General features: G+C 42.2%; 2 protein-coding genes across 9 annotated transcripts in view; both read left to right on the top strand.

The window, feature by feature from the left end:
• The window catches only part of Frmpd2 (FERM and PDZ domain containing 2), a 115,221-nt gene extending 84,918 nt beyond the window's left edge, over positions 1 to 30,303 (top strand). For 2 of the 3 annotated variants that reach the window (XM_040747717.1, XM_040747716.1), the window contains exons 22-30: positions 4,163 to 4,264; positions 7,331 to 7,424; positions 8,322 to 8,407; positions 10,016 to 10,163; positions 12,181 to 12,395; positions 14,602 to 14,700; positions 20,387 to 20,727; positions 25,540 to 25,803; positions 29,293 to 30,303. In XM_040747717.1, the coding sequence (XP_040603651.1) occupies positions 4,163 to 4,264; positions 7,331 to 7,424; positions 8,322 to 8,407; positions 10,016 to 10,163; positions 12,181 to 12,395; positions 14,602 to 14,700; positions 20,387 to 20,727; positions 25,540 to 25,803; positions 29,293 to 29,296 (1,353 nt within the window). In that variant the 3' untranslated portion in view covers positions 29,297 to 30,303. Of the gene's footprint in view, positions 1 to 4,162; positions 4,265 to 7,330; positions 7,425 to 8,321; positions 8,408 to 10,015; positions 10,164 to 12,180; positions 12,396 to 14,601; positions 14,701 to 20,386; positions 20,728 to 24,586; positions 25,804 to 29,292 lie in introns of those variants that run through there. The other variant, XM_021231548.2, reaches the window with a different exon arrangement.
• Positions 30,304 to 38,553: 8,250 nt separating this feature from the next.
• Ptpn20 (protein tyrosine phosphatase non-receptor type 20) lies at positions 38,554 to 114,611 on the top strand. Of its 6 annotated transcripts, none has more exons than XM_013118796.3 (10): positions 38,554 to 38,675; positions 67,870 to 67,964; positions 74,021 to 74,118; positions 77,119 to 77,231; positions 91,684 to 91,829; positions 94,447 to 94,537; positions 106,009 to 106,343; positions 108,136 to 108,351; positions 112,139 to 112,201; positions 113,031 to 114,611. In XM_013118796.3, exons 1-10 carry the CDS (start codon positions 38,582 to 38,584, stop codon positions 113,094 to 113,096), a joined length of 1,317 nt encoding a protein of 438 aa, XP_012974250.1. In that variant the 5' UTR covers positions 38,554 to 38,581; the 3' UTR covers positions 113,097 to 114,611. The 6 variants fall into 6 exon arrangements, with proteins under 6 accessions (XP_012974250.1, XP_040603648.1, XP_021087203.1 ...); XM_040747714.1 differs by lacking the exon at positions 38,554 to 38,675 and adding an exon at positions 39,799 to 39,882 and having other exon boundaries at positions 77,119 to 77,256; XM_021231544.2 differs by lacking the exons at positions 38,554 to 38,675; positions 77,119 to 77,231 and adding an exon at positions 39,799 to 39,882.
• Positions 114,612 to 144,179: the final 29,568 nt, after the last annotated feature.

The raw sequence follows: 144,179 nt of genomic DNA, 5'->3' as shown, positions 1-144,179 counted from the left end.
TTGTGAGGAGATGGATACCCACACAGTTAAACCGAAGTGTATTCTATAGCAAGTTTGGTGTCAATGGAGAACTGTGATTAAGTAGAAAGCACGAGCCAACTGGAGGACACTTAATGAGTCTGTCAGTCAATTCTCTGTGTCCTTGACCCTTAGCCTTTGAGCTAAGGCTGCAACATCATCTGGGATTAGGGAAGGTATATCTCTCGTGAGGGCCTTATGCCATGCTTAGGGAAAGGTTAGAGAATCCTTGGTTCCAATGACAGACCAGTTTAGAAAAGCCAGAGGAAGCCATAGACCTGCCTACTCACTCTGCTTCACAGGCTCCTTAGACGCAGCAGAGTCATTTGCTGAATGGCTTTGTTATGATGTCGTATGTTCTGTCCCCAAGCACCAAGGTCTGGCAGGCAGGTTAGCTCTTTTCATGTTAATATCTTCTTAATTGGTCATGATGTTCATCCACACAGTTCAGGTACGATGAGCTGGATGCAGCTGGACTTGGAGACTCACCCCTGTAATCCCAGCATTTGGGAGAATGAGGTCAGAGAATTACCACAAATACAGGGTCAGCCTGGTCTATGTAGCGAGTTCAAGTCTGTAAGGTTTGTAGAGAGAGAGTTTGCTTTAGACCCTACCCCCATGAAAGTTGGACACAGAGTCAGAGAGAATAATATTGATAGAAATTGTCACCAGCTTATGTGCCCTGCAGTAGACTAGGCACTGTGTAAGAGCAAGCTCACGAAAGCTCGATGGCAGTTATATGAGACTGTCAACTCCTCTTGTAGGATTATTACCCAAGGTGCAAAGAGGAAGAGATTGTGCTAAAGCCTCCAGGGAGTTAGTGGTCCATCTGAGCCTGGAATCTATGGTGTTGGACTCCAGAGCAGAAATGATGCTCTCGGGCTGCTCTTTTTTTATGTTTTTATTTAAATTAGAAACATGAATGCTTCAAATGTCAATCCCAGTTCCCTCTCCCACCCCTCCTCCCTTGTCCCTCCACTAGCCCCCCCAAGCTCAATCCCCACATCATTCCCAAGGGAGGGTGAGGCCCTCCTTGGGGGGATCTCCAGAGTCTGTCATTTCATCCAGGGCAAAACCTAGGCCCTTCCCCTTGTGTCCAGGCTGAGAGAGCATCCCTCCATGTGGAATGGGCTCCCAAAGTTCATTTGTACGCCATGGTGAATATTAATCTATTACCCAAGGCCCCAGAGATTTCTGCGGCCTCCTCACTGACACTACATTCATGGAGTCTGGATCAGTCCCCTGTTGGCCTCTCAGCCATCAGTCTGGGGTTCAAGATCTCCCCCTTGTCCAGTCAGCTGTTTCTGTGGGTTTCACCAGCACGGTCTTGAGCCCTTTGCTCATCACTCCTCCATCTCTGTCACTGGGTTCCAGGAGTTCAGTTCAGTGTTTAGCTGTGGGTATCTATCTCTGCTTCCATCAGTCACTGGATGAAGGTTCTAGGATGGCATATAAGGTAGTCATTAACCTTATCATCAGGTAGGGGCTATTAATGTAGTATCTCTGCTATTACTTAGTTTTCCAGTTGGTGTTATCCTTGTAGATCTCTGGAAATCTCACTAGTGTCAGCTCTCTCATCAAAGCTATAGTGACTCCAACTATTATGGTATCTCTCATCCTGGTCTCCTCTATTCTTACTTGACTCAATCTTCTTGCTCCCTCATGTCTTCTTCTACCCTCCTCTTCTCCCCCTCTCTTTTTCCTGATTCCCTCTCCCCTCCCCCCATGTTCCCAATCTGCTCAGGAGATCTTGCCTCTTTCCACTTCTCTAGGGTATAATGCATATCTCTTGGTAACCTCCCTGTTTCCCAGACTCACTGACCCTGGGATTGTAGCCTGACACTCCCCTGATCCATGTCTAAAATCCATATATGAGTGAGTACATACCATGTTTGTCTTTTTGTGACTGGGTTACCTCACTCAGGATGGTTTCTTCTAGTGCTGTCCATTTGCCTGCAAATTTCAACATTCCATTGTTTTTTTCCACTGAGTAGTACTCCATTGTGTAAATGTACCACATTTTCTCTATCCACTCTTCAGTTGTGGGGCATCTAGGTTGCTTCCAGGATCTAGCTATTACAAATAATGGTGCTATGAACATAGTGGAATGGACATCCTTGTTGTATGAATTGGCATCTTTTGGGTATACGCCTAAGAGTGGGATTGCTGGGTCTTGTGGTAGACTGATTCCCATTTTCTTGAGGAATCTCCATACTGATTTCCAAAGTAGCTGTACAAGTTGGCACTCCCACCAGCAGTGGAGGAGTGCTCCCCTTTCTCCACATCCTCTCCAGCATAAACTGTCATTGGTGTTTTTGATTTTAGCCATTCTGACAGAAGATGATATCTCAGGGTTGTTTTGATTTTTATTTCCTTAATGGCTAAGGATGTTGAGCACTTTCTTAAGTGTCTCTCAGCCATTTTAGACTCCTTTATTGAGAATTCTCTATTTAGTTCAGTCCCCCACTTTTTAATTGGGTCCTTTGGTATTTTGGAGAGTAGCTTCTTGAGTTCTCAGTAAATTTTGGAGATCAGCTCTCTGTCAGATGTGGGGTTAGTGAATATCTTTTCCAAATCTTTGTGTTGCCTTTTTGTCTTGCTGACTGTGTCCTTTGCCTTACAGAAGCTTCTCAGTTTCAGGAGGTCCCATTTATTAATTGTCAATCTCAACGTCTGTGCTATGTTCAGGAAGCTGACTACTGTACCAATTCGTTCAAGGGTACCTCCTACTTCCTCTTCTAACAGGTTTAGTATGGCTGGATTTATGTTGAGGTCGTTGATCCATTCTTTCTTTAAAGAGTCAAATTTCTTGTGATATAGGTCTTTCACTTGTTTGGTTAGCGTTACCCCAAGGTATTTTATGTTGTTTGTGGCAATGGTAAAGGGTGATGTTTCTCTGATTTCTTTGTCGGCCCTCTTATTGTCTGTATATAGTAGGGCTGCTCTTTAGAAAGCTCCCTTCTGCAGGAAACAACAGAAGTCTCTGTGTGCTGGGAAACCTGCAAGCTGATTTTGGGGGCTGAACAGAGACTGAACTTACATCATCGGGCCAGCTTTGTGGCCAGATAACCAGTGGTCTAATTTATATTGCATACCCACTTCGGATCTCATCCGTGTCAGTTATTTTCATTCCTCAGGTTTCAGTGGTTAGTCCAAATACTTTGGTAAGTTAAGGAGTGTGGAGTCTTTGGAAGAACTGGCTCTTCCTCCGTTATATACCAATGGCTTATTTGGATAAAGATTTGGTGGCTGGGAAGAGTAATATGGAGGAGCCATATCTGGTGAAGGTTATTGTATTGTGCCATGGTGTCATAGGAGGCATGACATGGGGGAGAGTATGCATGAGAGATAGAAAGAAAAAAAATGGGAACAAAGTTCTCCTTTTTATACACAGACCATTCCTACAGCAATTCATTTATGAGGCTTGTGCCTTCACAACCTAATCACTAAGAAAGTTTCATCTCTGAATATTGTATTAACGGTAACTAAGTTTAGGAGTGATTTGTGGAGGTATGCAAACCACAGAATAACCCTGGACATAATAGGTATTCAACAAATATCTTCTGAATAGTTGAATGGATGAAAAAGTCTTATATAGTTACTGTCACAAGTACCAGGGGAATTGCCTGGCACATGGTATGATCTTTCTCATAAAACCTCCAGCTATTGAAAAACCAACCATAATATGACCAGCCTTATTAAGAATGGCCAGAAGTCCTCCGGAGATTTGCGTTTGCCTCAAGGAGTTGCTGTGCATCTGGTAGCCAGCATGCTGTACTTAGCTGCCATCATGTATTGAGTGATGCAGGAAGTACTTGAACAGTATAAGGTCTAACATGGATGTTTGCCGAGTAGGTATAGACAAGAGGAATCTACATTTATTCAGTCCCTGCCACGTGCCAGCATATTCCCAGTCACAGTTAGGAGACACTCTTAGAGGCCAGTTACATGGATAAGGAAATGAAGGCTAGAGAGATTCCCGTAAGGTCACGCGCGAAGGAACTGATAAAGCTGGAGATGTCTCTCTAGGCTCCTGTTCTTCCTGGGTGCGATGCTGCTGGCTTCTAGAAGTGAATGGGAGCTGAGTATCCGCAGAAACAGGGCAGGTGCCGCATGGAACTGTTTTTCCGTTTGTCTGGGGCAGGCCGCTGGCTATCATCCTCCATCTCCTCTGGAAGCCAATGCTGGTGGAATCTACTTCGTGGAGCTGGCTAAAGAAGAGGGGACACTTGGATTCAGCGTGACTGTAAGACTCTTTGGGGAGCTTGGAAAACAGTAACATGGTGTCCATCCAGAGCCTTGGGGGGCTTTCTACTCTGGTAACAAGCTTGTTGTGTTTCAGTGCACACTGTATGTAAGGGGTAAACTGAGCCTTCGGTGGGGAATGAGAATTCAAAGACAAACTGGGAGACAGCTTGAGTTCACAATGTGGGTGGGATCTAAGGAAGAGCAACAGAAGAAGGAGGAAATGTGAGGGAACCTGGATGGCTGGACAGCAAGAAGGGGCAGTAAGGTAGAGAGCTCCTCGGATGGAAACCGAAGGTGAGTGGGTCACTCACTGTCATCCCAAGAAGGAAATAAACTTGTGCTCCGTCCTCCGGGGGTCAGGGCAATTTAGCCTTTGAGGTTTTCATCCTGTCTGGCATTTTGTGTCTGTCTTTTGAGCTCTACTGGCAGGTATCTGAGAAGGGAGATCCCCCATGTAACAAATCTCCAAAGGGTCGGGAAATGGTATCCACAGAGGTGGTGCCGACAAATTCAGAGGTCCAGGTTGGGGAGGCACTGCTTGTATTAGTGAACACTGAATATGACCCATTCCTTAAGACCTTGGGGTAGGGCTGGACTTCAGCGATGACACTATTGAACCCAAATAAACAGAGTGGAAGTTCCAACACATAAGGAAATGTCAAAGTCAATGAAGTGCTTTAAAGGTAGCCCAAGAGATGAGCAAAGAGAGCATGGTTTGTTTCCCTTGTGCATCTAGAGCAGGGACCCTTGAATTGCTGAGCCACCAGCAGATGCTTTTTAATACCAGGAAATAAGGCTCATGAGTCCATATAGGAACTGAAAAGGCTGGAACTAAAATGGTCAATTTATTCTTGGCTTGATAAAACAATTCTATCATGACACCAAACACAGCAATTTCTCATCTAAAAAACTTGCTAAAACTTAGATTATTCAGATATATGCCTATGCATATGCCAAGAGGAGACTGGTGTTTTTTAGGACTAGCAAAAACAAGATTTTCTTTGCAGGATTTTCATTTCAAAAATAGTTATTGAAATGTCCCCCTTAAATCCAAATGGCCATTAAACAAATGAAAGACATTCAAACCCACAAAAAGCTCCTGGAGTATGCAAGCAAGCTAAAGGGAAACTTTAGAATTTATAACTGTCAGCTTGGCCAAATATAGCTGCTGGGATACTGTTACACTGAGCTGGGAGAAATGTGAATAATTACACTCACATTCACGTTAGGATGCAAGCTGGCAAAATCTACTGCAATGAAAAAAAAAATGCGTGCATCCCTCGGCCCACGAACATAGAAATGTGGATCCCACTACGTGGGGCTGTGCATGTGAAGGTGTTGAATGCTATGTTGCTGACAGTGACAAGAAGAAAATGAGTACTGATCAATTGAGAAAAGGTTGCAAGCACTTTGGCATGCATGCATAGGACCCAAGTTGATGTCCCCAAGACATATGAATCAGCACTAGCTCTGCCCATGTGGAAAGGTTCCCACCAGGTACTCATTGAGAAGAAAGGCATATGGGAAATAACGGACTTTGAGCTCTATATTGTACAAAACGTAATTTAGCTGAGTTGCCTTTGTGTGTGTTAATAATACGCAAAGATACTAAGTAGTGCGAAATGAACTTAAATGTGTTTGCTTGGGATGGGAGAACTTCATTGTTCATGCCCAAGTTCAGCATGCTTTTCTAAGCCAGCTGAGGAGCTAGAGAGGTAGAAGGCTCTAGAAGGGGTTTAGCAAGAAGGTGAGGCTGCCTGAGTTCACAGCACCAGCCAGACTCTGGGTGGTGGCCCTTTCCTGGTGGTTGGCCACTTCGAAGTTTTGTGTTAGCATTGTCAGAAACAGAGTGTCAGCACAGTCTTGAGTCTTGCATAGACTTCCATTAGCTCATAGTGTCTGTGAATTTAACTTTCCACCACTATAACAAATACCAGAAATATAATCAACTTACCAAGTGAAGAGGTTCATTCTGGCCTGCAGTTTTAGAGGTTTCGTGATTGGCTGGCTCTGCTGCTTTGGGGCTGTGGTAGCATAACATGGTGGATAAAGCTACTCGCTCACAGCCAGGAAGTGAAGGAATGAGGAAGAACGGGGTCTCATAAGCCTCTCCTAGGGCTCGCTTCTGTGACTTAGAGACTTCCCACTCTGTTCCACGCTTACAGATTCCACTGCCTTCCAATAGCACCGAGCCAGGAGCCAAGGGTTAACATGAAGCCTATGAGGGACATTCAAGATTCAAACTAAAACAGAGTTGTTCAGCTGTCTGTCTTGGTTGTCTATTTTGAACCCTATATGACTATATTAGTATGGAGAACAGCAAAGGGAGGTGTATGAACAAATACTCATTGTGTCATTAGGAAGTAAAGGCTGGGAGGGAGTGAAAGACTGAGCAAGAATGAGAAATACCATTGATAAAATAATCATCTATATATGTGTTTACCTTTACTAAGTGAATTGAAATAAAGGAACAGCCTTGGACCTTGATCTTCTGACCTGCAGGCTCATGCATTATTGTCAAGTTTAAAAAAAAACCCAAGTTGTAGAACCAGGCACAGTGGCACATGCCTATAACTCCACAATTTAGGAGGCAGGAGAGGTCCTGGATTCAATGCCAGTCTGAGCTACATAGAAAGACCCTGTCTTAAAGGAAAAAAAAAGAAGCTGCAAGATACTGAGTAGTTTAAACTTATTTTTACTCCTGAACTTGTGTTCACAAACATGCAAACATATAAGGTGCCATACGCAAGTCCTCAGTACTTAGGCCAAGCCTTCCTATGCTCCTTGTTGCCTAGATAGATTTTGTGCACCGTACACGACTCTGGCTACTGAGCACCTGCCGTGTGCCAGCTGGAGGTTGGCTTGACTTGGTTTCCTCACTCAGCCTGTATTGTTAGGTCTGTGTAAACCTGTCCATGTTACTCACTGGGAAAGAGATTTTGTCCAGGTGAATACAGAAGACTGCCAGGTGGTAGTTGGGAGAGGTTGGGTTCTCTTGTGAGGGAGGTTGAGAGGCACCCCAGAAGGGACAGATGGGTTTTGAGCTTAGCCTTGTATTCTATAGGGTGGCATCAATACAAGTGTACCTCACGGAGGAATCTATGTGAAATCCATCATTCCTGGAGGTCCCGCTGCCAAGGAAGGACAGATCCTGCAGGGTAAGGGCTACATCCTGCATGCAGTTTTTCTTTCTGTGGTTTCAAACCCTGGCTGAGAGGGACAGTTCAGGCCTTGCTCATTTCAGTTCAATAGCCTCCTGTCTCTCCAGGGCCTGATTTCTTTGCCTGGGAAGGGGAAGATTTCATCTGCTTCACCCGTCTGATCAGCTGGCAGTGGTCTAAAGTTCATAATGAAAACCGGGTAGGAAATTTAAGAGAAGCTCACTGCTGGGAAAAGCTCTGCTTCCTTAGGAAGACAGGGTTGATACTGGTGACCCCACTTTAGCATGGGTGACATCACAAGCTGTGAGCTTTCTCTCTGTGCCCCTCTAGAGAACAGACTTGGCATTGGTAACTCCATTTTAGCACAGGGGCACTGAGAGCTTTTTTTCCACCCACCTTGGATTTCTCATTATTCTGAAGGAAAGGAGTGATTTTTTTCTCTGAAGCTTCCCAGTCGAACCAGAAAAAGACACTAAAGATCTTATTTATTTCTGTTTTCCCTTCAGTTCCAGTATTTCTAACACCAACTATTGTCTTCCTGACCTTTTTTGAAATAGAAAACATCCCGGGGATATAAATATTACCCCCGAGTGAGTTGAAAATCTTTTAAAAAATAGTTTCACAGGAAAACGGGAGGGAAGATAAGGGTGACCAGATCTGGCCTGGCCATTCCGTGAGCCAATAATAGACAGGCTTTCATGTCCTTGCTTTGTTGTAAGCCTCAGGAAGCAGCCCAGGGTGTTCAGAGAAGCAGCTGATGCTCAGGCTCATGCAGATTCCTGCTGAGCCTGGGGCCACCTGGCAGCTCTGCCTCCTGCCCTGTAGGCAGGAGACTTGTAGAGAGCTCTTGCATCCCTGGGGGACAGGGCACATGGACCACCATTCCTTTCCCAGGTGACCGGCTCCTGCAGGTGGATGGAGTGAGTCTACGTGGCCTGACTCACAAGCAGGCTGTGCAGTGTCTCAAGGGTCCTGGGCAGGTGAGTACACCTTGACTGGGAACCTTTTCTTACTTCCAGAGCTTTCCAGAAGTTCCAGGTAGGGGGGAGGCAGTCAAGAAACAAAATAGGACCTTTTTAGTTTACAGTTTTTTCCCTTTTCCACTCCTCATCTTCACACCATTTTCCTATGAGACTGTGAAACCCAGGAGGGAGAAGACAGATGTTTTAAAGTAGAAACCTCGTGCCCTTTAAAAAGATTTGGAAAGCTTATCGTTGCTTGCTTTGATTTGGGCTTCAGACAGCAGAACAGAACGAGGGAGAACACAGGACCCTGCAGGCCGACTCTGGCCGTGCCAACCCCACTGACCAGGGCATCCACCTCACTCAGGCCCTGTCTCTTCCACACTTTGCCCATAGTGACCTCCGTCTCCCCGTTCACGCTCTTGTCTGTCACCCTGTGCTTACACCCACCAGGACCTGAGCTGGGTTGTTTTTTGGTTTCTGGTCACCACAGTGAGGCAGAGATTTAGGATGCGGAGAGCTAGACGTTCTCAGTGTGCCCTCTAGTTCGTGTGACGCCCAGGCAGAGTCCCAGGACTGCCACGGGGCTCTGTCCTCTGCCTCATATTGGAGCTCTTTAATTGTTCCAGTATCCTGAGTCACATATTTCCATAGAGGAGCTAAGAGGGAGAGAAAAGGTTTCAAGGGCCTTCTACCCAACTGCCAGGTACAGCTGAAGTCTTGCCTCGTATCTTGAGAAGGGGTCATAATTAATTAACACTGTCTGCTTATCAGGCTGTCAGTAGTGCACATGGTTAGGGAAATCATGTCTGCACACTGACACAACGCCAAGTAGGAGTTGCCACGGTGGGGTAGTGCTGAACGACAGTTGCAGCAGAAGGACAGTGTCAGGGTCAAGTGCCCCAAGTGGAAGCTCGGCACTCCTAATGAGCTTCCTGGAGAGGTCCAGGAACTGTGCTGGGCAATGAGAACGTGAGATGCTTCGGGGAAGGCTAAGAAATCAGACCAGGGAAAATGGAAGAGGGCTGATCATCGTGGGACTTTGATGTCACACTGTGGTTTTGGGATTCAGGTGATGGGAGATATTGGGGACGTTTGACTGATCATTGCAAGTTCAGTTTTGTGTCTTAGACCAGTAGTCATGCTGCGAGTGGACCAAAGAAATGAAAAGGGCCAGCAAGCCAGGCTAGAGCTTGCTGCGGTGTCCCTGGCAGTGGAGCGGGAATGGAGACACTCTGAGCGAGTTACTTTTGCTGGAGAACACATGAGCCTTAAAACCAAATGAGCGTGGAGGCAGAAGGGGGACAGTTGGATGACTCCAAGACTGAAGGAGCAGCTTAAAGCAGAATGATGAGGGAGGGGAGAGAGAATTGGTGGCGGGGAGGGGAGGGTGGCGGGGGGGGCGAGCTTGCCACAGAGTGTGCTGATACGGAGGTACACACGTTACCTCCAGCGGCACTTGTCTATTTACAGTTGGGTCGGCCAATCTGTATCCTACCAAGGGCTGCACTAGAGATCTGGACTTGAGAATCAAGTGAAGCAGCTCACTGGAAGCACTGGGAAATTAAGAAGCAACTGCAGTCGCCACGTGAAGTATAAGCTGAGTCTGTCCTCTCGTCTTTCTAGGTGGCGCGGCTGGTCTTAGAGAGGAGAGGCCCCAGGGCTGCAGCACAGTGTCCTTCTGCTGACGACAGGATGGGAGATGCACACACGGCTGTTTCCCTGGTAACAGCCAGGTCTGGCAGACCTGCGAGCTGCATCTCAGTGACAGATGGTAAGAGGAGAGAGAATTGAGTGTTACTACTGTCATATCATTATATACTGCTTTAGAGTTGTCAAGTCAAAGGGGAAAGGCAGGGAGGCTTCTTCCTCTGGATTTTCTTTTAAATGCCAGCTGGGTGGCTCATGGTCATATCCAAACTGATGGAGAAATGTTCTTTGAAAAAACAAAAATGCATCGTATCCAAATGACTGCCATCCGTAACTCTGCTCCCAAGTCATAGGCAGTCTCCTGATCACCGGCCTGAACATTAATGTTTGTACACAAATATTTAGGGGCGGCATTGACGTGGGAGGGTCAGGTACTTTCAAATACAGTTGGTTCTACACTCCAGCCAGGCACTTGCCACAGGGGCATCCTGGGGCTGACTAGGCAGACCCGGAGACAGGCGGTCAGGAAGCTAGCTTTGTTAGCAATATCCTTTAGTAGGTCAGAGGCATGACCAGCCTAGAGGGACATACTGCTTCTCCTGATGGGCGTCCTTTCTGCATGTCTGTGTCATTTTGTTTCTTGCCTGTCCCCATAGGGACATGGGGCGGAGCGTGACCCCATCTCTCTCCTTCCATAGGGATTGTTATGGCAGAGCCACAGGAGTTGTGAGGCAGGTTGGATGCCTGGTGGTGCCATCGTCGTTAAATTCAGGCGGCCTCTTCTCCCCTCAACAGCTCCGAGCACTCTGAATGGAACCTTTGAACGAGGAGCTAAACACGGAGCAGCTGAGGCCGGTGTGGCATTGGCAGGCAAGCTCATGCTACAGGCCTCACTCTCTGCTTTGGCTATTTTCTTTTTCTTTTTCTTTCTTTTTTTTTTTTTTTTTTGAGACAGGGTTTCTGTGTAGCTTTGGAGCCTATCCTGGCACTCACTTTGTAGATCAGGCTGGCTTTGAACTCACAGCCTGCCTCTGCCTCCCAAGTGCTGGGATTAAAGGCATGCATCCCCAAAGCCAGCTTGCTTTGGCTATTTTCATTCTTGCTCCAGTGAAAATCTATAAGCCATAGCTCTGTCACTCTGTTCACCGACTGCCTTCTAAACCAGTGAGGACAAAGCAGGAGAATCTTAGAGGTTCCCTTTGGTTAATAGATGCCCTAGATGCCCAAGGCTGTGTCCATCTCTGGCAGACCAGAAGTGACTGGTCTTATAGTCAGTGTCCATGACTAAACACAATGGCAGGGAGAGCATTCTTCAGAGTTGACTGTCACTGTCCCTGTGATTTGTATACATAAAATTGCATGTTGTACATACTAAAACACCATTAAGTCACAATGTACATGTAATACAAGCTTTACTGGATGCTATTAGCAGACAGTGTGTGTCTAAAGAACCTTCCTTACACATAATACACATTTAGTTGCTTATATTTAAACACTGTCAGACATTTAAAATGTGGTAATCCAAATGGATAGCGTGAACTAGAGAGCAAATCTTTAGTCTGTAAGAAGAATGAAGGCGACCTCAATCATCTTTTGTGTTGATTCCATATTGATGTGACAGTAATTTGGATATGTAGCATGATGAGCTCTAACATAGCATGATGAGCTGTGAAAGTCTCATGTATTCAGAAGACCATACTTGGAGCTTGAGTTTCTCATTAAGATGGTGGGAAGCAGTGGTGAGATGTGGCTTAGAACCACAGTTGCCAGGGGAAACTGCAGTGGACTGTGTTGCTGAACTAGGATGCTGGGAAGGTTAGGTTCATTCAATCCACTCTCAACACAGTCTTTCCCACAGGATTTACGAGGATGTAGCCTTATTTTACCTGTTTCCTTTCATTTTTAAAACATGTAGCTACTTGAGATCCTTGAAAGGATCTTTTCGGTTTTCATTTACAGCTTAGATTCTATTTGTGGGCAGCACTGATCTGTCCTGTGTGTGATGGACTCCATCATCAAAGTTAGCACATGAACTACTTCTCTGCAAGACAGAAGCAATTCATCTCCATGACGACTCACAGGTCAAGGTCAGCCAGCTGCCACCCACTGAAGGGCTGTTTTCATGAACTCCCATGTTACAGGTCCTAAGTTTGAAGTCAAACTGAAGAAGAACAGCAGTGGCTTGGGATTCAGTTTCGTGCAGATGGAGAGAGGAAGCTGCAGCCACCTCAAGAGCGACCTTGTAAGGATTAAGAGGCTCTTTCCTGGGCAGCCAGCTGAAGAACATGGGGGCATTGCAGCTGGTGACATTATCCTGGCAGTGAATGGAAAGTCCACAGAAGGCCTCGCCTTCCAGGTGCTCAGCGCTAGGAGTGGGGAGCACAGATGTGGATTAGAGCTGGGGGTGGGGAGCATAGATGTGGATTAGAGCTGGGGGTGGGGAGCACAGATGTGGATTACAGCTGGGGTGGGGGTTGGGAGCACAGATGTGGATTACAGCTGGGGTGGAGGTGGGGAGCACAGATGTGGATTATAGCTGGGGTGGGGGTTGGGAGCACAGATGTGGATTACAGCTGGGGTGGGGGTTGGGAGCACAGATGTGGATTACAGCTGGGGTGGGGGTTGGGAGCACAGATGTGGATTAGAGCTGGGGTGGGGGTGGGGAGCACAGATGTGGATTAGAGCTGGGGTGGGGGTGGGGAGCACAGATGTGGATTAGAGCTGGGGTGGGGGTGGGGAGCACAGATGTGGATTACAGCTGGGGTGGGGGTGGGGAGCACAGATGTGGATTAGAGCTGGGGTGGGGGTGGGGAGCACAGATGTGGATTACAGCTGGGGTGGGGGTGGGGAGCACAGATGTGGATTACAGCTGGGGTGGGGGTGGGGAGCACAGATGTTGAGGAGAGCCGGTGGAAGTCATGTTTCTCTGAAGACCATCCCCATAGAGAATACTTCGGGTTCTTGGAATTCACACCTGAATCTGGGCTTGGAGCCCACGGAAAGCAATCGACGGGATGTGCCCACGGTTATTTTCTATCTCAGTTTTAAAACATCTGCCTTGAGTATTGCTTTTCGGAAGGCCCCCTCAGTGAACCTGAGCATAAAACCTGGCTTATGTGCTGGCCGTGGTCTCTCTGTGTATGTACATTCTAGGAGGCCGTGCGAAGCTGGAGGGACTAAAGAGAGTACCTTGTCACTCGCCTTGAGTTTCGTGTGCCGAATTTACAGCTTTGCACGCATAGTGTAGCATGGGCTGTCCAGCCTGTGGTCAAAAGCAGGAGGGGCCGGAGAGATGGCCCAGTGGGTCAGAACACACAGTTTTGCAGAGGGCCCGAGTTTGGTTCTCAGCACCTGTGTGCAGTAACTCACAACTTCCGGTAGCTCCAGCTCCAGGGGATCTGAGCCTTTTGCTGGTCTCTGCAGGCACCTGCATTCAGATGTACATACTCACACAGAGACACAAATAAGAATAATACGACAGTGAAGGTGCGGGTGTGAGAGGGAGAGAGGCTTCTAACACAAAACCTCAAGGAGATGTCTGTGTTCCTTGGAGTGCTGGTAGAAAACAGTCATTTGGAGAGACTTTGATAGTGGTATGAGCACGCTATTGGGGAGTGAGTATAGTGACGTGGAGTATAGCTATCCACCTCCCTACTCGAAAGGGGACGAGAAGGAGCAGCGACCCACCTGAGACACAGCATGGGTGACAAGGGTTCACTGGCGTGGTCTGGAGGACAACCCAGATATAGACTGGGAGAATGCAGTCAGTGGCAGATCTGGGCAACTGGGGGACGTTGTGGAACACCTGGATCAGACGTTCTCAAGGAGGCTGGATGTCACCTCTTGTGCGACCTTTGGTGACTCCTGAGACAACTGAGGTTGTCACAACCGATATGTGCTGCTGTCATCTGCCGCACCCTTTGACACATGGGGCGCGCGTCCCAACAAGGAGTCACCCAGCCCACATGTGGAGAAGATGGGCAAGTTGGAGCACCCTGGTGTAGACAGGAACTGGAAACTACGAACGTACCATGTGCTCCGGCAGTGAGACGGTGGCTCGAGCCCAGGTCCAGGACTGTGGCGGCTTGGGATGTGTTACAAGGATGAGCAGGTGGCGGAGAGCAGTTTGAAAGACAGTGGGCGGCAAACACAGGTTCTGCCATCTGTGCAGTTGTGGAGAGGGAGGAAATGGCTCACTAGGAGAGTGCATTTTGGAAACATCACCCCTGGGCAATGCAGAAGGAAGCCGCAGGGTCCTGAGAGAAGGCAAGGATCTGGGAGGCGGTCATTGCAGTTCCACAGGGGAACAGCTTTAAAGCCTCAGCCTCATTAGGGAGGTTCCCGAAGGCCTCTGTGTATTGCTGCTGTGAGTTGCCAAGATACCGCTTGTGGTTCCTGGGCGTTTGGGGAGTTAAGCTTTCAGTGGTGTTTTCCCAGATTGTTTGGAGCCAAGCTATAGGTTAAGGCAGGGGAGACGGTTTCCTGGGAGCAGCGAATAATAGCATAAAGCAGCAGGTCCCAATGAGGCAGCCTAAATATGACTGTGACTGGGTCTCCTGCAGGAAGTGCTCCATATATTGCGTGGGGCTCCAGAGGAAGTGATGCTACTCCTCTGCCGACCCCCTCCTGGGACACTGCCTGAGATGAAGCAGGGATGGCAGGTAAGACATGGGTCCTTATCACTCCTTACTGGCCCCATTAACCACTCACTTTTCAGCCTGGTGGTCCTGAAATGGCCATCACTACTTTTTTTTTCCGGTGGGGGTGGGGCACAACACCAGCCCTTTCCAGTGGGGCAGGAAAGCATCTGCCCCTCAAACCTTAATGCATCTGTTTTCCTCCCTGTTCCCTTGCTCCCACCACTGGTGTCTCCTTATAGATGTGTAGAAAACAGTTAGACTTTGGTCATGAAAGTTCTAGACTGTGTCCTTTGACATCCTGAGCACAGAGCCAGGGCCAAAGAATTTCCTGTAGGAGTTTCCACCATGAGGAAAAAAAATGTGTACCCACCCACTTGAAGCCTGGAACAGACAAGTATGACTGGTGCAGAGGTCAGAGCCACTGGACCACAGAAACATGGGGGCTTTACCTGGATGTGCATATTAGTCTGGTTCTCCAGAGAAACAGAACAAAGGGAGAGATAATGGACGGACGGATGGATGGATGGATGGATTGAAAGATAGGTATGTAGATATACAGACAGATAGATGGGTACTTCTCGTAAGGAATTAACATATAATTCTCGGGCTGGCCAGCATAAACACAGCCAACCAGCATGCTGGAGATCTGGGAGGAAGGTTAGACTGTCGTGCAGAGGGGAACAGGTGGGGCGGAGCAGCTGGAGAAGGTGACAGCATGTGATCACAGGTTCGGTGCAGTGAGCTGTGTGGTGTGGTCTGGAGGTGGGATTCCCTCTTTCTGGGTGAAAGCCACTCTTCTCTTCTCAAGACTTCTGCTGATTGGATAAGGTTCACAACAGCCTGGAGGGTATGCTCTTTGCTTAAAGGCTACTGATTTTAGCATTAACTGCACCTAAAAATACATTTATAGTGATATCAATAGTAAAAAAAATATCTGGGTGCCCTGATCTAGTCAAGTTGACATATGAAATGACCTGTCAACTACTGGGGACTCCTTGCTGGGTCTCTGGGAAATTGACTTTTTGACAGAGGTCAGGGAGCCTATGGGGTGGCCCACTGGATCATCGCCTGTGTGAGTCAGGAGGCTGTCCTCAGCAGAGGGAGAGGTCAGTGTACAGACATAACAGGGCCTCAGCTGACTCCACAGGCAGTTGTGGAGCTGAGATGACCTCTGGAACCTGTCCAGAATAACACACCCACACTAGAGTATGCACACTAGAGTATGCACACTAGAGTATAGACATTAGAGTATGCACACTAGAGTATATACATTAGAGTATGCACACTAGAGTATGAACAGTAAAGTATGCACACTAGAGTATAGACACTAGAGTATGCACACTAGAGTATAGACACTAGAGTATGCACACTAGAGTATGCACTGAAGCATCTCCCTTGAGGGGGTGGCCATGAGCCACCAGCTGCTTTCCTGAACACATGGAGGAGAAGAGATAGTTCCTGGTACCACAGAAAATGGAGATGCTCTTAGGGATCCAGTAAAGTTTATCAAGTAGGTAGATGCTTGTGAAGAACAAGTATGAGGTCCAGGCTAGAAAAAAATGAGTTTGGGAATTATGAGTACATAGGCTTATATAGAGGCATGGAATGGGTGATCCATCTCCTCCTTGGAACATGAAGAACCCAGCACTGAGAGCTCTGATGTAGAGAGCCGAGGCTGAGGAGAGGGGCATGAGAAGAGGTTGGACCAGGCAGCAAGCAGCAGGCAGCTCGTACATAGAGTATGAGCGAGGCTGAGGAGAAGTTGAATCAGACAGCAGCGGGAATCTCATACAGAGGATGAGCGAGGGAGCGTCTGCTAGCAGGATGTACCAGTTTGAAGGTTGCTGCTGAAAGCTAGATAGAAAAAGGGCAGAGAAGTGCTCTGGGGCTCTAGGAAGAGACGAACCACTGGAGACGCCCCTCAGAGTTTGCCGCGAAGAAGAGCAAAGGAGTGAATGGCTGGTAGGTGAGGGGTGAATGGGGCTGGGGTACAGGCTGATCGGTAAGACTCATGTGGGTGAGGGAGGACTCCTGTCTAATGTGCTGCTGTTGCTGTGGAGTAAGAGGAGACTTGGGGGAAAGCAGCTGGGGCTTGAGAAAGATGGAAGATCATCTGTAGGAAGCGGAAAGGTTGTCTGGACGCCTTGAATGAGCACTGCCATCCACAGCCGCACCTGTGGCATTCCCAGGGCCAGAGGCTTGGCAGCAGCTGGGAGGGCCATACACTTTCACTGGGAACTGGAAAGAGCTTTTGTGAAAATAGCAGAGGTGGAGGCAGAGAGGAGTGCAGGAGGAAGCCAGGGACCTTCTTTGTGAGGAGGACACTGGAGAGGAGGCAGAATCAAAGGGGAAGGAGGCTATAGGTGCTGGGCTAACAAAAGGCATTGGCAATTACAAGGAGCTTTGAGGAGTGAGCTGCAGAGGATGTCTGGGGCGGAGTGAGAGCCAGGGCTTGCAGGAGTGGGAACTCCTCTGTCTCTTCATTTTAAAAAATCTCCTCTGTTTCAGATTTCGATTTTCATTAAGCCCTTTATAATAGACAGCAGCGAGGGACTGGTTATGATTTATAATTGAAGTGTGCATCTTTGGGGGTGTTCCTTTCTCTTGGCAGTGTTGGGGGTGGGGGACTGATATGCTATCACAAAGGCTCACCCAAGGGAGGATCCTTTGTAGTGGAGGTGAAGGTTTCTCTGTTCAATGAGACCAGAGCGGGGAGTTCAGCCCTGTGCTCTGTGATGGATGGGAGCTGGTTGTGGGGTGCCAATGCTGACCTAATTTTCAGGAAAATGTGAAATCCTAATTTCCATATAGTTATAAATATTAACATATATGTAACTAATTCAAAGAGGGAACCAGGCAGATGTTAAAACGGATAAAAAATGGTTCAAAAGAGATGTCGAAGACTATCATGTTCATTTATGGAGTTGTAAAGTTTCCATTGCACTAAGTTTGCAATCCCCCAACTGCCCCTCCCCAATTCTAGCCATCTCTTTCCAAACTCTCTCCCTTCACTCCATTTCCCCACTAAACCTGATCCCCACTTCTCCAGTCCACCCAAAAATATATTCTATTTCCTTATCCTTGGGAGATTCCTGTGTCCCCTCCCCCAGATCTTTCCTTTTTTCAACCTATCCTCTTCAGGGTCTACTGATTACAGCTTGGTTATCATTAACTTAACTGGCAATATCCCCTTATAAGTGAATATATACCATATTTATCTTTCTGGGTCTGAATTACCTTACTCAGAATGATATTTTCTAGTTCCATCATTTACCTGCAAATTTCATGACATCTTTTTTTTAAGCATAGCAATTTTCCATTCTGTAAATATACCACATTTTCATTATCCATTCCTCTGCTGAGGAACATCTAGATTGTTTCAAGTTTTTGACTATTGTGAGAAAAACTACAATGAACATGGTTGAGTAAGTGTACTTGTGGTAGGAGGGAACATCTTTTGAACATATGCCCAAGAATGATATAGATGGGTCTTGAGATAGGTTGATTCCCAACTTTCTGAGGAACCACCACATATTGATTTCTAAAGCGGCTGTACGTTTGTATGCCCACCAGCAATGGAAGGTGTTCCCCTTGCTCCACATTCTCAAAGCATGAACTGTCCCTTGTGTTTTTGATCTTAGCCCTTCTGACAGGTGTAAGATAGAATTTCAGAGTTGTTTTGATTTGCATTTCCCTGATGGCCTAGGATGTTAAACATTTCTTAAGTGTTTCTAAGCCATTTGACATTTCTCTATTGGGAATTCTGTGTTTGGATTTGTTCTCTCCATTTTTAAATTTGATTATTTGTACTTTGATGTCTAATTCTTTATATAATTTGAATATTAGTCTTCTATCAGAAGTAGAGTTGGTAAGCATCCTTTCCCATTCCGTAGGCTTCTGTTTTGTTCTGTTGATGGTGTCCTTTATCTTACAGAAACTTTTTAGTTTCATGAGGTCCCATGAGTGCCTGGGCTATTGGTGTTCTGTTCAGAAAGTTATCTCCTTGTGCCAGTGAGTTCGAGGCTATTCCACTTTCTCTTCTATCAGGTTCAGAGTGTCTGGTTTAATGTTAAGCTCTTTGATACATTTGAACTTGAGTTTGGTGCAAGGTGATAAATATGGATCTTTTTGCATTCTTCTACATGCCAACATCCAGTTTGGCCAGCACTATTTGTTGAAGATACTTTTTTCCAGTGTGTAATTCTGGCTTCTTATTAAAAATCTGGTGTTCATATATGCGTGGATTTATGTCTGGGTCTTCAATTCGATCCCATTGACCAACACATGTTTTCATGCGAATATCATGTAGTTTTCATTACTATAGTATTGTAGTACAGCTTGAAACCAAGAATGGTGGGACATTCAGCAGTTTTTTTTATTGTTCAGAATTGTGTTAGCTATCCTGGGTCTTTTGTTTTTCTGTATGAAGTTAAGAATTGTTATTTCAAGATGTGTGAAGAATTGTTAGAATTTTGAAGATGAGTGCATTGAATCTGCAGATTGCTTTTGGTAGGATGGTCATTTTTACTTTGTTAATCCTGCTGATCCATGAGTATGGGAGACCTTTCCATCTTCTCACATCACCTCCTATTTCTTTTTTCAAAAACCTGAAGTTTTTAATCACATAAGTCTTTCACTAGCTTGGTTAGAGTCACCCAAGATATATTACATTATTTGAGGCTATTGTAAAAGGTGTTGTTTACCTGATTTTTTTTCTGCTTTTGGTATTTTGAGATAGGGCTTCTTTGTGTAGCCTTGACTGTCCTGGAGCTTGCTCTGTAGACCAGGTTGGCATCAAACTCACAGAGATCCACTTGCGTCTGCCTCCCTAGTCCTGGGATTAAAGGTGTGCACCACCACTATCCCACCTTCCCTGATTCCTTTTTCAGTATTTGACATTTGTACATAACAGGTCTACTGATTTTTTGAGTTAAATTTGCATCTAGCCACTTTGCTGAAGCTATAGGAATTTTATGGTAGAATTTTTATGGTCACTTATGTATACTATCAGGGTTTTCAATTCAATTCCATTGGTCTACTGCCTATTTTTGTGCCAATACCAAGCTGTTTTCAGGACTATAGCTCTATATATTCTAGAGCATGAATTTAGGAATGGTGATGCTTCCAGATGTTGCTTTGTTGAGCAGGGTTGTCTTGGCTATCCTGTTTTTTTTTCCATATAAAGCTGAGAATTGTTCTTTCAAGGTCTGTGAAGAATTGTGCTAGGATTTCAATGGGGATTGCATTGAGTCTGTAGATTGCTTTTGGCAGGATTGCCATTTTTACCACGTTGATCCTACCTATCCAAGAGCATGGAAGATCTTTCCATTTTCTGGTGTCTTCTTTAATTTCTTTCTTTAAAGACTCAACGTTCTTGTGATATAGGTCTTTCACTAGTTTGTTTAGCGCTACCCCAACGTATTTTATGTTGTTTGTGGCAATTGTAAAGGGTGATGTTTCTCTGATTGTACCATCTTTTTTTTTTCGAGACAGAGTTTCTCTGTATAGTTTGGCTGTCCCAGAACTCTGTAGACCAGGCTGGACTTTAACTCAGGAATATGCCTGCCTCTGCTTCCCCAGTGTTGGAATTAAAGGCATGTGCCACCACTGCCCAACTAAGTCCCAAACCTTCTATTTCTTAAACATTTTTTAAGGTTTCTTCCATGTGTTGAGACAGCATTGATAACCATTCATATTTCTTTAATAGACTCCTGAACTATCAGCAGACCAAAGATTCACCATGGCAACATGTACTGAATCAGAGCAGAGCCCCAGCCTAGATCAAGACAGCTGGAGGGACAGTGCCTCCCTGGACACTGGGGAAGGCCTGGGTGCCAGACCAGAGTCTTCCTACAAGGCTGTCAGAGAGGTTAAAGGAGACCAAAACAAACAGGGACCCTGGACCAGGTCCTTGATGCACCCTATGGAATCCCATCCTCACTTGTGCAAACTCCACCAAGAACCAGAGGCACCGGCATTGGCTACCTCTTTGGAAAAGGATATGAGACAAAACTGCTATTCTGTGTGTGACATCAGGAGATTGGGAAGGTAAGATTTACCACATTTGCAGACATTTTGTAAGCTGTGTGCCTTGGGTTGCCAGCTAGTTACAATCAAGTAGTCACCTTCCGAGAGGATTATTATGCCCAGCACTGTTCCAGGCATTTGAGGGGAGATAGAAACTATAAAAGTCCGTGGTTGGAGTTGCTACAACCTGTAAACTTTGGGGAAAATCCAATTCCACCCAGATGACAATCATCCCCAGTATGTCCCACAGGCTACTGATGGCAGGCCTTTTGTTTTCTTCCAGCACACAGTGTGTACTTTGCACCCCCACAGCGTCTGCCAGCACACAGTGTGTCCTCTGCATCTCTGCTGCCTCTTTAGTGGCTGTGGTACAAAGGGAGACCTTTTGTATTTGCTCATTTCTATTGTTGATATAAACCTTTACTATCAACACGTGCCTGGGAGTATGTTTCTATCTCCAAAACCAGACTGAAACCTTCATTTCAATGACTATTTTTATTTAGTCTGTAGTTCTGTGCCTACCCACCCATAAGTATTTCTAGTTTTAATTCCTAGCCTCATGAAAAATCTTCTCAATTCAGTTTGAAGACCATTTATTACATACATAGACCTTAAACCTTGGTAGGGAGCGGAGATGGGGAGGAGGAAGGAGAAGTTTAGTGGGAGGCGGGGTACGTTTCTGCTGATGGGCCCTTGTAAGCATGCATGGACACGAGCAGACAACAGTCAGGAGTAATGATTTGCGTTTGAAACTGATATTAAGCTGTTGGGATTCAATGACTCTCCTTTCTGATCACTGTAACAGAGCGATGAGATAGACTCACAGGGCCTGATAGGTGGCATGATGGACTCAACCCTCTGTGCCTACAGGTTCTGCGTTTGTGCATCTGTCCAACCCTACTTTGCAAATAGGAGAAAACACACTTGTGCTGCACATATACAGATGTTTTGGTTATTGTTTTCTAAGCAATATAGTATAACAACTATTTATAAACCATTTCATTGTATTCACTGTTTAAATAATCTTGAAATGAGTACATTTCTAGATGTATATTATTGTGCATGTGTGTGTGTGTGTGATGAATGCAAAAACTATAGAGAATGTATAGATGTTACTAGACCACTAGGGAGAGTTAGTTCTTTCCTTACACTCAAACTTGGGTCATAACATTTGGCAGCAAGCCCCTTTACCTGCCGAACCATTTCACCAGTCCTAGATGTCTAAAAATTGTATTCCCCAGAGAGTTTGAAAAGGGGCCAGTCATAACTGGAGTAAAACCATTTCTAGGTTTGAGTTCAGGTCTAGCTAGATATAGATTTCCATATAACTTTAACTCAATGTTGCCAATAGTTAATAAACATATTTTAACTTCTAAATTAGTGCAGACCTTTAGTGTTCATTCATGTATTACAGCATATTGGGTTTCATATAAAAAATGATCAACTCTAACGTCACACTGCACGTGAGAGTGCACACTGTAACTTCCTGCAGGAGGGGCTGCCTTCTCTTGCCTGAATGTTTCCACAGTGAACAACTTGCCCCTGCATGAGAAGCCATTTGTCACCACAACCTTGCTGGTCAGACAATGTTCCCTTACACCATGGTGAAATTTATCTTTTCATATTTTTATTTGTGAGTCCTGACCCCCCATCTCCTCTGATATGATTGTTATTGTCTTTTAGAAAATAATGTTTTTATTTATTCTTTGAAAATTTCATGCAATGTATTTTGAATATTTTGATAGTATCCATCCTCCTCTCCCAACTCCTCCCAGATTTCCCCCCACTTCCCTATCAACCCAACTTCATTCCTTACCTCTTAAAAACAAACAAACAAACAAACAAGCAAACACCCTCCCTGGAGTCTAGTTTGTACTCCTGGGTGTGTGGCTTTGCACTGGATTGTGACTAGTAGTACACTAAGTGTCGTTCCATTAAGAAAAACTGACTTTCCCTCACCTAGCAGCAATTAAATGCCAACAGCTTCTTGGCAAGAGGTGGGACTTTTTTTTTAAACAAGAGAATCATTTATTTTTATTTCCTGAATCAGATTAAATTTGGCTTACTTGTAAGGGTACACCATATGTCCCAAACCTGTCATTCTTGAAGGGTGTTTCCTTTTGAGGGTCACCGGAGTCCTTCACATTTGTCCAGAACATTCTAGTGAGGCTTCTGATGCTCAGTTGCTATGGCTACCACCTCCTCCCCCTCCCTCCTGTGGCTGCAAGCCCCTCTGGACCCACACTTCCCTTTGCACTGCTTCCACAGAATGACAACATTCATCCTCCCCCCCATTTCCTGGCTTTACTTTTGCCTCATTTTCTTCTTCCATTTAAGACTATTTCCTCACCATGAAAACAGCACACAAACCATGGCCGCCCCTCCTCTACAGGACAGTCCTTACCTGCCCCGTATGCACTCATAGCAACTATTTCCAAAGAAAAGGAAAGTGTGGTGTGTACCCGGAAATCACCGAAAGAAGGGTCCCATACTTGGGAACAGGGTCCTAATTAGTACTGCAGAGTGGGACTGCGGGTATCCCTGGGCTCCTCGGGAGCGTCTGCAGGTCTGCTGCGGCTGTCTCAGCTACACTGCCCATTGACTTCTGGCCTCTCTGGGTCCAGCCTTCTGCAGTTCGGTACAAAAAGCTCACATCTGTGGAGAATGTAATTTAGAGCCAGCGTTACCACTTACTGACGCGTGCGTGCCTGGATAGCCGTCTTCCATTAGTTGAGGGCCGCCCAGTTGTAAACTTGCACCAGGAATCCCGGCCACTGTGCAGGTCAGAAGAAACAGTCACAGCACGGTACCCGGCACATAGTAGGAACCCCAGCGCTATTCTATATCCCTACTCTTCCTTCGGTAGTTTCTTGTTAAAGAACAAGCTGCATCGAATTGAAATTCCCAGTCAACTGCCAGAACTTACTGTCTCCAGGTGGCTCTGTCTTAACGCCAGATGGCTGCCAGCACCCCAGCAAACTCAGAGCGTGTTTAGATTAGATTTCACCAATCCTTCCTCATTCTCATCTATCCTACACCCGGAGACTATAACGCCCCCAGGGTGCATTGCCATGGAAGAGCTGCGTTGCATACCGATGGAAGAGGAGGGCTTGGCTGGGGATACATGTTTATACGAGGCTACTTGCTAAAGTTGGGGCATATCGAATCTCATTATTGGACATCCCTATAAGATGTGCAATGTCACCTATGCTTTTGGTGTAGGAGCGGATCACTTTCTCCTTGGCTAAGTCTCACATCAAAGCTAGAGGTATCCCTTGAAAGTGTGGAGGGGATAATTGTAAAGATGCAGGGTAGACAGCCAGGCAGCTTTCCTGGCCTACAGGTAACTGTGCTCTGCACCCTCCAGGCCTCCTATTTCCTGCCTGGGCAGTGCATGGCTTTTTTTTTCTTATAACTGCCCAACTGTTCCTTCCCTGTGTTTATAAGAAAACATAATTGATGTACTTTTGACCAAGTCCATTACATTCTTAAACCAAATTTCCTCCTAAGTACTTGACAATTTCTAAATTGTTTTATAGTCTTGGTAAATCATTTATTTTTATACACACGCATGCATGTGCTCACATGAAATGCACTTTGATACACATCCTGTAGCTACCTTTCAGGACTGGAAATAATGTCCCTTCACAGCAGAACTCAGGCTGGGGTACACACTGTCTGATGTTTGTGAGTTTGTAGCTACTGGGGTATTGTAGAATTGATTTTTAAGAGAAAGGGGCATTATGGGAAAGGGGGGCAGGAATGGGAGCATGAAACAAAACTAGCTCATTGATCTCGGTGTGGGGCATGAAGCTGAGAAATGAGGATCCATGCATTTGGTTAGAAAAAAAACAACTAAATCTTTATGCTTTCCTCTTAGATTTTCCTTCTCGTCTTCTCTAACCAGATTAGCAACAGATATTTTCTGAGGGCCTCTCTGCATGTCTGCAATGCTTCACAAAACACCCTGCTGTCTGCAGAACTGCTCTTTCTCGTCCAAGGCATGTGTGGCTATCTTGGGTCCTCCCTGGAAGGCTGAATCTTTCTCTTGCGTCTGCGTGTGCATCGCCAGATAATGAGCCTCGCCGCCCTCTGCCTCCTGTGTCCTTCTTTTGACATGGGGAATAAATGTCACTCCAGCTGGCTGCCTTTCTAAACAGACACTTTATCAGTGCTTAGAAAAGGATCTGCTATTTGCACAAAGTGCTTTGAAGATTGCTCCTAGTCTCCTTGGGCTCTTTCCCTCTAATCTGTCTGCTGAAATAGTTCAAACCGTCAGAGTCATAATAACAGCATCTTGCTGACGGAAAACTTACCCTGGTCCAGGCGTCCCGGGAAGCATATAATGTATAGCAATCATTTAATTTAAATATTCCAACAATCCTAACAATCTCTCCACCTTCCAGTGTTTTAGATAAGAAAACCAAGATTGCAGATAAGCAGTAACCTACCCAGGGTCTCAGCTTGAAAAGCAGGTCCCAGAACTGATGCCATAGCTCATAGCTTTGCCTGTACTGCTGTGCCCTCCAGAAGCTCCCACATGGGCCCCTAGGTTTCATACACTGAGCTGCCTCCGCTTATTACCCGCACTGTGATAGTTCTGTGCTACCCTTGTTCTCATTAGCCTGGGATTCTCACCAGTTCATACCGTTTGCTGTTTGCATCCTGGGGCCCAGGGAATCCTCTGGCAAGAGCTGTTTGAATCTGGCTGGGTCATAGGTGATGAACCAGGGTGAGAACTCCAAGAGGCAAGGAGAAGGGAGGGGCTCAGGAATTTCTGATGGAGACTGGACTACACACAGGTTTCTGTTTTCATCATCGCTGATTGGACAGGGATGATGCTGAAGGTGACGCATGTTTTCTACATGAAACCTCTTTCCTCACCGTGGACGATGAAGAATACCTGACCCTCAACTCCACATCCTGTGGCCAGTTGCCCTGTGAAGAATGTCTAGAGGCAGATTCGGAGACTATTCCTCTGCCACAGTTCCTTTCTTGGGGTGCTCTCCCAGAGTCTTCACTTCTGGAAGGATCCTATGGGAGTGAGAGTGACTGGGAGGACCTGGAGGAGCCTATGACTATGGATGACACCCTCAGGTGGGTATCACACTCTGTGTGAGATGGGACTTAGCAGAGTTCACTTAGGCTGGTGTGGTGGTCCCCTTGGGTATCATCTGGAAGCCATTTATGCTAAGTGCATACTGTGGTCCCTTTTCCGTAATGACTGCCTTACCATTCGGGGACTGTTTCATATGCTACATCAGAGGCGGCTCCGGGGCTCTATAGCGACTAAAGCACAGAGGCAGACCAAGCTTTCTCAACCTGGTACCACAACATTCACTGCAAATGGAGGCAGGGAAGCTACCTGAGGCTGTCATCGAAAGGCTGAGATGACAATGCTAAATGTAGAATGTGCTCTTGGTAGGAGCTAGCTACTGTTTCCATAGCCTTCAGTGGGAAGATTCAAGCTTTTGAAGACATCTAACTCTCTTGTTTTTCCACACAGACAAAGGAACTAAGCAGACAGGCTTGTGTCCTAACATAAGGTTTGTGCAGAGAGAAATACCCTTCCACGGTTGAAGGTGGAATAGATGTACTGGTTGGCCTTCACCTATTGATAGTGGCTTGGGGTACAGTTGGGATGAACCACATTATCATCCTATCCCAATGAAAGACAGGTCTTGCCCCTCTTGATAGAGGGTGGCAGTCAGGTGTTGAATGCTCATGGTGCCAGCTTGGGCCTGGGCTCTGTGGTTGGTTCACATACATGCTTCATAGTACCCAGGGTTACCCATCCCTGGACAGTGTGATTCTTTTTGGGAAAGCAACATGAGCATCCCTTAAATTCTCTACAGAGTCCGAGTCATCCAGAGGGTTAAGTACTTCTGCATATTATCCTCTTTTGTACCAGAATCTGGGAGAGGAGGATACAAAGAGGACTTATGGCTGAGTAGTGCATCCTTTACGGTCGTATTCAAAATTTTGTTTGCTCTATTCAGACATAGATGATAGTAAAATTTATTTTCTGGTGCTGGAGAGATGAATCCACAGTTAAGAGCACTTCCAGAAGATGCCAATTGGTTCTCAACACCCATATCAGGTGGCTCACAACCACCTGTAATCCAGTTCCCGGGGATTTGACACTGCCTACTAGCTTCTACAGATTCCTGTACAGATTCCAGATACACACAAACATCCTGTACACAGGTGGCATACACACAAACAACAATTTTTTAAGAATCTTAAAAAAGTATTTTCTATTAATCTTTCTATAAGTAAATGCAATCAATCCTGTGGTATTCTTATTTCTCATCTATTAGTAGGCTTAGTTGTTCTATTTAGTTTGTCCAGGGTCACATACTGTGTGGACTCATAACTTCATAATTGGCTTTTGATGCATTTTCACAGAATGTGTCTTTCCACATCAGTCCATAGCACACACATCTTTCCATCAAGCAGTAGGAGGACAACTTTTTTTAAGGATCCAGAAGCACAAGCATTTATTTATTTTCATTCAGCGAACCCCTTCATCCATACATCTTTACATGCAGGCATTTGTTGCAAAGAACATTGGTTTGGTTTGAGGTCGCTGGTCTCTGCTACACTATCCACACTGTGCCCTTCCGGGGGCTCTTCCTGGACACCCAACTGCTGCTCTGCTTCTGGACATCCCTTTGTCTTCAGGAACCTTATCCCTGCCCCACCTGTGCTCCAGCAGATCACAGGTGGGGTGGATGTTGGGGTGGGCCAACACTAACCCTGGTTCTGGGCCTGGGTAGTTGCAGGGTTGGACAGTCTGTCAGCTCTCCCTTGTCCTTACCGCCAGGGTGAGCTCTCTGGCATTGCCCTGGCTGGTTCACCCCTTGCAGTGATGAGCAGAGGGACGGGGCCAGTTCTCCTGCTTACCTGTCCTCAGGAGCAGCTCTCCCACGACTACAATTTCAGGGCCAGCTCTACTGTGTTGCCCAGTAGGTCCAGGGGCCACGCTCCCCAGTGCTGCGGTTGATGAGGGGTAGGGACAGCTCTCAAGCTCTTACGACCTCAGGGCCAGTTCTCCCACGAGAGACAGGGGAATCATTATTTTACCCGTGTCCTGGCATGACAGATGAGTAATGGGGACTGCTCTCCCACACTTACAACTTCCGGGTTAGCTCACCTCCACCTCCGCCAACAGGGTTGGCTTTGTTGTGCTGTCCAGGTGATGTGCAGGGCCTGTTCTTCAGTGTTGTAGCTGCGGGGGGGGGCGGGCGGGGGGGGGGACAGGAGTAGCCCTCCTGCTCTTATAACCTCAGGGCCATCTCTGGCGCCCACCTCCCATGTTGATGGCGTCGGGTAGAGGGCATTTCTCTCTCTCCCCGTGCTGCCACATAGCAGACGCGGGATGAGCCAGGTCTCCCATGCTCACAGTCTTGGGACCCGTTCACCTGTGCCCTCCTCAGCAGGCTCAGCTCCCCTGTGCTGCCCAGACAAGGTGCAGGGCCTGCTTTCCTGAGTGTTACAGCTGGCAAAGGGGTCGGTCCCCTTGTCTGCTTGGGTTGTTAAGGGAAGGCATCTTTTCCTCACCCACCACACTGCAGATGAGGGAGACAGTACCAGGTACACCCCTCTCACACCCTCAGGGATGCTCACCTATGTCCCTGTCTACAGGGTCAGCTCTACTGTGCTTCCCAGGTGAGGTGTGGAGCCTGTTCACCCAAGTGTTGCAGCTGGGAAGGGTTGGCTCTGGTCTCCCACCTGCTGCGGGTGTTGAGGGGTAGAGGAGCAGGGCATCTTTCCCTTACCCATGCTATCACATGACAGGCAAGAGGGGCATAACCTGCTCTACCATTCTCATACCCACAGGACCAGCTCACCTATGGCCCTGTGAACAGGCTCAGTTCTATTGTACAACCTAGGTGAGGTGTAGGACCCTCTCTCCTAGGTGCTTCAGCCAGTGGGGCAGGACCAGCTCTTCCCAGTGTTGCAACCAGTGAGGGACAGGGCCAACTCTGTACAGCCCTATCCTCTCTGTCTTTGTTGGTATCAAGGACATCAGACATCAACACAGACCTTGACTTCACCAGGGCCACGAACCTAGGCATGGGACCCAGCAGAAACCTAGGCCATGACATCACCATGTCACTGAGTGGCAATCAAACCAGCCTCCTCAGTCTGCTCCTCACTGGTTTTTTACAGGAAATGAAACATTGATTCTGTCTCTCTTATTCTCTCTCTCTCTCTCTCTCTCTCTCTCTCTCTCTCTCTCTCTCTCTCTCTCTCTCTCTCTCTCTCTCTCTCTCTCTCTCTCCACCCCCATAACACACTGCACATTTGCTCTCCAGTGGCGCCAGGTGGGCCCATGTGTTCTCCTCGAAGCCTGGGCGGGCCTGTGAGTGGGTCTCTTTCTCCTGCTCAGTCTGTGATTTTGTTCAACTTTTTTTTTTACAAGCGCTTTTCTCTTGTGAAGCCAAAACAACAACAAAAACCAGTAAAAATAAAATAATCAAACCAAAGTTAAGGGGGATTGTAAGAACAGGGTTGAATTATGTGATTTAGAGAGGTTTCTGCCCAAATGGGCCACTTACTAACAGCTGCTTACTCTTGTAGGTGAACACACTGAACCAGGCATCTCCTGGGACAGAACCTGAGGGTTTCTGAGTGGGCATCCTTTTGGCGGAAGAGCCCCTCAGCTGACTGTGGTCCAGAGAATGTGTCTACTTGCTCTGCTACTGTGAATGAAGCATCCCTGGGAGCATGGGCTCGGATGGAGCTCCCGCCCAGTTGTTAAGTGCTACCTTCTAAGAGTTCCTGCCTGTTGTTTCTGAGGCTAATCCTCGTTAGCAGCCACTACTTCCTCTGCAGTCTAAGTCAAGCAAATCTTTGTGTGTATGGGTGGGGTTCCCCTCACAAAAGGAACTGGGACCTGGTTTCTTTAAGTAATACAAACAAGGACGGGGGAAAGTCCTGGTTGCCACACTGGTGCACCGTTTTCCAAGACGGATGATGCACCATGGAGTCCTCAGTGCTCAAAGGACTCTGTGCTTGTCAAAGTGTCCCAAGTGTACTGGAGGGAATCTGCCAAGAGGCTGGGCTCAAAGGCCACAGGCAAAATAACTTTCTGTATTCTTCTGTTTTGGTTTTTCTATGTCTGTCCTTTAGCTCCAAATAGTGATGTGGTTTTAAATGAGTTTTTTCCCTTTTGATCCTAATGCCTGATTCTCATTTTATAAAAAATAAACTATCGTGTAACTAACATTCTTGATAATTGCTATGTAGATGCCACCATTAATAAATTAAACTTGTGGAATTAGCAAATACATAAAAGAAATAGACCTGGTGGACCACAGTGTAAGCCATTGGTGTGACACTGTATAATGGGGACCACATAGCAGAGACAAGGCCTCACATCACAGAAACAAAGACAGCTTAATAACACAATGAGGGTGTGTGTTGTTGTAGGTCATGGTTTGCTCTGCTGCTTAAGGAGACGAATTTTTCAGCAATTTGAATAGCTCTGCTTCAGACTGTTACAGCTGCCACACAGTTTTGTAGTCCTCAAGTTTGGAAAATTAATTAACTATGCAATAAAATGATTAAATAACAATATTTTTCAACCCACTGAACTCTGGTTGCTTCTTCTATACTTGTACTAGAAACGGGCAGGTACACAGCCAAGCAAACATGGTCTTCCTTTCTGTAGGACAGGTCCCCTTCTCGTCATGTCCATGCTGAGCCATTCTTCATGAAAGCATGTTAGTTACCTTGCCTTAAGGGCTTGATTGCAGCTGCCACTTGCTTCATGTCGGGGGAAGTTGGCTAACTCATTCAAAGTAGTAAAGATACCAAAGTCTCCCCAAGTAACTTGTATGTCTACTGTGGTTTCTATCATAACCCTGGTATAATAATTTGGAACTGTAGAAAACTTTATTCTGAATCAATTTGGTTTTATGTATATAATATAATCATATGGAGAAAATGTATTCTGAAATTTATATTAAAGGCAAGGGCTCTAGAACAGATAAAGTATCTTTTAAAAAGAGAATAAGGTGGGAGAAATCACTGTGCCCCAAATTAAGGCTTGCTATGTAGCTATAAATAGATCCATGGGAAGAAAGCAGGACCCAGTGTTGTGTTCACATGCATATTCTCAACTGATTTTTTTGACAGAAGTACAGAAGAAATTCAATGGAGAAAGGATAACTTTTAATAAATAGTATGGGGATAGCAATGAATAATTATCTAAGCTTCTCACTTTGTATAAAACAAGTAATGGTCTTAACTATAACTGTAAAAGGATAAGACTTTTAGAAAAGGAAAACAATCTTTGAGACCTATTTTTAGACATGGAGATATTAGATTTGATCCATAAATGAAAGAATTGGGATTGTTTTTCCCTTGTAAAAGCCCTGGTATAAGAAATGAGGATAAGCTTCAAAATGAAAGAAGGCAACTACAAACCCAACAGGGAACTAGTATCTAGCATGAATAAAGAACCCTCAAATCTCAATAGCAAAAAAGAATTCCAAGTAGAAAATTGACATCAATTATTAGTGGGCATTTCTCTGCAGATGTTATACAGATTCATGTAAATAATCCAAAGATGCATGAGCTACCAGGGAAATGTGAACTAAAGTTACAATATCTTTACACATGTCTCTACGTGGTAAAATGAAGTCATGCAGACAATACCCAAAACTGGTGATGATGTGGGAAGACTGCATAGCCTCCACATGGCTGCTAAGGACACACTGCCTCCACATTGCTGCTGAGAATGCACTTGGGAGGCAGCGGAGGAGAATCTCTGTGAGTTCCAGGCCAGCCTGGTCTACAGAGCGAGTTCCAGTCCAGACAGGGCTACACAGAGAAATCCTATCTCGAAACAAAAAGAAACAAGACAAGAATGTGCTGCCTCTATGCTGCTGCTGAGACTGCACTGTCTGTGTATTGCTGAGAATGTAAACTAGTGCATCTGATCCAAAAACACATCGATAATATCTTATAAAGCCAAACATGCAGTTATCACAAGACCAAGAAATTGCACACCGGGAGTCTGACCCAGAGAAATTAGCTTATGTTTATACAAATATTCATTGTGACTTTATTTGTAATAACACTCAACCAGAAAAAGCCAAGTGAATGGCTAAACAATGGGTGATAATCTACCTAAAGAAGAATGGTCCATTAACACACAACCAGGTAGGGTGAAACTCCAAAGAATTATACTAAGAAAAAAGGCAGACCACAAAAGACAGTACAAATCTGATTCCATTTGTATAACATTCTTTGAAAAATTATTTTTCCTCATACAATACATCCTGACTGCACTCTCCCCTTCCTTCCCCTTTTCTCAGGCTCCCCCCTCCCCATCCACTCCCTCTCCATTTTCCTTGAGAAAAGAGTAGTAATATCAACCAAACGTGACATAACAAGACACAACAAGACTAGGCACAAACCTTCATATCAAGACTGGATGAGACAACCTTGTAGGATAAAAAAGATCCCATGAAAAGGTAAAGAGTCAAAGACACCCCATTCTCCTTGTTAGGAGTCCCGCAAAAACCCAAACTAAACACCCGCAGCCTGTATGCCGAGGACCTGTGCAGACCCATGTAGGCTCTGCGACTGCCACTGCTGTCTCTGTGAGCCCCCAATGAGCCCTGCTTAGTTGATTCTGTGGGCTGTGCTCTCCTCATGTCCTCCACTCCACCCTCCCCTGACTCCTACAACCCTTCCTCCCCAACTTTAGCAGGGTTCCCTGTGCTCTGCCTAATGTCTGGGTGTGGTCTCTGCATCTGCTCCCATCAGCTGCTGGAGGAAGCCTCTCTGATGATGATTAGGCATGGATCTCTGAGTATGGTACAATATCATTAGGAATCCTTTCATAGGCTTTTTTTTGTCAGTTGTATTTGGTTTTACCCTAGGTCTCTGAGTCAATCAGCTTCCAGATCCTGGCCATCTGGGCAGTATGAGGCACGGCTGCCTCTGTGACCTGGGTTACTGATGTTAGACCAGTCTTTGGTTGGTCACTCCCACCAGCTCTGATCCACCATTGCACTGGCATTGTATAACATTATTTTAGATGACAAAGTTAGAAGAAGGTGCATAGATGAGAAGTTAAGGAGGACAGAGAGGTGAGTATGTATAGCAGGAGGGAGAATGTTATGAGATGAGAGGAACTACCCTGGAATATTGAGTATGTGAATTTATCTGTGTGATAAAATTATATGGAATTCAGCACATAAGTAAAAAAAATCAGAGAAGACCTGATCAAGATAGATGGATTATTATCATGATTATGGTATTGTACCACAGTTCTGCACCATGCTGTCTTTGGGCAAACTGGGTGGAGGGGATTCTTCTGCATTGTTTCTTTTAATAGCTTGTGAAAATACAATCATTTCAAAACAAAAAAGTTTAATTGAAAATGGCTGGATTCCAAACTCTACTTAACTACTCCATGGCTGCCTTGTATGCTGTCAGGATGGGTTCTACATAAAGCTATGGCTCTGTAGACCGTGGGCACAGATGGGAAGCCTCAGAGACTGACGACATCTGAGTTGCCCACGACGGCTCACCATCCTGCCTGCACAGAGCCACCACTGTGGTACTTTAGTAGTTTTTCACAAGTTAAAATAATATAAAGCATTTCTTTCTCCTAGTTACACAAGCTCTGTTGCAGAATACAACCATGGAGAAAAAAAGGAACCAAAAGAATTTTGGAAAAGCAGTATCTGTGTGCTCATCTATTTCATCTTGATATATACTTATTGAGCATTCACTACATAGCCAGGCCAAGAGGATGGAGGTGAATGGAGGTGTGATTGTCTATGGGAGTCCTGCTTCCTAGGGAGGAGATCCAACACAAATAAGGAGATAGCACTATAATCAGAGGGGTTGGGGCCAGAATGGTGGTACAGAAGCCAACATGCAGACAACAGATACTTTTTTTAACCTCAAAAAAAAAAGATTAGTCCTGTTAGAGATTATACCTTGAATGAGAAGAGATGTGTATTATAGGACTTGGGTTGTTGGGTATGGGGTGGTGACAAGTAGAAGTAGAGGGGGAGCCAAGGCTGGGTGGATTGTGAGTGAAGAGGCTTGGCTTCTTAGTTAGGCTTGTTAGAGAATTCATATTGGAAAGATTAACCTGGTTTGTGGGGTAGGCCAACAATTGGCTCAAGGAAGACAGGCTTTCATGCACCCGGACACTGCTCATACTGACAGTTTAATTAAAGCATTCCTCTTTTGAATGCTGATAATCTCAGATATTTTGTTACAGCAACAGAAAGCTAAAAAAATGCAGAGACTATTGAGGAATAATCTATTTAGCGTTGTTTGGTTCTGTACATGTAGAATTTGAGATTTCTCAAGATATAGAGCATAACAGAGGGGCATTTTTATTGAGGTGAGATTGCACTGTACTCTTTTGCAGAGGATGCAATTACTAAGGCCTCAAAGCAATATGAGCCATGGCTTTATCTACCAGACACTGTGTGGAAAGGGCCCTAGAGCGAGATGTGCTGTGCACACTGATAAGCTGGGAGAGCGTCAGTAGGAGAGTGTGGGTGCGAGCATATGTAGACACAGGCGAGGGCCAGCAGAGGAACAGGAGAGGAAATGATGGAAGCTGTGGGTCCTCTGCCTTTTAAAAAATATTAGACTCATCCTTGGCTGACTGGCCCAATGACCCTCTCCTTTGATAAGAGATTGTTCAAGATCAACAGGCTCTAAATCTCTTCCTAACTCCACTCTCAAGACCCATCCTGTGTACCAGCAGTAGTCTGTGAATGGCCTTTTCAGTATCCTGTCATCCTCCTTCCTGCCTGGGTATGCCTGACTTGCTGACTTCAGAGAAAGTAGTGATAAAATGAACCATTGTATCTGATTCAGGGGACACAGAGATATTTTGGGGAGGGGGTGTTTTGGAAAAGTTCCTCTACATATCTATCGAGGAAATGAGTTATTTATGCACTCCTCTGGGTAGGTTACAATGGCCTTTCCAGGACCCAAAGAGTAGAACCAATGTTAAGAATCAGTCAAATGAAATCAGTGTTATAGATGCCAGAGCAGGAAGATGGAGGCCCTGGGTCTTTGGTACTATATAACTGAGCTTCTGTGCCAACCATGTAGGAGTCCTGCCTGCAGTAGGTTCTGGAGATCTCATGGTGACAACTCTGCAAGGGTTAATTACCACAGTGTGTGAGGCCCTGTGCCACCACACAGGCAATGAAGTTGGATGTGATGATTTCCTGCAGGAAAATCCCCGAGAAACAATGAGCATCTTTCACCCAGCTCAAAATACCTGCCTAGAGAGTTCTTTGCAGAGTGCCAACTGTAGAGGTACCAGAGCCTGAATAGGGCATGCTTGTAAGGCTGGGTGAGAAAGGAGAAGCATAGAGTTCCCTTCCCCCAGGCAGAAATACAGAATGTGGACTAGCAGCGAGGTAAGTTGGAGCAAGACTTACACAGAAATGGAGGTGTTTTTGGGTGCTTCACACTGAGGACCAGACCAAGGTTTTGCTGTAAGAACCCAGTGAGAAAAGACACACTAAGTCAAGTTTGAATGACGTTGGAAGGACACAAAGAAGTTGTACTCTATTAAATTCAACTAAGATACAGTAACGTGGCAACATCTGTATTCCTTCTATAAAGCTCGGGGCTTGATCAAGTAGTAACATATAAGGCATAAAGGCCTGGATCCAGCTTGTCTCTTAGAATCTGGCAGTCTGCACTTAGCTCTCTGCCACACCGTTATTTTATAGTGAATAAGTAGAACCGCGTGTGGATGTGTAAGAGCTTGTGGTGAGTCTCATGACAACTTAACAGCTACCTCCAGGCAAAGCCTACAGCCTCTTCTCAAGGTGTCACCTGCAGAGCAATGGGTACATGGATGCTGCAGATGGATTAGCAGCCACCTAATGGAACAATCATTTTATATTTGTGGGGTATCTGCCATCTGCCAGGCTCAGGGACTGGGCATCCATTATGAAGCAAGTGCATGTCCTTCCGCTCTTTAAATAAAATGGTTTTCAGTCTCTGCTGGGACTTTTATTGGGATTAGACCTCACTCAATTTATTTTTATAGAGTCTTTTATGGCAAGTGTCTCAAAGTCGGGCAGAAAGAAAGCGGCACGCAGAGAGGCCACACAGCTTCTTTCAAGATCATGGTTCTCATCAAACCCATATTTAATTCTGGCTGTAAAAAATCCATCCCAAAATAAACCAAGCAGCCAAGCATAGGCCTGCACCAGGGGTGCTGTGGAGAGGCTATGCCACTCAAGGGATTATTCTGTTCCTCTCACTGTTTTTCTTTTCTTTTTTCTTCTTCTTTGACAGGCTCCCACACTGGTCTGGAATTCATTATGTTGACTAGTTGACCTTGAGCTGTCTGTCTGTCTGTCTCGCTGTCTCCCTGTTTCTCTCTCTCCCTCTCTCTCTGTGAGCATGTGCGTGCGTTGCATTGTGAGGTGTATTATGCTATATTTTGCTTGTGATTGTTGATGTGGGTGTTCTCACATGTATGTGTGTGTGGCTGTTTATGAACATGTGTGCACATGTGTAGAAGGCAGAGGTAGAGGTCAGATCACACTCCACATTTATTTATTTATTCATTTACTTATTCATTTATTATTTGAATCAGGTCTCTCACTAAACCTGAAGTTCACCTACTAGGCAAGGCTGGCCGGAATGAACTTCAGGGACCTACCAGTTTACACAGCACCTCTCCTAGGGTCAGCATTACAGCCATGTGCCACTGTGCCCAGCTTTTTAACTTGGGTTCTGGGCATCTGAACCCAGGTCCTCACACTTTGATGGCCACTTACTTTACCAACTGAGCCCTCTTTCTAGCTTGGCTTCAAACTCTTGGTCCTCCTGCCTGGGCTAGCTGAATGCTGGGGTTAGAAGTGTGTATTACCATGTTTAGGTTTCTGTCAGTATTTCTTGTTTTTTATCTGCTTCTCCAGCTCCAAGCCTTGATGGAAATCTCGGAAGTTGAGCTCAAGCCTGGGCCTTGGAGACTATGAAAAAGTAACTTTGTCAGCTATGGACTTTTGGTCCTGTTAATGGTACCAGGCATGAGTTTCATCTTGTGATACAGTCCTTAAATCCAATCTAAAACTAGTTCTATTATCCTTCTAAATGGACATAGCAATAAACTGATGCTTGAGTTCTTATGTTTATAACCAGTGTGCATCCCTCATTCCTCATCAGAGAAAAGTCCATTTTGTTGTAGATGGCAGCTAATAAAGAGACCCTCAACTGGTCACATGCAGAGAATAGGAGACTCAGAGTGCTCAGTTCCAATGGGACATCTGTATCATACTCCCTGCCCAAAAGGGAATAGGAGAGAGTACGGAGTGCTCAGGTCCAATGGGACATCTGTATCACACTCCCTGCCCAAGAGTCTCAGGGATCATCCAGGAAGGGAGGGCAGGAAACTGTAAGATTCAGAGGAAATAAACTCCCATAGCAAAACAGCATTTTCTGGATATGGCAGTGCAGTTGGGCGCCTTAACTCACAAAGGCTGTGGCTGCATAAAATCTGCACAAGACCCAGCCAGCCAAAACCCCAGCATGGATGAGTGTGGTATCTGAGAAGTAGCAGGTCAAAGATCAACAGAGACATTTGTCTGCCAGCTTGAAAAGGGGTGTGGAATAAGGAGCCAAATAGGCAAAGTTGAGACCTGGGCTGGAGAGTGGACCAGACCTTCACTGGGAGCAAGGGTTTGGGAATGTGGTGGGAAGCCCTGAGGTTAAGGTCTGGATCAAGAAAAGAGGGGCCTTGGTGACCAGGTTTTTGGCCTCTATTTTGGGATCACTGTCTGGTTCATCACAGGATCAAGTCCTACATTCAGAAGATCCTGGTTCATGACAGGATCAAGTCCTACTTTCAGAAGATCCAAGCGGAGAGAGCAGTGGTTTGTTGTTTAGAGAGAAACAGAAGATGAAGACATGGATGCGAGCACTCTGGCTGGGCACTGGGGGCTGAACGCGTCTGTCTCTTGTCTCAACAAATGCCCACAGCAATTCTGTCTCCCTTTTAAGAACTGGGACAAAAGTTGGAAAGTTCCTTGGAGTGACCCGTTCTCTGGAAGCAAAGTGATGACTTTGCTTAAAGTCTGGCTTGCAAGATGCTTCACATTAATGACAGCTGATGAAACACAGGTTTAGAAAGGCCAAAGAAGAGAGAATATCTCCAAGCCCTGGAGTCCGGAACAGGAAACTCACTGCTCTGTACAAGGCAAAGCCTAGCCCTGGCTACTGAGCTACACGGCAACTCAAACGTGTGGCTTTCTTCTTGGACAAGCATGAAAAGCTGGGGCTAAGCGCTACGCACACACCTTGCCATACTTTCAAGCAACTGGACCAAATGGACAGATATACTAGTCAAGATGGAAGGATCTGGCGTCACATTCTCAGGCAACGTCTGCTCCTGAAGTCCCTCTAATTATGACCGCTCTAGCTGAAACTGTCAACTGATGCGGTCAACTGACTTTCTATTCTGGCACAGACCGGGGGCTCTTTTTTTGCACTAATCTGCCTGCCTCGCTCTGATCTCAGAAGGTAGGGGATGCTTCACACAACGATTGACTTTATGAGCCTGGCCCGAGGGAATGAAAAATACACAGGCTATGGAAGACACCAAAGGAACTCACGGCTGGGAGCCACAGCGGGCGCTGCAGTACCGCGACAGACCAGCAGGGGGAAGCACCGTCCGCTCCGACCAGGCTTACACTGGCCCAGCACCATGAGACTGCGGTGCGCAGGCTCGTGGGAGTCTCCCGGATTGGACACAGGGAGACTCTGTCTGGCGCGAACCTTCTGGTAGGCGGTTGGGGCCGCGGGCCGATAGGCCCAGGTGAGGAGAGGTGCCCGGGTCAGGTGGTGCTGAGGCATGAGGGGGCATTCTTCTCCTGCGTCTCAGGGAAGAGAAGGAGCTACGGATGCGCGGAGGCCTCGAGCACAGGCTGGACCCCGAAGGCCCCATGGTCTGTGGAGTGAGCCTGGCCATGGGTGTGGGAGGGCCGGCCTCGGGCTAGCCTCAGGGCGAGGGTGTGGGGTGGCAGGTGTGTGCTACAGAGGAAGGTTTGGGGGCTGCTGCCGCCGGGATGGGCGACAAGCCGCCCGGGCAAGGGTCTAGCCTCAGACCTGGCTCTGCTGACCAGGGAGCTTTGGAGGCCCAGGGTGCCGGGACACTCAAGCTGTAGTGAGTTTTGGGGGTGCCTGGGGGACACCAGTTAGCCAGCGACTGTTTGGGGAAGCCTCCAGTCACGGCTGACTCCAACCCCAGGGAGTAGCCTTCGGTTTGGAAGCGGTTTCTGATGTTGGGGTTTAGACACCTGTGTGTACAGTGTGCGGATAACGAACTCGCGAAGAGCCGGTAGAGTGGACCCTGCATCCACCATGTCTTATCCGTCTGTTTCAGTCCGTCTCTCAGTCACCAAGTGTGGCAAAACGCAGCACGGATCGCCTAGTGGATTTTAAAATTGAGAGCAAATTTAATTAAAAGTCAAACGGGCCAGTGTAAATTTGGTTCTAAAGCCCTGGAGGGTATTTAGGGCTAGAGTCACCCTTTGCAGTCATTATATACCTTATATACGGCATTTAAGGAACTCAGTGAAACGGAGAGTTCCATAAAGAAGGGGGGGGCATCAAAGAAATCAGGAGGGTAAAACTGGAGGTCACTGGTGTTGACTGCTACTGTGTAAGACGTTTGTGAGGGAGGGTAAGACAAGATTGTTTCAGGCTAGCCTGCCTCAAAGCAACCCAAACTAAAATCCAAGGCCAAATGGAAACAAGATTCAACCCCAAATGTTTCTGATAACTATGAAGATTTTTAATCATGTTTAATAAACGCAGCTTTAGTGTATACAAAAGAGTGGCCTTCTGGTCAAATTGATTTTTTTTTAAGTAAGAGAAGCTAGAATGTATTTGTCCATATGCTAATGTAATTGATATCATAGGAAGTGAGAAATGATTCAGGTAATAGAGGGGGACCTTTGCCCGAGGGAGTCAGAGGAGACTTAGACTCCGTTCTACATTTTAAAACAGCTGGAAGGGAAACAGACAGCAGGGGCGGATCATGCTGATAACGGGGAAGATCTGTCAGTCAGCAGTCAGGGCAGAGTGGGATAGGAACGTCCTTCTGGAGAGTGGGAAAGGGAACTGAGGACATGGAATGGAATTGCTGAGGCGGTAAGGCCTATATGTAGTCATGAATTTGGGAGGTCAGCCAGTATGACTTTATGATTTTTCTGTGCATGTATTCAACATTGGAAAGGTTTACAAAGATTACATTAATTAGATTCATGAAAAGCATCGAATTTATAATATAACCTCTGCTTGAGTTCTTGTTTTGTTTTCTTTTTCTGTCCTTACAAATGTGCCTAAGAGGGGTGACCGGAGCCTCTCCTGTGGCACAGTCGTCAGTGAGACCTGCTTCAGCTGATGTTTGTAGCTGCTTTACACATCTGGCTCTGATATGGCTATGATTGTCTAGCTTGGTAACTCCAGCTGCTTGTGTTTTGGAACTATTGCCCTGGGTGGGTTGTCACAGTGACATTATTAAGTTTTTTGTGAAAAAATCTTTTTTCTTGCTGTATTTCATATTGGATTTAACTTACCTACAGTTACAGAATCTGCAGCCTTAGTGTTACCAAGGGAAAAGTTGGTTTAATAGGCTGTTATCCCTCCCTGACCACTTGGGCTGTATTAAAATACAAGGATAATAATGGCTGATGCTGAGTGAGCTCTAGTTCCTAGCTTTGTTGTAGCCTTTAGCTGTATCTTTTTTTCCAGCTGCTTGGCAGTAACTCTTTACAGTTTCAGTGGAATATGTAACAATATTTGACACCAAAGCCAGATGGACTGTATCCTACTCTACCTTGTTATATGACTTTGGGCAAATGGTTTAACTACGGTGTTTCTTTTTCTTTTTTCTTATTCATGATGTGGGACTAATAGTAGGTGCCTGGACAAGTTATTGTAAGGATCAAAGGAGTCAATGTGATGACACCAGGAGGTGTTTTTACTGGTTAATTAGTTCCATTACAATCATCTGTCTAGTCACTGTGTTTAGTTAGAGTCACGGCTCTGTATCATTTCTTCTCCCTTGGGGCTTGCTTACTTTTTTTCCCCTGGTTGTATTGTCTGTATGGGAAAAATAAATGGAAATGAGTTTGCTTATAGATGCAAAAATTAACATATTTCATCTGGATTTGCCCAATTCTTTAGTGTGGGCATTGCCTGCCACAAAGGACTTGGCAAGTAAGTTCAATTTTTTGGTTTCAAACTGGCAGACTAGATACTTGGTTAGAAAGATCAGTGATCTCCATGGCCAGTGCTGGGTACAGAGCATGGTAAATGATGTAGGATATTTGACTTCACACAAGAAATCTGGGAAAAAGTCTATAAGGCTAGAGAGTTACTGTGTTTGTTACTGATGGGAAACAACTGGACAGCCTAGGCATTTGGCACCAGAGGAAATTCCAAAGGATCCTTGCTGATACCCAGTGACAGGGAGAGTAAAAGCTGCAAGCTAGTGACCCAGGAGGTCTGTTGTGAGACATGTAAAAAAGCTGCAGAACGATGTGCGTTATTTCCACAGATTCAGAGTCAGTAAGTCATAGTAAGGTTCTGAAACCCATTACTTTTTAAAGAATTCCTCGAGTGTGCACTTCATTTGGGATCTCATTAGTGCACAAACCAGAGCTTTCCAGCTCTGACTCTGTTGTATCATCACCTTTTAAAACTATCAGTGTTCTGGCTCCATCCCCAGGGACTCGGATTTATTTGGTCTGAGATAGGGTCTGGACATTGGTACTTTTAAAATGTCCTCTGGTGATTTTTCTGTGCTGGGTTTGAAGATCACTGCCATCATCAGCCAGATTTCCTCCTATAGAAGGAATTTAAAAATAGGCATAGCTTCAGGTGGTATATTATTAGGAAAGTGAAAAATAGCATTTCTGGACCCCTCAGTAAAAATATTCAGTCTAAAAATCAAATGACTTAAAATGGGAATTGATGATTGAATTAGCATTTCTCACACTTAGTAATGGAGGTTTATCAGGCTCACCAGAGAGTTAACATTTTTTTGTATCATCTCAATCTTACAGCAACTCTGGGAGATTGTATATCCCTTCCATAATTTAGATGGCAATTTTGAGGCTGAGGGAGTGTTGAGTTAATTTGTATATATCTGTATGTCTAGGCATAGACAGTTGTTACACAGCCTAGATTGATTCCTTCAGTATTGGGGTCTCATTCACATAGATGCTGATTTTGTTATTCTGGGGTGACCAGGCACTGGGGCTTTGCAAAGCTCCCCAGCTAATCCTAGTATGTACATGAGACTGGCAATCAGGATGTACACTGTGCACCTCTGACAAAGTTTTATTATTATTATTATTATGGGGAGTTATGTGCGCACATGCCACGGCACATGTGTGCACGCCAGAGGACAAGGCTGTGGACCAGTTGTTTCCTTCTACCTTTACCTGGGATCTGAGAATGGAACTCAGGTTTCCAGATCTGATGGACATGCAGCTTCACCCACTGAACCACTCACCAGTCTATGATGCACTTTGGTAATGGTTTAATTTCTATTTCTACTGGCTTGTTGTCCTGCTATTGATTAGTTCAGCTAGGTTCCCTGTCTCCATTTATTCACTCATAGTGTTTTTCCTTTTGTCCTCTCCCTTCTTGCCTTTTAGTAAATTCTTACCAACTGTCAACTTTGTACCAGACACTCTTGGTACTGGGTGACACAGTGGTGACAAGAAAGACCAAGTCACCAGCATTGAAAACTTACATTGAGGGAGATAGACCCTAGGTATACGGATTTACATATATGAGGAAATTTCAAAGTAATCACAGTATTTTCAAGAAAAAGCAGTGGAGGTGGGGGACGGCTGAGTCAGTAAAGTGCTTGCTCTGCGAGCATTAGGACCTGAGCTAGACCCCCAGTGCCAGTGTGGCTAGTGGAGTCCCAAGGCTGGGGAGGTGGTGACAGGTGGATCCCTGAGGCTTTCTGCCTAGCCATTCTAGGTGGAAAGTGATAGAGGAAGACACTCTGTGTTGACCTCTGGCCTACACACACACACACACACACACACACACACACACACACACACGGGAGAGAGACAAAGAGAGAGGGCGGGGCGGGGGCAAGGATGGTGATCCCAGTAGCAGTGCATGAGTAGTTGCAATCGCTTCATTCACATCCTCTCCAGAGCTGCATTGTATTGTGTGTGAAGGTGACTATTCAGTGGATGTGTGGTAGGAGCTCCTGAAATTTTCTTCATCTTTTTGTTGACCAACTGTGGCAAGTGTATTTCTATGTGTATAGTCACTTGTAAAGATATGTCTTTGATTTTGGTATCAAGGTTGATGGTGGTCTCCTAATATTGTTACTGTTTCCTCTTTTATGTTGTGGGCCATTTGGTGTAAATTGTTGCTCTTCTCAAGGTTTGATAGAGTTATGTTGGAAGTTCAGTTGCTTTCCTGTGTTGATGTGCCTTGTGACTCATTGCCCTTCACAGATACTGTACAGGGTCTATGTGTCAGTTCTCCTGAGGGAACTTCAGGGCTCTGTGTCCTTGCTAACTGTGCTGTAAATCTGGGATGCAGATGTTTTAGTATATACAGATTTGTCTGGATGACACTAAGAAGTTCCATAGGGAACCCCCTTTCATTTCACTCCTGGCTTTGGTTATTTGTTCCCTCATCCTTCCTCTCATTCTTTTCATTTCTCTCTCCCCTTCTCCTGAATAGCCACACAGCTATTTAGGTGCAACTTACTTTAAATGAAATGAAATACAAATGAAATTTCTCAGTCACACAGGGCCCCATTGTAAGTGCTTAGTAGTCAAAAGTGGTCAGTTTTGGGCTGTGCAATTATAGGATGCTTTTAACACTATACAAGACTCTGCTGGGCAGCGCTGGCCTAGAAGATGAGCATTTTCTTGATTTTTGGGGAATATTTCTGAAATTCTTGGTATTTCTTTTATTTGTCAGCTTCATTACTGATTTATGTCCTTTATTTCATTCTTTTGCTTGCTTTGGGCTTCATATCTTTTTAAAATTTCTTAGACCACAACACGATCATCAACCCAAGATTCTAACTTCCCAGTGTAAACATCTAGTATTTTAGAAGCACCATTTCAGTTGTGTGTCTAAAGCTTTTGATGTTTTATCTTTATTTATATTAGTTCAAATAATTCATTATTTTCTTTGCCACTGATTTGAGATGACAGCTTTTTAGAAATGAGTTTTCTTAACTACCCTCAATTTGAGGACTTTGGTTTTGAATTCCAGCCTTGTATTTCAGCATAGGATTTTTAAAGTTAGATTTATTTATATATTTTATGGGTATGATACATCTGTCACATGTAATCCTGGTACCCATGGTTGGGGTTGGAAGAGGATCTTGGGTCCCCTAGAATTGGAATTACAGATGGCAGTGAGTCACCATGTAGTGCGAGGAACTGACCCCCGGTCCTCTGCATGAACAGCCAGTGTCTTAACCACTGGGCATCTCTCCAGCACCTCAACGTAAGATCTTTAATGTTTTTGTGGGGGTGGGGACCAGAATTATCACTTATCTTTGTGGAAGCCCCTCATCCATTTAAAAGTAACATTTATTTTTTTGGTTGGGTGAGGTGTCCTTGAAACTTGGTCAAATTAGTTCACAGTATTACTTATGTCTTCTGCATGGCTGTATGTTTTTATTAGGTAATGCATGTCTTTATGGAAAAATTGGAATTTGTGCAGTCTGATGCTTATATTTACCTTTCTTTTTATTTAATCAGTGTTTGTGTGATATGTTTTTCCATCTTTTATCAATACCTTTATATTTAAAGATGGCTTCTTGCAGATTGTATATAATTAGATTTGACTTTTTCAATCTTATCAATCTTGCTTCTTGATTTATATGATAAGATCACAAACATTTAATGTAATGATTGATATGGCTGGATGCTTATCTGCAACATTACCGATTTTGTTTGTCTGATTTTAACCCTATTATTTCTTTCTCATCCTCCTTTTATTTAAGTATGGACATTTTAATGAATGCTCTTAATCTTTTCTTGACATTAGCTGCTGCATTTCCTCACTTCTGCCACCTTTTCCTCTTCTTGATTCTATCTGTCAGTGGTAGCTATAGACTTACAGTGCATCACAGTCTATTTTTAATAATGTCTCATTTCACATAGAATGTAATGATTTTATATCAGGCTGCTATCATGACATCTGACACATCCTTTCAGCTATGCATGTTATATATTTTTATTGTATAGATATTATAAATTCCACAGTGTCATTATTATTGCTTTAGGTGTCATTAAATTCCTAGTCTCATTTGTTTAAACATTTTTAGGCTTTTTGAAAGGTATAGAAAAACTGAGCAACAATGCAGAGTGCTCATGTATTCCTTCACCCTACTTGCTTTTCTCCTACTATCTTTCACTGCTTTGGTACATTTGTTACTCAGTGAGCCACTGTAATTTATTACCAGCAAAATGCTCTCCTTGACACCAGGGTTTACTCTTTGCATAGCACATTTCTCTAGAATTTGAAAAATATACTAACTTTCTACAGTTATAGTATTATTTCTTTAAAAATTCCTGCCTGTCTGTTGATTCATCCTTGTATTTACTCTTCCAAACCCCTGCCATCCACTGGTCCTTCTTTTTATAGTTTCTCTGTTTCTACAATGTTCTCTAGTTGGAATCATCTAGGATGTAGGTTATGCAAATTTGTTTCTTTCCTTTAATAGCATTCATTAAGATTGCTGCATCTCTTAATATGGCCTGATAGCTCGTTTGTTATCCAGTAACATTCCTTTGATGGGAATATCACACGTATCCATTCAAATACTGGAGCATATCTTAGTTGCTTCTAGTTTTTGATGATTATGAATAAAGTAGTTACAGATATTGAGTGCTCCAGTGAAGGATTGCTGAATCTCATGGTAGATAATACTATGCTGAGCTCTGTAAGGGCATGCTAAAACTGTCTACCACAGTGACAAGCATGTTTACTTTCCACCAGCAATGACTTATTCCTGATGTTGTGCATTCTCACGAGTATTTGGCATTGCTAAATAGCCACTATAACAAGCAACAGATAAAACAGTATCTGGTTTTGACTAGTAATTTTCTGATGCTATAGAATGGGGAGCATAGTTTTACACGATTACTTAGCTGTTTATGTCTTTGGTGAGTTAGCAGTTCATTTATTTAAATTGCTGTGTTTTCTCGCTGAATGTTCAGAGTTCTTTATATTTTGGGTTATAAATGATCAGATATCTGATTTGTAAATATTTTCTTCAGATCTTTTTATCTCTTTACTTTCAACAATATCTTTTACAAAAACAGAAGGATTTTATTTTTAATAAAGTAGAAAAACTTACTGCCAGCTGAGTGTGGTGGCAGTGTCTATAATCTTAGCACTTGGGAGAGTGTGGAAGGAAGGTCACCAGGGTCACCACAGTTTAGTGCCAGTTTGATCTGCATACGAACTCCCAGGACATCAAAGTATATGTAGTGGGACTTTGTCTCAAAAACTAAGCAAGCAAACAAGCAAGCAAACATAACAGCAATAAAATAACAAAAGCAAAATTAATTGCCCAAACTTAGGTTAACTAGATTTTATCCTTGTAGTTGTCTTCTTTTGTATGTTTTGACTCCCCAAAAACTACTTGAAAGTTCTAACCCTTGAAATTGATACTATGACCTTGTTTGGAAATAAGGAATAAATGAAATTGAAACCCCAACTGATAACTCATGTTCTTATAAGACAAGAGAACTTTGAACATAGGCACACAGGAGAATATGATTTGACAATAGAGGCGGAAATTGGAGTGTAGTGCCGATAAGCCAAGGACACCAAAGACTTCTAGTGGACAACAGATGCTAGACGAGAGGGAAGACTCCTTTCCTCAAGCTCTCTGGGGGGAGGGAATGGCTTTGCTGACACTTGAACTTCATTCTTCTGTTTCCAGAACTGTGAGACAACCAATACATTTTAAATTTTTAAAAGGCCCCCCCCCAGTTTGTGGTATAGTACTTTGTATGGAAGCCCTCAGAAACTAATACATATCCTGGCACAGGTCTTGGGATTGGATAAGAGGTAGGTAGACACAGAAGACTGTTGAAGCACATGACATAAAAACTCTAGTCAGGTTTAAAAAGACTTGGTAGCAATATGGATGTCATTCTGGAAGAGAAGGGAACTGTGCAAACCACATGTTTGTTGTAGAGAATGCGCGTGTTGTCATGCACAGAATTGTGTTTGAAACACGGACTTCAAGCGCTTCCTGTGAGACCTGAAGGAGTGATGACTGCAACAGCGGCACTGAGGAAGACTGTCAGGGCACGCCTGGCTGTGCTCTGAATCTGGGTGGAAAAGAGCTTGTCCAAAATGAGCTTGCACATTTGCCCGAGGACATTTTAAAGCAGGTGTTGTGGGGCCACAATTAACATGCTACTATAATTAAAGTGCAAAGGGGAAGAACTAAGTTGAGGAGAGACTCCTTAATCCATAATCAATATGACTTGAAAATTTTCAACGTACCCAGGAAATGTGCTTTGGAAACTGGACCACAGTGTGGCTTTGAAATATTTCAGGCAGACCTGCCTTCTTGCCACACTGAGTAGGTGTTGAGCACTGTTAATGTACTGTTAAAAGTCAGTATTGGTTGATCATCAGGTAAACAGGCCAGCTTCCCGGCCTGAGTTCCAGAGCCTGCAGATCGCCTGGGAACTGCACAGAGCTCCCAATCCCGGCTGGAGCATCAGGTAAACAGGCCAGCTTCCCGGCCTGTGTTCCAGAGCCTGCAGATCGCCTGGGAACTGCACAGAGCTCCCAATCCCGGCAGGAGCATCAGGTAAACAGGCCAGCTTCCAGGCCTGTGTTCCAGAGCCTGCAGATCACCTGGGAACTGCACAGAGCTCCCAATCCCGGCGGGAGCATCAGGTAAACAGGCCAGCTTCCCGGCCTGTGTTCCAGAGCCTGCAGATCACCTGGGAACTGCACAGAGCTCCCAATCCCGGAGGGAGCATCAGGTAAACAGGCCAGCTTCCCGGCCTGTGTTCCAGAGCCTGCAGATCGCCTGGGAACTGCACAGAGCTCCCAATCCCGGCGGGAGCAAAGCACCCCAGACTCCAGATCTTCTCTCCCACCAACGATTCCAGGAAAGGAGAGGAGGCTGGGAGTACAGGGAAGTAGCTGTCCCTCTGGCATCATCAGGTAAACAGGCCAGCTTCCCGGCCTGAGTTCCAGAGCCTGCAGATCGCCTGGGAACTGCACAGAGCTCCCAATCCCGGCGGGAGCATCAGGTAAACAGGCCAGCTTCCCGGCCTGTGTTCCAGAGCCTGCAGATCACCTGGGAACTGCACAGAGCTCCCAATCCCGGCGGGAGCATCAGGTAAACAGGCCAGCTTCCCGGCCTGTGTTCCAGAGCCTGCAGATCGCCTGGGAACTGCACAGAGCTCCCAATCCCGGAGGGAGCATCAGGTAAACAGGCCAGCTTCCCGGCCTGAGTTCCAGAGCCTGCAGATCGCCTGGGAATTGCACAGAGCTCCCAATCCCGGCGGGAGCCAAGCACCCCAGACTCCAGATCTTTTCTCCCACCAAAGAGACCAGGAAACTACAGGAACCAGGGAGACCAGGGGAGTAGCTGTTCCGGATCAGGTACAACAGGACCCAGCATAGGGTCCAGGGGACCAGGTAGGAGGCTAAGCGCCCCAGATTCCTGTTCTTCTTCTCTACCCACGGACCAGCATTTGGACAAGGCATAGAAGAACCACCAGATTACTGGACTTACTAGCACCCACCAAAGGGAACTCTGGTCCCCAGACCAGGAAGGGGCTCTTTCTGCACCCACTAAAAGAAGAGATGGGAAAGAGACAATACAAAAACACAGTCAGCAACAGAAAAACAAATATGACACCGCCAGATTCTAGAGACTCCACACCATCAAGACCCCAATATTCAAACGCGAAGGAAGCAGAAGAGAACGATCTTAAAAGCACTTTCATGAAAATGATAGAGGCCCTAAAAGAGGATATTGGAAAATCCCTCAAAGAAATGGAAGAAAAAACAAACCAAAAAATGCAAGAAATGGAAGAAAAAACAAACCAAAAAATGCAAGAATTGGAAGAAAAAACAAACCAAAAACGGCACGAAATGGAAGAAGAAATGAAGCAAAAAATGCAAGAAATGGAAGAAAAAGCAAAGCAAAAAATGCAAGAATTAGAAGAAGAAACATACCAAATAAGGCAGGAAATGGAAGAAGCAACAAAGCAAAAAATGCAAGAAATGGTAGAAAAAACAAAGCAAAAAATAAAAAAAATGGAGGAAGAAACAAACCAAAAAAGGCAGGAAAGGGAAGAAGAAACAAAGCACAAAATCCAAGAAATGGAACAAAAAGCAAACCAAAAAATGCAAGAAATGGAAGAAAGAACAAACCAAAAAATTCATAAAAGGCAACAAACGGACGAACAGATAAACAGAAAATTGCAAGAAGCAATGCAAATGCTGCAAGGGTTGAAAACTGAAATAGAGACACTAAAAAAAACACAATCTGAAGAAAGGCAGAAAATAGAAAAGCTGGACAAACAGTCAGGCACTACCAATACAAGCATTACCAACAGAATAGAAGAGATGGAAGAGAGAATCTCAAGTGTTGAAGATACATTAGGAGAAATGGATTTATCAACCAAAGAAAACCTTAAATCCAACAAATCCTTAACACAAAACATCCAGGAATTATGGGACACCATGAAAAGACCAAACCTAAGAATAATAGGTATAGAAGAAGGAGAAGAAATCCACCTCAAAGGGGCAGAAGGCATATTCAACAAAATCATAGAAGAAAACTTTCCCAACCTTAAGAAAGACATGCCAATGAAGGTACAAGAAGCCTACAGAACACCAAATAGAGTGGACCACAAAAAAAAATCCCCTCGCCACATAATAATCAAGACCCCAAACATACAGAATAAAGAAAGAATATTAAGAGCAGCTAAGGAAAAAGGTCAAGTAACATATAAAGGCAGACCTATCAGAATTACACCTGATTTCTCCATGGAAACTCTGAAAGCCAGAAGGTCCTGGATAGATATTCTACCTACACTAAGAGACCATGGATGCCAGCCCAGACTACTATACCCGGCAAAGCTCTCAATCACTATAGACGGAGAAAACAAGATATTCCATGACAAAACTAGATTCAACCAATATGTGTCCACTAACCCAGCCCTACAGAAAATTTTGGAAGGAAAACTCCAACCCAAGGAAGCTAACTACAACCAGAAAAACATAAGCATTAGAGAATCCCTCTCTACCAACAGCCAAAAGAACAAAGGGGCGAAATTCCACCCATAATTCCACCAACAACAACCATCGCAAATCGAAGAAGGATGAGCAATCAATGGTCATTAATATCCCTCAATATTAATGGCCTTAACTCACCCATAAAAAGACACAGACTAGCAGAATGGATTCGAAGACAGAACCCTTCCTTCTGCTGCATACAAGAAACACACCTCACCCTCAAAGACAGACATTACTTGAGAGTTAAAGGTTGGGAAAAAATTTTTCAATCAAATGGACCCAAGAAACAAGCAGGGGTAGCAATCCTAATATCTAACAAACTAGACTTTAAAATAAAATCAATCAAAAGAGATGAAGGAGGTCATTACATACTCATCACAGGGGAAACCCACCAAGACGAAGTGTCTATCCTGAACATCTATGCCCCCAATACAAAGGCATCCACATTCGTTAAAGAAACATTATTAGAACTTAAATCTCATCTAAAGCCCCACACAGTTATAGTGGGAGATTTCAACACACCACTCTCACCACTAGACAAGAATACCAGACAGGAACTCAACAAAGAAGCAAAGGGTCTAATAGAAGTAATGACCCAACTGGGATTAACAGATATCTATAGAACATTTCATCCACATAAAAAAGAATATACCTTCTTCTCACCACCACATGGAACCTTCTCAAAAATCGACCACATACTTGGCAACATATCAAACCTCAGCAGCTACAAAAAAATTGGAATAACTCCATGCATCTTATCAGACCACCATGCCTTAAAATTAGAATTCAACAACAACACAAAGTGCAGAAAACCTACAAACTCATGGAAATTGAATAATGCTCAACTGCACCATCCCTGGGTCAAAGAGGAAATAAAAAAAGAAATTAAAGACTTCCTCGAACTCAATGAGAATGAAGACACAACATACCCAAACCTATGGGACACTTTGAAAGCAGTGCTACGGGGAAGTTCATAGCACTAAGTGCTCACATGAAGAAACAGGAAAACAGTTATACCAGAGAATTAACATCACAGCTAAAAGCTCTAGAACACAAAGAAGCAAACTCCCCCAGGAGGAGTAGACGCCAGGAAATAATCAAATTGAGGGCTGAAATCAACAAAGTAGAAACCAGGAAAACAATACAAAGAATCAATGCAACGAAGAGTTGGTTCTTTGAGAAAATCAACAAGATAGACAAACCTTTGTCCAAACTTACCAAACAGCAGAGAGTGAACACGCAAATTAACAAAATCAGAAATGAAAAGGGGGACATAACAACAGACTCTGAGGAAATCCAGAGAATCATTAGGTCATACTTTGAAAACCTGTACTCCACAAAATTCGAAAATTTAAAGGAAATGGATGACTTCCTGGACAGCTATCATTTGCCAAAACTAAATCAAGAACAGATAAGCAATTTAAATAGACCTATAACCCCTATGGAAATAGAAGCTGTCATCAAAAGTCTCCCAACCAAAAAAAGTCCAGGTCCAGATGGCCTCAGTGCAGAATTCTACCACAAATTCAAAGAACAGCTTATACCAATTCTTCTCAAAGTGTTCCACACAATAGAAGCAGAAGGGTCTTTGCCAAACTCTTTCTATGAGGCTTCAATAACCTTGATCCCCAAGCCACACAAAGATACAACCAAGAAAGAGAACTTCAGACCAATATCCCTCATGAACATTGATGCAAAAATACTCAATAAAATACTGGCAAATCGGATCCAAGAACACATCAAAACAATCATTCACCACGATCAAGTAGGTTTCATCCCAGGGATGCAGGGATGGTTCAACATACGAAAATCCATCAACGTAATCCACCATATAAACAAGCTGAAAAACAAAAATCACATGATCATCTCACTAGATGCTGAAAAAGCCTTTGACAAAATCCAACATCCCTTCATGATAAAGGTCTTGGAGAGATCTGGGATAACAGGGACATACTTAAACATAATAAAAGCCATATACAGTAAACCAACAGCCAACATCAAACTAAATGGACAGAAACTCAACGCAATTCCTCTAAAATCAGGAACAAAACAAGGCTGTCCACTCTCTCCATACCTTTTCAACATGGTACTTGAAGTTCTAGCTATAGCCATACGACAACAAAGGGGGATCAAGGGGATACAAATTGGGAAGGAAGAAGTCAAACTTTCACTGTTTGCAGACGATATGATAGTTTATATCAGTGACCCAAAGAACTCTACCAGGGAACTCTTACAGCTGATTAACACCTTCAGCAAAGTGGCAGGTTACAAGATCAACTCAAGAAAGTCAGTAGCCCTACTATATACAGATGATAAAAGGGCTGAAAGAGAAATCAGAGAAACATCACCCTTTACAATTGCCACAAACAACATAAAATACCTTGGGGTAACGCTAACCAAACAAGTGAAAGACCTGTATCGTAAGAACTTTGAATCTTTAAAGAAAGAAATTAAAGAAGCCCTCAGAAAATGGAAAGATCTCCCATGCTCTTGGATAGGTAGGATCAATGTAGTAAAAATGGCAATCCTGCCAAAAGCAATCTACAGATTCAATGCTATCCCCATTAAAATCCCAGCACAATTCTTCACAGACCTTGAAAGAACAATAATCAATTTTGTATGGAAAAACAAAAGACCCAGGATAGCCAAAACAACCCTGTTCAACAAGGCAACGTCCGGAGGCATCACTATCCCTGACCTCAAGCTCTATTATAGAGCTATAGTCCTGAAAACAGCTTGGTATTGGCACAAAAATAGACAGGCAGACCAATGGAATCGAATTGAAAATCCGGGTATTAACCCACACACGTACGAACATCTGATCTTCGACAAAGAAGCTAAAAATATACAATGGAATAAAGAAAGCATCTTCAACAAATGGTGCTGGCATAATTGGAGACTGGCATGTAGAAAAATGCGGATCGATCCATGTTTATCGCCATGCACAAAACTTAAGTCCAAATGGATCAAAGACCTCAACATAAATCCAGCCACACTGAACCTCTTAGAAGAGAAAGTGGGTGGTACCCTTGAAAGAATTGGTACAGGAGACAGCTTCCTGAACATAACACCAGTAGCACAGACAGTGAGATCAACAATTAATAAATGGGACCTACTGAAACTGAGAAGCTTCTGTAAGGCAAAGGACACAGTCAGCAAGACAAAAAGGCAGCCCACAGAATGGGAAAAAATATTCACTAATCCCACATCTGACAGAGGGTTGATCTCCAAAATTTACAAAGAACTCAAGAAGCAAGTCTCCAAAACACCAAAGGACCCAATTAAGAAGTGGGCTGCAGAACTAAATAGAGAGTTTTCAATAGAGGAGTCTAAAATGGCTGAGAGGCACTTGAGAAAGTGCTCAACATCCTTAGCCATCCGGGAAATGCAAATCAAAGCAACTCTGAGATACCATCTCACTCCTGTCAGAATGGCTAAAATCAAAAACACCAATGACAATTTATGCTGGAGAGGATGTGGTGAAAGGGGGACACTCCTCCATTGCTGGTGGGAGTGCCAACTGGTTCAGCCACTTTGGAAAGCAGTATGGAGATTCCTCAGAAAAATGGGAATAAACCTACCACAAGACCCAGCAACTGCACTCTTAGGCATATATCCAAAAGATGCCCATTCATATAACAAAGATGTCTGTTCCACTATGTTCATAGCAGCTTTATTTGTAATAGCCAGAACTTGGAAGCAACCTAGATGTCCCTCACCCGAAGAATGGATAGAGAAAATGTGGTACATCTACACAATGGAGTACTATTCAGCAGAAAAAAATAATGGAATCATGAGATTCGCAGGCAAATGGATGACACTAGAAGAAACCATCCTGAGTGAGGTAACCCAGTCACAAAAAGAGAAACATGGCATGTACTCTCTCATATATGGATTTTAGACATAGATCTGGGGAGTGCCAGCCTACAATCCTATTGCCAGAGAGTCTGGGAAACAGAAACTTCATTTACTGGCTGGTTAAGTACTGAGCTGAACTCAAGAAAGCCAGTATCAGAGAGGGAGGACTGATGATCAAAGGGATTAAGACTGGGCTGGTTGAACCCCCAGAAACAGCTGACCAGACAAAGGTTAACTCTTGAATCCCAGGCATCAGCCTGGGAATCCAGCATGGGACTGATCAAGACCCCCTGAATCTGGGTGTCAGTGAGGAGGCCTAGGTAATCTATTGAGCCTTGGACAGCAGATCAGTACCCATCCCAAGTATACACACGGTCTCTGGACTCCCATAGAACAATGTGAGGTGCACTCTCACCCTGAACTCTTGGGGAAGGGTCTAGGCCCTGCCCTATATGAAATGACAGACTATGGACACCCCCATGGAGGGCCTCACCCTCCCTGGGGGAATGAGGGGATAACGGGGGGGGGATGGGGGGAGGGCACAGGAGGAGGGGAGGGAAAGGGAGAGGGACCTCGTACTGACTTGTGAAGCAACCTTGTTTCTTATCTAAATTTAAAATGGAAAATAAAAAAAATATTAATATAATAAAAAAAAAAAAAAAAAGTCAGTATTGGTTAATGTTAATACATTTTAAGGTTTGAATTACAGTGTGTATGATCATGAATGCATGTCATGGCACTCAGAGGATGACTTGTGGAGTTGGTTTTCTTCTTCAACTCTCACATGGATGCTGGATTGAACTCAGATAGCTGGGCCTGCATGGTATCTGCCTTTATGCAATGAGCTATCTTACTGCTCAATAATGGCATTCTTTTTGCTGTTTATTATCCTATAAGTAAACAAAACTAGGGGTGGTGGTGGTGGGACACTGCTGCTTAGTGCATAGCTGTTAGACTCCTTCCTAGCGGCCTGGCTGCCTTGTAGAGTGAAGTGGAGGCAGAGACTGGGTGGATTATCCTATGCCAGCACCATCTTGAGAAAGTTACATAATGATCACAACTGCTTGCTCCAAGTCCCAAAGGTGCAGCCACAGCCATGGTTATTTCAGACAACTTTCCCTGAGTTCCTTGTAACAATTTTTATTGTTCTGTTGGCTCACAGAGGGTCTGTTGTGACCAGAACAAAAAATCACGTGCCCCTCCACCCCCACAGAAAAATCTACACTGTTGTGATTGCATGGGTGTTGCTGTGATTGATGGAAAAAGCTGTTTTATGGTCATGTCACCAAGCAGGTCAGTATGTAAGGTGACTTGGCGACACCTTCAGTGTTGCTTTCCTTGATGTTGCAACATCAGGCTCAATAAGGCTTTTCTCAAGTGAAGCATTTGCCTGTTTGAAATCCATTAGTAGAGCATACTGTGCTGTTAACATAAAGAGTAAGCCAGCCAAATACAGCTAAGCATGCCTATAATGCTAGCAGTTGTCAGGTGGTTCAGGGATTCAAGGAGAGCCTGGGTTAGTTACAAATACAGCTAAGCATGCCTATAATCCTAGCAGTTGTCAGGTGGTTCAGGAATTCAAGGAGAGCCTGGTTTAGTTACATAGTTGAGTTTGAGGCTAGCCTGAGCAACATGAGACTGTTTCAAGAACAGAGCATTATGGGATTGAAGAGATAGCTCAGCAGTTAAGAGCACTTCTTGCTCTTGCAGAGGACTTCGGGTTCAGTTCTCAGCACCCACATAGCAGCTTACAACCACCTGTGATTCCAGTTCCAGAGGATCCAGTGCCCTTTTCTGTCACACACACACAGTAACAAACATTCAAGAGAAACACTCAGACTCATAATATAAAAATAATCTTGAAGCAGCCCATAGCAACAATAACAACAAAAAAGAAAGAGGCACAGAAAAGTGGTGATAACAGCTGCCTGGATTCAGCACAAATGCATTGAGCAGTTGGCAGTCTAAACTTTAATTGCAGACAGGGGTTTTACAAATGAAGAAGAAACGGAGAGTGACAGACAACTGAGCCACAGAAGCGGTACTGTGAGTAGCTGAGGCTCTAACGCCTGCAGCAGAGAGCTGTGGGCACTGCTGGAGGCCTTGGCAGCAGCAACAGTAGAGTTGCAAGAGTGACCAAAAACAGAAGTAGCAAGGCAGTGACAGTGACAGGAGTCAACAGTAGAGCTGTAGCAGAGATGACTGTGACATCATCAATTACAGTGGAAGACATGCCTTATGGACTATGGTGGCTAATCTTGATTGCCAAGTATATCTGGAATATGCTGAAACCCATGCAGGTGAGTACGCCTGTGATTTTTCTTGATTGGATCATTTGAGGTGGGAAGATCCACCCAAATCTGGAGCACACCTTATGATGGCAGCCTTTATAAAAGGACATGGAAGAATAGAGCTTTTGCATTTTTCTGCTCTGGCAAGTTCATCTGTCCTATTGCTGAGGCATTCCTTCACTGGTATTAGAACCTACTTCTCAGTATTCTAACATAGACTGAAGCCCAGCAGCTTTCTAGGACTCCAGCACCAGATAGGTACTCCTAAGACATTCAGTTTCATGGACTGATGACTGCTGGATCCTTGGCCTTTGTGTTGGAAGACAACTATTGTTGGACTGCTTGAACCTTAGCCTTTGAGTCACTCTAGTAAATATGTGCTCACACATTTTCTGTCAGTTCTGTTCCTTTAGAGAATCCTGACTAATACATGGGCCAAGGGTCTTGAGACACCTTAGGCCTTGGCACTGTAACACTAGCCACTATCAAGAACTGGAGAATTCTGACTTCCTGGGCCCATAAACAGCTGCAATACCTGTCACAATAAAGCTAAGCATCTCAGCACCTGCCCGAGGCTTTCATCAGAGTTGTGACTCTAGAAGGTGCTACCCGATGCTGCTTCAGGCTGTCTTCAGGTGATGCTTACAGCTGTCTAACGTCAAGGGATTCAGAAACTTGCCATGAGGAGCCATGAGGTGCACCAGACGAACTTTGCCTTTCCTACCTGTGATTTCTGTCTGTGTAGAGCAAAAGTGCTCCAGCCACCTTACTGGCACTGAAGAGATAAAGGAGTGACTCATGAATCCATGGCGTTTCTGTTGCTTTGTGTCTTCTGCAGCTGTTGAAGGAACTGGCTGCTCTCTGGTCCCACCATTTCTGAAGCTTGACTGTTTCCACCACAATGACTTTTTAAGGCAGTTTACCTTGGGGGCGGTGGATGAAGGTTGTCACACTTCGATATTCTGCAAGTTGGAAACAGGTTAGATGGTAGGATGGGTCAGGACTCCTGGAAATGTTGACATGGGGTATGTGTTTTAAAAGTATTTGTGACTTTGGGAGGTTGGAGGGCAGGCTTTTGTGGTTTTAATTGCGTCACCAAGTTGAAGCATGCTACCAAGGATTGCTGGGATCCAGCAAAGTGTAAGAAGAAAGGAAGAATGTTTGTGTTGAGCCAACAGAGAGCATGCCCTGCTGATGCCTGGCATGCAGAACAGTGAAAGGGCACAGTTCTCTTATGGCACACAACTTAAGCACAGTGACAACCTGTGAATATCTCCTAGAAGTTACAGCTTTGTGCTTTACACTTGGGACTGTGATCCATTTTGAGTTGTGAGAGTTACAATGCTTATGTCTAGATTTCTTGCATGTTAATGGCCAATTATTCTAGCACCATTTACTGAAAATATTTCCTCCATTGAATTGCTTTGCTACTTTATCAATGATTTCTTGACTCCATTTGTGTGGGTCGATTTATTGACATCTCTATTCCGTTGATCTGTGTGTCTATGTCCTATGTCATCTTTATTATTGATACCTTATGGTAAGTCTTGTGTCTTAGGATTTTTGGCAATTCTGGATATTCTCACCATACCTTTAAAAGGGGGTTATTGTTAACCACAAAATAACTTACTAGGATTACATGTCCTGTAAATAAAATTGTTAACACTTGAGGTCTTAACAGTAGTAAATCTATGCATGAACATGAAAACATCTCTCTAGCTATTTAGATCTTTGGTTTTTACCAGGGTTTTGAAGAGTTACTGTTGCTATGTTGCAAAGGTTGGCTTTTGCACATTAGTTTTGTATTTTTTGTCTGGTTGTTGAAGAGTTTTGTTACCTTTGAGGTGCTGGGGCTTGAGTCCAGAGCCTCCTGCATGCTTCTTTCTCTTCTAATGCTAATTCATCTTTCATTCTCTAGTTTCCTAATGCACATGCTCTCTTGTCCATTGGTGATCTCTGTAAGAAGGCTTTTGTGTGTGTTTATTCCTTGATATACTTTATATAGATAATCTGCCATCCAAGAAGCCAGAATTTTACTTTTCTGCAGCTGTTTGTCTGCACCGTTTCTTGTTGTTTTGCAGTATCTAGGATTTCTATGGTTGTTAATAGAAGTGTCAGAGAAGACAGGCATCCTTGCCTTTTCCTTGTTAACTTTCTTTGAGGAAAGCATGTAGATTTCTCATCATTAGGTTACATATATTTGTATAGAGTTAAAATATTTAAAATTTTTTTATGTGTGCAATGTCTTTACATCATTCCTCCCACCTCCACATGAATTAAAAATTCATGACCCCTTTTTAAAAAATACACACACAGGAATTTCATCTCACAAGATCATTGTATATTTTTGGAAATATTCTTTAACAATTTGAGGTTCTCTTCTGGTCCTACCTTTCGGATCGTTATCAAGAGTAAATTTTGATTTTGTCAAATGCTTTTTCCTGGATCTGCTGATATCATGAATTGTCAAAGTTGCCACTAGGCATTCTACATCCTCCCTGTAAGACATTAATAAGAAGTGACAATTGGCCTCCTAGCAACCATTGCCCATTCCCTGCTTGGGTTTACTGATGGCTAGATAAAATGATGAAATTGAGATACGGAGCTTAGAGAGAGAGAGAGAGAGAGAGAGAGAGAGAGAGAGAGAGAGAGACAGAGACAGAGACAGAGACAGAGACAGAGACACAGAGAGAGCAGAGAGAGACAGAGAGGAGAAAGAGAGAGTGAGGGGAGTGTGTGTGTGTGTGTGTGTGTGTGTGTGTGTGTGTGTGTGTGTGTGTGGTAGAGTTGTATGTGGATATGGGTACATGGGTGTCTGGAGGCCAGAGGTAAATGTCAGGTATCTTCTTCTCTTGCTCTGCACTTTATTTTTGAGACAGGGTTTCTCATTGGACTGCAGTTTTGTGTTTCAGCTAGACTGACTGGCAGCGAGCCCGAGGATCTTCCTCCCTAGCTAGTACGTGCAGCTTGCTGAATTTTGTGTGGGTTCTAGAGATCTGAACACAGGTCCTTATCTAGTGTAGCAAGCACTTTGCTGAGCTTTCTCTCCAAATACAACGATTTGATTGGGGCTAAGGGCTTGCTTTCTGTTCTTTATCTTCCATTGTCTTTGTTCCTGAATTAATTTAGTTACTTCCTGATATTCAAAAACCCTTCAAAGCCTGAATCCATTTGACAGGGTTTGTTGTTTTTGGGGTTTTTTGTTTTTGTTTTTGTTTTGTTTTTGTTTTTGTTTTTTTGAGACAGTGTCTTACTATCTAGCTCTGTCTGGCCTAGAACTTACTATGTAGGCCAGGCTGGCCTCAAATTCAGAGATCTTCCAGCTTCTGCTTCCTGACTGCTGGACTTCAAGTCATGCCCAACTATATGCTATTCTTTATGGGTTTGTTTCCGGAAATGGATTGTCCCTCCTTCACTCCCTCCTCTCAGGGCAGGGGCTTTGCATTTTCCACCCCATACCTGCTAAGAGACCATAGAGAAGGAAGAAAGGTTCCCTGGGAAGTGAGCTAGAGAGAACTTGTCCCCCACCCCTTTTAACCAGTCGATGAAGATTTGGGCTTACAACTTTAACTGATGTAGCTTAGACAGAGTTTGGTTTTTCTCTTCTCCCCACTAATTTCTCACAGGCAGGACGTCTAAAGAGGACCGGAACACACAGCTTGCCTTTGCTTTATTTTTCTGTTTGTGTCAGAGTTTCTCAGTCAGAGAAGAATATTATGGGCATAACAAAGATTTTCAGTATTTTCAGGCCAGGTTTTATGAACTTTACAGTTGCATAGGAAGGCCCTCATTACTGATTGCCCTGTCTGAACTATTTGTGTTACTTATTAGATCGTGGCCTTTTGCTCTTGTAGCTCCTCTTCATCTGAGGAATTTTATGTGATACTAGGTGTTAGTATATATAAAATAGATATATAAGTAAAATACTGATAATGAATCATAAAAAGTACTTCCAACAGTTGTTTGGTATATATAAAATTTGACCATTTATTAAAGATGAGGTCAAAGTAGCAAACTAATAAGATAACTGTGCTTGTATATTTTTGTGTAAAGAACTAAATCTTTGCTGATATTTAGTATTGCAGGGTGCACAGAATCTTTAGCATAAGTATGTAACACAAAATGGCAGAAGTATATTTAGGGCTTATATAGAAAAAGTTGGAAATTTTGGCCGAGTTCCAAGGCAAACTTTATTAATTAATATTTGTGAAAATGAAGTTAGCAACTAAACAAAGCGGTTTTAAAAATCAAACATCCTAACACTATATAATGCAAAGATGCATTAATACTTTAATACTTACATGCTAAGTAACAATGGTAGGAGAATATTGGAAGTCTTTGTCCCTGTAATTAAGTCATTGTCTTTCTGTAAGAGCAGAACATGAGGGCTGCAGGTTGTAACATACAGCACTTTCATTTTGAGACAAGAAGTTTCAGGCAGCACTCATTGGCATTGCATAGTATGATAGCATGTGGTGTATGAAGGACATGTGTTACGTATTCAATACCAAGGGTGCAGAGAATTCCTCCAATGCAGGTGATCTCTGATTCATTATGATTTGGTTTTGAATTACTTTTTAGTCATTGCTTGATCAGAAACTTTTGGTGTTACCAGTTTTTCAAGCTCACCCATTCAGTTAAGCAGTCCCATATTGAGTAGCAATCCAGTTTAAGAAGCTAAAGATTAATAACAAAGCTAGCTTTTAGGGGTGTGTTGACATAGTGACTATAGCCAGGATGTTTTGGCTTCCTTATGCAGAGGCTTTGTTGTACTTGAGGTGCCTTGATCAGATTAATTTAATTAATTTATTTATTTACTAGGAGACTGCTGTGAGGAGGGCTATGTTTTATAAAGTGTCCTAGGCTTGGGAGAATAGACAGGACATAGTGCAGGAGAGTGTAAGTCTCACTGGAAGAGACAGTACTGCGTTACAGTTTGTGGGATATCTGTCCTGGCTTAATCTTTTGTCCAGTTTTATGTCTTAGATACTAATTATATGTACTCATAGACCACGCACTATGAGGTATTTGTCTGGAGTCACTTTCTTTATACTAGAAAAAGTTGAAATTTGTCAGATAGATGTATTTTTTATATTACAGAAATAGTAACTCACTAATTCCTAAAACATTTATATGAGAACAGGCAAAGGCTGACCTTGTATGCAAAATTATTTACAGTAAAAATAAATAAAATTATTTGTTCCTTTTGCAGAGATGGCTGTTTCTGTGGTTGTCCAGGGGCAGAATATAGGTTTTCCTCATACAGCATAGGTTTTCCTCTCTTGTTGACAGGCAGCAACTTAGAAGGTGGGCTTGTTAAATATAATCTGTTTATGAGGGTGGCAATGTATTTCCCAGGATATGCAAAAACATAATCCACCATGGTTTGCCAAAAGTTCCTAGCTTCAGTGAATGTCTAGATTCACAGAATTTGGCAAATAGTTAAGTTCATGGCTAAGAGTACAAGGTAAAAGTCAGTAAAAAGAGACTAGGTCCAAGCTTTCTAGAATCTTAGAGGGGTTCTCCCAGCAACGAGCTGTGGGAGCTTGTGTAAAGTATTTTCTGAAAGAGATGTCCATTTAAGGCTTGGAGTCTAGACTCTCTATCGGTGTGTATGTGTGTCAGTTGCAGAGGCATGCAGTTCCATGAGACTGAATGAAGGCTATTGCTGACATTCCAGAATGAATGTGTGTGCTCATCATAAACCTCATTGTGTGTAAAATCTGGGCACAGTGAGCTACTTATAGAAAGTTTGAATTAGAGCAGGCCACATGTTTGTTGTTATTTTTTAAACTAGACATCAAGCAAGGGCCAGGCTGTCAAGCAGACATTTCTAAGAGAATAGTTTCAGGTTTGAGGTTTCAACTTCTGTCTGCAATGTGCATATATTTCTGACTGACATGATATCAGTTATAGTGGTTCAGCTCTATCCTGTGAACCGGTATTCTTACGGTTGGAGCTAAGAACTGTGTATTTTTAAATGAAACACTCATACAATTAGAAGTGTACTTCTGAAAGAAAGGAAGGAGAGGCAGATGGCTCTGGGGTTCAGAAGGTTGAAAGAACTGTGCCAAAGGGACTTGTGTCATGAGTGAAACAGTAGATCCTGTACTTCACTACAGAATAGCAGAAATATTCCACAGTGTGGACTCACTTTAAAAAGTTGTTTAAAGCAACACAACAATAACAAATTTCAAAAAAGCCTGGGTGTGGTGGTTCACACTTTTAATCCCAGCACTTGAGAGGCAGAGGCAGACAGATCTCCATGAGTTTGAGACCACTTTGGTCAGGGCTACATAATGAATCCCTTTTCTCAAAAACAAAACAAGACAACAACAAAAAGAGGTTTTAAGTGACCATTTTTGGTTATGCTATCCTAATCAACTGAAAAAGTTCAGAGTCTGGCTCATAACTGTTAGCTCCCTGATTATGACTGGACCAAGCATTGCTGATATAGGATTCTGTTGCTCCAGGGATCGTACATGGATCACTGTTCAAAAGGATGCTCCCAGTGCTTCTCAACAAGTTACTGTTGACACAGAGTGATAGCAATTTGCTGTCTTATCTGTAATTGCTTTTCATTAGTAACTTGAAATTTTCTTTTTGTGCCCTTGTTTCCATTTATTTAGCCTTGGTTTTTATAGAAGTATATTTTTATTGCATTAAAGTCAGCCTTATTGCAGTATAATCACACACGAAAGTCTTGGTCCTGTGAATAAATGTGATATTCTTATGTTCTTTCTAATTTGAATTGTTTCCTCTCTCCTTACATTTTTTTCCTGATAGTGTAAGACAGAAGTGTTGGGATTTCTTTCTTTTGTTCTTCCTTCTTGGGCTATTTCTTTGATTTTCTACATTATCACATCTCTCCTAAGAGTTCAAGAGAAACCTTGAATTTGGCCTGGTGAAAAATCTATGATAGCCGTATTTGGGGTTTTAGATGAGAGAGTTTATGAAGCATGTGGAAAGCAAAAGTATGAGGAGAGCAAGGAGCAAATAGAAGCAGCAGCTAGTAACAAACTGTGAAAGGAGACTTCCCCATCTAGCCTGGCTCCCACTGGAGTTTCTCTCTGCCAGCTGGACCTGAAACAGCTCATTAAATAACCACTCCGAGGCGTAACATCAGTTACAATTGTTTGGCCCTTGGCTTAGGCTTCTTATTGGCTAACTCTCTCTTAATTATTAGCCCATTTCTGTTAATCTTTGTATCACCCGTGGCCTTGGCTTACCTAGGTGATGCCCGGGTTTTCTTCCTCCCTGGGGCTGCATGGCATATGCTCACTCTATCTTCCTTCTCTATCTTCTTTGTTTGCAATTCCTGCCTAACTAAATTCTGCCTGTCCATTGGCTGAAACAGCTTTATTCATCAACCAATAAGAGAAAAATAGAGTCACAGCATACAGAAGACATCCCCTAACACAAAACAGCATCAAATCAGGCACAGCATCAGCAGAGACATGTGGAGTAGCCTAACAGAGAGAGAAAATATGAAAGCACTTTATCAAATCAGGTATGTACAGTGGTCAGAAGAAATGACAGGAGAAGTAGAGATGATTGAGAGATATGTGGGCGGAGCATCTCGATGGATGAACTGGCTTCTTGTTCCCACGGAAGGCATTTTTATACCGCAGGATAAACAGCAGTAACCTCTGTTGGAAACAGAGGGCACAATACTTTCACTGCACTAAGCTGAGTGAAGATAAAAGCTGCTTGTAAAATGAAAACTCCTAGGGAACTTCATGGCCTGAAAAAACACTGTTTTATATGACATGGAGTAACTTAAGAGTAGGCTGTAGCTTGACCTCAACAGTGCTGACTTATATGACCTTGTGCTATTCTTGTTCATTATTGAAGCTACTGCTCAAAAATTGAATTAAGTGTTCATTAGCTTCATATTAATTTTTTGCATATTCATCCAGTTAGATTCTTTTTTTTCTATAGGATTATCTCTGACTCACTGCATAGGAGTTTGGGAAAATCTTAAAAATGGGTATGCTTTGAATGAAATGTACCAATAATTAATTTTTATTTTCAGCATGATATTGGTTATCTTTATAATTAGAAAAAGAAACAAAGTTTGTTGTTTAAAAATCCTCCCAGCTATGCTAGGAACTATTTTAATTTTTAAAAATTTATTTATTTATTTTATGTCCTGACTGCAGTTTCCCCTTCCCTCTCTCTTCCCAGTCCCTCGCTCTGTCCCCTCTGTCCCTCCAGTCCTCTTCTCCATTTCTACTCAGGAAAGGGCAGCCTCCCTGGATATCAATAGAACATGGCATATCAAGTTGCAGTAAGACTTGTATTAAGGCTGGGCAAGGAGATCCAATGTGAGGAATAGGATTGCAGAAGCCAGTAAGAGTCAAAGACAGTCCCTGCTCCCACTGTTAGGAGTCCCACAAGAAAACCAAGCTGTACAACTGTCACATATATGCAGAGGGCCTACGTCAGTCTCATGTAGACCTTCCAGTTGTCCATTCAGATTCTGTGAGCTCCTCTGAACCCAGGTTAATTGATGCTGAGGGTTTGCTTGTGATGTCCTTGACCCCTCTGGCTCCTACAATCCTTTCTTCCTCTCTTCAGCAGGGTTCCCTGATCCCAGCCTAATGTTTGACTGTGGGTCTCTGCATCTGTAGAAATAACTTTTAAAAGGTGTAAAACTTTGTCTGGATGCATTGATGACTTCTATAGATTTGGAGCTAGTGATTATTGGGTGTTCTTCTCTTGTCTGCTTCTGTGCGTGTGAATTTGGATTCCATTTGTATTTGAGATAAATACAGTTTTGTCTTTCTGTGTCTGGCTTATTGTACCTGGCACAATGTCCTCTATCTACGGATAGGTTTATCTATGTTATAAATGGCCCGATTTCCTTCTTTTTATGATGACTATTGTATTATATTTTATTTATTTATTTATTGTATTATATTTTATTTATCTATTTCTTCTTTGATGGGCATGCAGGTTGGTTCCATATCTTGAGAATCAGGCTGTAGCGATCATGGGAATGCATGTGTTCTTTTAAGATAATTGATTCATTTATTTTGAGTACAATATACCTAGAAGTTGGGATTTCTAGACTTTGTGATAGTTCTAAGTTTTGTATGGAAACGCCATACTGTTTTCTGTAACAGGTGCTTTCCAGTTTGTATCCTCACTAGCAGCTAATATAGCATATAACTAAATCTTTCTCATCATCCTTGTCAACACTTGTTACCTTCTGTCTTTTTAGTAGTAGTACTCTTAACAGGGGTGGGTCACACTCGTGATGCTTTTGACTTTCATTTTTCCTACTGATCACTGACATTGAGCGCCTTTTCATACATCTGGTCACCATTTTTATTTCTTTTGGCTAACTGTCTAAATTTAGCCCTCTACCCACTTTAGAATCAGGTTATTTGCCTTCCTTCTTTTTGAGTTGTCTTAATTTCTTTTATACTTTGAATATTAGCTCCGTATCAGAAATGACTAAGTAGCCTCTCATTTTCTAGGTTTCCTTTTCATTCTGTTATTTCTTTCGCTTTTTGAATACTTTAGTTGATGCTTGTTTTTTTTTTTCGCCTCTGTTACTTTTACTTTTGGTGTTATATCAAAAACCCATTACTCAAACCAGTTCCAAGAGTTTTTACCTCTGTTTTTAGAGTCTTGGTCTTATATTTTAATATTTAATATAAATTTGTATTTATTAACTTTTGTCTTGACTTGTTTTTACTTTGAGTTAGGGGTACAGTGTTATTTTTCTTCATGTGGATCCCAAATTTCCTAATAACACTTATTAAAGAGATTAGCCTTTTATTTAAATTTAATTATTGTTATGTGGTTAGAATTTCACACATGAGTACTGTACATCTTATAGAACCCAGCACCACCAGTCCAGGGGTAGCACCACCCACAGTGGGCTGGGCCCTCCTACATCAGTCATTAATAAAAATAATTCCCTACAGACTTACAGGCCAAACACATACACACACCACACACACACTTGATCTAAGGGTGTACCTTCATTATGCCAGTTTTATTTAGGCAACCATGTTGTTGTTGAGATTTCATGGACACAGCTTTACAGACTTAACTATCATGTCTAGAAGACACTATGTAGCACAAGACATCTTGGTTATCTGGCCATCACAATCTTCCAGCTCCCTCTTCAGTAGTGTTTTCTGAGAGTCAGGTGTATAGGTTGAATTGTACCATTTGGATTTGGACACCCTGAGCACACTTACTCTCTGCATTATGACCAGGTGTTGATCCCTTTAGTATTTCCATCTGCTGTGCAAAAGGCTTCTTTGGTGAGGGGTGACAGCCTGCTTCTCTGATGGTATAGGATAAGTATTCAGAATAGTTAGATGTTGTATCATCAGGAAAATGGCAGTAATAGAGTCTGGCCTCTCTAGCCATGGGTAGTAGACTAGGTGTACAGTACCAGGCATGAGAGAGACTGCCTTTTTCTTCATGGATTCTTGGCCCCCTAGACAAAGATCCATTGACAGTAAAAATGTGGATTTATTTCTGTGTTCAATATTCTATTCCATTAGTCCATGTGTAAGTTTTTATGCTATGCCAGTACCATACTACTTTGATTATCATAGCTATAGCTCTGAAAAATCATTTGAAATTAGGAAGTGTAATGGTTTTAGCTTTTTCTTCTTGGTGAAGCTTTTTTGGGCTTTTCAGGACCTTTTGTAAACACTGCTTAGCTATGCTTAAGCTAGTCTTTGCATAGGGCAGTTATTTCCTGACTTTGCAGCTCCAACTCTGAGTCCTCTGGTTCTCTAATACCTGGACAGACTAGGAGGCCTTTCTCCCTCTTAGCACATGCATCTTTCTCTGCTTTTACTATAAACATGCTGTGAACCACATATCAATAACAATAGCTTTAAAATAAATATGCAGGATTTGAAAACTAGACAGTGGGTCTGGATGTTGTTTTCAACTGCTGTATCATTTTCCAGGTTATAAGCACTTTATCAGCAGTGCGCCAGTATTTATGGAATAATGACAAAAATAAATGTTACTAATTTGTTGTAAAATCACCACCTTGATTTCCTTTGGTTTTCATTTCTCAAATGTCTATGATTATTTTGTTCCATTTGTTTTAGCTCAACTTTTGAGACAAGGTCTTTTTAGTATGTAACCCTGATCGCCTTGGAACTCACTGTGTAGACCAGGCTGGCTGTAACTCACAGCCTCCTGTTTCATAGATTCTGAAATACAAAATAATTGTATCTTATAGCTCTTAATGCATAGGTTCTATGGTTATATATACTTAAATTTTACCTGAAGAATATTTTACTTATTTTTAAATTTATTTTATTTTATTATTATTTTTTATCTTACTTCAGATTTTGCCTGTGTAATTCTGGAGTTGTCAGCTGCCATGTGGGTACTGGGAATTGAACCCAGGTCCTTTGGAAGAGCAGTCAGTGCTCTTAACCACTGAGCCATCTCTCCAGTCCCCCAGAATATTTTATGGAATAATATGGCAATTAAGAAAAAAAGAAATTACTTAGAAATAAGCTTCTTAAATATGATATTAAGATGTTGTTTTTTTTAAAGCAGTGGGGAGAAATGATAAGAGCGATAAAGATAAGAAGATTTGAGAAGTAGGTGAGGCTCTCCTGTACAGCTGGGCTTTTTCAGTAGGATTTCAGCTTGTGCCAGTGCTTCTCATTTGACCAGGTCTTTGCTTCTCTTTGTTCAGGAAGAGATAAAGATGACAATGAGGATGACTTAGACCACCTGGATTTCCGGAAGACGTTGCCTTCATCAAGTCAGAAAAAGGCACCTACAAAAAAGGTGAAACTGCAAGGGGATTGCCCTCTGCCAAGTGATAGCGGGAGGTCTTAGATCACTGACTTAGTCCTTGTAGGTGAAACTACAAGGGGAGTGTCCTCTGCCAAGTGATAGCCGGAGGTCTTGGATCACTGACTTAGTTCTTGTACGAGTAGGTTTCATTTACTTCTTCTTACCACAGTTATGTCAGATTGAAGAAAACACTTCTGATAGTAAAAGTGACCAAACTTGAGAAGGTTGGAGGGCTCTGTCTTTGCCAATCTAAAGGAAACTACTTTCACAGTTAGTCTGGAGATTTTAACTTGTTTTGATATCCATACTCTTTCGTGTTACTAACAGGTACAAAATAAAAATCTCATGACGTATGAAGCACACTTAGATACACTGATGATGATTCTTTTTGTCTTTTTTATTTTTTAATTTAAATTAGAAACAAGGTTGCTTCACATGTCAATTCCAGCTCCCTCTCCCTTTCCCTCCCCTCCTCCCACGCCCTCCCACCAACCCCCCTTCCCCAATCCCCACTCCTTTCCCCAGTGAGAGTGGGACCCACCATGGTGGTGTCCATAGTCATTTCATCCAGGGCAGGGCCTAGGCCCTCCCCCCAGAGTCTAGGCTGAGAGAGCATCTCTCATTGTGGGATGAGCACCCAAAGTCCATTTGTATGCCAGGGATAAATACTGATCTACTACCCAAAGTCACACAAATTACCTAGGTCTCCTCACTGACACCCACATTCAGGGGTTCTGGATCAGTCCCATGCTGGATTCCCAGCCATCACTCTGGGGTTCAAGAGCTCCCCTTGTTCAGGTCAGCTGTTTCTGTTGGTTAAACAAGCCCAGTTTAACCAACTTGACCCCTATGCTCATCAGTCCTCCCTCTCTGTCACTGGGTTCCTTGAGTTCAGCTCAGTGTTTGTCTGTGGGTATCTGCCTCTGCTTCCATCAGTCATTGCTTGAAGGTTCTGTTTCCCAGACTCTCTGGCAGTGGGATTGTATGCTGGCACTCCCCTGATCCATGTCTAAAATCCATATATGAGTGAGTACATACCATGTTTGTCTTTTTGTGACTGGGTTACCTTACTCAGGATGGTTTCTTCTAGTGCTGTCCATTTGCCTGCAAATTTCAAGATTCCACTGTTTTTTTCCCCACTGAATAGTACTCCATTGTGTACATTTCTCTCTCCACTCTTCAGTTGAGGGGCATCTAAGTTGCTTCCAGGTTATGGCTATTACAAATAATGCTGTTATGAATATAGTGGAACAGATGTCCTTGTTGTATGAATACATCGATGATGATTTTTGTTGATAGAAACAATATGACATAATGTCTTCAAATTATGGCAAGACAAATTTCCATCTAGCAAGACCAGTATTGTCAGCATTATTAATGCCTTTCTTGGGGAGCTGCTGCCAGGGTTACAGCACAGGAAGGGAGCACAGCTTCAGCTTCTAGTTGCTTTGCATTTCTTACTGCTTAGAGAGCTAAGGCTGTGTCTGTATAGCCTTCTTCCCTCAGCTGGGATCACATGTATGTATGTGTGTACGTATGTATGTATGCATGTATGTATGTATGTATGTATGTATGTATGTATGTATGTATGTATGTGTGCCACTGTGCTGAGCTGCATTTTCTTTTTGTCTTATCCAATCAACTGGAGCTAGGGGACTCTGATGATTGTGTTGCTCTCTCGTTCATCTAGAAGTTCCAGAAGAAATAGAGAGAAAGATCTGTGCCATGAGCAAGAGCTGCTCTGTCCACTTCCCTTCCTCTTCCTTCACACTTCTGCTTCCCTCTAAGGTTGGCAAGAGCCCTGCTTTAAAGAATGATGGTGTTTACCTGCAGTCTGTGTCTTGTCTGCCTTTCCACTATCTGTGGGGTAGAGAGTCAAGGTCATCATCACATCTGGCTGGGAATCTCTAGCTTAGTGGAGTGTTTGTTACTCCACAGAGTGATTTCTTTTCTTTAGCAAACATGATTTGAAAGTGAGCAACTTCACAGAATGTTCCAAGGAGTATCTTTTATTAGCATATTTAATTATACAGACTATGACATTTTCATATATGTATATAATTGTTTTGATTATGTTCAGTCTCTATGCTTTTTTTTCACAAGTTGGAAACTTAGCTTGATGGGATTTTTCTGAGGCACTCTTATTGTTTCAATGCAGATTAGGCTTCTCCTTAATGACATGAATCTCCTTAGCAACTATATTCTTCCTTCTAGAATAAGCCTTGGGGGCAACAGTAAACCATATGGCAACTCACAGTTGTCTGACACTCTAGTTTCAGAGTACCCAACACCTATGGCAAAACACCAATGCACATAAAGTAAAAATAAATAAATCTTAAAAATCAAAATGCCCTAAAATCCTCAGGGAAGAATGAGTCTTGTTGTAACCTCCTTCTCCCATGACAGGAGGTTATCATAGTTGCTGTGAGCTCAAGAGTGTTGTGTCTGTGTCATGCCCAAGACACAGTGTTTGACATTAATTACTCTGTCTTCTGGCTCCTATGTTCTTTCTGCCCCATCTACAATGTTTCACTCCCTATGTCTTGGAGAACATTGTCATATAAATGTCCCATTTATGGCTAAACATTCAACAGACACTTAGAACTTTGGCCAGTTATGAGTCTATGCTTTTTTTTTCCTGCCCATTGCAGAAATGAAGCTTCTATGACCAAACACCACAGGAACACTAATGTATGGAAGTAAATATAATTATTGAGGATATAATTTAATGAGCACATTGTATTTTCTTAGTAAGAAAATATCTGTAGCTTCCCTACTAGTGTCTATACCTTCCTCAGTCACAGGCTTTTGACTAGACTTATGAAAATAGAATCTGCTCCTTTGGAGCAGGCCTTATCTAGTTGTAATCAGAAAGTGGTTAGCTACCCCAGAACAGAGTTGCCGCTGCTGTACTCGTGGGCACATGGTGACTGACCAGTCAGAAGATTGGAACACAGTGTCTGTGGCTCAGCAAGGTTCTTGACATCCTTCCCCAGAACTCTCTACTACCTTCCTGTAGCGCTATGAGGATTAACTAGCAGGTAGCTTCCATCTCAGTTATAGCTTGATTTCTGGATGTTGTTATGAGCAACCGACCACACTGACAATTGCCTGTATTGTTTTAGTGCTCTCAGAAGCTTCCCTGAATAACTTATAGGGAAGTAGCCCTGTCCTAGCACTGGGATCCTCATTCAATAACTATAATTTCTGGGGTCAGTTTTAGTCATATATACAGGATACTTCTGTTAAAACTCTTGATTTAAAAAACAGATTTATTTTAAAATTTAGTTTTATATAAGTTTATTTAATTCCTGTGTACCTTTTTATTTTGAAACGTTCTGATTTTGAACTCATGATTCTCCCTGCCTACATCTCCTATGTACTACAATTACAGGCATGTACCACAATGTCCAACTTGATTCCTTATAAAATGGAATATATTTTGTGACTCAGTTTTTATTTATCTTTTTGGCATTGTTTATCTAGAAAGAGTTTTGATATTTTTCCTACTTTTAAGTAGCATCTCATAATATTCCTGGATGGCTTTTGGAATGTGTAAGGGGAAATTAACTAATTTTACTAGAATTTACTTAAGTTTATTTCATAAGACAATTTGATACTATAACTACTTGATTTCTTTTTAATATAATGTTGCTTTTTAGGAATTGTGTTGTTTATAGACTTGCAAATTTAATACGAAGGTGGTTAAATTTTTGTCTATTATTCATTTCAGTTATGAAGAAACTGACCCTACAAAGGTCAAGTAATTGGGCCATGAATATATGACTCTTCAGGAGCAAAGACCCAGCCTCCTAATACTACTATTTCACTCTGTCCAGCAAGGATATCCTTGTTGTACACAGTGTGGAAAAACTTAGGCCCTTCAGAAAAGAAAACTATCCAACCCTTTCTTTAATGTGCTATTAATTTGATTCATTGAACAAATGCACAAAGACCTGGTGTCTTAGTAATGTATTGTGTTCCTTCTTGTCTTAATATTGTTAGCTAATCTCATTTCATTCAACCAGAGACATGATAGAGCTTTCAGCTTGAATTTCAGCCATCTAGAATAGTTTGTTTTAAAAGATTTATTTTGTTTTGTGCATTAGTGTTTTTTGCCTGCATGTACATATGTAACCCATGTTCATGTTTTGTATCCTTGGATGCTAGAAGAGGTGTTAGGTCATGTCGGATGGAACTGGAGTTACAGATGGTTCTGAGTTGCCACACGGGAACTGGGAAGTGAACCTGGGTTTTTTTAAAGAACAACAGGTGTTCTTAACATCTGAGCCATCTCACCTACCTCTAGGATATTTTTCTTCTTTAAAAGTGTTTTTGTATCAATTTTAAAGTGTGATTTGAGTAGTATTGTTATATGATTTTTATCCCTCTAAGTTCTGTGTTGCTGGCCCATGAGCCAGGCACAATACAGAATGTTACAAGTATATGGAAGAAAAATAGCAATTTCACCTTTGGCAGTACAAGATTTCATGGTAAAGACAGGTGTAGAATTGCTGAATTTAGATTGTGAAAGTACTAAATTAAAGATAAATATAATGCTAAGAAATTTATTTTATTTTTTAATTATTTTTTATTTAAATTAAAAACAATCTTATTTTACATACCAATCCCAGGTTTCCCCCAACCTCCCATGGGACCATGGAGGGTGAGGCCTCCCATGGGGGATCATGAAAGTCTGTCACATCATTTGGGGCAGTACCTAGGCCATCCCCTGTGTATCTAGGTTGAGAGATTATCCCTCCACAGGGAATGGACTACCAAAGTCCATTCGTACCCTAGGGATAAATACTGGTTCCACTGCCAGAGGCCCCATAGACTGCCCAAGCCCCCAGCTGGTACCCACATGGTCTTGACCCCTTTGCTCCCCCCTTCTCCCTCCTCCCTCTGCAACTGGATTCCAGGAGTTTGGCTCAGTGCTTAGCTGTTAATCTCTGCTTCTGCTTCCTTCAACTACTAGATGAAGGGTCTATTATGGCATTTAAGTTAGTCATCATTCTCATTATAGAGGAAGGGCATTTAAGGCAGCCTCTCCACTATTGCTTGAATCCTAGTTGGGGTCATCCTTGTGGATCCCTAGTGCCAGATTTCTTGTTAAGCCCATAATGGCTCCCTCTATTAAGGTATCTCTTTCCTTGCTCTCCTCTATTCTTCCCCCTACTTGATCTTCTTGATCCCTCATGTTATTCTCCTCTCTTCCCTTCTCCCCTCCTCTTTTCTTACCTCCCTTCCCCTCTTCCCATGCTCCCAATTTGCTCAGGAGATCTTGCCCCTTTCCCCTTCTCTGGGGGTCCATGTATGTCTCTCTTAGGGTCCTCCTTGTTTTCTGGCTTCTCTGGGGTTGTCAATTGTAGGTTGGTAATCTTTTGCTCTATGTCTAATATCCACTTATGAGTGAGTACATACCATGTTTTCTGTGTCTGGGTTACCTTACTCAGGATGGTTTTTTCTAGTTCTATCCATTTGCTGGTACATTTCAAGATTTCATTGTTTTGTTTTGTTTCTTTTTCCACTGAGTCGTACTCCATTGTGTAAATGTAACACATTTTTTTTGTGCTTGCTTTAGCAGCAGCACATATGCTAAGAATTTTATTTTCACGGTAAATAGAATGTCATAAGCATTTACATAAATTTCTTTTAGCCTGTAGTAATAACCAATATTTTCAAATGATGCTAATTGCTATTAGCTTTAGTCAGTGTATATTATTTGTATTTAATGAAATAAATATTAATTATAGTTACTTAAAATTAAAATACTTACATGTAAATGAATTATATAGTATATAATTAATAAATATTAATTATGTAATGATATTTATAATTTGTACTCTATTTTGGAAAATTGGAAAATATTTACTAAGTCAATGTACATTTGAAGTGATTTTTCAGGGAATTAAATAACACTATGTGATTATAATTTTGATTCCACCATTAAAGATCTTACTACTTTTAAGACTATAGCAACTGTATTTTTAACTATGTTTTCCTGAAATTATACCTTTAATCTATTTCCTTTCTTATGCCTCTAGGTTTTTGAGAATAAAGTTAATTCAGAGAAAGTGAAATCCTCTCATATGACATTCTCAAGTAAGAATTACGAGTTTCTTTTCCATGAACCTTCAGAAAGGTAAGAACAATAGACTTACTGAATGAGTTTTCTAGTTTTTCTCTTCATAGTCATAGCTGGCCCTCTAAATGGAGATGGTGATCATGGGCCCTTAATGTCTGATCATTTTTTATGATGCAGTTTTTTAACCCAATTTATCTTTCTTAGAAATAAGTTATATTTATTATATCATAAATGTGATATTAACAATGGAAAGAAGTTGACAAAAGATTTAGTATCTGTATTATCTCAGTGGATATGAAACATTTGTAAATGTGTGTAGAGCTCCTGGAGGGGAGAGTGTCCTTGAATTAGCATAAAACTCAGTGCATCATCAGATTTGTTAAACAGTTGATCTGTTTTCAGAAAGAAAATTGTATTTTTAACCCATGGCCCAACTAGAATGGTGAATTCTTAATACTGGGTCTGAAAAAAAATTGAAGAACCAGAAGAGAGTAAATTTCTACTTCAGAAAAAAAAATATGAGAGTTTTTGTTTGTTTGGTTTGGTTTTTCAAGACAGTGTTTCCCTGTATAACAGTTATGGCTATCCTGGAACTTGATTTGTGGACCAGGCTGGCCTCCAATTCACAGAGTTCTGCCTGCCTCTGTCTCTCTAGTGCTGGGACTAAAGGTGTGCGCCACCATGCCTGGTGATAAGAATGAGTTTTTATGTTTATAAAATGTTCAATTTTAGGTACTACATATTAAATCAATATCTGTTTGATTGGATTGTGTTCCCAGAGAAATTTATCAACAACGTTAGCTGTACTCACCAGAATAGTATTGTATGATTATGCTAATATTTTTGTATGTGTGTATCTGTGTCAAACATATTCAGAAGTGCATTAAAGGAACAACAAATGATGGCAGTCCAAGTACTTTGAGGTCCTATTGTCTTCTGAGTTCTATACTTCAATACAAAATACCACCCTTGCCATTTGGATAATAGCTTAGGTAGGCAAATAAACATAGAAAGACAAGTGTTTACATAGTGAGTATTACATAGTGAAAATTCAAAGACTATGCTATAGAAATATTACAGCTATTTACACAGAGAGTTTTTCACAAACTTTAAAAAAGGATTATTTAATTTTTATATGTATGTGTGTGTATCTGTGCACATGTGTGCTGATGGCCATGGAGACCATAGGTGTTGGGTCCACTAGAGGTTGCGTTAGAGGTGGCTGTGGGTACTAGGAAGTAAACTCGGGTCCTCTACAAAAGCAGTGTGCACTTTTAACTGATGAGCGGTCTCTCCAGCCCCTCACGGGCATTTTTGAAAAAGAAATAACTATTATTGGATTTAGACTTTAAGTAAATAGAAAGCCTAGCAGATGAAAAATGGGGGGGGGATTTTAAGCTGAGAGATGATTGTGAAAGTATCTTATTAATGGTGAGGAGGATGTGTCAAGATGAGATGATGTATGTGGGTTGGGATGACAGAAATCTGGAGAGAAGAGAATTAAAACTAAAAATATAATTCAGGCTGGAGTTAAGGAACTCAGTGTGTATGAAGCGAGGCATATATTTTATTTGGCCTACTAAAATTAAAATGAAACACAGATTTCTAGTTTCATTCCTTTTACTGTCTGCCCATCCATCCTATATTTTTACCCCCTCCCCCAGCCTTGAAAGTTACTGAAGGAAAGGTGAAGATAGCTTAGAAGGGTAGGAAATGAACATTAATAACATGTTTACAGTGGTTCTAAAAGATGAGGAGTAAAAACATCAAAAGTTCCCACAGAACCAGAAAAAGAGACATAGCTAACACACAAAGTACTTGTAAAAACCTGTTACTTGAGGTTCATTGTCCTGGCTGGCCTGGTCCTGTCACTACCTCAACCCCAAATAAGCACACTGAGCTGCTATATTAATTATAAAACTGTTGGCTGATGATGAGGGCTTACTATTGACTATCTCTGTCTTAATTATTAACCCTTTTTGGCCTGGCAGTGGTGGCGCATGTCTCTAATCCCAGCACTTGGGACAGGTGGGTCTCTGTGAGTTCGAGGCCAGGCTGGTCTAATAGCCTCCAAAACAATACAGAGAAACCCTGTCTTGCAAAAACCAAAAAAAAATACATTAACCCTTTTCTATTATTCTAAGTATTTCCATGTGGTCTTATCTTACCAGAGAAGGGTCTGGACATGTTACTCCTTTGGCAGCCTACATGGTGACTGTCTCTCTGGCAGGCTGTCCTGCCTACCTTACCCAGAATTCTCCTCCTCTCCTAGTCCCACCTATCTTCCTGCCTTATTGACCAACAGTATTTTCTTTATCAACTAATAAGAGAAACATATATACAAAAGTCTGGGAACCTCATCAAAAACCAGTAGAAATCATGATGAAATATAAGCAGCTGAAATACTGTTTATGTTGCAGCAAAGAGTAGCCTTGTAATGATAATTTTAGGAAGAATTTTTCCTAGACATTGAACATGAAGTCTAGATATCAAGTGAAGAGGATTTGCAAAGTGAGATTGTCGTGAGAGTGCAAGAGCCAGGCCCAGAGAGTAAGGAAACTGACAGTAAGAAGTCAGAAAGGGACCAGGAAGTCAGTACAGTGAGTTAAAAAACTTGTAGTTATCAGCTAGACAGATGAAGGAAAACTCAGTATTTCAGGATATGAAAGAATATATAGATAATTAGTTGTTGAAAAACAGACAAGTCATAGTTTATTAATTCTGAACAGGGAACAAGTAAGAAATGATGTGGAAGGTTGAATCTAAATATTTGTTTTCAAAGAGTAAGTTCTGGGTTATATTTTCTAGGAGTGGTTATTGATTTTCAGGAAGGAAGAGACTTGGATAAGGAGTACATGAGGGGAATGATTGCAGTGAGCTCTAGTGAACGGATTGTAGACATTGTCTGAGAACATAGTAATGGCTCCTAAATTGGTATTCGGAATTCCAGTTGTTCCTCTACCTCTTACAGTCTGGCTAACTGAGAAGAGAGGACTGGTGGATTGCCCAAAGGGTTTGCAATTTGTTTTTCTAAATCTTGTGTATGTTTTTTTCTAGTGAGAGTGATGAGACTCTGTGGAATGCCAGTGACTTTTCGGGCAGAGACAGGTGGAACAGTGTGGACACAGAGTCTGCAGGGCCATCAAAGACTGTCTCCTCAGGGCTTCCTGGTATGGTACTGCACCATTGGTGGTAGTAAGTTCTCAAAGGGTGTGCACAAAGGTAGTTTTAACAGGAAATGAAAGAAAGAGCTATGGTAATTTTTAATATGTGAAAATACTTTAAAAATAGAACACTAGCCCTTCGTATTTATGAGTGCAATTTTTACCCTTTAGTCCAATTGTATTTCATTGTGTGTGTGTGTGTGTGTGTGTGTGTGTGTGATACTGTACCTTCTTATGGCATCCAACTCTGCCTAGTGTCTTTGGCAGTTCTACCATGGGAGAAGGTGATAGATTTGTAACAGTATTGGCCCACTGTAATGTGAGCCCAGCACTGTCTCTTTTCTATCTGCTTGGAGTACAGTCTTGGTTGGGTTCTCTTTTCCTACTGCAGTAAGTCTTCACTTTGCTACAATAAAATTGGCTGCAATATTCTATCTACAATTTAAACTTTTGTTCTGGGGTGGGACTAGGTCCTACTCAGGCATTATGCACTTTCCACAGTGGTAGTAGCTTCCTCTTCCAAGCCTGTCCTACTTGGGAAATGATCTTACACCCCTGCTGTACTCCCAGGCCTTCAATTAAGTACCTGCTGGAGATCTGTGAAGTTGAGTCCATGAGTGTGAGCAGACTCTTGGTGCCCTTGACTTTTTAGTATTCTGTACTGTACACGGTCCATGTCATGTTTGGCAATACCCTGCTTGTTTCCCAGGTGTGCAGTTGTCTGTTTCTCTCTTTCCCACTGGTCACTACAAGTGAGGTAGTATTCCACATCCTGTCACTCTTGAGAGGATTCAGTCTGACCTCAGACTTCCGATTCTTCAGTTGTCCTGGTTTCAGCTATCTAATAAGTTCAACAAAAGGATCATTTAGTAGCTTTAGCAACTTGCACATATTAGATCATGAGTGATGTTCATCATAGCTTTCTATAGTTTAGACAAAAGTAGAATTTGTAATATGTCTATAAGATGTAAATATATTTCTTTGTAAACATTTCTTTTTCAAAATCAATAGCTATGCACATCACAGATTGTTTTCAGGAAAATTAATGACATTCCATTGTATGACTGTACCATAATCTATATTATTGATTTCTTGTTGGATATATAGATGTTGTGATAAATATTCTGGGGTTGAGTCTTTAGTAATACTCTTAGAGTAAATTTTCGACCAAACAAACAAACAAATAAACACCCTTAGGTCTGCATTCCTGTACCAACAGTACAAGTCCACAACAAGCTCGGCTCAGAGGCTTTAAAAGAAAGGGGAGGAGTCAGGAACCATAGAAAACCACAGGCTTACATCTTCAGTCTCTGTTGTTTCTAGCTCTGCCAGTACTCAAACATGATGGCATTTTGTGCTTTGAGTGACAACTCATGTTTGTGTGGCATGAAATTAGTTACATGTTACAGTAGGCCAATTCTCAATTTAGCAAGAGATACTCAAAAGTGACTTATTTCTAGGTACTCTCCTTCTCAATTTCAGTGCAGGACTAAGATTGGACTCCTCTAAGAGCTGATTACTAGAGCTATAGTGACAAAGAATTAATGCCCTCAGTCTATTAAGAACTATATTTTAACAAGTAAAGGACCACCACTAGAAATACGGGCTAAAGACATTGACAGGCACATCACAGAAGAGAAATAGGAAAAAGTGTTTCAATCTAATTGTAAATTCAGAAAAGTAAACATTAAATAACAATGAAATAATTGTAAAAAGTATAAGTATAGTATAAACTGATTGGTTGTTTTGAAATATAAAATATGTTAAGAGTCCATGCTGGTAAGCAAGTGTCATGATGGAAATAATTTCAATTGTACACAGGACATTTATATTCTTTTCCCAGAAGAGTAAATAATTCCACCTTCTTGGTTTTCTCTAATTTACATTGCCTTTACTATCTTATAAAAGAGAAAGGCAATTTATTTTATCATGTATTCATATCGAAGAGAGAGAAACTCCTGTTATATTCATTTGTGCTATATCTGCTCTCACGAATGACACATTCTGTAGTGCCTGCACTCCAACACTTCTCTCAGATTTGGGCGAGGGCCTGAGGATTGAAATAAAGACAAAAGACAGTGGCAAAGAGAATGCCGTTTATTGCAACAAGAGGGGAGCTTTATACACCAGTTAGCAGGCACAGTGGAGAACTACCAAGGTCAGAAGTTTAGGTTCCCAGGGCCCTCTGGCAATAAGGATGGGCGGATAACAGGAACTTACATTCAGGCCTTATTGGAAGGAGGGTAACAAGAAGTATTTGCTTAGATAAGCTCCTAGTCACAAGCTGGTCAGCAGATCCCTATGGGAGAAGGGTCTAACAATTCCCCTTTTTTATATGTATAAAAAAATGAACGTCTGTCTTAGGTTGCCCAGGACATCAACATTTGCTTTACCCATCATTGAAAAGCCTGCCCAGGCCCCGCAGACCCTCTGTCTTAGGTTAACAGATGTCCCCCCTTACCTGTCATTGATTGCTCATTTGTCTTGCAGGCTCAGCCAGGCCTGCACTGAGGGGTTATCTGCTGCCAAGGAAAGCATGATCTGCTTTGTTTGAAAATGGCGCTGAACTTGTGACCTTTCCATGCAGCAATGGCAGACTAGGGCTAAAACTGCTGCCCAGGGCCATAATCCAGCGGGCTAGCAGCCCACTCCATTCCTTAAAATCAACCTGTTGGCTGCAGTCTCTTTAAGAGGGAGTCTCCCAAAAGGGGAGGCACTCTGGTCTCAAAAATCTTAATTTGTGAAAATTAAGAAAGAAATTTGCTGATTAAGATTTAAAGTGTCTAATTTTACTAGAAAACTAATGTTATTTTGGGAAATTAATGTAGAGACAACCTCCCCTGAGAGTTTATCCAGTGTGTCTGCCATAGCAATTGATTCAGAGATAATATAGCTGCCATGGCTGCCATGATGTCAAAATCTCTCTCTTGTCATGTAAGGATGAGCTGGTTCTCTTCCGAGTGTTCTGCTGGCATAGGCATGATACCAGGGATACCAACCATCAAGGCTGATATTTCACCATTACAACAGCTTCTCAAGTGGCATTAGGACAGGCGGGTTCCTCACAAAGGCCCAAGAGATCTTCTGATGGCTTGTGTGTCAAATACTGAGAAGGGGCTTTTGTCACTCAATAATGGTCCATACTAGTGTCCAATTGTTTGTTCTAAATGGGTCCTTTTTTTCCCCAAAGGGAAAAACTGGCAAAATGAATTCTGTGTTTCAAGGTGTCCAGTTCTTTGTTGACTCCGGGATGAAAACTAACAGGTTTGGGAAATCGATGTAGTAGGCCTGTTGAGAAACTGGAAATCTGGAACCAACTGTTTCCTTTCTTCCTCGGACTGTAGGTTCGATGACATCAAGGGTCAGGAACACTGGTTCAGTGGAGTTCACTCGAACTGGCTTGGGCAGACTCCCAGTGTCTCAGGCCCAGTTTTTCTCTGCTCCATGTATCTCACCAGATATTCTGGCAGCCATTGAGCTTTTTTTCTTTTCCTGCAAGAAGACACAAACACACCCTTGACCCCAAATTAGGGCAGAATTGGGTCTTCTCCACTGTCTAGTGCATGGAATGCCTCCATTTGATCTGAGTGAAAGTCACTTGAGTTCCGTCATGCCAGAATCTGTCTGCAGCAGATTGCTCACTGGCATCCACATATAAAAATTTAAAATGAGGAGTGCATGATTTAATGCATCATGTGGAGACTGGGGACATTACTCCTCCCTCTTTTTATCCTTTGAAGTTGTGTTTTCAAGAAGCTATGAGCATGCTCCATAGTTTCTTGTCCTTGGGGAATATAAGGAATACCTATTTTGTGCTCAATTTTCTATTGAGTACAAAATAACTGAAATGCCTTACTAGTAAATCCAGACCCGCTGTCTGTTTTTATCATTTTTGGAATTCCCATGTCCCATGTTTTTGCACTGTTAATATAACATCTGTTGATGCTGGATTAAACTTTCTAGTAGTAGAAGAACTTGTCTGCCATCTTTAGTTAACTGTCTAGGTGAATTCAAATCACCACTTCTTTTAGTATCTCATTTAAAGGTTTTAAATCACCAGTAGATACCCTTAAAAAGGACATAACCATTGAATACTTCCCAGCAACTTAAAGGTTGTAAATATCCTTTCTAATTTCTAATTTTTGAGGCTTAATTTCTTTAGATTATAACATATGTCCCAAATAATTTTTGAAAATTACTTAAAGTTTGTGAGTAGTTTTTTCTGATCCAACCTCTAAAACCTCATCTCTATAACAATTCTTTTATCAATACAGCCCTAGAAGCTCACATACATTTTCTAATACACCCTCAAAAATCCTTACCTGCTGGCCAACCTCTGAAGGTGATCTTTCAGGTTCCCCTTTCTTTCCAGACCTTGGTGCCGGGCGAAAGACTGGAGATTTAATTCAACCCACCCTTCAACAAGGGCGATCTCTCAGTTACCCCTTCCTTTCCCAACCTTAGTGGATATGGGGGAAAGCTGGAGATTAATCTGGTACCCCTAGCTTGGTACCCCTTTCCAAAACACCCTCATACCTTACTTGCTGGCCAGCCTCTGAGGGTGATCCTCCAGCGTTTGCCCTTCTTTCCTGGTCTCGGTGGACTCCATTTGTAGTACCTGCACTCCAATACTTCTCACAGATTCAGGCGAGGGCCCGAAGATTGAAATAAAGACAAAAGAGAGCAAGTCACTCTTGTAAGGAGAATGCCCTTTATTACTTAATACTATTCTGTTAAAGCTATTGATGAGCTTAAAGAATTGAAGACATTTCCATGGTAAATATTCCTGCATCAAATCATGGAGTCCTCAATTTCATAAGACAAATACTAAAGGACATAAAAGACCACATAGGTATGGACATAATAATAATGGGAGACCCTATTCTCACATACACATGACAGATCTTTAAAGAAATACCCAACAGATAAAGCTTAGAGCTAAATTAGGCCACAGGTCAATTAGACTTCACCTCCACCTATAGAACATTCCACCAAAGAGATAAGGGATGCACATTCTTCTTGGCATATGGAAATGTCTTTAAAATTGACCACATCATAGGCCACATAATAAGCCTTAATAAATATAAAATACTTGATATAATTTCCTGCATCCTATTGTACTGTAGTGGAGTAAAACTGGAATCAACAGTAAGAATAATAAAAAATACACAAGTACTTGTAGGCTAAACAGTACACCATTGAATAAATAGTGAATCATCAAATAAATAAATAATGAAAATTTAAAAATTTGTAGAGTCAAATGAACTAGCTTGTTGGAGCCCATTCGCTATGGTGGGATGCCATGCTCAGCTACACAACCGTAACTTATGTGCAGAGAGCTTAGGTCAGTCCCATGGAAGCTCTCTGGTTGGTGGTTTAGTCTTTATGAGCCCCTGTGAGCCCAAGTTAGTTGATTCTGTGGGTTTTCTTGTGGTATCTTTGGCTCCTCAGGCTCTCATAATCCATTCGCCTTCTTTTCCTCAGGATTCCCCAAGGTCCACCAAATGTTTGGCTGTGGATCTCTGCAAATTTTTTTTCACAAGTTGCAATGTGAAGCCAGGGGAAGGGGATGCTGTCTGGGGTTGTTAGGAGGGCTTTAAGGATAGCTATAGCTTTTAAAAATATTTATTTTATATATGTTAATGCTGTATGTGCATATACAACTTCATGTCAGAAGAGGACATCAGATTCCACTATAGATGGTTGTGAGCCATCATGAGGTTGCTGGGAATTGAACTCAGAACCTCTGGGAAAGCAGCCAGTGCTCTTAATCGTCTTGAACCAGCTCTTTAGTCCCTAAGGCATTCTTAAGAGGAAAGTTTATAGCTGTAAGTGCACACACACACACACACACACACACACACACACACACACACACACACACACACACACACACACACAAGATGGGTCAGTGGATATCCTGGTTTGCTTTTTCATTGTTGTGATAAACTTCATGACAAAGCAATATAGATGAGTAGTTCATCATGGAGCAAAGCTGGGAAGGAGCTCAAGGAAGGAACCCTGAGGCAAGAACCAGAGCTGCAACCATTGAAGAATGCTGCTTCCTCAGCTACCTCCCTTGTGTAACCCAGGGCCATCGCCCAGAGCTTATGCTGCTTACAGTGGCCTAGGCCCTCTTTCATCAAATAAAGTAAAGGGAAAATGCTTCAGAATAAAGGTATATGCAACAAGTTTCTGAATAGAAGCTTAACATTACAAGAACTTCTCCAAACTGACAAATGAGATTACATGAAGTTTAAATAAAAGCTTCTGATAACATAAAAAACCGACAGTCTACAGAATGGTAGGAAATCTTTACCAGCTGTACTTCAGACAATGTGTTAAAATCTGGAGTATATAAAGAACTGCAAAGTATTAAACACCAGAGACACAAAGCTGCAGTGCATAAATGGGCATATGATCTGAACCATTTTCAAAAGAAGAAACACAAATGGCAATATTTCGAAAACCGTTTAAGGGGTGCCCAACCCCAGGTGATAGATCGTCAATGCGACCTCTGCACCAAAGGCTCAGGGAACAACATAGAAGTGGAGGCAGGAAGAATGTAAGAGCCAGAGGACCAGGGTACCTGCTGCCAGATAGTTCTAAACAGCACGGAAAATGCACCCGTGAACCTTAGCAGTGTGCTTGCTTGAACAAGACATATTGACCATACCGGGTGATAGACCAACATAGATGAGGGAATTCCACCAGTTCTCATTTCTAAACGAGAGGTTCAGGTGGTCAGTGGCTGCAGAGAGACAGACTCAGTTTTCACCAGAGAAAAGCTTCTGTGCTGGTTGCCCAATCACAATTGGTCAGTACTGGACATATGTGAATAAGAGCAACGTTGAGTGAACTTGATGAGTGTGTGTGTGTGCTTGCACATGTGTGTAAAAATAATAAGAGGTCATGGAGTTTTGGGGGGGTAAGCAGGGCATGGGGGAGTTAGAGGAGGAGGGAGTGGTGGCAATGATATAGATCCAAAACTTAGGTGTGAAGTTCTCACAAAACCGTTTAAAACTATCTGTAGCAATCAGAGAAATGCAAAGTAAAACAGCTTTATGTGTCTATCTCATCCCAGGGAGCATGGCCACCATGAAGTAAACAGATGATAATAAATGCTAGCGAAGTGAGGAGAGAGAACCCTTATACACATCAGAAATTATTGTGGAGGCTTCTAAAAAAGTACTAGAGAATGCTCCAGGTTTTCACTCCAGTGCATATACCCATAGGACTCTACATTCTACTAGTCTAAAAAAAAATCAGCCTACTGTGGATGTCTTGAATTTTTAAAATTCTTTCTGTAATATTTTTCTTTTGTCTGTTGACAAGGTTGGACACTTAGGACTATTTCTAAAATGTTAAACTTGATTGCATTCCTAAGATGAGACCAACTGGGCATGCTATGTTACTGTTGTTGTCTGTTACTTTATTTGACAGCCTTTTTGTGAGGATTTACCTTTACTATCACTGTAGACAGTGTAATGGACATTATACTGATGAATTGTTGTGTGCCATTTGAGCTTACTGAGAAACTGCCTCTAGGAGTGAGGTTTCTCCCAATCTACTTTTCAGACTCAAGCATGTTTGCCTTAGAGTGTCTTCTGAGAACTCTTGTCAGTGGTGAGCTGCACCCCACCTCCCGTGACAGTGGGGAAGAGAATAAGAAAACAGCCTCAACAAGCATTGTAACCTTGAGAACAGCTAGAATATGAACCATTTCCAATAGATGTTTTATCCACAATCTAAAAGTGACTGCAGTGGGGGAAGAAGAAGCCTGAGAAATCCAGCAACGGGAAGGTCAGCCATGGAGAAGAAGCTCAATTGTGAAGTCACCTTGTCTAGGGCTTAACTTTGAAAACTGTGAATACCAATTCACTCCTCTTGTTAGCTATGAGTCTTTGAGATACTCTTCATCTTTGTGACTTTTCCTTGGTAGGTATTGTGTTTCTAGGCATTTGTCCATTTCCTTTAGGTTACCTAACTTTTGTGTGTGTGTTTGAACATAATACTTTTAATTTCCTAGTAACTAGTATTAATATTCTCACCTTTACTCTTGATTTTAGTAACTTGAATATTTTTCTGTGTCCGTCTGTGTTATTCAGATTTCCATTACTTTAACAACAGGGTAATTTGCTCATAAAAAGGAAAGATTTATATCAACTCACAACTTTGAGGTTCTTGTCCATGACTGGTTGACTATTAGTTTTTGGGAGCATGTTGTGGGATTTGTGCGTATGTGGTAGAGCAGAGTTGTTACTCAGCTGAAATGATAGACAGTGAAACAGAAATTTTCCCCAGTGATCTGAAGATGTCCCAGTAGACCCTACCTGTGGAAGTTCCCACTACTACTACCAGACTTTTTACTACAGGGCTCCTTAGCTACACTTAAAAGCCATGTTACAACACTATCTAAATAAAAGTTATCCAATCTTGGCATTGCATTTTAATAAGCATATTTTGGTTCTATTTGTTTATATCTCTGAAATTTATATTTCAAATATCTCTGCTTGAATCCTTATTATATGTCTGTTTTATTTAGTTCTTTTTTTATCGATTCCTTAAGTTGTAAAGCTTGATGGTTGTTCTGAATCTTTCTTATTTGTTAATACATGTTACAGCTATAAACTTCCTCCTTAGAACTTATTTTGCTGTGTGGTAAGTTGTGATATGATGTTTACTTTCATCTCTAGATGTTTCTGATTTGTCCAGTGAGTTGTTCTTTTTTGTGTTTTAAATTTTTTCTATTTTAATTTAAATTAGAATCAAGCTTGTTTTACATGCCAATCCCAGTTCCCTCTCTCTCCCCTCTGCCACCCACTAATCCTCTATCCCATCCACTTGCTGCTCCCCGGGGAGGCTGAGGCCTTCCATGGGGGATCTATAAAGTTTGTCATATCCTTTGGAGCAGGGCCTAGGCCCTCCCCTCTGTGTCTAGGCTGAACGAGTATCCCTCTATGTGGAATGGGCTCCCAAAGTCCATTTGTGTGCTAGGGACAAATACTCATCCACTACCAGAGGGCCCATAGATTGCCAAGGCCCCCTCAATGACACTCACGTTCAGGGGGTCTGGAACAGTCCTATGCTGGTTTCCCAGCTATCAGCCTTGGGTCCATGAGCTTCTTCTTGTTCAGGTCAGCTGTCTCTGTGGGTTTCTCCAGCCAGGTCTTGACCCCTTGCTCATCACTCCTCCCTCTCTACAACTGGATTCCAGGAGTTGGGCTCAGTCTTATATTTGAATCTCCACTTCTGCTTCCATCAGTTACTGGATGAAGGCTCTAAGATGGCATATAAGGTAGTCATCAATCTCATTATAAGGGTAGGGCATTTAAGTTAGCCTCTTCACTATTGCTTAGATTCTTAGTTTGTGTCATCCTTGTAGATCTCAGGACATTTCCCTAGTGCCAGATTTCTCTTTAAACCTATAATGGCTCCCTCTATTATGGTATGCCTTTTCTTGCTCTCCTTTATTCTTCCTTCAGCTAAACCTTCCTGTTCCCTCATGTCCTCCTCTCCCCTCCTCTTCTCCCCTTCTCTTTCTCCTAACTCCCTCTCCCCTCCTCCCATGCTCCCAATTTTCTCAGGAGATCTTGTCCCTTTCCCATTCTCTATGGGACCAGGTATGTCTCTCCTAGGGTCCTCCTTGCTTCTGAGTTCTCTGGTGGTGTGGACTGTAGGCTGGTAATCCCCTGCTCCATGTCTAATATCCATATATGAGTGAGTACTTACCATGTTTGTCTTTTTGTGACTGGGTTACCTCACTCAGGATGGTTTCTTCTAGTGTCATCATTTGCCTGCACATTTCAAGATTACATTGTTTTTTCCACTGAGTAATACTCCATTGTGTAAATGTACCACACATTTTCTTTATCCATTTTTCAGTTGAGGGGCATCTAGGTTGCTTCCAGGTTCTGGCTATTACAAATAATGCTGCTGTGAACATAATTGAACAGATGTCCTTGTTGGATGAAAATGTGCATCTTTTGGGTATATGCCTAAGAGAATTGCTGGATCTTAAGGTAGACTGATTCCCATTTTCCTGAGGAACCACCATACTCATTTCCAAAGTGGCTGTATGATTTTGTACTCCTACCAGCTTCTTCTGTAAGACAAAGGACACAGTCAATAAGACAAAATGGCAGCCCACAGAATGGGAGAAGTTCTTCACCAACCCCACATCTGACAGAGGGCTGATCTCCAAAATTTACAAAGAACTCAAGAAGCTAGTCACCAAAACATCAAATAATTCAATTAAAAAGTGGGGTACAGAACTAAACAGAGAATTCTCAATAGAGGAATCTAAAATGACTGAAAGACACTTAAGAAATTGCTCAACATCCTTAGCCATCAGGGAAATGCAAATCAAAACATCTCTGATATACCATCTTGCTCCTGTCAGAATGGCTAAAATCAAAAACACCAATGACAGTTTATGCTGGAGAGGATGTGGAGAAAGGGAACACTCCTCCACTGCTAGTGGGAGTGCAAACTTGTAGAGTCACTTTGGAAATCAGTATGGAGGTTTCTCCAGAAAATGGGAATCAGTCTACCTCAAGATTCAGCAATTCCACTCTTAGGCATATATCCAAATGTGGCAAATTCATACAACAAGGGCATGCGTTCAACTATGTTCATAGCAGCATTATTTGTAATAGCCAGAACCTGGAAGCAACCTAGATGCCCCTCAACTGAAAAATGGATAAAGAAAATGTGTGGTACATTTACACAGTGGAATACTATTCAGCGGAAAAAAAAAACAATGGAATCTCGAAATTTGCAGGCAAATGGATGGCATTAGAAGAAACCATCCTGAGTAAGGTAACCCAGTCACAAAAAGACAAACATGGTATATACTCACTCATATATTGATAATAGACACAGAGCAAAGGATTACCAGACTACAATCCACACCTCAAGAGAATCTAGGAAACAAGGAGGACCCTAAGAAAGACATACATGATCCCTTGGTGAAGGGGAAAAAGATGAGAGCTCCTGAACAACTTGGAAGCAAGGGGGTGGGGGGAGGATGAAGGGGGTAGGGAGGTAGGAGAAAGAGGAGCGGGGAGGAGAATATGAGAGAGCAGGAAGACTGAGTCAGGAGGTGAATAGAGGAGAGCAAGAAAAGAGGCATGTCACTAGAGGGAGCCACTATAGGTTTAAAGAGAAATCTGGCACTAGGGAATTGTACAGACATCTACAAGGATGACCTCAAGTAGGACTATAAGCAATAGTGGAGAGGCTAACTTAAATGCCCTTCTCTTATAATGAGATTGATGACTACCTTAAATGCCATCCTAGAGCCTTCATCCAGTAGCTGATTGAAGAAGAAGCAGAGATCCACATCTAAGCAGTGAGCTGAACTCCTGGAATCCTGTTGTAGAGAGGGAGGGGTGATGAGCAAAGGGGTCAAGATCATGCTGGGGAAACCAACAGAAGTAGCTGACCTGAGCTTGTGAGAACTCATGGACTTCAGTCTGCAATCTGGGACACCAACATAGGATTAGACCAAGCCCCATGAGCATGGGTATCATCTATGGAACAGTCTATGGGGTCTCTGGTGGTGGAACCAGGGTGTATCCCTAATGCACAGACTTTGGTATCCCATTTCCCATGGAGGGGTGCTCTCTTAGCCTAGATATCCAGGGAAACGCCTAGGCCCTGCCCCAAATGACTTGACAGATTTTAGTGATCCCTCGTGAAAGGCCTCACCCTCCCAGGGGAGTGGTCGTGGGGGTCAGTGGGGGGCATAGAAGGATGGGAGGGAGAGGGAACTGGGATTGTTATATAAAATAAGATTGTTTCTAATTTAAATAGAATTTATATAAAAAGATCAAGTAATCACATTTTCACAACTTTTTTATTCAACATTGATTAGCTAATGGTCTTCTTTTTTGCTTCCATATGAATTTTAGATTTTTTTCTATTTCTATATGAAGAATGCCATTGGCATTTTCCTAAATATTACATTATGCCTGTATATTGCTTTGTTTGGCATGGATATTTTAACAATATTGGCTTGTCCCATCCAAGGATACAGGAAGTCTTTTCACTTTTTAATGTCCTGCTCTTTTTCTTTATCAGTATTTTATAGTTTTTATTGTAGAGATCATTCAGCTTCCTTGGTTAAATATATCACTAGATATTTTATTCTGGCTGCCATGAATAGGCTTGTTTATTGATTTCTTGATCAGCAAATTTGTTGTTATTATGTAAAATCATACATTTTGTCAGTTAATTTTTGTATTGTAGTCTGATTTTTTGTCTGTAAATTTAGTAGAGGTACCAGTTCTAACAAATTTTGTTTTAGGAGAAAAATTTTTTTCTATGTGTAAAAACATGCCATCCAATGAGGAACCTCTGACTTCCTCCCTGTTTTACAAAATGTTTTGGTCTTTTTATTGAATAAGAGTTCCATTCCAGTCCTATATGTAGAATAATATCATGAAAATGGTCTTTATCTCATTCATGACTTCTCAGTAAAAATTTTAGCTTTCCCTTCAGGATGTTTGCTGTGGATGTATACTTTCATTGTGTTAAGATTTGTCTCTTAAAATTTTGAATTAATTGGGTTTTAAATGTTTTATTTTACCATAACAAGATGTTGAGTTTTATTAAATACTTGACTTCATCTGTCTAGATGGCCATATGGCTCTTGGCTTTGCAATCTCTGAGGCTTTAATATTTTTGTTTTTCTTTTAGTTCAAAGGTGATCAAAATAGCCTCTGTTGTTGTGAGAACTACATACATCTCTCCTCATGAATTGTTTATACTGCCTCTCACCCATTGTCTACAGATGTCCATAAAGAGTTGTAGGATTTCTCTGCTATCCATCCAGCCAGTAACCTCTTCCTCCTGCCCCTCTAAAGGACTCCTGTATATACTGTGGTTCGAAGACAAGATGACCTGCCCAAGGCTGTTGAGGTTCTTGGGATTGGTCATCTCCTTCTTCCATTTAATTGATTTTTATGTATTATTCGTAGTAACTTAATTTTTGTTTACACTGTTTTCTTTGCAATGAGGTTTTAAGAACTTCAATATTTTATCTTAAAATTGTGTAACTTAAAAAGTACATTTTACTATGAATTTCTAGACTCACTGCAATTTTGACCCATATATGATATTTGTAAAATTTCAGACACTTAGAACTTATACTGACTAAAGGTCATTATAAAATGATGGATTTCATATGTGCTATTTGATAAGGAACATACTCTTTTATTGTTGTTATCTATGATATATCTCTGTTATTCTGTCTTGTGAGTTTTAATACTTAGACCCTCTCTATCTTTTGATGTGTTTCCTGTTGTTTCATCTATTTTAGTAGAGTGAGACACATGTTGGACTCTCGTTTTCCTTTCATTTATACTTTTTACATACTTCTTTTTAAAAATTATTATTTTCATTTTAAATAGCTTGTTTTACATGTCAATCCCAGTTCCCTCTCCCTCCCCTCTTCCCGCACCCCCTCTACCATCCCCCCCGCCTCCCACCCTATTGTCAATTCCTTCCACATAGGGGATCTAAAGTCTGTCATTTCACTCAGGGTAGGGTTCAGGCAATCCCCTAAGAGTCCAGGCTGAGAGAGCATCCCTCTTTGTGCTATAGGCACATGATGTCTGTTTGTATATCAGGGATAAACACTGATCCACTGCCCATGGCCCCATAGGTTGCCCAGGCCTCCTCACTGACTCTCACACTCAGGGGGTCTGGATCAGTCCCATGCTGGCCTCCCAGCTGTCAGTCTGGGGTCCAAGAGCTCTCCCCTGTTCGGATCAGCTGTCTCTGCTGGTTTTGCCAGCCCATTCTTTGCCAATTTGCTCATCACTCCTCTCTCTCTGTCACTGGGTTCCTCGGGTTCAGTTCAGTGTTTAACTGTGGGTGTTTGCCTCTGCTTCCATCAGTCACTGGATGAAGGCTCCCGGATGGTTATAGACATCAAGTTCATTATCAAGGATGGGCATTCGAGGTGGTCTCTCCACCATTGCTTAGCTTGCCAATTGGTGTAATCCCTTTAGAACACTCGAGGTCACTCGTGCCTGATCTGTCTTCTAACCTATGATTCCCTCTTCCCCCTATTCTACCCCCCCCCACTCAACCAATACTCTAAATACTAAATCCATGGAGAGCAAAATCTTCGTCTTTGTCTTTGTCTGAAGTCTTATGCATTCTTGCCTTGGTGTAGTTGGCCATCTACCCACCATAATCATTTTAGAAGACAGAATATGCTTTAGTTTACTATGTCATAAACACTGAATGAGTTTTCTACAGCTTTAAGGTACAATTCGTATTTTTCCTCAAATAATAATAGTCTATTTAAAAGTAACAGACTCTTCTGGAAAAGTAAACTTCTGTTGATATTTAAAGCTTTGTATTTAAAGAGGAAAAATCTAAAAAGTACAAAATATCCCTTAAGTATCTGCATTGACTTACAAATGTGGGCATTTCTGTTTCTCAGAAATTGAAACTGTCTCTGAGAAGGAACTGGCTCAGTTGACTCCGATTCGACCATTAATATTCAACTACTCTTCACAATCTGCCATGAAGGACTGTTTGAAAACGCTCCAGAAAAAAAAGGAACATGATATCATCCGTGAGTTTTTGGTAAATATGTTGGTCTAAGGAAAAGTTTATAATTTCCTTTTCTATACCGCAACCACAAGTTTTCTTTGCTTTTTAATTCCTCTTTTACTGAGTATATTGCTTGTATTTTTAAATGCCATGTTTTTTAAATAATAGCTGTACATAGTTAAATATCAACTAGTAATAAAATGCTATAAAACATGTATTTCTTTCCCCATTTCCCTCTAGGGTTACCTTCAGCTATTAAGCTTGTCGTTGTAAACTTGAAGTGTTGAAATGTTCATTATTCACAAGTCTATCTCTTTAAAGAAATTTTCTTATGACATACAATTTTCATTCATGTTACCACTAATATACAGCTGAAACTCTGAGTTAATTACATGGCAAATATCTTCGTTTCTTGTAGTTTAGCTTGTTCTACCCCCTGCCCTACTTTTTAAACATCAATCATCCTTCATATGTATATTTTACATGTGTCTTTTTTAAGAACAAATTTCTAGGAAAACAGTCATTTGGGCTGTCAAATTAGTCCGTCAGGACTTTTTGTTGATGATCTGTCGTTTCTTTATTTTAAGATACAGAATCATTTTTCATGTTTTTAAGCATTATGTTCTTTACCCAAAATTTTACTTATTATTTTCCATATTGATTATTTTTCATATAATGAAGAAATTATTCCTTTATGTGTTTTATGTATAGTATATTTGTACATACAAATGTGAACACATGCACATATACCTGTTTACCCTGAAGGAATTTTTTATATCATTTTTTATTTTAATTTTAAATAGCTTATTTTACATGTCAATCCCAGTTCCCTCTCCCTCCCCTCGGTAACCAAAGGACTTCTGGACTTTTAAATTTTTTAGTATTATAAATTTCAGTCTAATGACACAATAATTATTTTATATTTTCTTGGTAATATCAAGATCGTTTTTACTATTTGAATCTTTCATCCAGTTATCCAGTTAGAATTTAACTTGATGTAAGGTGTTTGGAGGGAATCCCTATTGTTTTTCTGTTCATTTGCCTTAAGACTCTACTTAAAGTTATTATTATTTTTTTGGTGGTGATGTTCTTTTCTTTTATCTTAGAGTTTTAAAAATTGACTTTATTATTCATGTACTGGTTCCAGGTTTCTGGGCTTTTAACATATATTAAGACAGACCTTCATTACTGTCGTGTAACTTTTTTCTGGTTCGTCTTAAAGATTTCTTTCTGCGTTAGTTTTAGAATTGGCTTTCAGAAGGATTAAAAACTGTCAGTCTGGCCATAGTACCATAGTGCTGACACCTAGGTAAGCGCCTTCTTATGATGCAGCAGCTGTTGGCTCTTATTTAAGCACAGGTTGTTACATATTGGATACACAAAAATTAGCAAAGAAAATTTAAAATATACAGAGTCTCAGGCTTTATCCATGTATATTAGAATAAAAAAGACCTAATACTTTCCAGTTTCTTCTTTACCATTGGCTCTCTGTGTCTGTGGGCTCTACGTTAGTGGTCTCAAAATAGTGTAGATCAAAAAAATTGGCAACATGTTGAACTGTACCCTTGCCTATCCTGTCTTTATACCTTCAGCAATACAGTGTAACAATTGTGTGTGTAGCATTTACATTGTACCAGGAGTGTAGGTGATCTGAAGGTCATTTAATGTGAAAGAGTGTGCACAGGTCATAGGAAAAACTGCCCCCATTTTATTTACAGGACTCCAACATCTATAGACTTATTTCCATGGGAGTCCTGGGACCAATCCTTGTGATGCCAAGGGATGATGACACAGGGTCTTTTCTAGTTGATCCTATCTCTGAGCTAGATCAGATGCTCTATGCTCTTGTTACCATGCTGCATACATCTTCCTGTGTCCTTCCACACACATTAAATGTCACATAATCACTTTTGGTGGCTCACTAAGACCAGGTTAAATGCTGCTTACATCTTCCTGTGTCCTTCCACACACATTAAATGTCACATAATCACTTTTGGTGGCTCACTAAGACCAGGTTAAATGCTGCTTACTTTCTTATGTATTTTCAGGTACAATTAGATGCTATCATTAATACTATTGTTTCTGTAAGTCACATGTTTGATTAAATATTCTTTATTCACTGCTTAAGGATGGGAAAATTTTCTAGTTTGTCTTTATATCCTAATATCTAGAACTAAGTACTGGATAAATTTTGGTGAATTCACATTTGTTTAAGAATTTCTTTTGAGAGGAAGAAAATTCTTTAGTCAGTATCCCAACTGTAATTTCTTGAAGGAGTAAATTTTAAGGCTTCTTATAGCTTCTAAAATGTTCTTTTAATATTTATTTTGTTTATGAAATAACAGTGTTATGACTAAATCCTAAAAACTAAATATTCTATTTCATGTTTTATGAAAGGGTAAACAATAGTGTTCAGGAAGAAAGTTATCTTGAAAATTGAACTTTTTAAAACCAAGCAACTCTTTGATTCATTCTCTAAACTCAGGATACTCTATACAGTCCTTATTGGATGAGATTCTACTTTCCCTGGTTTGTTACATAACGCTCAGTAGCAGGCCAGACCATATGGAATTTAAGGATGGTAAATGATAAACAAATGGAGTTTTCCTTCCTTTTAAATAGTAAATTATTTGGCTTTTTAATTTTGAAGGAGTTAGAACAGATGCCTCTGCTTGATGACCTGCACTCTGGGAATGAGCTACTCAACAAAGACAAGAACAGATACCGAGATATTCTTCCATGTAAGCTGAGAGCATTTTACATTATTTTCCTGTTAGCACTTGGGAAACGGTAATAACTGAATTGAATTACTGCATGACAAATTTTAAACTTTATCATGGAGAAATCCTGTAGCGAGCACTGAATTACCTGGGCATAGTCTAGGCTCTGTGGCATTTCCTCTGACTACTGTCAATTTACACAGCCCTTTAGCCTTGATCACCATCTAAAACAAAGTCCGTTTTTTAGGCTACCATGTATTACCTGGTAGCTAAGCCTGGCTACCTTCCCTGGCAGTTTGGTTAAACATTAAAATACAGTGGGAGCTAATATGTCCTCTGCCCTAGACATTAATGCTAACTCATCCATCTACTGCCCAGCAGGTAGCTGCATTTTTTTCTTTTTAAATTTAAATTTAAATTAGAAGGAGGGGAGGGAAAGGGACAGGGACCTGGAATTGACATTTGAAGCAACCTTGTGTCTAATTTAAATTTATATATATATATATATATATATATATATATATATATATATATATATATATGACCCTCTCAGGGACTATAAGAAGTGAGAAGTGCGGTCTAGGAGTACAATGCACAGGGTTGATCCTGCTTGAGCTCCATCCTGGGCACGAAGGTTGATGAGCTTAGAGACATAAGAAGTTCACTTAAATGATTAAAAATAAGGGACATTTTCCTGAAGTTTGTTCTTTACTTAAACTGTAACTCAGCTTAGTTCTATTTTAGGATTTGCTTACTTCATGACACAGTCTAGTCTGAGTGTGTCAGCCTGTGTAGGTGAGAGCCGTGAAAGCTCTTTTGTCATCACACATACAGAGGGAGCTCCTGTCAGTAAGTCTTCACCTTGCACAGCCTGACATGCACACAAGTCATTACTAATATAACATATTGTAATAATATTGAAACAGGAATCTGAATTCAGTTGTCACCGTGTATTAACTGTGAACAGTGGCAAACATAGCCAATATGACTGTTAACTGCTCAGTGTACAGATTACTGTGTCAGGAAAAGATGGGCAGCATACCAGGGGCTAAACTGACTTCTTTCAAAGTTGGTTAGTATTGTATGAATGAACAGCAAAGCATGTGGTGTGGTGCCCCTTTGTCTCCCTGTAAGAAACCCACATGGCAGTCTACAAAAGAGATAATCAAGAGAGAGCTGAACAACAAGGATAGCAGCCATTAGCAGCAGAGAAAAGAAAAATTGTAATTCTAGGGACACAATTAGAATTGAACACAAATGGCCTTATAAAATAAATAGCTGACTGGGAACATGTGATATTGTCACCAAGCAAGAGACTCTACTGCTGCACTCAGAGGGAATTGCTGAAGGGCAACTTACTATCGACAGCAGAAAGTAGTTGAGATGACCAGCATGAAGATCACCTAGAAGTATGCTAGCTAGAAGATTTGCATCTCAGGAGCTTTAGGATAGTTTCACAACAATGGAAACATAGAGGGCAAAATGATAGGAACAAATCCAAATATAGGGAGGAATATGACAGTTAACCCACAGTAAGAGGCTCATCTAAGTTACACAATGAAAGGAAAATGCAAACCCTGTTCAAATTAAAAATGAAGTGCTTTCATTCTCAGTGTTTCTAACTTTTTAGATTAGTGTTTAAAATAAATATCAATTTTGCATTAATTTTTTATATAAATTTATAATCAACAGGAAAGTGTTTAAAGTTTTAAGGGCCATGGAGCAATCATATCTTCCTATTGATTATGAAGGTATTTTTGTAATTTGTTTACATAGTCCTATTTATAGCCTTGTACCATTATGAAGAGCAAGGAAGGCCTTTTTTTAAAACAAGGGTTTCCAAGTGGAAACACAAGGTAGCATTTATTTAACACTTTACAACTTGCAAAGCATTTTAATGCCTGAAGGGGAAGTGAGAATACATTGTATGTCACGTCTCTGACTCCAGGCTGAGTACTTTTTCTGTTACTTGTCTCTGGGTCAAGACGTAACTAGAACTAATAATGATAGTTTCTTCAGTTTTGGGGTATTATTTATAACAATGTATGGAGGGTAGGGGAGATGATGGCATATGAATTTAAGGATGCCAAAAAATAAGGAAAAGATACTCTTTCAACAGTCTGGTCAACTTCATATTTATTTAACAAAAATATAACAAAAAATCCCTCTAATCTTTACCTCATACTTTATATAAAAATGAACTCAAAATAGGTCACAAAACTAAATATAGTAAAAACCATATTTGGCACTGGAGATATGACTCAGTAGTTAAGAACTCTTCCTATCCTTCCTTAGCACCCATGTCAGACGGCTCACAACTCAACTGCCTGTAAATCCAGTTTCAGTGAGCCTGACATTTTCTGTTCTCTGTACATGTGTACACACACACACACACACACACACACACACACACACACACACACACACACACCCCACACATGGCATAGACACACAGATCCATGCATAAGTACATATAAAATAATAATTTAAATCAAAAACATAAAAGCATACAACTTCTTGTAGAAAAAGCAAGAATTTTTTTTCTTTTTTTCTTTCAAGCTTGCTTCACATGTCTATCCCAGATCCTTTTCCCTCCTCTCCTCCCTCGCCCCCCACCAGCTCTCTCAGGACCCCACCCCATTCCCCAGGGAGGGTGAGACCCTCTGTGGGGGATCCCCATAGTCTGCCATTTCATCCAGGGAAGGGCCCAGGCCCTTCACCAAGAGATCAGGCTGAGAGAGCATCCCTCACTGTGGGAGGGGCATCTAAAGTCCATCTGTATGCCTGGGACGAACACCAATCCACTGCCCAAGGTCCAGGCCTCCTCACTGACACCCACAATCAGAGAGCCTGGATTAGTCCCATGCTGGTCTCCCAGCCAGAAGGCAGGGGTCCATGAAAATAATGCTGCTATGAACATAGTGTAACAGACATCCATGTTGTATCAATGTGCATCTTTTGGGTATATGCCTAAGATTGGAATCACTGGGTCATGTGGTAGACTGATTCCCATTTTCCTGAGGAATCTCCATACTGATTTCCAAAGTGGCTGTACGAGTTGGCACTCCCACCAGCAGTGGAGGAGTGTTCCCCTCACTCCACATCCTCTCCAGCATAAACTGTCATTGGTGTTTTTGATTTTAGCCATTCTGACAGGAGTAAGATGGTATCTCAGAGTTGTTTTGATTTACATTTCCCTAATGGCTAAGGATGTTGAGCACTTTCTTAAGTGTCTCTCAGCCATTTTAGACTCCTCCATTGAAAATTCTCTATTTGGTTCTGTATCCCACTATTTAATTGGATCCTTTGGGGTTTTGGAGACTTGCTTCTTGAGTTCTTTGTGAATTTTGGAGATAAGCCCTCTGTCGGATAAGGGGTTTGTGAATATATTGTCCAATTCTGTGGGCTGCCATTTTGTCTTGTTGACTGTGTCCTTTGCCTTACAGAAGCTTTTTAGTTTCAGTAGGTCCCATTTGTTAAGTGTCGATCTCAGTGTCTGTGCTACAGGAGTTATGTTCAGGAAGTGATCTTCTGAACCAATTTGTTCAAGAGTACCTCCTACTTTCTCTTCTAAGTGGTTCAGTGTGGCTGGATTTATGTTGAGGTCTCTGATCCATTTGGACTTAAGTTTTCTGCATGGTGATAGACATGGATCTATCTGTAGTCTTCTACATGCCAGCATCCAGTTATGCCAGCACCATTTGTTGAAGATGCTTTCTTTTTTCCATTGTATAATTTTAGCTTCTTTGTCAAAAATCAAGTGTTTATAAGTAGGTGTATGGGTTAATATCAGGGTTTTCAATTTGATTCCATTGGTCTTCCTGTCTATTTTTGTGCCAATACCAAGCTGTATTTAGGACTATAGCAATGTAATACAGCTTGAAGTCAGGGATGGTGATGCCTCCAGATGTTGCCTTGTTGATCAGGGTTGTTTTGGCTATCCTGGGTCTTTTATTTTCTATATAAAGTTGATTATTGTTCTTTCAAGGTCTGTGAAGAATTGTGCCGGTATTTTGATGGGGATTGTGTTGAATCTGTAGATTGCTTTGGCAAGATTGCCATTTTTACTATATTTATCCTACCTATCCAAGAGCATGGGAGATCTTTCCATTTTCAGGTGTCTTCTTTAATTTCTTTCTTTAAGGACTCAAAGTTCCTGCTATACAGGTCTTTCACTTGTTTGGTTAGCATTAACCCAAGATAATTTATGTTGTTTGGGGCTATTGTAAAGGGTGATGTTTCTCTTATTTCTTTCTCAGCCCATTTATCATCTGTATGTAATAGGGCTACTGATTTTTTTGAATTAATCTTGTATCCTGCCACTTTGCTGAAGGTGTTTATCAGCTCTCGGAGTTCCCATGTAGAGTTTTTTGGATCACTTATGTAAACTATCATATCATCTGAAAATAGTGAAATTTTGACTTCTTCCTTTCCTTTGTATCCACTTGATCTCCTTTTGTTGTCTTATTGCTCTAGCTAGAACTTCAAGCACTATGTTGAAGAGATATGGAGAGAGTGGACATCCCTGTCTTGTTCCTGATTTTAGAGGAATTGCGTTGAGTTTCTTTCCATTTAGTTTAATGTTAGCTGTTGGTTTACTGTATATTGATTTTATTATGTTCAGGCATATTTCTGTTATCCCTGATCTCTCCAAGATCTTTATCTTGAAGGGGTGTTGGATTTTGTCAACTGCTTTTTCAGCATAGAGTGAGATGATCATGTGGTTTTTCCTTTGCAGTCTGTTTGTGAATTGTATTGATAGATTTTCATTAGTTGAACCATCCCTGCATCCCTGGGGTGAAGCCTACTTGTTCATGGTGGATGATTTTTCTGATGTATTCTTGAATTCGATTTGCTAGAATTTTGCATCAGTGATCATGAGGGCTATTATTCTGTAGTTCTCTTTCTTAGTTGTATCTTTGGGTGGCTTGGTTACCAAAGTAATTGTAGCCTCGTAAAAAGAGTTTGGAAATGAACTTCCTGCTTCTATTTTGTGGAACACTTTGAGAATTATTGGAATTAGCTCTTCTTTGAATTTCTGGTAGAATTCTGCACTGAAACCATCTGGTCCTGGGCTTTTTTTTTTTTTTTGGTTGGGAGACTTTTGATGACTGCTTCTATCTCATTAGGGGTTATACCTCTGTTTAGCTTGCTTATCTGTTCTTGATTTAATTTTGGCAAGTGATATTTATCCAGAAAATTGTCCATTTCCTTTAAATTTTTTAATTTTGTGGAGTACAGGTTTTCAAAGTATGACCTGAAGATTCTCTGCATTTCCTCAGTGTCCATTGTTATGTCCCCCTTTTCATTTCTAATTTTGTTAATTAGCATGCTCTCTCTCTCTGCCTTTTGGTTATTTTGAATAAAGGTTTGACTATCTTTTTGATATTCTCAGATAACCAACTCTTTGTTTCATTGATTCTTTGAAATGTTTTCCTGGTTTCTACTTTGTTGATTTCAGCCCTCAATTTGATTATTTCCTGGCATCTACTCCTCCTGGGTGAGTTTACTTCTTTTTGTTCTAGAGCTTTCAGTTGTGCTGTTAATTGTCTAGTGTAACTATTCTCCAGTTTCTTTATGTGGGCACATAGTGCTTTGAACTTTCCTCTCAGTACTGCTTTCAGAGTGTTCCATAAGTTTGGGTATGTTGTGTCTTTATTCTCATTGAATTCCAGGAAGTGCTTAATTTCTTTTTTTATTTCTTCCTTGACTCAGGGATGGTGTAATTGTGCATTGTTCAATTTCCATGAGTTTGTAGGGTTTCTGCAAATTGTGTTGTTGCTGAATTCTAATTTTAAAGCATGGTGGTCTGATAAGATACAGGGGGTTATTCCAGTTTTTTTTGTATCTGTGTAAGTTTGCTATGTTTCCAATTATGTAGTCTATTTTAGAGAAGGTTCCATGTGGAGCTGAGAAGAAGGTATATTCCTTTGTGTTTGGATGGAATGTTCTACAGATGTCTGTTAATCCCAATTGGGTCATAATTTCTATTAGTTCTTTTGTTAAGTTTCTCTCTGGAGGTCCTGTCTAGTGAAGAGAGCCTAGTGTTGAAGTCTACTACTACTAGTGTGTGAGATTTTATGTGAGATTTGAGCTTTAGTAATGTTGCTTTTACGAATGTGGGTGCCTTTGTATTTGGGGCATAGATGTTCAGAATTGAGACTTTATCCTGGTGAACTTTTCCTGTGATGAATATGAAATACCCTTCTTCATCTCTTTTGATTGATTTTATTTTGAAGTCTAATTTGTTGGATATTAGGATTGCTACATCAGCTTATTTCTTGGGTCTGTTTGCTTGGAAAATCTTTTTCCCAACCCTTTACTCTGAGATACCGTCTGTCTTTGATGTTGAGATGTGTTTCTTGTATACAACAGAAGGATGGGTTCTGTCTTTGTATCCATTCTGTTAGTCTGTGTCTTTTTATAGGCAAGTTGAGACCGTTGACATTGAGGGATATTAATGACCATTGATTGTTGATTCTTGTTTGTTTGGATTTATTGGTAGTGGTGTTATTGTGTGTGGATTCCTCTCCCTTTTTCTTTTGGTGTTTGGTAAAGTGGGTTTATCTATTGCCTATGTTTTTGTGGTTAGTGTATTTATATTCATTAGGTTGAAGTTTTCCTTCCAGTACTTTCTGTAGGGTTGGATTTGTGGATATGTATTGTTTAAATCTGGTTTTGTCATGGAATATCTTGTTTTCTCTATCTATGGTTATTGAAAGCTTTGCTGGGTACAGTAGTCTGGGCTGGCATCCTTGTTCCCTTAGTGTTTGTAGGACATCTATCCAGGACCTTCTGACTTTCATAGTTTCCATTGAGAAGTCAGGTGCAATTTGGATAGGTCTGCTTTATATGTTACTTGGCCTTTTTCCTTAGCTGCTCTTAATATTTTCTCTTTATTCTGTATGTTTGATGTTTTGATTATTATGTAGCGAGGGAACTTTTTTCTGGTCCAGTCTATTTGGTGTTCTGTATGATTCTTGTAGTTTCATAGGCATACCCTTCTTTAGGTTAGGGAAATTTTCCTCTATGATTTTGTTGAATATGTTTTCTGTACCTTTGAGCCATATTTCTGCGCTTTCTTCTATATCTATTATTCTCAGGTTTGGCTTCTTCATGGTGTCCCATATTTCCTATATATTTTGTGTTAAGGATTTGTTGGACTTGAGATTTTCTTTGGTCGATGACTGTATATCCTCTAATGAGTCTTCAACACCTGAGATTCTCTCTTCCATCTCTTGTAAGAACAGGCTTCTAAGTTTATCTCCTGCAAGCACAATAGGACAGCATGTTCAAAGTCAGTGGTCAAGGTGGGAGAAGTTCTTTTCCCAAGAGGCCATTAACTGAGGAGAGAATGGACTCCAGGAGTGACATCAGTTCCTGACATTTTTTCAGGAAAGCTTGGTGCTGTCAGGAGCAATTGTGTCTCATGTCATCAGAGTACTAACATTAAAACATTTAAATGGTGAGCCGGGCGGTGGTAGCGCATGCCTTTAATCCCAGCACTTGGGAGGCAGAGGCAGGCAGATCTCTGTGTGTTCAAGGCTAGGCTGGATCGACAGCCTCCAAAATAATACAGAGAAACCCTGTCTCATAAAACAAAAAAAAAAACATTTAAATGGCATATTCTGCAGATCTATGAATTGTTTAGAGATAATATCTGTGTCTGACTAATGTCATAGGTAAGAAACATGGGTGGTCAAAGTTTGTAATTCTCAGAAACATGATTGTACAATGCCTGAAGCTTCCCAAAATAATTTAGCAAGGACAATGACTTCAAAAAATGTAACTATATACATATATATGAGTCTCACTAATAGAGATAAAACTGAAATGTCTTGACTAGAGTTAGAACTATAAAGTGCAATATGATAAAATATCCAAAGTTGTATCAATATACAAAATTTATATACATCAAGATAGTTTTATATTTGTGTGCAAAACATCATAAACAGAAAGAAGCCCCGAAACAGTCTACGTACAATAATCTAACAATTTAAGGTATCTATAGCTAATAGTTGCTAAAGTTAGCTCATTAGAAAATATCTTAGTCTACCTATATCCCATCCTAACCATACCTTTCCCATCCATACCCTTAAACTTGCCTAAAAGAGATACCCGAGTCTGAGCATCACCCAGCCCTAAACAACTAAAATCAACCCTATGCAGGTGAGTACTATCCTGTAAAGCCAACAGTAGAAAAAAGGGTCATGTTTTCTTAGTATTATTTCTTGCTGAAATGGGATGATAAACTCCATGGGATCCTGTAGGAAAACAAATTAAAGCAGCAAAAGGTTTCAAGAGGACTAGCTGTAACATTTGTAGCTGGTTTCTGTGTGGCAGGAGATGCTTGATTGAAGTTCTTATCTGAAGTTTGGGCCAGGGTGTAATAAGAATAAGAAGGTGCACCATTTCATCTAGCTAGTCTGGAGTTGTCTCAAGCCTTATTGTCCCAAATTGGTTTTAGGGTGGTGTTTGCCAGTTCAAAGGCATCAAGTTGAATCGAGTGGAATCGATGAAGTGGGGCCCATTTTCTTTCCAGGGAGTTCAAAGATTGCTGTTAGGAAATTTTTTGTTCACTGTGGAGGAATTAAACATTAATATCAGTACAGAAAGTTTAACTTCCATAGGCAAACATACAGGGAAAGGTAACAATAAAGATGAAATTAAGAATGAGGAAAATTAGGATTTTAGAGAATACAGAGTTAAGACAGTGTTAGTCCTAGATTTTGTTTTCTTGTGTCTTACACTAATGGCCTTTTGATATGAGACAGAAACTCTGAATTTTATTTAAACAACATGTTTGAATTTGTAGAAGGAGGGCCAAGTCCAACTCCAAAGCCAGGTTTGATTTTTATGTGAATAGGGACTCCGATAGTGCTGGGAAGCAGGGAAACAGAAGACAAACGTTTACTATAAATATTTTACCATACATCAAATTCTTCTTTGTATGATGGTTCTTGCTGTATCTATCCTCTCTTCTCTAGGCATCTACACATGTAGTGTCTTTTTGCTTTTTGGAGATGGGTTTTCCTGTTAAGGCAAGAAGAAAACACTCGCCCTACCTTTGTGAAGTCTCTATGCAACTCGTGGGATATATCTTGGTGAATGACCTATCATTTCTACTCATCAAGGGGTTTCTCCTGTTCAAACTGTGTCTTGATCAACTTTTATGGTACTCAAAGCTTTTCTTCTCCCGTAGAAACAAAGGCAAAATCCCTATCCCAATGTAATACCTATCCTAGTTTCTATACTGAGGTCAATACATCCTTGAAGTACAATGGCTGATTTAGTTCAGAAGTTTTTTTTTCTATTGTCCAGTGTCTTTCTGCAGCTGTTTTTCTTTTCTAATGGTATTAAAGCATTATTTAATCTGTGCTTGGGGAGTCTTTGTTCCACCTGCCTGTTTATAGAGCATTTCTTTTAAAGTGGTATGAGATCAACCACTGCTTGTCCTGTAGGATTGTGTAGTATACCAGCTATGCGTTTTATGTTATAATCGTTAAAAAACTGTTTGAATTTGGAGAGACATGTTGGAGCATTGTCAGTTTTTATTTGTGCAGGTATACCCATAATTATCCATTACTTCTAATAGGTATGTGATAACAGAATCAGCCTTTTCAGAGCTCAGAGCAGTGGCCCATTAAAATCCTGAAAATGTGTCCATTGTATGGTGAACATGTTTTAATTTTCCAAATTCTGCAAAGTGAAACACATCCATTTGCCAAATTTTATTTCTATGTATACCTTTGCCTGCTGTTAATGGAGTGTGGTTCTAGAATGAACAAGTGAGACATTTCTTTTCTATTTCCTAGCTTTGTTACCAAGTGATGGAAGAATCCTTTTTTAAACCTTTGCTATTCACATGGTGTTTTTATGAAATTCTGAGGCCTCTAGCACACTTGCTATTAACAGTCAATCTCATGCTTGCCTTATGCTATAAGATCTGGCAGACTCATGGGATCTGATGTGTTATATATATAGGATGATTCCTATTCCTGATTGTCCAGTTAAGGCTCTGGCTATCACCTAAGCTTACCCTCCAACCATTTCTCCAAGAAAAATGAGCAACATGTACATCAACCACAGTTATTCCCAGAAGTTATTCACCATTACACTTCAGAATGTCTCAAAAAAAGAGCTATGGTAGTCCAACTGTCAGGTCACACAACTGATCCACGGAAACAATACAGACCATATATAGAACCCTTTGTTTCCCCGCTAATGATCATAGGGAACTCCTTATAATAATATAGGAACAAGCTAAGCAGAGAAAGCAGTATACCAGGATTGAGGGGCATGGATACTTGGACAATGTTTTTCATGGAATTTATTTGTGCCTTCAGGGTTGTGGTGCTTTGAATGAGAATGGCCCCCCACCTTGTTTGGTGACTATTAAGCATAACATAGTTGCTAAATGACTATTCTTGTCATTCTGAGAAGTATAGAGAGGCAGTTGGCTTCTGATGGCGAGGTTTATCATGGGACAAATGCCAAGTTTCTTCTCATACTTCATGGCAGTGTTAGGCAAGCCCCATGCTATTTGGAGCCAGTACTTTGAGTACCATCTTTTTACCACATACCTTGTATCTCAGTGCTTCTATTGCTGTGACAAGACACCATGACCACAGCAACTCTTATAAAGGAAAAACATTTAATTGGTGTGGCTTACAGTTTCAGAGGTTTAGCCCATTATCAACTTGGTATAACATGATGGTGTGCAGGCAGACATGGTGCCGGAAAAGGAGTTGAGAGCCCTGCATCTTGACTTACAGGCAACAGGAAGTGATCTTAGATACTAGGCATGGCTTGAGCATATATGAGACCTCAGAGCCCACCCCCACAGTGATATACTTCCTTCAACAAGACCATACCTCCCCCAGCAAGGCCACACCTCCTAATAGTGCCACTGCCTATGAGCTTATGGGTGCCAATTACAGTTGTATCACCACACTTTCTTTTGATTGGCACAATGCTGTACCTAGTAAAAGCTGAGGAAGGATTGTAAAAGATGACTGTCTGGTCTCAATAAGAGCATTGGTGGAATTCCATTCGTACTAGAATTCATGTCTAAACCATTATGTCCATTTTGTAAAAACTCGCGTCTCTGCTGCTTACGGCTTTTCCTGGTTTTCAGGAGAACGCCATTCACTGTTGTCCATGAAAGTGGCTTCTTTGCTGTATCCAGTTGCATAGTAGTGGGCTCTGGACACGCCTCGGTCTAACACTGCTCGTCTCACAGGTGCTGGATGGTGGTGATGGCACTTGCTCTTAAAACCCTCCTGACGGTGTATTTCTCAAGTCTTGCAAATAGGTTTATGGAGGAATACATTTAAACTTAGCCCTTTTGAAAAGAATCCCCTATGCATTTTTGAGGGGAAGGTAAAGAAACACATGGATTTACCTAAGTGGGTGCTTTTATGAAATTTTGGTATATTGCATATTTCAGTCATTCTTCCATTATTTTCACCACGTTTCTGTTTCTATAATAGATGATTCAACACGTGTTCCTCTTGGAAAAAACAAGAACTACATCAATGCTAGTTACATTAAAATAGTAAATCATGAAGAAGAGTATTTTTATATTGCTACGCAAGGACCAATGCCAGAAACTATAGAAGACTTTTGGCAAATGGTTATGGAAAATAATTGTAATGTTATTGCTATGATAACCAGAGAGATAGAAGGTGGAGTTATCAAGTGTCACAGTTACTGGCCCATTTCTCTAAAGGAGCCATTGGAATTGAAACACTTTCGCATCCTTCTGGAGAACTGGCAAATAACTCAATATTTCATCATTCGGGTATTTCAAATTGTGAAGAAGTCCGTAAGTCTGAAAATGCTGCTGGTAGATGCATGTTTTATGATATAAGCTGATGTGTTATGACTGGGGTGGAGTATATACTAAGGGTATGCCGTGTTTTGTTGATACTACTGGGAGATCTGTTCTTTTCTGAAGGGAAACAGGAGCTATGGATCTGGGGGAGAGGGGAGCAGGGGTGTTGGGAGGAGTGGAGGGAGAGGAGGCTGTGATTGGTATGAAGAATAAATAAAAAGAAAATAAAAAAGAACGTTTGACAGTGGTGATGGCACATGCCTTTAATCCCTGCACTCGGGAGGCAGAGGTAGGAAGATATCTGTGAGTTTGAGGCCAGCCTGGCCTACAGAGAGAGTTCCAGGACAACTAGCGCTACATAGAGAGACCCTGTCTCTAAAAGAAAAAAAAAAGTAACTTTTTATCTCTTTTTTCCTAGAAACAAAGCTATGATTTTTCAGTTATGCTTAGCCAAATTTTGGAGAGAAAAGAAAATGGAAAGGGGAAAAGCAGGGTGGCAGGGTGGGTACTAGATATTGCTGGTCCTCTGATGACTTCGGTGGCTTCTGTCAAGTATGGCAGCCATGCAGTGAGTTTGTCAAGGGTGCTCACTACTGCTGGACTCTAGTGCTATGCAGTGAACAGTGAGGTAATCTGTATTCTCCCATCCTTGATCTGTTGTGCTAAGTGACAATGCCAAGACTCACATGTGGTGCTTTGGGAGCTGAGATGGGAAATACTTAGTGTTATCTGGAGTTTGAAAAAAGGACTCCTGAAGGTAACATCACACCTGGATTGTGAAGGCTCTAGATGAGAATGAAAGAAAACAATTGAAAAAGAGAGATATGAATAAGTTAAATGCCACGAGCATAAGTTTGTTCATTAGGAAGGAACAAAGGGGAATAAGTGTGGCTGTAGATGGAAATCGGGAGCAGCTAGAACATGAAATGCCCTATTTCTGCAGAACAACAAGGAATTTATGGCTGGTAACTGGGATGAAACACCCACAGATGGGATTGTTGTTTGTCTTGTTTTTAAGTAAAACCACCAGACTTACCAGGGGCTTAGGACTTGTGACTAAGACACAAAGAGGATTTTGAAGCCATGCTGATCATGCATGAGTTTGGCTGCTGTGCCAGAATCCTTCTGAATGTGTCAGAAGGAAGGTGGTAGCTTAGGGTTTGGAAGGCATGCATTCAAATCCGAGTTCTACAGTGGACGCCTTGTGGCCTAGCATATACTTCCCAGCCCTCCCAATTCTGGCCTCTAAAAATAGCACTTTTACCTTAGAATGCTACAGGGATTAAATTAGATAACCCATGGGACGCTCCTGCCACTTCACCTGGTGAGGATCAAGTGTTGGATTACTGCCTCCTAAGAGCACTCTTGTTTTTATTGTTTTCATTATTGTGTTCTACTTTTTTTTTTTTTTTTTTGGTTTTTCAAGACAGGGTTTCTCTGTAGCTTTGGAGGCTGTCCTGGAACTCATCACTTTGTAGACCAGGCTGGCCTCGAACTCACAGAGATCCGCTTGCCTCTGCCTCCCGAGTGCTGGGATTAAAGGCCTGCGCCACCAACGCCCAGCGTGTTCTACTTTTTTAAATGGAGAAAAGCTGGTTCTGAAGCTAATTCTGGCAAATTGCAGAGTTTCTGTAAATATCAAAATTAGTACTCTGAGTGCTCTGTATACCATGTGCATGATCTATACCATCACAGTCAGTCATTGTTGGTGATACATTAGGAATGGATGGAAATGAAATCTGTAACACAAACATCAATAACCCTCTCTGTGTCTCTCTAACAGACAGGAATGAGTCACTGTGTAAAACACTTGCAGTTCACCAAATGGCCAGACCATGGCACTCCTGCCTCAGCAGATTTTTTCATAAAATATGTCCGTTATGTGAGGAAGAGCCACATTACAGGACCCCTGGTTGTTCACTGCAGTGCGGGCGTAGGCCGAACGGGGGTGTTCTTATGTGTGGATGTTGTGTTCTGTGCCATCGAGAAAAACTATTCAGTAAGTGTGCGATGAAGCAGATGAACTGATTGATAACTTTGTCTGAACACGGTTCTTAACAGCCTAGTGTCCTGAAAGACTGGTCTGGACCAGCGTAGCACATCAGGTGCTCAGTAGCTTAGGAGGTCTGACTCTCACTGGGCTTGATACAGTCTCCTGGCAATGGTGGTGAGGAACAAGTGTATTATATAAATAATTGGCTAGGATAGTATAGGAATGGATACTAAGTATTTATTCATTTCCTTTCTTTGTGTGGCTCTAATGGCTTCAGTATTTTGCTCGGTAATTTCATTCTACAAAATATAAGCAGTAAGTCACATTAGTGCTACCATGCTTTGACTTTATAGTTTAGAACTAGGTGCATTTGTCAGCAGTGCAAACACAGCTTGACAAGAGTGAAACTCGTCTGTGGTGGCATGCTCCTCTCAGACATACACAGACCGAATCACGGTTGGTGTTTCCAGATGCATTCACTACCAGCAATAGTGTCACTCCTCATTAGCCAGTTCTCAAATGTATCATCCTAGAGCATCATTAAAATAACTGTCTTTTGCCATCTGTTTACCAAAATCTCAAAGAAAGAAATCAGTAGTTTTAACCAGTTTTGATGACAATATATTTTTTTTATTGTTAACAATTCAAACCCTATTTTGTAAGAAGTCTGCTGAGCAGTAATGTGTGAAATCTCCTTTTGTTGGCTTTATAATTTAATACTCTATAAAATAGTCCTTTTGTTCTTATAAAAACATTCTTCTTATTATGAATGGCTATTAAGTTAATGGTTCATTGTTAGCCAGCACATCTTTGTAAATAATACAAGTGTGGTTTTAGCAAGCAATAATTATTATAAAACTCAGTTATAGGAGGAGTCTCAATTCCTCTAGAATTTGCATGAACTCTTTTAGTTTTCATTTCTTCTTAGTCACTTAACATTTTTTGTTGTTCACAGTCAAGCCTTGATGCAGAGGGGAGGGGCTTGGTCCTGCCTCAACGTAATGTACCAGGCTTTGTTGAGGCCCCATGAGAGGACTTAATCCTTTGGAAGAGTGGATAGGGGGAGGTGGAGGGGAGCAGAAGGATAGGAGGGAGGGGAAACTGTGGTTGTTATGTAAAATGAATAAAAAAATTAAAATAAAAAATTGGAAAAAAGATAACTCAGCAAAGCTTTTGCCATCAATAAATTAAGGTTGAGAACTGCAGATTTATTACCATAATTTTACCTAGCACTAACTTATAATTTAAAAGTTTCTAAATAGATAGAAATTTTAATTTTAATGATTTCTCCTTAGTTTTTCTTTTTGTGTATCATGTTTCAAATATTAACTCTAGGAACTTTATTCTGAGGAAACTTTCCACTGTTTTCCAAGAATTCAAGTTTTATATTTTGTACCTTAGTCCATACTCCATGTTGGCCATGTAAAGCATAAGATTTTGGTTGGGATTTTACCTATTTATTTATTGAGTATGGATAACTAGTCATTCCAAGATCATTGTTGAAAAGATTATTCTTCCTACATAGAATTACTGATATACCTTTATTTAAAATCATTTGGAGTATTCCCATGGGACTATTCTGGCTCTGTAGTCTGTTCTATTATCTATGTGTCTTATTTTACTGCCAGTATCAACTTTTGGATCTCTGTAACTATCTAAAATATCTAATAATTTTTTTTGGTTTTCTGAGACAGGGTTTCTCTGCATTGTTTTGGAGGCTGTCCTGGAACTCACTCTGTAGACCAGGCTGGCCTCGAACGCACAGAGATCCTCATGCCTCTGCCTCCCGAGTGCTGGGATTAAAGGCGTGCACCACCACCACCCGGCTAAAATATCTAATATTATATAAATTATTCCTTATACTTTATTTATACATTTAAAAATTGTCTTAGCCAGTTCAGAGTCTGTGTTTTCAAATAAAAAATTTATTACTAGTTTGTGTCTTAGTTAGGATTTCTGTTGCTGCAATAAAACGCCATGACCAAAAACATCTTCAGGAGAAAAGGGTTTATTTCAGCTTACAGTTCCATGTCACACACAGTTCATCACTGGTAGAAATCTGGCAGAAAGAAATTCAAGACTGGAACCAGAGGCAGGAGGAGTGCTGCCCAGGGATGGCGTGACCGGCAATGGGCTAGGCCTTCCCACGTCCATCACTGGTCAAGAAAGTACACCACAGGCTTGCTTATGGGCCAGTCTTATGGAGGCATTTGCTGAGTTAAGAGTTCTTTCCAGATATGTCTCTAACCTCTGTCAAGCTGACATAAAACTAGTTAGCATGGCTTGCCTGACGGGATTGTGGTAAAAATTACTTGAAGTCTATATATGAATTTTTTGGGAGAACTGACATCTTTCCTCTATTTAATCAACAAATCCATGAACATACTATGTATTTCTTCATTTGTTAGGCCTTTTTTGCATTCTTTTGTAAGAATTACATAAGTTTTTGAATATAGACTGTTTATGTGTCTTGTTAAACTTATCCTATCTCATGTTCTTTGAGGAAATTATAAATCTGTTATTTTCACACATTTATTGCAATAAAAATGAAATGTAGAAATGCAAGTGACTTTTCATGTGGATTTTATGTCCTGTGACCTTGTCAAGCTCATTTATTCAGAGAGTCTTATTTATGGATTAGTTACTTATAGATGAAAGGCAGGCTAAAGATTGGTAGAAAATACTTGCAAACTATGTATCCAAGAAATCCCATGCATCTGGAATGCATAAAGAACCCTGAAAAACAATAGCTACAGTCACTACCGTGCTTGCCATGTAATCATGAGGGCCTGAGGTCAGTCTTCAGAACCCACATAAGAAGTTGAACACGGTGTCACTTGTAATCCTAGCATTTGGGAGGCAGAGATAGGTGGATCCCTAGAGATCATTGATGAGCCAATCTAGCCTAATTGTTGAGTCACAGGTCCTGGAAGGAAACTGTCTAGAAAAATAAGGTGGAAAACTCCCAAGGGACGAGACCTAAAGTTGGCTTCTAGATTCTAAATGTACATGGACCTGCACATACGTGAACACACACACACACACACACACACACACACACACACACACAAACACACACACACACAAAACCCACAAAAATATGAGGGATTATGATTAAAAAAATTAAAATATCATGTCAGCATGGCCCTATTAGCATGTGTGTACTGCACTTGCACCACACTGACTTTCCAGATGAGTTGCCTGCACCTGGGCGGGTTCATAGGCTGTTCAGCTGGTCACTCTCAGCAAGGGTCCACCACCAGTGTCCAGTTGCTGAAGAGTCTCTAGATTCTTCAGGCTTCTGGACACATGTCATTGTGGACTAACAGTAGACCTTTGTGACTTACAGTCAGTTGTCACCTGTTGTGCAGGTGCACACTACTGTGTTTCGTGACTGTTGCTAAGGTCTCTATTTGAATTGTCAAGGCTCTTTATATAAGAAACAGCTATGTTCCTGTGGCCAAGGAAGGTCTTCTGTGCTTGTCCAGAATTTTACTGTCTCTTTGAGTTCTCCCTTTGTTAGTATAAAGGGGATAATTCCTTTGGGATCATTCTTCCTCATAAATGATGGTTTGCTTCTTCCCCTTGAAAAATCGACTAAAACAAGTCTTATTCATTAGGCTGGTCTTTAAAACATGTTGTGACTGCAAAGGAGACCTTTCTAGTTACATCTTGACATTTATTTTATTAATAAATTTATTTATTTTAAAAAGGTATAGAGTACTCCTTGGCAATCTGTGTATTTGTGTTTTTCCACTGTCTGGATAATTCAGTTACTGCCATCTCATTTCAGTTCAACATTATGAACATAGTGACACAGATGCGAAAACAGCGTTATGGCATGATCCAAACAAAGGTAGGTGCTCCTCTCATACATCTAATAAGAACAGTCAAGACAGAGATCAGCATTCTGTAGCACTTTACAGTTTTTACTGTTCCGCGTAGACATTGGTGGAGTTGCTTTACTCTGATAATCTTGATAAAGTACACTAGAGTTTGTTCCATGGGTTACCCAGGGAGCAAGGGGAGGAGTTGGCATTAAAACTGACGTCACAGCCTTAGCCATAATGCCATGCTGCATAAACAGTGTATCTAATTTTATTACTAAGTTTGTAGACAGTAATATGAAATGTGTCCTTGTTTCTATCTGTCTGTCTTTCTGTTTTATCTGTTGGTTATTGGCATGTTATGAAAAGATACTTTTTATATCATATATTAGTTTGTAATCACCAGGAGAAATAAAGAGAATATTTATAATAAAAACAGTTGCCTCTGAACTGATATGTATTACTATATATCATATATGTATACTATATGTATACTAAACATAGGGATATATTTGATTATATATTTACATAAATGTTGTATGCATTTGAAATGTTAGAATTACATGAGAGACTTACAGAATTAGATTTCGATTTGCTAAAGAAAATATAAGGAAACAGATGCTGTTCAGATACTTGCCTTTTAAAGAGTCCTAGACTGAGACATTTATTTTAATTATTTATGTTCTTCATTAATTTAAAATAGATACTTGCTTAAAGAAGCTTTCAAGTGTTTGTAGATAAACGTTTGTTCTTTGAGGGTAATTTTCTTATGTGACTGAAAAAAATTACAAATATGTTCTCCAAAGGAGACACTGGTGACGATTTACTTACCATTGTGCTGTTTCTGTGTGTGTGTAGGAGCAGTATCAATTTTGTTATGAAATTGTGCTTGAAGTTCTTCAGAGTCTTCTGGCTTTGAGTTAAGAGAGACTCTGCGCCTCTCACTTGAGATTACAAGAAGCTCGTGCTGAAGGGTCCACTGGCCATGCAATTTGCCTCGGATTTTCTCTCTGAAATCTCCTGGAGGCAACGTCGCTGGGCACAGAAGGGACTCTTTTCACTTGATCCATCCTGGACAGAAGCAAAATACCCTCCCATGGTTTTCAGTGCAACAACAGTTACGTGAAACAACCTCAGTTTAGCTGTTTGGTTTAAGGGATTAGAGAGTTCAATAAAAGACTTAAATGTATTCACTAAGATTTTATTTGGAAGGGTGGCCAAAGGCCTCAGAAGATTTCTAAGTCTGTACAAGCCTTACTCTGGGAGAAATCGGGGCCAATAAACTGCAGGTTCATATCTTGACCTCTCAGGGCATTTTGCAGACATATTTGTCTGTATTCTTTAAAGAAGCTATTGTCCATACTTCCAGTTGGTAATTGAATAACTCAGAATAGATTGGTTTGTGTGCCTGTGTTTCCATGGTCCCAGAGTGCACTAGGGATTTCAAGGAAGAGACACCATTCTGGAACAGGCAGGCCCTTGTCCTGCTGCCCTGGGAAACACCTAGTGGGTGAATAGAGTCCTTCGACGCCCACACATGAACACACTGGTGAACAGCCCCAAATGAAAATACTCGTCTATCTGGAAAGTCAGTGGAAATATTTGCCAGGCCCAACTAGACTTCTTTCCTTTCCTGCCTTGATAGTTACCTACCATTCTGTCTGCTTTATCAGAAGCAAGTGTTATGTGGTACTTGCCTCTTAATCTTTAGCTAACCAATAAACTTTAATATAATGATATTGCTTTGGTTCCTGTTATACCGAATAGTTTTTTTTGAAACTAAGATCTAAGAGAAGGTTTTTTTTTTCTTTCTATTTTTTCCTTTAGAGGGCCATTAAGTCATTTCTTTCCTCTGCAGAAAGAGTTAGATGCTGGACATTGGAACTAGATTTTGGAAAACTAAATTCATAGATGTGAAAGTGAAAACTTCTTATTGTTTTTTTAAAAAAACTGTCTAGCCATTATTATACTCATCATATCAAGATTCTGCCTCAGACAATTATAGTGATTCCTTGTTAAGGGGTTTTGGTGATCAGTCATTCATAATTATAAGACACAAAGCAATTGATAAGTGTATTTGTACAGTGAATTCAGTAGTGATCAGAGCTATGAATCATATTGAAAATTCCTAAAATTATAAATCTTAAACTTCTAAGAGGCATATTGCTTTGGTTAAATGAATACTTGAATTTGTTGAATTAGAATTGATAATTCTCACTTTAAAAATAATTACATGGCATAAATTTGACTCAACTCAAGTTGATGATTATAGCTATTTATATTGTTTATATACATAATAGTTTATGCTGAACAATATTATCTTGATTATTGGATTTTAATATTTGTATTTTCATTCTGTTACTATAAGAGAATAAGCATAATATAGAACAATGCTCCCAAGATGGACTGTATGTTGTTATTAAATGAAAATCTTTACTATGTATTGCCTGAAGTATTTTTATTTATCAGGATCTTGTGATTTCTTGTGTAGAAACATTCCCCATGTCTTGATGAGCATGCTCCCTTTTTAATGTGTGTCATGTTTTTACAGCTGGACTATTTTGAGTTTTCCAGGGAATTTAAGTAAGTAAACTTGGAAGTACTGATTAAATTTGTTTTCATTTCATTCTCGAAGGTGAACTTCAAGGTAAAAACTTGCAATTAATTGGAACCCTAACTTCTGTACTAGTGTTGAGTCATTCTCCACCTAGGAAGTGAGTGTGCAACTCACATTGACACCTCTGTGAGGGTGGAAAAGCTGAATTAGAGAGACCTATAGAATATTGATGTATAAGCATAGTTATAAACTTTCAGCTTCAAGTAAATATTTTAATGATGCTTAAGTAGTAGACCAAGGCTTTTCAGAAGTAAGTACTACATATTTTACCCTCACTGGTTTTGCTAATTTATTTTTCTTTCAATCTTTTCACTCTCAGTCTATCTATAACATTCAACTTTCAATGAAATTTACATTTATGACTCAAAAGCCATTTCAATGATTTATTTTATTGGAAAATCTCAAAGGAAAACACCTTGAAAAACTTAAAATGAAATTTCCATTTCCTACTTAGCTTTTCTAAGCCCTGGAAAGACTTAGTTTTCTTCTGTGTTGTCTTAAGATTTGAAAAATTGAAGAAGAGTTGGAATGTGTCCACTCAGCAAAAACTGGTCACTGGACTCGGGAGGGAAGATGGATGTCTCAGAGCACTCAGTTAGTCTAGAGTTATGATCCAGAAGTAGGAGCAATGACTTTGTTATGAAACAGACTGATTTGGAGGCTATTGTAAAAACTATCCAGTACAACTATCTTCTCTAAATGTTGACCGTGGCGAAGAACAGTTTTAGAAAAATCACATTGTATTTGAGAATGGAAAAGTAGAACCCATTAACAAAGCCATCAGCACTATCACTAAGGGGTCAGCTGGTGATAGTGTAAAAATACAAAATACAATCTCTTCTGTTAATGTTGGACAGTTAAAATGACTTTTTTGCCTTCATATAAAAATAATAGTTTACTGAAAATTATATTAGAAAATATATTACAAAGTCAGAATTCAAGGCACCTTTGTAAAATGTGATCTTTCTCTACAGCTATTGAGATATCTTTAGATAGCTCACCATAGCCTCCTTTTATTTGTAATGTTGTAGGCTCATTCGCTTACAAATTGTAATCCACAGCTGCTTTTATGCTGAAATAGAAAGGGCTGGGTTATTCATATTACAGGGATCATGTGATTCAGGTATTTACTGCCTGGCCCATTTAAAGAGGAGTTTTGCCAACCTCCTCTGTATCACAAACAGAAAGGTATAAACATAAAAAAAGCTGTATAAAATATTTTTGTAAGATGTAGACATAATGGCACACGCCTGTAATCTCAGCACTCAGGAGGCAGAGGCAGGCAGATCTCTGTGAGTCCGAGGCCAGCCTGGTCTACAGAGTGAGTTCCAGGCTAGCCAGGGCCGCACAATACCGAAACAACCCAAGATTAAATGTAGTAAGAATCGAGCAGTTAATGATCGTGTTCTAGATGACAATAAATTCATTAAAGAGCCAAGATATTTTTTTGAAAAAGAAAGTTGATTGTGATGAAAGGAGAGTAATCAATTTATGGTGGAAAAGTCAAAGTGATTTAAATTATGATTCAGGTAGGAATGTAGCTCATTGGTAGAACATTGGCCTAGCACATGTGAGGCCCTGAGTTTGATCCATAACACTAGAAAAAAAGAATGTATGAGTGTGTGTATGTGTATGAGTATGTGTGTATGTGTGTGTGTGTGCATGTACTTGGCTGGTGCATGCCACAGTGCATGTGTGTATGAGTGTGTGTGTATGAGAGTGTGTGTATATGAGCATGTGTGTGTGAATGTGTGTATGCATGTGCTTAGCTGGTGCATGCCACAGTGCATGTGTGTGTATATGAGTGTGTATATGAGTGTGTGTGTGTGACTGTGTGTGTGCATGTGCTTGGCTGGTGCATGCCACAGTGCATGTGTGTATGAGTGTGTGAGTGTGTATGAGTGTGTGTGAGTGTGTATATGAGTGTGTGTGTGTATGTGACTGTGTGTGTTCATGTGCTTGGCTGGTGCATGCCACAGTGCATGTGGAGGCCAGAGGGCAGCTCTCAGCAGTTAGTTCTCTCCTTCCACTGTGTGGGGCCCAGGCACTGAACTCACATCATTAGCCTTGGCAACCAATGCCTGAAACTGAGCCACCTCACCACCCCACATCCATTTGTGTCTTTAAAAAATGTTATAAAGTGAGTGTTTGAAGTCCAAAATTTAATGGCTAAAGCAGATAGTGATATATCTGATGATACTAAAAAGATAGGCAAATTTACATCAAATTATAGCAGATTATACATTCTTTTGAAGTGTACAGGATATTCTATAAGAATAAATTTATCTCAGTAAATTAGAAAGAATAATATTAATATATAAATATGTTTATGGCTTAACTAAAGTAATTTTCAAAATATTCAGAATATTTACATGTTTCTTTTTACACTTATTTTTTATTTTGTAAGGAGGGTGGCACATGCGTCACCTTTGGTGGCCTGGCTGCAGAGCCACTTATAAGATGTACTGTGTGATACTCTTTCTTGGGTAACATATCCAGACATTTACTTTCCCCAGCAGGGCAATTGATGACTGTCTTCAGCAGGCTTTCTACTGTTGTGGAACAGCAACTCTTATAAAGGAGAACACTGACAGTTCATAGGGTTAGTCTATCATCATGGCAGGAAGCATGGCAGTGTACAGGCAGATGTGGTGGTGCAGAAGGAGCTGAGAGCTCTTGTATCTTGACCCACAAGCAACAGGAAGTAGTCTGAAATATGCATAGCTTGAGCATATGAGACCTCAAGGCCCACTCCCACAGGGACACACTTCCTCCAACAAGGCCAACCCTCTCTAACAAAGCTATACCTCCTAATAGTGCCACTCCCCTTGAGCTTTTGGGGGCCAATTATGTTTCAACAATCACAATGACACATCAAAATGATGATACTATTCAAGTCTTACCTGGTAACCAATGAGTTTACTGGCGTTACTTTCAGGAGTATGGGTATGGAATTCTTTATAGTAGTGCAATCTACTCAAAGTCAACTGTATTATCCAAAGTCTACCCTAGCATGGGTGAAAACTGGTACTCTGCGTCTCTCAACTTGATTTGCAGGCATCTTGACCAAGGGAGCAACCTTGTGAACCTGCTAAGTTTCAGGAATTTCCTGAGACTTGTGTTTTGTTTACTTTCTGAGTAGTCAGGAACATCCCTACAGTAGAATGGTTCAGTTTAGAGGAAATTACAAAACCAGTGTCTACCCCCATTTTATTCTTTCATCTATGCCTCCCAAGCTCTATGCTGAAGGACTTCTCTTAATACACACTGGCAACTTGCAAATATTCACTGGAAAATGTGGTGGTCTCATTTGAAGGTGGTGACTAAACCTGAATGTATAATCATCAACAGTGGAAGGGGCCATGGACTATCAAATATAAAACAATGTTTATAAAACATTTTACCAAGTTTATAAAAAGTACTTAAGATTAACAAGAATTGGGGGCTTGGTGAAGTATAGTTCTTTTAACAGAGTCCCACAATTAGGATGAATCTTAGAACAAAATTTGAACACAACAGACAGAAAAGAGGTGAAGGGGAAATCCAAATAGAGGAGAGGAGAGCAGAGTCAGAAAAGCCCAGACAGTGAGTTCATTGACGTTGCAAGAGGTACATAACAAATTCACTGGGGGGGGGTTTAATAATGAAATGCCCTGTGAGTAAGGGAGAGGAAAGCAAATGAAACCCATGCTCAATATCAGATTGGGAGGGCGGCTGGCTACAGGTGGGCTGTTCCTCTATAAGATCTGGGTCCATCATACTGAACACTTGGCACCCAGTTGGTGGCGCTGTTTGGCGAGCTTAGGGAACCTTTAGCACCTGGGGTCTTGCTGGAGGAAGTATTCACAGGGTGGCAACAGGGGCAGGTCTTTGAGACTTTATAGACTCACCCCATGTCTTCTCTTTGCTTTCTGTGCACAAATTGAATATAATCAGCCAGCTTCCTGCTCCTGCTGCCATGCTTTCCCTGACATTATAGATTCTTCTGGAATTGTAAGCCCAAATAAACTCTTCTATAAGTTGCTTGTGGTCATGGTGTTTTGTAACAGCAGCACAAAGGTCACTAAGACCACTAGCACCTAGATAACTGGTTCTAAAGACAGAAAGCAAGGATTCAGAACAAATACAGTCACTCAAAAACAGCTTTGAGCAATCATTCAAACAGTCCTGAAATGCAAGATTACAATCTGTATAGTGAAGTTTTATAGTACACCCTTGAGGATAGCACACAAGCGAAAATAAATACCAAAGATTTTTCTAGCGAAGCTATTGCTGTTTGAAACAAACTGAAAATTCTTTGGGTATCTATTAAAAAAGAATGTGATAGGAAAACTAGATTACTGTGTCAGTCTTTTTGATAGTAAAGGTTTATAACAAAAAGAGATATAAAGTTATTTCTAATGAGAGATTAAGAGCCAAGGATTTGATCTTAGAAGACTGACATTCATGTACAAGTGTTGTGGGAGAGAATCATTCCTGAAAGCCATTCCTTTGTACAACTCAACAAATACAGGTGCCAGCTTGCTACTCATTTTCAATGTTAAAAATGGAGTCCAGATCGGAGTGGAGATTGGGTGGGGGACTGGGGGGGCCTGGTGGGGAGGGCAGGGGAGGAGGGGAGGGAGAGGGAGCTGGGATTGATATGTGAAACAAGCTTTTTGCTAACTTAAATTTTAAGAAAGTATAAAAACAAAAACAAACAAACAAAAAAAGACCAAGAATAGCAGGAAATTGCATTGACACTACCTTACAGCAGAAGAAAACATACAACAGTCATTTGTTAGGACTGAAGCCTTGTCCGCTACAACTCAAGTGCCGTCTCTCATGTCTTCTAAAGAATGGATGGGGTGAATTGGGGAAACTCTGTGTAGTACACATCTGGGATGGAGACGAGCCTGAGATTCTCTCGTAGTTAAAGGAGTGGGTTGGATTAACAGACCCTTCAGGGTGCCCGTGACATTCTCTGTGCTATCTTTCTGCTAGGGCTTACCACTGAGATGCTGGCCATCAGAACCCTTCCTTTTATCAACTCAATGTATAGAAATCTCTTCGGAGGCAAACACAACTGTGTAGCGGCAGTGTTTCCCTCTGCAGATTGCCACATGCTCCCAGGGACCAAGTGCTTACTTCCTAGGAATTCTGCCTGTATGAAGCAGAAAATCAGGCAGACCATTAAAGGAATTGCCAAGGGCCAAGGAGAGAGGCTAAGCAGTATTAGTCTCACACAACAAAATAGTGCACATGACTTTTCACTAAAGGTTTGGCTGACTGCCACCAAGGATGGGCACACTGAGGCTGCCAGGGATGTTGGGCTGGTATACTTGTCAACATGAGACTTTCTATGCCTTTGGTAAACAATGCTTGCGCCCCTTGACATTGATGACTGCACTTATTGTAATTTGAGCACAGTGGCCAACCCTAATCTCACAGTCAAGTTCTGTGTGAGAGATTTGTCCAGAAGTTAGAGACTGCCAAAGCCCGTGTATGAGGGCTGTTTAAGGCAGTTCCACCCTGGAGCAGGGTTACTGCTATTCATTTGAATCTGGACCTCTGGCTACTGGGTCTCAAAGGTTTCAGTTGTGGGGTTTGAGGGGAACATGGTCGCAGATTGTTCTTTGAGCCAGGAGATTTATTATCAGAGGTGTCCATGCAGGCAGACAGCAGCATGGCAGGGGCTCTGAGGAAAGTTCTGACTACATGGCAGAGTTCAGAGAGTCCCATATAGGATTCAGATGACAGGAGTGAGGAGACTGAAGTTTTGTTTTGACTGGAAGTTGCCTGTTAGGAGGGGTAGCCTAGGAGTGGGAAGTTAATATGAGGTGATAGATAAGTGTCTGTAGTGCATGAGAATCAAGATTCGTTAGACCCAGTACAGGTTCAAAGGTTTATTCAGAGAGATAACACTTACATCAGATGCGGGTGGCTGCCCCAGGTTCCAGCTCCCAGGATCCTCCCAGGCTGTTCCATGACCCGGCCAGCTGCCAGAAAGAGAGAGCGCCCCTCCCAGAGCCAACCCAAGTCCCCCTCTCCTGTGTGGTCAGCGTCACAGGTGCATAGATCTCTCGCTACAATTCCTCTTTTAGTCAAGAGAAGATCGAGACTTGACATAAAACTACATACAAAGATAGCAAATATCAAGTATGTTCTAGGAGAAGGAAACTAGGAACAAACACACTTGATGCCTATTGCCAGTGAAGCAGCTAGACCAAATGGCAGGAGCTACCTATCCAGCCATCACTATAAGGTTATCCTAAGCTGGAAAGTTTAAGTCGTGTGCCTAAAATTTCTATCTATGGAGAGAGAACTGTCACGACCACCTCGACCAGCAAGGAAGACGCGACTCAGGAATCCTTCTCACAAGCAGTTTATTCAGGACCTTGAACAAATCTTCTGACCCCAGGGAGTGCCCACCCACAGCTTAAAAAGGCCCTTGGGCGGCCAACCCCGGTAAGCCATGTGGCGACAGCAGATAGGTCCACATACGAGGAAGCAAGCCTGATATCCAGCCTTGACCAAATAAGGAGTTGTTTATCACAGAGAGCACTTGCTGTCGGGCTAGCAAAAGGCAGAAGCCAGCACCATCTTAAGGGTGCGGCACTTCGCAGCTCTCTACAGTTCCCCCTTTTTTGTTTAAAATGCAACAGGCAAGAGTAGAGGTCTGATCTCTGACAATGACAGGGACATTGTACTGATTTTTGTTTGGCGTCATCCACCCAACAAACATCAGACCCATCCAATACCCTTTTTTCCAGAGGCGGGACTCTTGGGTACCAACCCGCATGCAATCAGACATGCTCTTCTCTGGGTCACTATTAGCTGACTCAGAGTGCAGTGCTCTGCCTCGCATCCTGAGCGTATTTAATTAGTTCTTAAGGTGGCTAACCATGCCTGTGGGGCACTGTCCTGCTTCAATATCGGTAAAGGCCTGAATGACCATGGCTGCATTGCCTCTTTGTGTGACTCTAATCTTACATAGAAACCACAAGCAAACCAGGGAGACCAACACCAAGAGACCTGTTAATGCTCCTATACCTGCCCACTCCTTAAGATGGTTCATTGTAGAAGTCAGCCAGGACGATAATCCCGATGCAAAGGAAAGGTCCACTCTGGTGGAATTCACATGGACCACTGCCAGCCTCAACTCCTTCAAAGTATCTTCAAATTTAAGTGACCAATTCTGTAAAAGAAAACTGGACAAATACTTGGACAAATTTGTAGCTTTTGTAAAATTGGCATACTGAACAGGAACACATATAATCCTTGCATTTTCCACTCGCAGCCTCCAGGTGCCAAGATTGCCACTCACTTCTCCTTAATTTGGCAGTGATTTTCGTTGGGCGGCCAACCCCGGTAAGCCATGTGGCGACAGCAGATAGGTCCACATACGAGGAAGCAAGCCTGATATCCAGCCTTGACCAAATAAGGAGTTGTTTATCACAGAGAGCACTTGCTGTCGGGCTAGCAAAAGGCAGAAGCCAGCACCATCTTAAGGGTGCAGCACTTCGCAGCTCTCTACAGAGAACGATAATCGTGAGTCTAATCTCCAACCTCGTCAAAGACCTGAGAAGGAAGATAACAGTGCTAGGGTAGGCAGGAAGTGCAGGTGAGCAGCTTCCAAAGGTGCATGGAATACAGAAACCGCAGGCTATCTGGACAGTCACCCAAAATCTCACAGCAGCGTAGGGGCAGCCAGCTTTGGCTAAGGCTAGAGCATCAGACTGGCCAACACAGAAGCAGGGAGGTAGAAAGGCTGTCTTACCCTGACTTGGCAAGGTTCAGCAGTCTTCTAAGTTTACCTGCTACAAGCACAGTAGGACAGCATATCCCAAGTCAGTGCTCGAAGTGGGGGCAGTTCTTTGCCCAAGAGGCCATTAACTGAGGAGAGAACGGACTCCAGAAGGAGTTACATTGGTGCCCAACATTTTCTGGGGAAGCTTGGTGCTGTCAGGAGCAATTGTGTCTCTTGTCAACAGAATACTAATATTAAAACATTTAAATGCCATATTCTGCAGGTCTATGAAGTGTTTGAAAATCAAAATCTGTGTCTGACTAATCTCATAGATATAAGAATGTGGGTGAAAATATCTTTAATTCTCAGGAACCTAGTTGTACAGAGGCTTAAGCTTCCTAAATAATTTAGCAAGGACCAAGATTATAGCAATATAAGTATATACACACATATATATGTGAATCTCTAAAACAGAGGAAGAGTTGAAGTGTCTTAATCAGAGGTAGAACTGTATAGTGCAACATGATAGAAATGTACTAAATTATGTCAATATACAAAATATCTTAAATATATGTAAAAGCATATATACCTAGAATGTGATAAGGATATTTGTGAACAAAACTTCGTAAATAGAAGACCTTACACAGTATGACAAAATGTAATATACAAATTATCCAAGAAAGAAATACAACTTGATTGTACAAGTTGCATCATACGAAAATCTATAACAATGTGAGTTGTCTATAACTAATAATTACTAAGGTAAATCACAAGAAGATGTATTAATCTTCGTTTATCCCATCCTAACCATACTTTTCCCATCCATACCCTAAACTTACCTAAAAGAGATACCTGAGTTTGCACACCCCCTATCCATACCCAACCCTAAACAACCAAAAACCAACCCTAAACAGGTGTATATTATCCCTTAAAGTCAACAGTAGTAAAAGGGGAGCATTGTATTCTTAGAATTACTTCCTGCTGAAATGGAATGATGACAACCTCATTGGATCCTACAGGAAGAGAAATTTTAGAGTAACAAAATTCTTGAGCAGACTAACTGTAACAATTGTACCTAGTCTCTGTTTGGCAGGAAATGCTTGCCTGAAGTTTTCATCTGAAGTTCTGGCCAGAGTGTAATAAGAAGGTGCACCATTTCTGCTAACTAGTCTGGAGTTGTTTGTCTAGAGCAATATAGTCCCGAACGGGTTTTAGGGTGGTGATTGTCAGTTTAAAGGCATCAAGTTAAACCGAGTGGAATCGATGAGGTGGGACCCCATCTTTTTTCTGGAGAGTTCAAAGATTGCTGTTAGGAAATTCTATGTTCACTTTGGAGGAATTAAACATTAATATTAAGAAATTATTAATACTAATAATTTCAACAGAAATTTCAACTTTTATAGATATGCATACTGGAAAAGGCAACAATAAGGAAGATAATAAATATGAGGGAAATTAGACTTTCAGAGAAAGAACCTAGTTTAGACAAATGGCAGTCCCTAGATTTTGTTTTCTTCTGTCTTCCATCAATTGGCTTCTTGATTTAATACAGAAACTCTGAAATTTATTTTAACAACATGCTTGGATTTAGAGGAGGAAAGCCAAATCCAACTCCAAAGCCAGCATTGGTTTGAGTGAGTTGGGACTAAAAGAGTGCTAGGAAGTAAAGAGAAACAGATTCTGTATAGAAATACATCCAGAGTTTACCGTATGTCAGATTCTCCTTTGTTTGATGGTTCTGTTTGGATAGTTATCCACTCTTCCTAGGAATCTACACATTCAGTGTCTTTTTTGCTTTTTTGGAGATGGGTTTTCCTGTTAAGAGAAGAACAAAACACTCCCTCTTCCTTTGTGAGGTCTCCATACAACTCGTGGTATATGACTTGGTGGATGACCTGTCATTTCTCCTCATCAAGAGGTTTCTCCTGTTCAAAATGAAGCTTGATCAACTTTGATGGTATGCAAAGCTTTCCTTCTCCTGTGGAAACAAAGGTGAAACCCTTCTCCAATGTAACACATATCCTGGTTTCCATACAGAGGTCAATACATCCTTGAAGTAACCAGCTGATTTAGTTCAGAAGTTTTTTTCTATGTCCAGTGTCTTTCTGCGGCTGTTTTTCCTTTCTCATTAGCATTAAGAAAGTTTAATGTTAATAAAGCATCATGTAATCTGTGCTTGGGGTCTTTGTTCTCCTGGCTTGTTTATAGAGAATTTCTTTTAAAGTGCGATTAGATCTCTGAACCACTGCTTGTCCTGTGGGATTGTGTGCTATACCAGTTATGTGCTTTACGTTATAATATTTTTAAAAAACTGTCCCAATTTGCTGGAGACATATGTTGGAGCATGGTCAGTTTTTACTTGTGCAGGTATACCTATAATGGCCATTACCTCTAGTAGGTGTGTGATAACAGAATCAGCTTTCAGAGCTAAGAGCAGTGGCCCATTGAAACCCTGAAAATGTGTCTATTGTATGGTGCACAAATTTTAATTTTCTGAATTCTGCAAAGTGAAACACATCCATTTGCCAAATTTTAGTTCCATGTATACCTTTGGGATTACTGCCTGCTGGTAACAGAGTGTGTTTAGAATGAACAAGTAGGACACTTTCCTTGGCTTGTTGCCAAGTGTTGGAAAAATCCTTTTGTAGACCTTTGCTATTTTCATGCTGTTTTTCTATGAAATTCTGGGGCTTCTAGCACACTTCCTATTGATAAATAATCAATCTCATGTCAATCTCATGATTGCCTTGTGCTAGGGGACCTGGCAGACCCGTATGGGATCTGATGTGTGTTATATATATAGGATGGGTCCTATTCCTGATTGTTTCTTGTAATTGTATAAACAACGAAGTTAATTCCATATCATCAGGAATAAATTCAGCAGTCTCAATGTGTAAAACAACTCTTTCTCCATATTGACAGTCAGTAACTATATTGAGGGGCTCTGTAAAATCTTTAAGTACCATGAGAATGGCGTACAATTCTGCCTTTTGTACAGAGTTATAAGGGCTTTGAACTACTTTACTTATATTTCCTGATTGATATCCTGCCATATATGATTTGTTTGCACCAGTGTAGAACATAGGGACTCCAGAGATTGGTGTTTTCCTTACAATATGTGGAAGGATCCAAATCGTTTTCTTTATGAATTTGGGATAATTGTTGCTAATCGTTCCAAAAAAATTACCACAAGCCCTTTGCCAATATTCACTATCTTTCTATAAGGCGGAAATTTCCTCATTAGTTAAAGGTACTATAATTTCTGCTGGGTCCCTTGCAAAAGGGAAGTCAGGAAATACGGCAATTGTGAAGCATCTTGTGTTATGTCACTTCCCCCTTATAGTCTTGTGACTGATTTGTTCGTACCCCTGCTACAGTTAGCTCATTACCTTGCTATTCATTTATGCCTTTTCCATGATCTTTTCAAAGACTCACCCATACTTTGCTTAGCTTTGAGTCACTTTTCCAGAATGATGATTCCATAGAGGGCCTTCAGGAAGTGTGAGATGAATTGAGGGAGAAGTAGTAGCTACTTACATACAACTTCGTGGTCCTGAGCTCTTAGGCCTAGTTTAGAATGTGTTTCTGATGTGAGTGTGTGACCTCCAAATGCCAATGATGAGGTATGTTATACAGATCCAGTCCTACTCAACAGTCCAAAACAGAACGGCCCCAAGATTGCAGGGGTTTGAAAAATACTGCATCATTTCTCTTGGTGTTCCAGAGCATTGGCATCTCCACACCTGGAAGAGCATTGGCATCTTCACACCTGGAAGAGCAGGGCTTCTACAGAGATAAGTGTCAGGGCTCTTGGAAGACAGTAAGGAATTATGACTTGAGGAATAGGGATGGCCAGGTTAAACAGCTGAAGCACATAACATATTTGACCTTGTCTCTGAGGCCGGTATGATGCATGGCTTGGTTGACTGGAGTTCATCCTTCCGTCACTTTCTCAAAGAGGGCCTCTGAGCTCTGACTTCTTTGATTGCATGTGTGGACTGTCTTTGTGTGGGTGGCACTTTGGATCCCTGTCAAATTCATGTGTCAATCCCTCCTCTGTTGGAGGTTTCGAAACACCATTTCCTCTTCATTGTTAAGTATTGAACACAAACTTCATGCACGCAGCACAGGTCATTGATTCCTTCTGCTCAGTAAACCAGCAGGAAGGCAAAAGTGTTGGGTTGGATAACAAACAAGAATACTTCCCCTGTCATCTTGCTGCAACTCCTTTTGTTACCCCGTTACCCCTCATCGAGGGCCTGTCCCCATTCCGTCCTGTGGCAGCCTCAGTATCATTCTGTCCCGTGAGCATCCTCAGAGTGTGCTGTTGCTGTCCTTTCTTCTAGGATCCCGGAGAAGCTTTCCTGTCACACTTCTCCCGGGGAACAGCAGCCCTTCTCTCTACCAGCTGGAGCTGGCAAGGCACAGGGATAGCCCACCTGCAGTCCACTTTGGGGTTATTTTGTTTCTTGTGTACTTTTCTGGAAAGTGCTCCCTCTGCCTGAGTCACATCCCCAGTCATCAGGGGAAGCTTGGATTTTGCTGTTCTCTCTAAACATCTTTGAGACAAGGGCCTCTGCCTGTCCCTGTCCTGTTCTAAATAGCTCACGTTTTAAATGAGTAAAACTGCCGATGCAAAACAGCTTTCACTTCAATGCGAGTAAAAGAGATTATTCTGAACCACATATTGTGACCCAGGAGCATGGATTCTGGTTGCCCCAAATAATGTGTTCCAAGTGACACATTCACAGAACGAAAAGTCTAAAGTCAAGGCATTTCCCAAATATGTAGATGGGGACATTATGAAGTGGGTCACAGCAAAGTGCAGCTGGAGGTTGTACCTCTTTCTGATGATGCATCGGGGCTGGTAGAATCTAATGGTCTGTTAATACACCCCAAAGATTTTATCTGATAGTTGAGAGGATGTCAGATAGGGCACACAGATGGGCACTGAGTGGCTGTTAGGAGAATAAAGATTGTGTGGGACAATTTGGCTCTGAAACTGTGACATTCAAGCTCCACAGTCAAAAAATTCTAATGAGCCATTTGGCCTTATGGAAACTTGAATGTGTGTGTGGCTATCACCACCACCGAGCCTCACTTCACAGAACAAATACAGAGAGACCTTATTTTCACCGTGTGATTTCTTACAGGCACCACAAGTCCTCCTTTGCCTTTAGAAAGAGCCAAGCACCTCATCGGAGCAAAGACAAGATAGAGCAGTGTTGTCACAAGAGGACATAGGGGCTTTCCTTTTGTGTGCAATGGAAAGAGACACATCTCAGTTTTCATTATGCGGTGCCAACCAGGATGGTTAAATAGACAGTTGACAGATGGGACGGCACCTGGGTCCCAGTCCTTCCCAAGACATCTCTTCATAGAGACAAACTCTCCATGATGAACGTTGACGATGTTCATACAGGCATTGGGGAAATCTACTAATTTAATCTTTCAATTTTTGGAATTCTTGTTTTGCTTAGCCCCTTCTGCTGGTAGAAGAGAGATGAAAGATTTGCTGGTTAAAATAAATCATCTGGAAGGGGGATGATGCCCTTTGTGTGTAACGGCTTAAGAATTGCAGAGTCCCATTCCTAGTTTCCTTTCCACTGCTCCACTAAACTCCATGACTAAGAGCAACTTGTGGAGGAAGGGTTTTAGTTCATCTTATGCTTCCAGGTCACAGTCCATCTTTGAGGGGAGTTGGACAAGAATGATGGAGTAATGCTTTTTATCGGCTTGTTCCCAGACTCATGTTCAGCTACCTTCATTATATAGCCCACACCCACTTGCCTAGGGATGATAACTCCCACAATGGGCTGAGCCCTCCTACAGTACTTAGCAACCAAGAAAATGCCTCCCCCACATGCCCATGGGTCAATCATATGGGAGTAATTCCTCAACTAAATGCCCTCTTTCTAGATGTGTCAAATCAACCATGAAAATTACCCATCAAATCTCCTTGTCTGGTCCATCTCAGAAAGCTGGAAAAGGTGGTTGGAGGGGAAAGGGTCCAGCCAAAGAAACACACCTTGAGCAGAGTCAAAGAAACACACTTTGTCCCTGCAACCAGAACCAAAGAAATGTATCCTGACCCTGAAACCAGTGCCAAAGAAATACAATTTCGTCCATGGAATCAGAGCCAGTGAACAAAATACACCCTTGCCCCAAAACTAGAGCCAAAAGGCTAAAAAGGACCAAAGAAAGAAACACACTTTGTCCCTGAAACCTGAGCCAAATCTGACCCTAAGCCTGCGCAGAAAACTAACCAATCCCTGAGCAGGAGATCTAGCCATCCTAAGCTCAGGGATTGAAATCTGACCAATCCCCACCCTGGAAAAACTTCCCCTCGCCCCTAAGAAGCCCTATATAAACCTTGTGACTGTTCAGTTTGTGGCTGTTCATGCTGCCCAGCTGGCTTCTACTACTCTGGCAGAGGGCAGACACTCTCCTGGATTCTTCTCTGGGTGAAGACCTTCTTTTTTGGCGGAGCAGAGATGACCCTGGGCAGAGCAGAGCGAGCAGGGCTGTTACACTCGGCTCTCCACTCTCCCTGGAACAGAGTTTAACTGTAGCAACTTCACCCAGGAAACCCTCTCCTGCCTGAGCAAAACTGCTACACTGGGCAAACATCCCCAGTTGGAAAACCTTCTCCTGCCAGAGCAGAGCTGATACACTAGGGAAACCTTTCCTTGAAGCAAGGCTGTGAGCTGCTATGCTTACTGTGACTTGTAGTATTCCTTGGCTCCCGAGTGCCAGAATACCTTTCTATCCAAGCTGTAACACTTAGTATTCTGTGACTCCTGAGTACCAGAATATCATTCCATCCAAGCTGTAACACTAAGTATTCTTTGGTTCCCGAGTGCCATAATCTATCCCTGCCCCATCTGTCGAAATGCTTGTAGTAGTATCACATGATAAAAGTAGGGAAGGAACTGTTCACTCCGGACAGTACCAGGGACAGCCCACTCACCAAGAGCAATTGGAATCAGGAAAGCAAAGAAAGGAGGAGAAGAGGTGGCCTCTTAATCAAAACAGTGGCTACACCGTGTGTGTGGTCCTTCCTCGATGCAGCCCTTAGAACTGCACTATTGTGCAAGCATCTCAGAGACGTACACATGGCTACATGATACCGCCTTGTGTGCACTCAGGCTGGATGCTATCACATGTTGCTTCCAGGTAGCCCACCTGCACAGCACAGTACTGTAGGAGTAACACAGGCAGTTGTAGCCTGATGGCAAGCAACATTTCTAAGTATGGAAAAAATACAGCAAACATGCAGAGAACTAGTTTAGCTGGAACTTGCTGTTAGCAGAAAGGTTGCAATGTGGCCCTCTTCCTAACAGCACTGCTGGGGTGAGGAAACCTTGACTCTTGCCTGACTTTCTCTTATTGTGGTCTTGCCGTGGCCCTGTACAGAGCCCCCTTTAACAGGTGTGGTTCATATAAGAGCACCTCCATGCAGGACTCTGATTTCTTCAAGTCGAATTGCCTGTTCTTTTTCTTACAGACATTAGTAACCACCTATGGCACGCTTGGTGACTTGGTTCTCTCTGACTCGATTGTTCTGTCCTAGCTGGAGTCTACTCTTGTTAGGAGAAAGCCTTGGTCTCTTTCTGGCTGTTGGGAAGGAAGGGTGGCTCACTGTGTCACTTGCATTTGTGCACAGATGGCCCCATAATTACAATGATTGCACGTCACAATTTCCCACTGTATGATGGTGTAAACATGCCCATAAAGCCCTTCTGTTGCTCACGTTTATTACAACACTCTATAAATCATATGAGACATATGTGTCATTATACAATAAGCTTATGTGCGATGATCTTGTCTAGCTATAGGAATATGCACGATATTTAAGGTGGGCTAGGCTAAGCTGTGACGTTCAGAGGTTGCGTTATTCAATGCATTTGAGGCTGATGATATAACTTACATTGGAAAATGGCTCCACAATCAGTAAAGGGGTATCTATAGTAATTTCTTATGAACAAACAGAGATCAGCACACACTGGGGCTCACACCAGGCAAGCCAACCACTGGAACCTTTATTGTTTAACTGAAGTTCCTCTTATATACAGCTCCCAGAACAACAGACCACAACTTCACAAGTTGATCATTGGATTAAGAAGAAGCTTGATTCTTTTATTAATTTAAATTAGAAACAAGCTTGCTTCACATGTCAATCCTAACTTCCTCTCCCTCTCCTCCTCTCCCACCCCCCACCAACTCCCAATCCCCACTCCACTCCACAGGGAGGGTGAGGCCATCCATGGGGGAATCTCCAAAGTCTGTCATATCATCTGGGGTAGGGCCTAGGCCCTCCCCCATATGTCCAGGCTGAGAGAGCATCTCTCCATGTGGAATGGGCTCCCAAAGTCCATTCAGATGCCAGGGATGAATACTGATCTACTACCTGAGGCCCCATAGATTGCCAAGGCCTCCTCACTGACACCCAAATTTAGGGGGTCTTCATAAGTCCCATGCTGGCCTCTCAGCCATCAGTCTGGGGTCCATGAGCTCTGCCTTGTTCAGGTCAGCTGCTTCTGGGGGTTTCACCAGCCCAGTCTGGACCCCTTTGCTCATCACTCCTCCCTCTCTGCAACTGGGTTCTAGGAGTTCAGCTCAGTGTTTAGCTGTGGATCTCTGCTTCTGCTTCCATTAGTCACTGGATGAAGAGGATGGCATATAAGGTAGTCATCAAACTCATTATTAGGGAGGGGCATTTAAAGTAGTCTCTCCACTATTGCTTAGATTGCCAGTTGGTGTCATCCTTGTAGATCTCTGGAAATCTCACTAGTGCTAGATTTCTCTCTAAACCTATAATGGCTCCCTCTGTTATGGTATCTCTTATCCTGCTCTCCTCTATTCTTCACCCAACTCAACCTTCCTGCTCCCCCATGTCCTCCTCTCCCCTCCTCTTCACCCTCTCTTTTTCTCCCTGTTCCCTCTCCCCTCCCCCCATGCTCCCAATCTGCTCAGGAGATCCTGTCCAAATTCCCCTTCTCCAGGGTACCATGCATATCTCTCTTAGGGTCCTCCCTGTTTCCCAGACTCTCTGGTAGTGGGATTGTAGGATGGCAATCCCCTGCTCCGTGTCTAAAATCCATAGATGAGTGAGTACATACCATGTTTGTCTTTTTGTGACTAGGTTACCTCACTCAGGATGGGTTCTTCTAGTGCCGTCCATTTGCCTGCAAATTTCAAGATTCCATTGTATTTTTTTTCCTGCTGAGTAGTACTCCATTGTGTAAATGTACCACATTTTCTCTATCCACTCTTTGGTTGAGGGGCATCTAGGTTGGAAGAAGTTTAATTCTTGGGTCAAGAAGTTTTCAAACTCTGGCACATTTATTCTGTATTTCTGGTGCCTGGTGTGTTTTCAGGATCCTGGACATGTTTGTTATATAACTGAATAAATAAATGTTAATGAAGATGGGCAGCAGGATGAGCTCAGATTAACTAATATTAGCCTGTTCCCTGCATGACTTGTTGGGGAGAGCAGCGATGCCTCCTGGGAAGTAAGGGTGTACTTCCTGCAAAGAAGAAACGTTTGTAGGAAGGACCCCAGCGGCCCTTCCCAGCCCACATCTGCCGGGCAGTGCACGGCAGTCCTCAAGGGAGACTTGCTGGCCTGTGGAGGACTTGAGGCCTGGCAGGCTCAGCTACTGTGGCTGGCCAGAGCTGGGTATTGATGTTCTATTTTCCTCCCCCTGGAGCTCAGAGCTCAGGCTCTCCGTATGGGTTTAGACTGTCCCCAAGAACGGGCAAACAGAGGGCCTGGTTACTGTTGTACGGTACGCACAGCAATCGAAGTGTCCTCTCTGGGGTCTTCTTCTATGTGTGGTTGGAAATAGTGACACAACTGACCTCTGCTGACAGGAGCATGGGCAGACGGTTTCTGTGTGCACTTCCTGTCTGCCCACCATGGTGTCACATGACTTCCACAGCCCTGCCACTGGCACAGGAACAGAAGTCTGCAGCAGGACCCTGTACTCACTTTCCTAACCTGCAGGAGGTACACACACCCTGCGTGGGGGGGGGGAGGCTGCACGCAAGGTTTTGGCAGGTAGGATATGCACCATCACAGGAGGAGGAGGAGGAGGAGGGGGAGGAGGGCTCCGCATGGGACCCGGGCTGTTCTAGCCTTCTCTGAAGGGTCTTCCTGCCATGGCTCCCCCGTCCTTGCTCAGTCCTCCCTGCTCACACACATGCATCAGACATTTTCACACATGCACCCTGAGGCAGCAGGCATTGAACATGCCTTCCAGAATGGCCCGTTTCTCAGGTACACTCTTTTTTTTTTTGTTTTGTTTTGGGTTTTTTTGTTGTTGTTGTTGTTTTATGAGACAGGGTTTCTCTGTATTGTTTTGGAGGCTGTCAGTCCAGCCCGGCCTCGAACTCACAGAGATCCGCCTGCCGCTGCCTCCCGAGTGCTGGGATTAAAGGCGTGCGCCACCACCGCCCGGCTCTCAGGTACACTCTTAAGGAAGAAGCCAACCTAAAGAGTTTGGCAAGAGCCCCACCACAGGCAGCCCAGACTGGACCACTGAAAATCCTACTTTCTTAGTACAGCCGTCTGCCTTTTGTGAAAGGAAGCTTGGGTCGGGGGTAAAGCTCGTGTGTAGATTAGGGAGTGGGATACTGACAGACAAAGGCTCATTGGAGGCCACCATCTGGACCTGGACCTGAGGATGGGCAAGACAAGGGCTTCTCACTTAAAGCATCACTGCGTGGACCTTGGGATCTCAAGGGATCCAGAATTTCCTTTAAGACATCTGTCTTAGTTAGAGTTACTATTGCTGTGAAGAGACACCATGACCATGGAAACTGCTATAAAGGAAACATTTAATTGAGGCGGCTGGCTTACAGTCCAGAGGTTCAGTCCATTATCATCATGGCAGGGAGCATGGCGGCTTGAAGGCAGACGTGGTGCTGGAGAAACATTCGAGTGTCCTACATTTTGCAGGTAACAGGAAGTCGACTGAGTATTATGCTGAGTGAAGCTTGAGAAAAGAGACCTCAAAGGCCACCCCAGAGTGACATACCTCCACCAACAAGGCCACACCTACTCCAACAAGTCCACAGTACTGCCACTCTCTTTGGGGGCCATTTTCTTTCATACCATCTCAGCATCCTACTGATCACTGGGTGACAGGACACAGCAGGCTACCAGCTCAACCAGGACATATGAGTCAGGAGCCCACAGAGGACAGCCTTGGCCTGGGAGCCATGGCACGGTCCCTGCAGGGCTGGGTACAGAGTCCTGGCAATCCACAGTACCCCAGGTCTTCTGGGTACAGCGGCCTGGCAATCCACTGTACCCTAGGTCCTCTGGTGGAGCCAGTGAGCTGTTGGCACTCAGCAGGTCGTAAATCCCCAACCCTGGAATGCCTTCAGCTGGGAGGACTCCACAGCTGGAGGAACTCTCTCTTTTCCCCAAACTTAGCACATCATAAAACACGGCCATTTGGGGGAATGAGAACAACCAGGAGGTGTTTCTGCCTCCAGAGCTCTGCTTGGGAAAGCTTGGAAGGCGAGGTTTATGTTCCGCTGCAGCCATACACCCCACTCAACCTCACTAGCAAGCACCAGGCATGTTGCTGAGGCACCTCTCGGGCAGGCTGGCCAATCGTTCTACCTAGTGATCTCCGTTGCTTGGCACATAGGTCCCTGTCCAGGTCACCTAGGACTTGCAGTGTCTGGGCTTTTGTAGACAAGTGTTTGCCACAGAACTCAATGTGTCACTCTCTTGTCCCCTTCTGAATCTGAGAGCATCTCTTCCTGACCCAGTTGTATGTGTGACACACTTCTTGTCTGTGACCCCCAAAGGTGCCCAACAACTAATTTCAGGTCTTGGTGAGTACAGCCTTTCCCAGAGGCTTGTTCTCCGAGGAGGAAACTCCGTATTTAGTGTGTGCTATAAATGGACTTGGGGGAGGGCCCCCGCCAATTCCTTCCCCTTTAATGCATGAACACTGCTCTGGTTTTGACAGGTACAGTTCTCCCTGTCTGGAAGACATGGACTAGATCTTTGATGGGCCTTAATCGACAATCTGCGGGCACGGTGGTGGCGCTAGGCCAGGCACAGGACTGACAGCTTCTGCTTTCTCAGGAAAGCCACTGCCATGCTGTACTGGGCACAGGATAGAATGGCTACTGCCAACAGGTCACAGGGATGGGTGCCTATCATTAAAGTAGAAGAAGGTCAAGATCAGGTGAGCCCACTAGTGTTCATCTCCAATGTCCATTGGCTTGCCCATCCTAAGCCTGTTCTTATTCTGGCATCTCCAAGCCAAGGTCAATGGCACTTGGGTCAATGGCACTTGGCTGCTGAAGAGTGTGTGGTCCCAGAACACAGTATATCTTTAGGCAGAAGTGTGGATACCACACTTCCAGTCTAGGCTCCTTGTGGGACACAGCCCAGATTGTGAGAATCTTCTGACCCTGTCAGAAGCCCTTCATCAGAAAGTGTGTGGAAAAAGAAATACCATGTAACTTCAGACTTATTCAGCATAACCAAGGAGACCCGGGTTGGAGTCTATGTAGGTACACTCAGAGCCCGTCAAGGAGAAATCACATGGCAAAAGGATTCTATTCAAGCTACAGCTTGAGAACTCCACATAGAGCAAAGACAATTGAGAGTTAGATTCAAAGGGCATAGGGATGGATCAGTGGACAGGAAATCACTCAGAGGAACTTGATTGATATCAAGGGTTGAGGGACGTATTCATAGCTGAATTCAGCAAGCCTCCTGGAAAATTCAGCAAAGCCTCATTGGAAGAGCCTCAAGGAAACTGAGGAGTCAGTCAAGAAAGGAATCTTCAAGCCACATATTTTACTTCTCATTAGATAAGATTCTCCAATATGGGTTCTGCAAATTACCTGTCCATCCATCCATCCATCCATCCATCCATCCACACATCCATCCACACATCCATCCACACATCCATCCACCCATCCATCCACACATCCATCCACACATCCATCCACACATCCATCCACACATCCATCCACACATCCATCCACACATCCATCCATCCATCCATCCACACATCCATCCACACATCCATCCATCCATCCATCCACACATCCATCCATCCATCCATCCACACATCCATCCACACATCCATCCACACATCCATCCACACATCCATCCACACATCCATCCACACATCCATCCATCCACACATCCATCCACACATCCATCCACACATCCATCCACACATCCATCCATCCATCCATCCACACATCCATCCACACATCCATCCACACATCCATCCACACATCCATCCACACATCCATCCACACATCCATCCACACATCCATCCATCCACACATCCATCCATCCACACATCCATCCATCCACACATCCATCCATCCATCCATCCATCCACACATCCATCCACACATCCATCCACCCATCCATCCATCCATCCACACATCCATCCACACATCCATCCACACATCCATCCATCCATCCATCCACACATCCACACATCCATCCACACATCCATCCACACATCCATCCACACATCCATCCACACATCCATCCACACATCCATCCACACATCCATCCATCCTCTCTTTGGGTTTCTCTTCTATTCTGGAGCAGTCTCATATGCAGAAGTCTATGTATGATGTCTTCTATGTACATGGCATCTCAAGCTCATAGAGAAGATTCAAATACGCGGGTTTTCAGAAACCACCTACCTGAAGTCCCGGTGCCTGGGAGGTAAATTCATGGTAGTGTGAGAAACTGCCTGATGCCTTTTCTCAGAGAAGCACAAGCTGATTGATTCAGTTGAAACTGGCCGTGGAGGAGGGAGGAGAGAGGAGGGAGGAGGGATGAGGGAGGAGGGAGGAGGGAGGAGGGATGAGGGAGGAAGGAGGAGGGAGGAGGGAGGAGGGAGGAGGTGTCACTTAGCTTATGTCTCTGGAGTGACCAAGAAGGAGCAGGTGGGACATATTAGCATCGAAGGGCCATGGTCGTCATAATTTGAGGTTGGGATACTTGCACATACGTGAAATAGGTTATGGTCCCATAGGATGTTGTAGGTCCCACCTGCGAAAGGAGAGCTTTAGCCTCCCCTAAAGCATTTCTGTCTTTCAAAACCACTATTCCCACGAGTCTGAAGACAAAAAAATTAGGTAAATCACAAAAACAGATAAGCAAAAACAAAGCCACTAGCAATAACAATACAACACCCCTCCCCCCCAAAACCTGTGTACTTGGTTTTCTTCCCTAGAGAGGATATCTTTACTGAGGGTCCTTCAAATGTAAACCAGCAGGGAGTTTTGCAGAGCAGCAAACCACCATTTCCTTTAACTCGGAGTTGAACTTGCTCACTCTGCATGCTGCTTCCTACCGCCTAGGAAGAGGGTCCCCCCTGTAACATGCAACGGCAATGCCAGGCTAAGACAGCATCTTTGTTCACAGCAAGATGCCTTGCTGGAGAATAATGAATTTGGACAGTAATGTATAGGTTCCTTGGGGTGGGTGATAGTCTTCAGTCTAGAAGCATCCCTGTGCCTCCTCTACCCTAGCTAAGGGGATCACTGGCACTAAGGATTGAGGTGGGTGATGAGGCTGAGGGAAGGCAGAGTGGGGACTGCTGGTACAGTGCACAAACTCTGCAAGGAAGCTGATGTTCAGTTCCATGTGTGGCAGGCTGTGGAGAGTGAGAACAAGGAAGGAACCGTTACACATGGCCTTCAGGAAGTCTGAGGGCTCAGCCAGTGGAACCCGCAGACCAAGGGCAAATGGGAGACACTCAAGAAGTAGCAAGTGCTGAATTTATTATTCAATCTCATGAATAAACTTGGTTTTCATGAATTTTGTGCAAGAGAACTAGGCCAAAATATAGGAGGGTTCTTTAACAAATGGTGCTGAGACGCCTGAATACACACAGGAAAAGAACGAGATTGGATCCTTCTCTCTCACCATAAGCAAAACTCAACTCCAAATGCACTGAAGATTTAGACCCAAAGCTCCTCAAAGAAGCTATAAAGAAAATACTGACGACATTGGTCTTGGTGATGGCTTTTTCTTGTTACAAGTGTTTTTATCTCAAATCCAAAAGCCCAAATGGCCAATGGGACGACACCAAATTGCACCATTTCTTCACAGAAAATGGAAAACAGCAGAGTGAAGAGGCAGTCGATGGAATAGGAGAAAATACTTACAAACTATCTATCTGATAAGAAGTTAATATCTAAAATGTATTTTAATCTACAATTCAACCCAAATGGCCTAGTTACAAATGAACAAGAGACTTGAACAGGAGTTTTTTTCCAGTGAAGATATACAGATAACCAGCAAGTGTCTAAAAGGTGCTCACTGTCATGGTCATAAGCAAAATGCAGGTCAAATTCACGGAGAGACACCACCAGACACCAGCTGGGACAGCAACTACAAAAAGGACAAAAGTTAAAAAGTGCTGTTTAAGTGTGTAGAGGACACACACTTATGTGTCTTATGGTTGGGACTACAGAGTGGTGCAGCCACTACAATGGTGTGACATGCAAATAGAGCTACTTTGTGATCCAGCAATCCTGTTTCTAGAAATTTCTCCAAAAGAGTTGAAATTGGGATCTTGGTGAGGTAGCTGCACCCATGTGCTCACAATGCCATCATAGTGAGACAGGAAAACCTGGCACAAACCCCATCACTCCATCTCCTTATCTTAGGAACACCTATCGTCAGTAACTGATTCCATTTCTCACACTTGCCCGGTCCCATAACATACATTATCCCATGAATTTATCCACTAGTAAATCAATGGCAAAGGAAATATGCCGTCGCATATTTTAAGTGAAATAAATCATAAATTCATCCATTTACACGAATCCACTACAAGAAAGCGGAGAGTAAAATGGGGTTGTCATGAGCTCAAAGGAGGAGGGCAAATGGAAATTTTTATTTTACTGGCATAAATTTTCTTTCATGCAAGGTGAATTCTAGAGACCCACATGAATGGCAAGCTGGTGTGCTCTCTGAAATGCTATGAGGCTAGATCTTACATTGTGTTCCTGCAAAAGCAAAGCCACAGAAGGACAAAAGAATATTTTTGGAAGTGATGGATGTATTCACTTGGCTACGGGGACAGATCACAGGTGTATGCATATGTCCAAATTCATAGAGAGCTGTCTACATCAGATGTGTGTAATATTTTGTACCTCATAAGGTACAAATATGTATTAATAAAACTAAATATTAAACTTAGCAGGAAGAAGCTTTGAGACAGAGAAATGGAAGGAGGTCAGGAACACATCAGGAAGGAGAAGGGTCCAGAGTCCAGGGGGGAACGTCTGTCTTGAAAAGAGGAAGGATATTTCTTAGATAAAGACACACTGGGGGGTGATAGAGACGTTCGGGGAAAGGGAGAGAAAGTGAGAACGTCATTATTGAATGAAGTTCTCGATAAATTATAATGCGCATTCATCTGCTACGAGTCCAGGAAGCGGGGTCTGGCCTGAGGGCTCCGGAAGAGGAGGAAGATTGGGAACAGCTGCTGGGGGATCTGCCGGGGAAGCAAGCAAGGGATGGGGAAGAGGGCTGTTCAGCAGTGCTGGAGCTCCGGAGGCTGGCAAGCACTGCTTTAACAGGGCGTCAAGGTGTACACGTGCATGGTGACACAGCCAGGAGACAAAGGCAGGCAGCAGGTGCTGATCTAGGGTTGATTGGTGACACGGTGGAAACAGACTAATGTCAGGGGTGGAGGGTCAGGAGTTGGGGGCTAAGAGTTAAAAATGGTTTCAGGGGAAAGTTACAGGATGAAATGCTGGTCTGAACAGGGCTGAAGAGGGGGGTGAGCGAGGCCTGCAGAAAGATGGAAGGGCAGACTGGGACTAGCAGTGTGACAGCAGAGGACATGGCTTCGCAGCTGGCGAGTCTCTGGAGGGATGGAGAAACACGGGGTGGAAATGTATCACTGCGTGGCTGGAAAGAGTAGGACCGGTGGTCACCAGACGCAGGGGAAGCAGAGTTCTAAGTGATTGGCCAGCCTAGAGGCTGCTGTCATGTCCATATCCTGTTCTGGTGGCTAATTGCAGAGACAGAGTGAAAAAGAGGGCCAGGGATGCAGGCAGCATCCTCTGAGATGAGGGAGCCTTAGGAGTGTGGTGAATCACGGGAGTCTCAAAATGTGAGGCGAACTTTTCCCGACCAACATTCCAAGTGCTGGAGCCGTGTCACAGAGTGGTGTGTGATGGGATATGCTATACATGAGCAACCAGGCCAATTATTCACAAAGCAGTAGGATGTGCTATACGTGAGCAGCCAGGCCAATTACTCACAAAGCAGTAGGATTTGCAGTGGCGTGTCAGGAGATGGAAAGGTGTGCTTTGAGAATGCTAACATCCAACATGTTGGCAAAGCAGGGTGAGACTCCAAGATGACGCCACTGAGATCACCCAGTGAACGTTAGTCTCCTGGTGAATAAAGGTGGAAAGGAGAATGGGGACCCAGAAACACACCTTAAGGACAGGGGAGGATGAAATAGAGGACCAGGCAGCTGTCACCTTGGTGGAGACGTTGAAATGTAAGGTATGAGAGTGAACCCTGGGGGAGTTCAGGGCTAGAAGAGCCAAGTTCAGCGTCAACCAATAATACAAAGAGGTCGCAAAAGTCACAAGACTAACAAAAATGTACTGGGATTGTGTGCTTAGGAACAGTTAGAAATCAAAGACTAGTGCCAGGCACGGTGGCACACACCTTTAATCTCAACACTTGTGAGGCAGAGGCAGGCAGATCTCTGTGAGTTGAGGTCACTCTGGTCTACTTAGTGAGTTCCAGGTCAGCCAGGGCTACATAATGTGACCCTGTCTCAATTAAAAAAATCAAGGATTTAGAACTTAACAGTGTAAGAAGATAAGAAAGTCCCAGCAAATGCAACTGAGCAGAGCTGCCCATAGAGCAGCAGGAACCTCAAGAGGCGGTGTCAGACGGATTTCCAGGAAGAGGGTAATAACAACAGTGCCTGATGCATTTGGGGTGAAGACATAGAAGAGGAAAGTCTTGGCAAAGGTCTAATGTTAGTGTCAACAGAGTTCCAGGAAGGGGCAGGGCGGGGGGAAGAGATGGGGCTTACAAAGAACAATGCTTGAAAACTTACAAAATATGAAAAAAGACATAAGCATACAGACTCTTACATAGTGTGAACTTCAAAACATAGGACACAGATCAAATTCACAAGAAGATGCACAGTAGGAAAACCCTAACAATTACAGACAATGACATCGAGAAAGCAGGCAGGGAGGAATGGTGCATTGCCTACACAGATACGGATGACCGTGGCATTATCTTCTGGAGCTATAAAACCAGAGGGAATCTGGGTAATGTGTTTTAGGCGATGAAAGAATTATCAACTTCAAATTCTAGATACTGTAAAAATATTTTTCAGATGCATTGACCAAGGACTCATACCTGGAATATACAACAGCTTTCAAAATCCTTTGTCTAAAACAAGCTGATTGGAGAATGTATTATACACATGTATGGTGTTGTCAAAAATGATTTAATTTATGAAGAGATGATTAGAAAATTGCAAAAACCTTAAGAAAGAAGTTTTCCCAAAGAGGTCATACTGTTGGCAGATAAACACTGGACAGATACTGATTGGAGAAAATGCAAATGGTGACTAAAAACTGTGAGAAACACCTGCAAGGATGGGGGTACTGGGCATCTCAAACTTTGCCTGTGTGAGCTTGAATGCTCAGCCACTTGGAGAATAGTTTGGTGGCTTCTCATATAACTGAACACACTGTAACCAGATGACCCAGATAACACTCTAGGGCATCTATTTTTAAGTGCATGGAAATTCTTGCCCACATGTAAAATACATGTTCCTAGCAGCTTTGTATGTAGAAGTCCTAAATCAGATATGACCAAGTTCGCTAAATAAATGAATAATTATACACATATATATGTACGTACATTACATGCGCACAACCTTTAGGGCAGTGTAACAGCAGATTCTGTTCCTTGCTCAGAGATGTCAGGGAATACAGAGTGGCAACAGCAGAATGCCCTTGGAAAACAGTGGGTGCCTGCCTTTCCCATCAGACGAAACTGGAAGAGAACAGTAAAAATAGAGGAATGCATCAACAGAGTCTGTGAAAGCTGTCTCCCTCCAACCCTCAGTGAAAAGGAGACACCGGTATACATGCTTGAGGAGTCCCTGCTTGGCACAGAGCAGGCATCACAGAGAACTGTGCAGGTCGAGTCACAGAAAGCAGTTTTAATCTATGAGGTGGCAGCTATTTAGTAAATTGTTTTCAAGACATCAAAGTCCTCTGTGGTTGGTTATAACCAGTATGGAGGAAAATGGTAAGTGGAGAAACTTCGGATGTTTATTACACTACGATGCTGAAAATGGAAGGGTTATTTAAGAAACTTGGCAAGAGTGGCTTGGGCTTGCGTGACTAAACACTTCCCGTTTCTTTATGCCCCTTCTTCAAAACAATCCTGTAAAATGTCAGCCTGAGTCGAGCGGACAGCACAGCTGCAACCTGGGCCGTGTGTATGTGTGTGTGTGTGTGTGTGTGTGATGCAAATAACGTGCTCAGGTCCAATCCCTAACGGGCTTTCGAGAGGTGACAGGTCCCCAGGCAGAGTTTGTACTTTGTGTAATCACTTCCGAGACTGTAACCCGGTACCTGTGGCAGTGGTCGATGGAAGCAGTGATAGAAATGGGATCTGTCAGGACTGTGCATCCAGACTGCCTGCCCTTCCAAAGGCCTCCAGAACCAACAGTGAGGGGCGGGGAGCTCAGGTAGGCATGGGGTCTTAATGCACACCACGGGTATAATCAGCTTTTGATTATGAAATTAAAAGCAGTACTTGTGTGTGAGTGTGTGTGTGAGTGTGTGTGAGTGTGTGTGTGAGTGTGTGTGTGAAAACCAACCACACAGAAACAACACACTGACAGGGATGAAGAAGTGGTTAAAGTTTGGCACAGCCCATGTTGCACTTGGAAGAAGAGTGGAACTAACAAATCACTGAAGTTTCCTGAGAGAAAGGATAGACTTCACTGTGTGGATTGGAAAAGTTAGGTACCAATTACCAGAAGAAAAAAATATGTAATTTCAAAACCAGAGAAGAAACAAGGACTGATTAAATCGAGAGGAAAGAGGAGGAGGAGGGAAAGAGGGGAAAGAGAGGACCATAAGGAGAAAAGGGGGAGGGGAACCATAGAACATCCGTCTGTTGTTTATAAGTGACACAATTAAAATACGCCGCAGGAAAACTCAAGGGACAGGAGAACTGTAGCAGATACACAAACCCAAATAGCAGAGTGATGTTACCAGCAGATGAAATAAATTGAAGGCAAACAGCAGTGAGTAGAAGTGCATTGTCATAAAGGAAGCAATCTGCAATTATGAAGTATATAACCCTAGAAGTATATAGCCTAATAATATGACCCTGTAATGTAAAAACAGTATTACCCTAACTTGCATTAAAAAACAGATTACTAGTACTAAAAAGGTTGCAAAACCAATCACCATGGAAGGTTTCTATTTACTGTTAAATAAATGGAAAAAATCCACGCTGGTAAGACAATTAATAAGGAACTGGGGAATCAAACCCTGTCCCTCTGCTTGATTTGATGATAAATATATAACCTTCCACTTAATAAATAATTTTTCTTATAATGTGTGGTGTGTCTGGCTCTTGCTTCCTCTGAGGAGGTTATTACCATTGGGCATGTGTCTAGTGTGGTTTTCTATTGCACTCTTGTGACAAAACACTCTTAGCCAAGAGCAACTTGAGATGGAAAGGTTTATTTGGCTAACACTCAATCATCGAAGGATGTTAGGCCAGAAATTCAAGGCAGAAACTTGTAGGTAGAAACTGTGGAGAATGGCTTTTTATTGGCTTAATGGCTCATGCTTTTTTATGTAGCCCAGGCAAACCAGCCTCGGGATGCTGCTGCCGGGAATGGCCTGGACATTCCCATGTCAATCCTCAGTCAAGACCATCCCTTATAGATATGACTGATACGATCTGGGAATTCTGGGAATTCTTTAACTTAGACTCTCTCATGTGATTGTAGGCTGTGTCAAGTTGACAGCTGAAGATAACTAAGGCAACACAGGTGACTTAAGCATTCTGAGACGTGTGGAGACTAAAACATGCCCTACCTTTGTGCACTAAGTTCCATTCTGTGCCAAAGAGTCTCAGAATACTCACAGAATAAATAGATATGGGAACTCCTGCACTGTCTGCCTTAGCTGTGTGCCAGGAGACTGGGAGCTGAGTGGACAAGGGTGTTTGGTATATTAGGCACCATCTTTACACCTAATCAGGTTCATGTCTTTGCAAGGGGTTTCTGTCAGAGTGTAGTTGGGTTCAGAGGAGTTGAGATGAGTCAAGACTGGAGGCAGACAGGGAGCAGGTTATATCCTGTGGGCAGAAGTTTGGTACTGACTCCTTTAGCAGAGAGACTGGGATAAACAGTGGGTCTGCTACTGTCTGGAGTTGATGGAATCAGTGATGTCCAAATATAAGGTCCAGCTGTTAAGTTCTGGCTTAGTTGCTGTCACAGGACATCTGGAGTCTGATTATTGGGGATCTGTGGGTCTCATGCTACCATCACTCAGACTTGGGTTTCAGCCTCCCCACAAAGGCTCTGACAGACTGTGGAGGCTCAGCCTGCAGACATCA

Source organism: Mesocricetus auratus, unplaced genomic scaffold (assembly GCF_017639785.1).
Source record: "Mesocricetus auratus isolate SY011 unplaced genomic scaffold, BCM_Maur_2.0 Super-Scaffold_100006, whole genome shotgun sequence".
In the NCBI taxonomy this organism is placed as follows: domain Eukaryota; kingdom Metazoa; phylum Chordata; class Mammalia; order Rodentia; family Cricetidae; genus Mesocricetus; species Mesocricetus auratus.
Note: the sequence above shows the minus strand (reverse complement) of the source record. Positions and strands in the feature narration are given on the sequence as shown.

Coding starts and splice junctions, on each gene's coding strand:
- Ptpn20 (XM_013118796.3), top strand. CDS start 38,582: ATGAGGGGGCATTCTTCTCCTGCGTCTCAGGGAAGAGAAGGAGCTACG. Junction 74,119..77,118: donor TTCCATGAACCTTCAGAAAG/GTAAGAACAATA, acceptor GTTTTTTTCTAG/TGAGAGTGATGAGACTCTGT. Junction 112,202..113,030: donor ATGGCATGATCCAAACAAAG/GTAGGTGCTCCT, acceptor GTGTGTGTGTAG/GAGCAGTATCAATTTTGTTA.